At 39.3% G+C, this 131385-nt stretch overlaps 6 protein-coding genes across 17 annotated transcripts in view; 3 read left to right on the top strand and 3 right to left on the bottom strand.

The window, feature by feature from the left end:
* Positions 1-34897, bottom strand: part of LOC122867203 (dynamin binding protein) — a 50704-nt gene extending 15807 nt beyond the window's left edge. For 2 of the 3 annotated variants that reach the window (XM_044177672.1, XM_044177673.1), the window contains exons 1-4: positions 34761-34897; positions 21394-21548; positions 19832-19954; positions 14721-16955 (exon numbers count right to left, since the gene is read on the bottom strand). In XM_044177672.1, the coding sequence (XP_044033607.1) occupies positions 14721-16955; positions 19832-19954; positions 21394-21538 (2503 nt within the window). In that variant the 5' untranslated portion in view covers positions 21539-21548; positions 34761-34897. Of the gene's footprint in view, positions 1-7171; positions 9096-14720; positions 16956-19831; positions 19955-21393; positions 21549-34760 lie in introns of those variants that run through there. The other variant, XM_044177674.1, reaches the window with a different exon arrangement.
* A 6349-nt stretch (positions 34898-41246) lies between these two features.
* On the bottom strand, positions 41247-56846 carry cpn1 (carboxypeptidase N, polypeptide 1). The gene is made up of 9 exons (XM_044177671.1): positions 56170-56846; positions 53015-53211; positions 51324-51479; positions 47136-47312; positions 46880-46991; positions 43844-43983; positions 43054-43153; positions 41948-42066; positions 41247-41699 (listed from the first exon to the last, which is right to left on the bottom strand). Exons 1-9 carry the CDS (start codon positions 56402-56404, stop codon positions 41589-41591), a joined length of 1347 nt encoding a protein of 448 aa, XP_044033606.1. The 5' UTR covers positions 56405-56846; the 3' UTR covers positions 41247-41588.
* Positions 56847-59672: 2826 nt separating this feature from the next.
* LOC122867200 (integrin beta-3-like) lies at positions 59673-82430 on the top strand. Of its 2 annotated transcripts, none has more exons than XM_044177670.1 (15): positions 59673-59793; positions 60536-60621; positions 61395-61599; positions 61734-61986; positions 64285-64447; positions 64605-64766; positions 64947-65042; positions 65892-65981; positions 66473-66607; positions 68312-68756; positions 74453-74675; positions 74763-74863; positions 75954-76073; positions 79437-79603; positions 80341-82430. In XM_044177670.1, exons 1-15 carry the CDS (start codon positions 59688-59690, stop codon positions 80407-80409), a joined length of 2421 nt encoding a protein of 806 aa, XP_044033605.1. In that variant the 5' UTR covers positions 59673-59687; the 3' UTR covers positions 80410-82430. The 2 variants fall into 2 exon arrangements, with proteins under 2 accessions (XP_044033605.1, XP_044033604.1); XM_044177669.1 differs by having other exon boundaries at positions 59697-59900.
* A 1870-nt stretch (positions 82431-84300) lies between these two features.
* On the top strand, positions 84301-98384 carry LOC122867198 (serine/threonine-protein kinase tousled-like 2). Of its 3 annotated transcripts, none has more exons than XM_044177661.1 (21): positions 84301-84883; positions 86493-86587; positions 88030-88101; positions 88886-88958; positions 89276-89313; positions 89548-89640; positions 91730-91837; positions 92470-92562; positions 93091-93201; positions 93455-93591; positions 93683-93835; positions 94772-94838; positions 94997-95094; positions 95199-95280; positions 95547-95638; positions 95740-95829; positions 96082-96251; positions 96543-96681; positions 96892-97003; positions 97105-97212; positions 97365-98384. In XM_044177661.1, the coding sequence occupies exons 2-21, from the start codon at positions 86495-86497 to the stop codon at positions 97536-97538; spliced, it is 2103 nt and encodes a 700-aa protein (XP_044033596.1). In that variant the 5' UTR covers positions 84301-84883; positions 86493-86494; the 3' UTR covers positions 97539-98384. The 3 variants fall into 3 exon arrangements, with proteins under 3 accessions (XP_044033596.1, XP_044033595.1, XP_044033599.1); XM_044177660.1 differs by lacking the exon at positions 84301-84883 and adding an exon at positions 85482-85512; XM_044177664.1 differs by lacking the exons at positions 84301-84883; positions 89548-89640 and adding an exon at positions 85482-85512.
* Positions 98385-98620: 236 nt separating this feature from the next.
* On the bottom strand, positions 98621-107329 carry becn1 (beclin 1, autophagy related). 4 transcript variants are annotated; one of them, XM_044177667.1, is made up of 12 exons: positions 107223-107329; positions 103862-103994; positions 103666-103730; positions 103264-103322; positions 103007-103097; positions 102670-102806; positions 102302-102496; positions 102054-102200; positions 101714-101863; positions 101201-101261; positions 100955-101097; positions 98621-99617 (listed from the first exon to the last, which is right to left on the bottom strand). In XM_044177667.1, exons 2-12 carry the CDS (start codon positions 103986-103988, stop codon positions 99449-99451), a joined length of 1344 nt encoding a protein of 447 aa, XP_044033602.1. In that variant the 5' UTR covers positions 103989-103994; positions 107223-107329; the 3' UTR covers positions 98621-99448. The 4 variants fall into 4 exon arrangements, with proteins under 4 accessions (XP_044033602.1, XP_044033603.1, XP_044033601.1 ...); XM_044177668.1 differs by lacking the exon at positions 107223-107329 and adding an exon at positions 107157-107175; XM_044177666.1 differs by lacking the exon at positions 107223-107329 and adding an exon at positions 104220-104414.
* An 814-nt stretch (positions 107330-108143) lies between these two features.
* LOC122867196 (breast cancer type 1 susceptibility protein homolog) lies at positions 108144-130201 on the top strand. Of its 4 annotated transcripts, none has more exons than XM_044177657.1 (21): positions 108144-108277; positions 109269-109358; positions 109478-109531; positions 109636-109716; positions 109815-109903; positions 109991-110027; positions 110108-110238; positions 110430-113210; positions 113424-113497; positions 114464-114599; positions 115188-115245; positions 118168-118271; positions 118715-118917; positions 119004-119091; positions 120542-120619; positions 120782-120822; positions 121882-121965; positions 124949-125006; positions 127195-127268; positions 128087-128150; positions 129928-130201. In XM_044177657.1, the coding sequence occupies exons 1-21, from the start codon at positions 108183-108185 to the stop codon at positions 130020-130022; spliced, it is 4515 nt and encodes a 1504-aa protein (XP_044033592.1). In that variant the 5' UTR covers positions 108144-108182; the 3' UTR covers positions 130023-130201. The 4 variants fall into 4 exon arrangements, with proteins under 4 accessions (XP_044033592.1, XP_044033591.1, XP_044033594.1 ...); XM_044177656.1 differs by having other exon boundaries at positions 118712-118917; XM_044177658.1 differs by having other exon boundaries at positions 108200-108264; positions 118712-118917.
* The last annotated feature ends 1184 nt before the right edge of the window (positions 130202-131385 follow it).

Here is a 131385-nt window from a genome sequence, read left to right as displayed (position 1 = left end):
ATGTCCATTTGGGAAGTTTTGGATAGACAAAAAATAGATAAAAGAATGGCATGTTAATGATTACAGATTTAATATTAATAAATATTCATAAAAACTCAGCAGTAAAATCACTAAATATTAGAAGAAATGTATTCCCTAAAATTCACTGGTGTGTATATTTTCACTGCCTCGTACACAGACAAAAAGAGAGCAAGAGAGAGAAAAGAGAAGACGATGAGGCTTCACCCACCTGCTGCTCGCAACTTTCTTCAAACCACTTCAAAGCACATGCCCCCCCCCACATACACACATAGTTGGTTCAAACAACACCACCCATTCTACGATAATCCATTGTCAATCTGAAGTCCAGCTCCTGAGCCTTGTAGAGGACTGCATGTCCCGCTGCAAAAACTCCATTTCAGACCTCCAATTATCATGACAATGGATGGGAACCCACCATCATTAAACACACACACACAGACACACACGTACACCAGGGAGGACGACCACCCTGGCAGCGATAAAACCCGGAGCTGGACTATGGCTGTTTGCTGCTAATAATGAAAAGGCGTCCGCTTCAGCATGCTGTGTCATCATAGTACGAATCATCATATACTATGTTACTAGTATACTGTGTTAGTAGTTAGTATACAAAAATATCAGCATACTTTTAGATATTACTAACAGGAAATGATACAATACATGTGAAGTTGGATATGAGTCAAACTGCAACTTTGAAAAACTACTGCCAATTAAACTTCACAAAGAGACAACAAAATGATTTTCCCAAGATTTAATACTTTTTTGTCTGTTTGTTTTTACCACCACCCACAATTTATTGAATTTTTTCCAGCTTTGAGCAACTTCTTCATTTCCTTTGTGCATGGCATTGTGGGAGAATAGTGTGCATTGGCAGCACACTAAAAGTATTTCCGTATTTAGTGTGCATACTGTCTGCTTTGAGTATACTTTATTTTGTCACTTTTCTAGTGTGAACACACTACATACTCCAAACCTGCTTAGAATCAGTAAGTAGTATGGAATTGAGACAATTAAACTGTTGTGAGCTGTTTTACGCATGCTACGTGAGCCTATATCTTAGCCTATTTTAAAGTTCTGTAATCTTTCATGTGGATAACTATAAATACTGAATGCATGTGTTGATTTCTGTCCTTCGCATATTTTTTGCCTCAAGTCAGGTGTCATACGAGATTCATTAAACTTATTGAGCTTAATTTATCATTTGTTAAAAGATACATAATTGAAATTTTATACATCTGATATGAACTTTTGTTGGTGGAAACTCAGAGAATGACCCCTTGTTTATCTGGTCATGGTTCCTTTTTAATGCTGCTTCTTTTCTGAGTTGATACGTCGCATGAACACACATTTGGCTGCTGAAACATTTATTAGGGGTCATGCTAAGTAGCATGGATCAAGTCCAGTGAAGTCTAGTTCAGTTCTGTGATGAATCTGTTTCATGTTTCACAGTCTACTGACAGCTGACCAGGCTCCTCCTCTGACAGGCTGAATTCTATCAAAATTATCATGCCTAGATTCAACATATTCCCCTCAATCCTCCCAAGTTAACTTTGCACTTAAGGATATTTTTAACTCTTTTATATAATTTACAAAACCATTCAAGTAAACTCTTTTTTTTCTCTTTGGAAAATGACTCTCTTTTGAAGATCTTTGTTGCACAACTGTAGCAAATCCAGTTTTCAAGTAATACTTCTCATATATTCTTCATGGTCTGTAGTTGGCATGCCACACTAATAGCTGTGCAAAGTCAAAAGTTTGCCCTGCACAAAGCGCTCTAAGGTCAGACACAATCAGAGCTGTGTGTGTTCTGCTCCAAAGTCCACAGCCGAACGCACAGTCGCCAGGGCAACATGAATTGCGGGGGCCCTCCTCATATCAAGCCAAGTTTTGGAGAGCAGGGAGTGGCTTTGCTGAAATGATCACATGGACAAGTCTGTGTGAGTGTGTGTGTGTTCAGTTGGGACATGAAGCATACTTGAGAATTAGTTCATACAAGCTTCCAGACTCTTGAAAATGGCAACACTAGCAACAGTATTTACCTAACAACCTGCAAGCCATGACTTGCAATTAATACTGGATGTTTTAAAAAAAATCCATGACGCTGATAACTGGCATAAGATAACCATGTCAGCACAGGCAGTGCCAATATCAGCAAGACTCTTAAAGGGCCTCAAACTGTGGCCCTCTCACAAATCCACATTACACATTCACATTAACTTATTTTACACATTATTACTTATTTTAGAGAAAGAGGCAGCACTGGTTTGTGTTAAATTTGACTCCAAATAAATTTCTCTGCAGAAACAAACAAATCGCATCTTTTTGATCATCCGATTGAGTATGCACACATGGGCTTTTGTTTGGCTACATCCCCGGCCTTTTGTTTAGATATGTACCATCAACTGTTGCACCAGGTAGAAGGTCACTTAAAAATGGAGAAAGGGGAGTATATTCAGTGACATACCATACTGTTTATCTCTTTTAGGGGTCAAAGATCACATTCCTGCTCCTGGCAGAATCTCACAGCAACCTTTATGTACCATTGTTGGGAATTCCTGGTAATTACAGCCCTCCATTCAAATCATATGAGTCATTAGAAAAGCAGGTTGTGTACTGATACATGTAGCATTTAGAATATGATTTTCTTCAGAGTTAATCCTATGTTTAGTGTCCACTATAGGACACAAAGAGATACAACTCTTGTTGTTTCCATGTGGATATGGCTACAGTCTAAGTTGAATTTGAATAAGTTGCTACAATGCTACATGGCAAATGTGACCAAGACTGTGATCTCTGGCTTCCTTGGAATTTCTCATTTCGTCTCAATTCTATGATGAACAATGTCCAATTACTTCAAGAGACCATCAGTTTTGCATATGTGCAGAGTGAGCTTTAGGAGGAACCAAAGCCATTAAGTGAGGGGCCTATTCAACCAAAAAGCTGTACTGTCTTCAAGTTAATGGCGAAGGAGAGGAGAGGAGAGGTCCCACAGGTGCTTTGGTGATACACACTGGTGCAACAACATAGTAAAAAATGAACATTAAAGGAAGGGTCAATTATATTACATTTTCTCCATTTCTATATGGCCATTTTGTATACAGCCTGAGGACTATTGCCTAAGAGACTATTGCCTTTACTGCCTGTGTGGGAAAATATTTACTCCTTCAGTACATCCTGTGTGTGAGAACTGCCTTGAGACAATGAGATGACTGAACCAGCCACATTATATCTGTTGCTAATCGTAGGACAAGTAAAGACAAGGATCTGCCTGAGGGCTTTATGAGTTTTCCCACAAGGAAAATAAGAGGATTGAGTTAGGTTATGTTATGTGCATTGTACTCTACAAATAAAGGGCTGGGTGACAAAATATTTCTTTATATTCCTGAAAATACAACCCCACATTTAATGTATTATTAAAAGGTAAGATAATTAATGTAAACACCCTCTAACAAGAGCATAAACCAACATTAGAGGCAAGATGGTTATACTATAACCTTCTGTTTTATTGCTCTGTGCAACTGTAATATTCAATCAACTGATTCGGACAGACACTAGCACCTGATTATAAGGCTTGCCATCGCTCTTAAAATGAAACTAGATTACCATCTGTAGTAATGTCACAATGGCCAAGATCAACACCAATAACCACTGTTACAGTTAGTAGTACACACCAAATATAACAACTGTGGAAGCCTTTACCACAAATTAACATTCAAACAAGTTTAATTGTTTAAGTTTGTTTATCGGACTGTGATACACCAACAGAGACAATGGACGTTTGTCACAGACAAATACTTACTGACAAAAGCGCTTAGTGTAGAATGGAGTATTTGGAGCACAAAACCTGGGGAATTAACTGATGGAATGACAGTGTCTCTATGAGTTAATGGAGGTCAATGACAACACACACTTCTGACAGGCAGCAAGTGTACAGAAGAGAGTGGCTGTTGTACATACAGTGGCGAGTGAATTACTCTGGTTTTCAAATTCAGTTTCACACTCATTTATAATTAAACTGCATCTGAACATGTATTTTTGCACTCACATGACGAGTGACAACCATATAAATTGGCTATATGACCATTGCTTATGTCTTAACATGAGTAAATCAGTCCTGATGGGAAAGGGAAAGTCCACATGGTCCCACACATCTGTGTAAAAAGTACAGATAATATCAGTCTTGTTCCCTATGCAGGTACCTGAAACATTATCCATCCCAGAACTGAAGCATGCAAATGTGAACACTGATGCACTGTAGTTACTGTGTATGTGTGCCTGTACCAATCATTTTCCTGTTTTGGATGCAAGATTTACAAAATCAGGATGATTGGATGATTAATGTGGAGAAAATAAAACTCCTTATGTAGCATCTCTGAGCTTCTTCCACTATAATAAGTCAAGGACTGTTGTGAAACTCAACATTAACCAAAGAAATGTTAATGAAAATAAAATGCACAGGAGTTGGAAAATTTTAACAGTCAACACTTGTATGATTATTACAAATTATTTAAAAAGGCTTCATTGACATCATTTAGCTACAAAAAACTAAAAGGAGGACTGAGAATTAACCAAAAAGAAAAACAACATGTGAGGATGACCGCCACTAACTCATGCAGACTTTTGGACTAATGAGATAAAAAAAAAACGTTTTGCTTGCCAGCAGTGAGATAGGACATCTTTAGAGCAATACTGTCTGACAAATTGAGATCTTTTCCAAAGATTCTCTGTCTTAACTCCTAACTCCCCCACCACACCTCCGTCCCGGTGCCCACCAATGGCAGCGACTGCTCAAGGATTACAGAGGACAACGCAGCATACGCTGCCAGATCATAGCTGAATGACGACACATTACTCACACACAGACGCTCAAACACCTTACCTCACCTGCATACTTACACCCATACCTATTTCATAGGTTTCAAACAATAAACTGTTAAGATATCTTTTCCTCCAAAAAACATATTTAGCTTACACAGACACACATGATGTTCATATTACAAATTATAACTAGACCTAGAATATGTATGTCAGATGAAACACTGATTAGCAGCTGCTGTTCACTAGGCTCAACTGATTTTTCAGACCCAGAGAGAGGTCTAATATCTAATACAGGATTACTGAGAACAAAGACCCTTAAACATGCATCTCAAAAAGCCTCGACCGTCACCTCAATGTCACTGAATCACAGCATAAGCCCGATAAGTGCTACAATATGGTCTAATGTTTTTAGCCATACAATCAAATGCTTTACTCCGGGCAAACCCCTGACAAAGCTGAAACAGTTTAACAAGATTAAAGGATGACAGGACACTGCAGAGGCAAGTGTGCATGTGTGTGTGTTTTGAAAAATGGCGTCATCTCTCAAATAAGCCTGCAAGGTCCTCACTAGCGCACACACACACACACACACACACACACACACACACACACACACTCACTGAGTATCTGTCTAGTCTTGCAGTGAAGGAGTCAGGCCAGTACTGGCCACCGCCTGGCACCAGACAGACCCCCGCCATCCACTCACCATGCTGACGCTAGGGATTAATACTTGGACTCCCAAAATGGATGTGTGGTGGGGGCCGATGTGGACTGTGTGTTTGGCCGTGAGTGTAGGGCTTGTGTGTGTGTGTGTGTGTGTGTGTGTTTCTAGGTGACTGGGGGAGGGGTCGTGGGGCGCCACCTGCTTCTTCTCAGACACAATGAAGTGAGCCAGAAGAGTGCTCTCTCGTTCTTCGATTCCTCGTGAAACACATTCCCCCCCCACATACACACACACAAATACACACATGCACACCTACTTTCTGATGTTGTATTAGTTGGTTTTTGTGTTTACAAACTATGACTGTTGTTCACAACTATCCTTTTGAGTCCTTGAGTCCATACTGTACTTTTGTGTTAAGTGTTAACAGGTGATAACATCATTGTCCTAGCGCTGAGTATTTAACCTCAATACTGTTGTTGACAACTTTGAGTATACAAGTTAGCATCAAATACCTGGATAATTTCTTAGGCTTGTTGACTTATTCTTTTGGCAGATATTTCCTCATCTAAATCAGGAAACTTTTCTTACTTTAGACTATATTTTATTTAGGCAAAGTTCTTTATTTGACAATGATGCACTGAACAGTGGGGCTTTTTTATTAGGGTTAAAACATGTTCATGTCCCCCAAACATCCTCTAAAAGTGTCAAAATGTTGAAAAGTATTGTTTTGCTATCTGAACCAAAACTTGGGTATCGTATTGGCAGCAATTTTGAAAATATTATAAATGATATCCAGCCCTAGATTTTAGGGTTTGGTAATGTTTTGCCTTTCTATTTTCAATATATGATTCCCAAAGTTTTGTTAAAATAACAAACCTAAGTTGACTGTCTGCAGAACTGGGTAACTTGATGGGTTTTGAAACATTTAGGCTGAAATGTATATAGTCAATACAGACATGATTTGTATACAAAATATGCTTAAATTATCTCTAAAACAGAGTCACTTCACTCATCATGAATTCTACTGCTTTATAGAGTGAGTTTTTAAGTGTATCTCTGTCTGAAGAAAACCAAGACAATGAAAGACTGACCATTCAGTCATGCAAGAACTGAACAAACTAGTCATGGTTGCACATAGCATCAGTGATGCAGAGCATGCAAACAGGAAAACTGCAGACAGGGAAAATGACAGCAACAACAAAAACCAAGAGCCCACAAAACCTGTTCTGCAGGTTTTTATGTGTACAGATACCTGACAGTTCACTCTCCTGTGAGATACATGATACTTACACACACACACACGCACGCACACACAGGTTCCAGCACACACTTTCTAAGGAGGTGAGTCTGGCTAGTCAGCACTTTGAAGGCCCCAGCATTGATTAGAAAAGCACCTCTGGAGGTCAACAATGATAACAAGTGAGACACCAGACGAGACTGTCGACCTGTGACCAAAAACACTTGCATGTGGTTTATGTGTGCTCTTTTGTTTTTCAAGATCTGTTTAGTAAAGTGTGAGCCTTTCATCTTACTATTAATGAATTGTAGACTGGTCTGAACCCTCTAAAAATGTTATTTAGAAATCATCACATAAACTTGAGTAACTCATGCTGTGAAAATAAAGCATCTGGAGCACCATTTCTCACATGACAATAACCTTGTGTTTACCTTTGTTTTGTTTCCTGGTAGTGGCAAACTTGGAGTTTCGCAGGGAGCTTGGAGCTGTCTTCCTGTAGAAGCTGTTACGATCTAGTGAGCCCACATAAACAGGCTTGCGACCCCGTTTCGAACTAATGCTCCCAGCACTCGATTCATATCCCTTTTCCTGATCGTCACTGTGCCGGTATATAACAGGATCCTCAAAAGAGTGCATTTCTCTGAGCATCAACTTCTGGTTCTGCTGCTCAACCCATTCCTCACAGTGTGTCTTGTGATCTTTTTTAGGGTAATCCTCATATCGCGAATCTGTGGACATTGAGCGTAAATCGCGATATCTGTCTCTGGGCTTGTAGTGATCTTCATTCTCATGGTCGTAGTGGTCCACAGTCCTCCGCTCATAGTGCTCCCTTGCTTTGTAGTGGTCCTTCCTTCTGTGGTCATAGTTCTCATCTCTCCTGTCATCACCTGTATCCTTGTACCTGTTATAGTGGTCCCTCTCCTTATAACCACAGTGCTCGTCCAGTTCAGAGTCATACTGGCCCCTTCCTTTACTGGTGTGAGTTTCCTCACCCCTTCGATTATAGACATCCCTGTCTTTGTAATTATTTTCTCTGCAGTCATATCGATCCTCTGCATGCCGGTCATAGTAATGGTCCTTTCGTTTTTGCTCATCGTTGTAGCGGTCGTCCTCTCTACGCTGGTAATATTCTTTTTCTCTATAGCGAGGACTATCTTTAGAGTCATAATAATCCCTATCATGGTCATAGTAGTGATCACTGTCCCTGTAATTGTCTCTGCGAGCATAGGTGTCTTTATGATCATGGTAGTCTTCATACTCACTGTTGTAATTGTCATGTTCTCTGAGATCATGTTTACGTTGTTTCCTGCTGTCACAATATTGCTGCTCTCTGTCGTCATATCGCTCGTTGTATTTCCTGTCATAATGATCCCTATGCCTGTATTTGTCCTTTTGATCATACTCGTCCAAGTCTCCCTGACTCCTATGGCCATAATGTTCAGAGTTATGGTCATTTTCTCTGCCCCAATCATCCCTTCTTCTTCTGTCCTCGTCAAATTTACCATACCCTTCTTGAGTTTTGAAGTCATTATTGTCTCTTTCTTGTGGCACCCTGCTCAAGTTCTGTTGACTGTAATCCTCAGGGCCCTGGTAAAAACAATGTTTGCCTTTCCATTCAGATATCCTCACATCTAGGTGACCATCCTCTGAACCAGGGTGGAAGTAAACGTCCTGGCCTTGAGGCCTCTTCTCTTTGAAAGCTGCCTTTTGCCGGTCATCATACTCCCAACTGGGTTGGTGGCAGACATTGCCCTGTCTAATTTGAGCTTGGTGTTCCCATTCGATGGGCCATGGAGCTTGCACATGCACTGGAGGCGGCACTGGCCCACCTACAGGCACCATCATGCCACCATGTACTGGCATAAGGCAGCCTGGAGGTAGAACTTGGTTACCAGGACTTGCTACCATGACTGGTGCCTGTGGCTGTCCAGAAGGAACTACTCCATACCCAGGATATCCAACCTGTTGCTGCTGAAGCTGCAGTTGGTGTAGTTGTTGTAACTGTTGCAGATGGGCCATCCTCTCCCTCTCTCTGGCACAGCCAGCATCACCCAGCTCCTCCACACTCTTCCCTCTCCTTACCGGGGCACCAGCTGCATAGTTCCAATTCATTGGACCAAACATGACTGGGTTACCATAAACCATCGGGCTTCTCATGGCTCTTGCTGTTTATATCAGCCTACCTAGTGCTGATACAGTTTCCTGTTCAGCGTGGCTTATTCCCTCTTTCCAAAGTCCTGCATTCCATAACAAAGCGCTGTGGGAGACTCCACCTGTCAGGCATATTGTCTGTAACTCTCCCACTTGTTTTCTCTGTCTCCTCTCCACTGTCTCAGCAGGACTGCCTGGCCGAAGCACCTCCCAGCCCTCAGTGTAACCGAATCGTACCCTCCCTGCAGCTATCTCAGCGAATCACAGAAGGAGAGAGAGGGTAGGGTTATTGAAGGAGGGGCCTCCTTGGGTTAATGATTCAGTGGAGTCACATGAGTGGAGGATTAGCCCAACAGCCCCTCCCATTGTTTCAATTGGCTAGGACCTCTGTTTGCAGGAAAACAGTCTGCCTAGAGATTTTCTTTGATGGAAGATGGAGAATAACTTCACAGTCTGCCTTTGAGGGGCTTCAGACTTTGGCACCAAATGTTTTTTTTTCACTGCCATGAACAATCCTCCATCCTTCCTTGTATCCTGTTTTCTTTGTATTTGCTATTTCCTGTGGGTTTCACTGCTGTGTTCAACAGGTCATTAATGCAGCCTGTAGTGACAAAAGCAATGACGCAACCCATTCCTATCAGTGTATACAACCAGCTCTAACTTTCATGTTCTAACTTTCAACAGTGGTCCAAAGGCTATGATATTTGTAAACTGAAACTGAGTAAGAAACTGACCCCAGTCTGTCAGTTTGACTTTGCCCTATATTTCAGGGAGGAGCATTTACACAAGAAGACAACCATGTGATTTTGTTTAAAACAGGTTTTCTTTTGGAGTAATGACTGAAAGAGGAGTGTGAACTAGAAAACAAGTGAAAGGGAAAGATCTAAGTAATAGATAGTTATTGTATTTAGATATTTAGAGCGAGTCAATGAATACGGAGAGCGTACACAGCCTGATTAGGCCAGAGCAGCTGCTAAAAAAGTAGCTGCTGGTGTGTACAATGAGCTATTGTTGAAGACTACCCTCTCTGAAGAGAGACAATCTTTTAGTGTGAGAAAAAACTCAGTCCTATTCATAAAGCTGGAGTATAATATATCCCTCCCCCCTTAACTTTCCATGAAAGAGGCAGGCACTAAAGGGACAAGTTTAATTACTTGCATAAACTCAAGTGCACGTGATACACACAGACACACACATGTGGGACAGTGTCAATTTACCATCAATTCAAACAATCTAAAATGTAATTAGAAGCTGGAACTTGTTTGTTCTCTGAATACCAAAGTTGTTTTTTTCCAGGAATTGTTTTTTGAGTAAAATCCAGTTCCTGGTTTGATTAAACTGGTGTCAAGTTATCCCAGCCTAGATAAACCTTCTCACAAACCAGAAAATAAAATATAAACATGTAAAAAAAAAAAATCTTGAATAAACTCGAATAAAGTGCTTTACAAACATCACATTTAGAAAGCCTTTAGATTCTATGCATAAACTGCAAAATACTCTCTTACTGGATGATTTTATCTTGCATCCTTTTTGTATCTTGTTTACTATAAAACAAGTGAAAAGTAATCTTGATTCCAGTGAAATTTACCATAAAACAATTTAAATAGCTAAATTGTTTTGTAACAAGAAATTATTTGACAGGATTTCTTTTCTTTGTTTTGTAAAGAAAAATAATAAACTTTTTGTAAATCATTGTTAAGATGAACACTTTTGTAGTGCACAGGCCAAAACCCATGTTGCACACAGACACACAGTTTCACAAGGTAAGGCTGCGCATAGAAATCTTACTTATGTACTTTGTTCTCTTCGTATGTAAGGCCGTTTAATTATCAGTGTTCAACATCTCAGCTTTCAGCAGCCAAACATGGCTGAAACTGTGTGTCTGTGTATATGTGTCAACTGTAGGAATGTCAAATGCAACATTCCTCTCCATGGCCTAGTTAGCTTATGTAAATGAAGCTGTCAGGGGCTTGATCAACATTCCGCAACATTCTGTAAGCATGTGATGTTTTGAGCTTTAGTATCACACCTCTTTCAGCTTCCGAGGACTTTGAACTGGCCTCTGCACAGTGAAGTGCAGGCAGAGCCCAGTGTTGAAGTTACTCCCTGCCTTGTAACAATAAGCTGTCATTGTCTTTCAGACGTCACACTCAGGAACACACCCTGCAAAAGCATTGAAAAGTCTTGGATGAGTGTGTGTGTGTGTGTGTGTGTGTGTGTGTGTGTGTGTGTGTGTGTGTGTGTGTGTGTGTGTGTGTGTGTGTGTATGTAGATGCATAGCAATAGGATGACAAACATGTTTTTTGCAACAAAGATCCTTAGACTATGTTTGATATGTACACACCTTTCTATGAAGGAAAACAAAAGGAAACATAATATCCTACTAACAAATCCTACTAAACGCTTTTGTGTCTAATGTATTGATAATTACCATATAAAACATTCTGCAATGGGAGTGTGCTTGGCTGTTTTTCCCTTCCAGATGCTGAATCTCAACTCTTACAAATCATGTCACTATCTTAGTTGATTTCCACATCTTACAGTGTGGCAAATACGGAGAAAGAGAGAAGGAAGAAAGGAGAAGAAAGAAAGAGAGATTAAATATTTGATTTTATTACTGTGAATGGAGGGTGTGAGAATTCCTGCAGTGTGATGAGTGAATGGAAACTATGTGGTTGCATGACCCTTAGAAGCACCTGTAGGCAACAAAACATGATCTTGCCCTCAGGCTGATTCCTTTCATTGGCAGACATAAAGATCAGGGATTCACCCATTGACCCATTGATACAACCTAACAGGATATGAGTCATTTGAAAAAATTTTTTTTTAATTCAACAGGCATTTACAAATTATTAGTTTGCTGGTATAATAACTAACAAGATTAAAGGAAAAGTATTCAATTAGAATATGCTGGAATCATCCGGTAGTAATTTAGATTACCTTAACAAAATTAGCTTAGAGCAGGTGAACAATGGCCTCACGTTTTGAACGTCTGATCAGTTTTTCACTGCCAATCATTGAGAAACTTTGTAAATAAAAGAACCATAAGAATGAAATAGAACTGAACTTTGATTACAGTGTAAAATGAGATACATTAACATTACAAAGGAACAGGGTCATTGGCAGTGATAAGACTGAAAGCTTCTAAATGAATGAGGACACTTGTATGTGTGTGTCAGTATGTGTGTGTGTGTGTGTGTGTGTGTGTGTGTGTGTGTGTGTGTGACAGAGAGAAATACTGATCTCTGCTGTTGGAAACTTGATGCAAGTACATCCAATGTCAAGCAACATGTACAGATAGGAAATCAGCATAGAAATAGAAAAATAATTGAGAAACTGTTAATGGATAAGACAAGAGTGTCTGTTTTTGGCTAATCCAGCAAATTAAATACTTTAAAAATCAAGTTAATTCATTACATTGATGAAAAAATAAGTTAAGAATCTAATGTTGCCAGAAAAACTGCAAAAAAGTCCTGCTCATTGATTTGCAACATTGCCTACATTGGCATTGTCAAATAGACATCACAAAGCAGAACAAGCAATATATTACACAAACACATAGATCACTCAGGTGGTTGGGATCTGCATGATGGAGAGTCATTCTACTCTCAGACTGGACCAATCAGAGCAGAGCTAGATAACACTGTCTGACACTCCGTTATAGGGGACAAAACATGCCTCTATGGAAAAGGCAAGAATAGAAAAAAACAGTAAGAAAGATGTTATATAAGAACATATTAAATCTAATCAGTGGTCACGGTCTGACAAATAACCTGAAAAACAACATCTTGAGTTCAAGCCTACCTGCCGCTCTGTTGGACCTGGCCTCCCGAGCGAGTCCAAACAGTGTGGAGAGGTGTGCCATGGGCCATATCACAGCTCGCCACAACCACACTTTGGGTCTAGAGTGGGCCATGCTCTGTCTGTCTCCACTACTGCAAAAAATCCCCAAAACCACACCCAATGTATTCCCTCTCCTCACTCCTTTTGAAGAAGAACAGATGATGGGGGAAAAGGATGAAAGGTGCAGAGTGAAGAAACTGTGAGGAAAGCGAAAGAGGTAGGACATTTGGATACAGAGAGGGACTAACAGAAAGAGAGTGGGTGGAAAAAGGGACAGAAGCCCATGTGCACTGCTTACCCTCTCACTATGTGCAGGAATGCACCTCGTACCTATGTGAAAAAGTGTTAGGCTGCCAAAGACAGCACTGTGCACCCAGACAGTATGAAATGGCAAAAACAAATCTGAGCCAATTAGCTTTGGCACCCAGCAGGAAAAGCTAGTAGATGACTATTGTTTTTGATATATGTAAATATATTGGGGACAAAAAACAATTTCCTGTCTAATCGATTAATGACATTAATGAGGTCAATGGACCAATAACAAAATGATTTAGAAAATCTGCAATATCTTTGTTAAAACACACCTGTAACTGAACCCTCACTTTCAGGTTCATCTTGTGTGTTGGCATTGTGTGACCTTTCAGCCTTGAACAATTGTTGTTTGAAAAGGATAAATCAGTCACGCCAAATGAGATGTGAAAGCTGTTTACAATTAATAGTTAGAAACTAAAACAGTACCTGACAAAATGTACCTCACTACTGGACAAGTTAATTTCCTCTTACTCCACCTAAACCCTGCAGCAACACGATGATTCTGCCACATTCGCTATACTTATCTAAATAAGCATTGTAGTGAGACAAAGCAAATTCCTCAATACACACACATAAACACACACGCAGTGTTATGATAACCCTTAATTTAAATACACAATCCTCCTTCCACTGATCATTGTGGACAGTAAATAGGGATGTCTTGTTTGCATAGTTTACAGTGGAATTTAAATAACCAGTGTTCGTGCATGTGTGTGTGCGTATGTGTGTGTGTCGGGATCAGGAAAACAAGTCAAAGAGGAAATCTGGTAAGCACTGATGGCTCATTTTCAGATTCCTGCTATATTACATTTTGTCTTGAGTGAATGGGTATTACTCTTTAAACTAACCTGCAGGCAACAGGGCCTCAGAGGTGAACTGTGACATCACGTAAAAGAAATTCTACTTTATCTTGTCTTCTCTTTTGCATTGTTTCTATCTAACCCCTTCTGCTACAGTAGCTAACTGACTTGTAAATTGAAAAGGAAAACCAAAGGAAAACATCTACATTAATGCATGTAGACAAGGTCTGACATCTTTGTTGCTGCTTGCCTGCTCACTTTGATGTTTTTTCCCCTCAGTTTCTTAATGTCAGCAGTTCAAACCCAGTGATGAGCAATTTCAATTTTGTTTATAGGATTTACTTGTGTTGACATCAATACCTACAAAACAGTGTGATGCTGTGTAAAAATTATTATAACCTACATTAAATTGAAAAAAAAAAAATATATAAAGTAGAATTTTCTCATTGCACATACTCATTGGTGACTTCTGATCAACAAAACTATTATCTGTTAAGCATTCTAAATAGATTATTTTCTCAATTAAGTGATTAGTTGTTTAGTCTAATGTCAAAAAATAGTGAAAAATATTAATCATAATTTCCAGAGTCTAGAGTGATGTCTTCAAATGTCTGTTTTGTATAACCAACATTTAAAAACCCAAAGATATTTAATTTACAATGAAAACAGGGAAAAACAGCACATTCTCACACTGAGGAAGCTGCAATCAGTTAATATTTGGCATTTGGTTCTAATCAAAGACTCATAAAACTCCCAATCCCAGAGCATCCTGGTGGTCTAGGGGTTTAAGTCCATGAATCGCAACATCTCCAGCTTGACTACTACTACTACAACCTACTTCTCCCATTCCCAATCCACTGCCCAAAAGTCTTACCTTGTAGCTGCTGTTGCTCCAGGGCCAGTGTCTCCAGCGTGTAGTTGCAGAACTCCAGATTCTCCATGGCTTGCATGCGGGCTGTCTCATCCTCCTCCTCCTCCAACATGGCCCTGAGTTCCTCCGCTGTGTGTGCATATGCCTCCATGTCATGCTCCACCTCTTGTAGCCGTAGCAGCAGCTGGTACTTTTCTTCCTCTTCCCTCTGTCTCTGACTCTCCAACTCCATCTCTCTCTCCAGCTCTTTCTCTGCTTCCAGCTGGCACTGGATTTCATGTTCTTGGGCAGCTGCAAGGTCACCGATCTCAGTCTGCCTTTCTGTTATTTGGTCGAGGATGTTTATAGCTGGTTCGTCAGGGGTGTAGAAGATGGGGCTGCTGGTTGGAGGAGCAGTATTTTGTCTCGGGCAACGAGGAGGGGGACGTGGAGCAGGGCGAGCTGGTTTGTATGCAGGTGGGGCTGGCGGACGCAGGACTCTAGGACGAGGAGGAGGAGGGCGAAGGGTCTTGCGCCTCTCTAGTGAGGAAGAGGAAGAGTTCGACTGCAAGAGGTGGGACAGTGGTGAATGTGAGGAGCCTCGAATTATATCACTTTCATCGCTGTACTCCAGAATAGAAAAGTGGCGCGAGATACAGGATTGCTGGCTCAGGTCACCTACAGAAGACATGTCCCTGGGAGCACCAGAACTCATGCTAGTATCACTATATGAAGTAGTCAAGCTTTTCTCAAATTCGAAAAGCTGCTGAGATAGCTTGGCCTCAAGGTCACCGGCTGAGGTTGCTAGGGCATCTAAGGTGATGGATGTTGGCATTATACCATTGGAGCCACGCACCGTCTGCTGGGAACGTGACCGTGTCTCAGCACTGCCCATCATCATATCAGCATCACTGATACTAGCATGGCGAGTTAGCTTCTTCTGCCTATGGCCCTCAGCAAGGTTAAATAATGCCTGTCCAAGGCTGGCACTTCTGTTATTGGTGGTGGCACCGTCCATTGGTGGCCTCTGGTAGTATCTGCTGTCTTTAGACCAACCATGCTGAGTGCTAGGGAGGGTTAGGCTATGGGTTAGTTTGGTCTGTAAGGATCGAGTGTTTCCATTAGTATAGCTAGACCGATTTGTGCCAGAAGATGGGTCATGGTGCCTATGGCTACGTGTAGGCAGGCTAGGCCGAGATGGGAGTCTGGGCCTTGCTGGAGGAGTGGATTTGGGTCTCTCAGGCCCTCTCTGTGTTGGAGCGACAGGTCTACGTGGCTGAGAGTCAGGCCTGCTACCCCCATCTCTTTGTCCTCTGTTGTTAGTTTGAGCTCCAGAACTTTGCCACCTCTGCTCCTTAGTCCTCTCAAAGTAGTCCAGGTCCCACACTGTATGATCCTCATATGTCCTCCATTCAGGATCATTCTCTGACCCATTGGGACATGAATGACCTGAGCTGTGTTCAGAAGTACAGCTGTTCTCCTTGTCTTCTTCTGGTTCAACAATATTTGTTTCCTCTGCAGTTTTCTGCCCGTCGTCCTCTATTTTGACAAAACGATGAGGAAAAATACCACGTTGCCCTCGAAGCTCCCCCTCCAGCCAACCATCTTCCAAAGTGCTTATAACACGTATGCGATCCCCCATATCAAAGTCCAACTCTCCTGGTTCCATGGCCCGAAACTCATACAGTGCCACTACATAGACACCGCCCTCCTCCTCTTCCTCTTCCTCTACTACAGCCTCCTTCTGCTCCTCTACCTCTTTCAGAAAAACCTCTTCTTCTTCTACACCTTCCTCCTCAGTTCCCTCTTCTGCATTGTAAGATTCCTCGTAGCTAAATTGTTCAGAATCATTGTTCAAATACTGGCAGTCCACGGGCTCCTGAGGAGATCGGAGGGGAGCTAGTAGCTCCACAAACCCCTCTGGGAAGATGCCCCTGCGACCCTCCAGCTCTCCCTGGAACCAGCCTGGCTCGGGTAGGCCGGTGATGATGATCAAGTCCCCCTCGCGGAAGTCCAGCTCCTCATTGAGCTGCGCATGGAGGCTCATAAGGGCCCGGGCCTGGCCCAGGGCGTAGCATGGGAGCTCTGAAGCCTGGGCCTGAGCTGAGCGTTCAGAAAGCTGCCTGGAGCGGCCTGAAAGATTCAGCTCCTTCACACATGACGTGGGGAAGAGACCACGGACGCCCCAGGCATTACAACCACGCTGCCAGGTTTCTCCGAGGTCCATGGATCCTCCTGCCTCTCCAACTACCACATCACCTAGAGAGTCACAGAATAAAGGGGATCACATTTATTATTCATAATACTGAAGTGAATCATATTAAAGGAAAATGTTTTAAGTCATAGTTAAATGCTAAATAAAATGTTGGACTTTTTAAAATTGCTAAGTTCCACCAGTTCTTGTTCTCAGGTGTAATATTATTATTTGAAATATATTTAATTTGTCTTTTTAGCAGAACAGATAAGAGGGGAGTTGTAAGCACTGTGAGAGATGCACAGAGACAAAGCGGGAAAGCTTCAGAATACAGCAGACAGTATATATATAATGTTTATATTCCTCTGATTCTCTAATTCAACCAGTTAGCCAATTAATTATACAAAGAACAAGCCTATAGCCTGCTTGTGGGGTGGCCGACAGGTGTGCCTGGCAGAGAGCTTGATAGTTGATTTGTTTTCTTTTTTCCGCATACTTTGCACCGCTGGGGATAAATACTTACTAATTAAACCAAACCGACCTGAACCAAATTGAACTGACTTAACGTGAATGGAATTAGAAGAACAGTATTTTAGACATTTTTGTCAAAATTTTTGTCTGCATTCAGGCAGCTCAGGTCACATTACATTAGTAGGATTAGGAGTACTATATTTCAAGTTATTTCAGATTACCTTTATTATTGCATTCCTAATAACTGTACTAGGGTCAGCACTGCTGCTAATATATCTAGAGAATCAGGGATTATAGGAATGTTGACTGGTCAGCCAGAAGTCACAGGGGTCACATTCCAAAGACCTGCGGCTCCACCTCCCATTGTGTCTGGGACCAAAACTGGAACACAGCCAATAGGGACTATGGAAAATCATACTGGAAATGAACAGTTTAACTCTCAGATGGCCAGTAAAGCTTGTTTCCTATGTTTCCTTTGATCAGGGAAGAGTTATTTATCTATGAAAATACCAAAATATACTAGAATATTGTCGTTGAGTAAATTTGGTCGTGGGTTGAATCAAAATAAAATAAGAAATATCTATGTATGACAAAAGGACACTGAATTAATTGTTGATTAATTATCTGACATAGTTGTGACAACTGAAGAGCAAGGTTGTGAGTTCCCATTGTATACTAAACTTGCTTTAACATAACCAGAAGTATTTCACTAGATAAATTTTAAATGTTTGTTTTTTTATATCAACTTTTAATGCACAATTCAGTTCAGCTTCAACTACTTCTATGACTACGACTACCACTAGCACTTGACACTAAAAGACAGCAAGAAAAAGTTTCACAGATGTAAAGGATCTCTGCAAACATCAGTGTTGTATGCCTGAGTGTTGGTGAATGACAAATCAGACAATGAGAGACAATTCAGTAATGTATAAAAGAAAACAAAAAGTCAGCTGAAGACAGTCTATGTAGGTTTCAGTTTGGCATCTGGGGACATCTAGTGGGGAGTTTTGGAAAGAGACTTTGTGGGTTGTGTACACTAGAAAATCCCAAAATTTTAAAATGAAAATGATACGAATTTGCAGAGAAATGTTCATCACCCCATAGCTCTTTTGGATGACAAATTTAAACACTTTTCACAGATGTGCATTATATGCTTTTTTTAAATAAAACAGATTCATAATTGGACTTTTGATGAATTATAGTGGAGCAATAAACTGCCATAACCTTGAATGCAGATTCTATATCACTGTTAAAAACAGCAAAAAGTGTTGACTTCTCAGGAGCTGAGTAGAAAAAAACAGACATGTTCTTACTTTGAAAATACTGTAATAATAATCTCTTTCTCTATCTAAATAATATTATTCCATTTCTAAACCACTAATGGAACCTGTCAGTGAAGAGTAGATTAACTGACTTCACAAAATGAAAAATGGAAAATGAGAAATAAAATAAGTGAATTCCGTTTTGGGGTAGGAGAATAGCATTCCTTATTAGAATCATCTTCCTTTAATGGCCTTAAACAAAACAGTTCATATGAACATGAGCTCTTCCCAAACTAGAAACCAAACAATGCAACATCAGATGCAAACCTGTGTCTGTAGCTGACTGTGAATGTGATACTTAGTATGTAGGGTTTCTTTAAATGTTACTCCTACGTTGTGGCATCAGTTATAACTTCTAAAGTTCCCTCTAGGTGCAAAAAGTGACCTTTACCTTCATTCCTAATCAATTTTCTAGAGAAGCTCCACCAGACATTACAGCAGAGTAACATCACAGGTTTGATCCTTGGTTAATGTGTTTCTAGCTCTGAGTTGTTTATGTTGATTTAAAATGACTGGACAATCTTTAACCATGTAAATACCATACACATGTTCTTAAACTGAGATTGCCTTTCAAAGAAAACCTGAGCCTTGTCTACATTCACTATGATCAATGCAATTGGGGTTTGCTTTGTTACAGTATGATTTGTAGAAAGAATTAAGTTTTTAACTCATTTTGTACAGTTAGTAGTATAATACACAGTACTACTAAAATTGAATGGCGCACAAAAAACATTGTTTGATTTTCATTTCTGGCAACATTCAATTTAAGAGTGTGTGGGCTCCAGTTTGTGGCAGTGGAGACAAGGCATCAGGTCACAATGTCCAACACAACACAACTACACTACAACACAAAACAAACAATTTACCTGAGCACAGCGACATCAACAAGTAGCGTTAAGCTAAGTGAGAAAACATGACCCATTGGAGTTAACAGCATTACTATTTAAAACAGTGTTTGGCTTGTGTTACACCCAGTTACAGTATCCTGTTCAAAACATCTACTTACAAATAACAGATAACAAAGCCTATTTGTGCTCTGATAAAAGTCTTATTTTATGACTTGTCATAAAGACTAGTAGTGATTCATACTTCAATCATTACTTTAAAAGTCATCATTGTCTGTATGAGTGCATGCAGTATGTCCGTACCTCTCTTCAGGGACAGGTTGCCCGGCTCTGCTGAGCTGAAATCATTGATGCACACATACAGTCTGTCTCCGGGCTTGGTGCTGGGAATGGTAACCTCTTCCACAAAGGTGCTGGGAAACTGACCTGAAGACAGGAGACAGAGGAAGAACACAAATGGATGACTACAGTGAACACAATGAAAAACATCTCCTACACATGCCTGATATGACAACAATGACTGCTGCCTGAATTCAGATGTGTGCAATATTCAGATATGTTAATTCACAGACATATACATTGTTATCCGGATGTAGTATCCTCATCCTAATTTAATAATTTGCAGATAATATCAGTAAAGGGAGAGGAAAGTGTAATTTTGATGACCTTATAAATGTGCAGATTTACAACTACATTAAATTTCATTATTTTAAGATGAACTAAATTGTGGAACCTTGTGGAATGAAACAGTTTGTTTCTATAGGCTAGACTAATAAGCCTACTGTTATACTATAGTTTGCCATTGAAATATATCTGAAAATATTTATATGTGTACTATTTTCAGAACCAATACCAGGACAAAATCAGGTACTGCATTCCTCAACTCATATCAGAAAAAAATTAAGACAAATGTCTAGAGGTTATACAATGTTCTCTTTTTGGGAGTTTCATATTGGTCACTAACAGATTCAAATATTTGGAGAATGCCAACAGACTGAGAAGAGTTGGATACGATAAAACAAAATGTTGTTTGAAGAGCAGAATGTTATTCAGTGCAAATAGAGAAAGCCCTTACTGTGCACAGTATGTGCATTTCTTTGAACTTCACTTTAGTGTATGTATGTCAACATTTTACCCTGTCACAAAGGTCATCTTTCCAGGGAAGTCATGCCATAAATGTATTGATATCATCTATTTCATTCAATTTTATTTTTATAGCACAAATTCATAACAGAAGTTATCTCATCTCATATAACATCTGTGTTTTCCAGGAGCCCACATTGACTTCCCCTCTGCACGTCCCTTCTGAGGGAATCCCCTTTGTCATCGTCTCAAGTCACGTTCAACTCTTGGAAAACTTCAGTGGATTTCTGTGAGTTCGACCCTTCAAGGGCAGAGAAAGCCAGGGAACAATAATGTACACTTCAGGGGCGCATGTTGCCCAGAATGCATTGTGATCTTTCACCGTTTCCTTTGCAAAATGTAAGATTGAAAATCAAGTAATGAGTGAAACTAGCACTATTTAATGTGTAAGAACATATTTATGAAAGTAAAATTTGCAATATTTAATTCCTCACTTTTCAGAGTAGTTTTCATTGATTATTCTCAATTATCAGACCTGCTTAAGGGCAACAGTGTTTCATTTTTAGTCCCCTGCACCTTTCAAACCCTGCCCCCATACAAGTGGCCAGTCATAGATATACTGTATGGTCTAATTCATTACAAAACTCAGAGAGGAGGTGAACCAGGGGATGTCAAATAATTATTTGAAAGCATTGCTGAACTGCATTTCCAGTGCAACTTCTTAATAGAAATATTCAATCATATAGGTTTATTTACAGTAATAATGACCCCTGACACCTTACCTGTGACGCCATCTTTGATACCAAGCAACCAGAACTCATCCAGGACACTGAGCACCTCGATGACATCACCAGTGAAGAGTGGCAGCTCCTCGGAGACGCTGGGGAGAAACTCGAACACGGCACACACCACGGATCCTGCTTCCATTACTCATAACCTGTAGAGGTAAAAAAGAGAGACAGAGAGATTAAGAGATAATTCCCACATAGTTTTATATTAAAAATGCATGAAACAAAAAGTTAGGATTAACAAAAAAAGTGCAAAACTTTAATAAGAAAATTGCAAGATGCAGAAGTCTTTACCACGTGGGAATGCGGCTCAGTTTTCTAAACAAGGCACACTGGTACTATTCAAAATCCTTGCATACAAATCAACAGATGCCTCACACAGAGAGTAAGCTTTCATGAAACAACACCAAATGAAAGGGGAAGTGAGAGCATGAGAAACCTACAATAATAAGGGGAGAGAAAAGAATGAGAGAAGCAAAAGAGAGAGCTGTGCTTAAGAAGGCTGAAGGACATTCCTCAACACTCTTCTATCCTTCTCCTGTTTCTCTGCTTTCTCATGAGAAAACAAGGGTGAGGGATGTACAGTAACTAAAACTATGTGTATTCTGGGTGACTGGCAGATGCAATACTTAACAGGAGATTCAAGTCAAGTATTTATACCTATTGTATGTTATCTCTGCCCTTACACACTCCAGTCACCAATACAAGCCACTTTTAGTCACAAAGAAAATGATTCAAATTTGTGCTCAATGTCTGACTATTTCAATTATCAGCAAAATGAGCAAACACTCACAAAACAACACAAAAATTGCATTTAATAAGTGTTTCACCAGCTCTTGTGTATCATTATCTGGAGACAGACTAACCACAGGTGGGGATGGACACGCTGAAAGAGACAGGAAATGAGAGAAGAGGGCTGTATTTTGCCACAGTCAATGAGGCCTCTGTTAAGTGGGCCAATGGAGCCAAGGGGGGAGAGGAACAAGACTCTAGCCCAGTTCAGTGCCACTGTCTCTGGGGAGAGACGTGGCTCAGGTTATCCTGGATGTGGTTGTGGAGGTAGACAGAGGAGGAAGAAGACCATCATTAACAGAAGAAAGAAAGAGCGCTGAATGTGTGTGTCTGTGTGTGTGTGTGTGTGTGTGTGTGTGTTTGCTTGCTTCCCAGTGAAGGTTAAGCAGTACTGTTTGGAAGTAGGTTGTATACTCAACACCACATAGTGTTAAAGCCACAGTGAAACCCAAGCCAAGGCATTAACTAATGCAAGTCAACAGGAGGTGTACAAGTAGAGGCTAAAAACACAACATGAGCACAAACAGACTGTGTATCCATTTATTCAATGGAACAGAAGCTCTGTTGTTTTTTATTTATTTTTATATTATTTTATTATCAATTAATCTCATCCATCCTTAATTTAAGAATAAAATGGTATGGCTTCTTAATTTCCTTTCTCTTTAGGATAGAGCAGGCTGAACAGCATGAAGCATAGGGTAACTCATCTTTCTGCTTATCCTCAGTTAAATGAAACAATGGTTGGTGCCTGTCAGACACCGTGGCAAATTAAACATGTCCTGGCATGCACACAGGTGAACACATATCACCCATCTTTGAGGAATGGTATCCATGAAACACAAAGTGATAATGATCTACCCAACAATTCACAGCCTCGCCATGTTGTGTGTCTGTTTATGAAAAAGGTTCCTGTAAACAGATACACATTTCACAAGGATGGAGACAGATATGCCTGAATATGTGTGTTTGGCAGGTTAGAAGTAAATAAAAATAACTCCCTCCTAGGAAGCAAAAAAAGTGTCGAGTTAAAAGAGTTGAAAAATGCTCTCCGGGACACCGAACAAGACTGCATTATCTTTTTGACAGCCAATCACAAATGAAAGAATACAAACAGAATACATTTGTCACACAAACAGAATACATTTGTGTGATTTCTTCTCAGTGCATCAGGTCAGACAAATATTCTTACTCTCTAACCTTATACACTGAAGAAGGGTTCTGCTAGACAATATTGAGCCATGAATTTAAAAGAGCATGATAGAAAGTCACACCATACATAGAGACATTTGCAGCAGAAATGCAGTGCAAACCACAAGTGAAACCTGTATTTACATTTTACTGATATCACTTCTGACGTACAGCTGGGCTTTCAAAAGCTCAGTGACTTCAAGTTGTGTTTGTTGCTAACCCCTATGAAAATGAAGAAGTGTCTACAAAACAGTATGCTGTTTTTAAAATAAAAAAAAAAAGAAGATAGAAAATTAGCATTGGTTCAATGCTTTACTTGAATTTACAAACTGTCATAAGCAAATGTCTGCACACATGGACAGTTTGCAGATCCTTTTTATGATAAATGTAAATGATAAATTATTGAAAAGATAAAATAAAGCTTTGAATTGCTTTCTCTATGTCTTAATTTAACAAGATGAATAAGTTGTGAGAAATATTTTGTCAGGCCTCTATTTTTTGTGGTGTGATAATGCAGTCTATTTATCTCTGACAGCAATCAAGCTGATTTCCTGTAAAAGCGCATAATGTGAAATCCATGTGTAGACTGCAATCTTCTTTGCACATACCTAATTTGTTTAGAGTAACTATATTAATGTCAATTATATGTCTCAAAATTAATGTTAATTAATTAATGAAAATCAAGAGCACATGCGTTAAATTTACAACTTTCCACCACTTGACTCTATGCATCTTGTCCTCTCCAGCCTGCCAACACAGCTGAGCTTACAACCCCACACCTGACTAGAGTGCCAGGACCTGCAGAGAGTCACTGGGCTGCAGCAGCTTTCTTGAAGTTAATCTTCAGATCTGCATCCAGCCAGACAAGCTCCTTAGTGTTATTTATGGGTCTGTCAGTGTGTTAGTGGCCCCTGTGCTTGGTGACTTTTACACCCTATCCTGGAAGATGACAACACAAGCTACCTGATGGAAACAATATTTCCTTTTCCAGTGACACAGTGGTCCCATACAGTAGTTTAACATGGCTCAATTAAAATTTTGCACAGGAAAGATTTGTTGTGAGCCGTTTTATGTAGGAACTATTTTCTTTCTACCGATAGTTCCTACATGAAACTGCTCACAACAAGGTCTGTGGATTATCTTGAGAAATTTCTGGAAAGAGACATTAGTGTCAAGTTTTTCAAATGTATTTTTTTTGGTGCATTGAGCACCACAAACTGAGTACCATATAGTCCCATTATATTCAAAAAATGCAGACATCTTTACGGTCGATATCGCCAAAACTCACACCAGAACAATCTAGATGGATAAATAGCACTACAGGTAAGAGGAAAAATATGTATTTTTGATTTTGGGGTGAACTGTCCCTTTAAGTGATCCTTTAAATTTTCCTTTAGCGCAATTATCAGGTCAAAATTTCAATTTGTCCATTACTTTGGTTTATGACCAAATACCTGCAAAACTAATTAACATTAACATGAGCATCAGCTTTATTTTATGTTTAGTGCTAATAGGCAAATGCTAGCATGCTAACACACTAGACTAAGATGGTGATCACGGTAAACATTACACCTGCTAAATATCAGCATATTATCATTGTCATTGTGGGCATGTTAGCATGCTGAAATTAGCTCAAAGCACCGCTATACAGCCTCACAGAGCTGCTAGCATTGCTGTAGACACTTAGCCATGTTATGCTATAAATACTGAATACTAAATATCGACATATGTTATTTTAACATAATGCTATATTATTTGCTACATGTTTAGCACACATGAAACACATGAAATGTACCATTTAACTGCACTGCTGCCTTTATGATCAGCATAACACAATGTTAAGCATTGAACATCATATCCACATTATATTACACAACAAAACTCCTTGATCACACCTAGTTTAATGTATGAATATCACTATAACATCACTATAAGGCCCAGCTCTACTTCCAACATGTCTCATTTCAGCAAGGACAAGAGTAATTAGTTTCAATTTATTTCCAGCTACTTCTTATTCATTCTACTCTTTGTAGGCCAACATCACATTTCCTCTGCACAAATTAAATTAAGTAGCAGCAAACATTAATTAGGGATCTTGCCGATGTATAATACCAAAAAAACATGAACATACTCCCACATTATCCCAGCAGAGTTATGGTGTTCTTGGCTCTCTCCCCTCTGTTCCAAATACCCAAACACCAACACTAGGTTCACATTGCCAGAATTGATTTTAAAAAAAATGAGTCTCTTTGTCTTCCTCTCATTATAAAAGCACACTGTGCATGTTTCAGTGTGTGAGTGGCTCAGTCTGACTCACAACAGAGCCAGTTGAGGACTATTTTGTTTGGATTTGAAAAAAAGAGAGGGAAAAACTGGATTACATCAGGAGTCGCAGGAGTGTCTGAAGGAAACAGTTCACCCACGTTGGCAGCAAGTGCCAGATTGTACAAGATTACTGTCCTTCCATCAATGGAAGGTATCATTTTAGAAATGCACACAAAATTCAATGCATATTTCAAATTAGAACCCACCTCCACAACTTCTTGTCCTATTGAGTTCATAAATCAAATGGACTATGAGGTGTTAACTGCTTACACACCACTGCAGAACACGTCTTGGAAAAGTACAAGGGGCATTTCACACACTGAAACCTCTTCATAACAAGACTTAAACAGGTGTGTCTCTTCTATTACAATTTATGAGGTCTTGATAAGCAGTGGGACTCTGATCATGACTGAGTATCCTGGAACTACCGACAACCGAGAAAACTAATTTAATAGCAAAGGACAACAGTAAAGACAAAACAAGACAGCTTACTGCATCTTCAAATGGTGTTCACACGGGAGGAATAAGACTTTGGTTATCTGTTGTTATCTATGAGTACTTTCAATTTGGCTCCTGAATATTGGGTCCTAAATGCAGAATTTTAGACAAAAATGAAAGTCTTCTACCTTCTAACAACACTGATGACATAATTCAAGAGGGTTTTTTTAGGGAGAGAGGGTGAATGAGACGATGTGACTGGTACTAGTGTGTGCCACTTGGCACCGTCCTGGAAAAAGTAACAGGATTACGACAAACAGCTAAGTCAACAGCTGACCCACACACACACACACACACACCCTGTATATACACTCACACTTCACAGCTGACAGTGGGACAAAGCACCACCTGTCTGACTTGAGACATGGCCCTGGAACCATCATTACCCTTTACAAAACTATCTGTGCATGTGCATTTGTGTGTGTTTCCCAACATAACTGATCAGCATTAGATGCAATTTAAATAAGGATAAGCGTATGAAGTCTGCTGTAAATTGCTAGCATTTTACATGAGTATGAGTGAGAAATATTTCCATGTTGTCTCAATATCAAAAGGAAAACTTCTGTCTTTTTACTCCAATTAATGAAAACTGTTAATGCAAACCAATCTACTTAAAAATTATTACATCTAATTAATGTATAAAGGTAGTCTGAAGAGGAAGAAAATGCAGAAAGAGTACTGTCTACTTAACTACACCAGCAGCATGCAAGAAAACTGAAACTGTAAGCTATTGAGAAACATCTTGAGAATGCTTGAATTTAATACTTTAATACAATCACATCAAATAGTGCATTTAGGCAAGTAGAATCTGTCTTTTCAATTTTAGACTGGGTTACAGCCCTTTATGACATTTACATTCAGCTTCACCACAAGGCAAGTGCAAGAAATAAACTCAACACTCATCACTTCAAAAATTACGAGTTATTATCAAAAGACATCTCAACATCTGCTTGTGATGGTTGGAAGTGGATAATGATCAATAACCATACAGTGTTCATACATACTTGTGTAACCTTTAGAGCTTTTGAAAGACAACTAAATCTAGTACTGATCAGTTACACACTGTGTCCTGCATCATATGTCTACTCTAGCTGATAGTGACTGGCAACGGTGCTGAAATGAATAGTTGATTCACAGCAAATTAACTGACAACAATTTTGCTAATCGCTTCATCTTTCAAGATTTCCATCCTCTTTTTCTCAAATATGAAGATTTGCTGCTTTTCTCTGTGTTATATAATTTTAAATCAAATATATTTGGTTTGGACTATTGGTTGGGCAACACAAGCAATATAATGACAACTGCCGCCGGCAGATTTCCTCAACTGTTGTTAATTAACATTAATTCTGTGACTTGGCGAAACAACAAAAAAGACATTTTGGCTGCTGTCTGGTTAATATGCTCTCTCTTTACCAGTATCTGTTCTATTTAAGCTTTCCCAAAAATGGTTTTGTACCACTAATGTAATATCTTAATAAATGTGGGCTAAATTGGAAGTTTAAATAAAGTGGAAAGTTGACTTTTCTCTATCTGACTGGTTTCAAAAAGAACTGTGGGACCTCAACAACAACTATCTTCATTATTATATGTAACATTATTGATGTAAAGACAAGATAAGTTGGTACAATCATATTTTTATGATATTAAGAATAGGTAGACAAGAAATACACACCTGTACTTTAATTCATTGAAAATAATTGATATTTAAATTGCAATATCAGTAAAAAAAAAACTGTGATTAGATACTTTCCTTGAATCTTTCAGCCCTATATACTGTACATAATTATAACTGTTGTCCACCTTTGCCATTGCTGCAAGGCATCTCAAGTTTGTATCTGTCTCTACAGGTACAGCAGGGTGAGTGTGGAAACACTGTTAGTGTGAGTACAGAGTGGAGGAAGAGGGATCTGCTGACTGCCTGTACCTTTTATTAAACAGGGTCATCTGATGCCAACAATGAATCTGCTGCCTCATTATCTGTCTGCCTGCCAGGACAAGGCTCACACTGATGCATGGCCAGTGTGCCATTCATCCTATTCACATATACTGAAGTGGCAGACTGGCACGTGCCTCTGCATGGATGTCACAAACACGCACACACACACACACACGCACACACACACACAGACTGGTAGAATCCTCTGGAGTGGGCTGGATGACAGCTGATGTTTTTTGATAGTGATTGTTTACTGGGGACTCGTTCTGTAGTTCTCCCATCCAGAATGCTGAGTCCACTAAAATGCATTCACCTCAAAACAACATCACCAAAACAGGTGACCAGCCAGTGGACGGTTCTGGATATTAAAAACTGTGGGACATCTGTTGCTTTTCTTTTGACGTCTAGTCTTTCAGCACATGCGGGAACGAGGGGGAGGGGAGAATGAGAAGGCTCTGTATGGCTGGCAGGTGTCAACACAAGTCATGTGGTTTTCTAACCATCTGTTTAAAGAGTCAGTTCCTCACAGACCCCCTGTGGCATGATGACATAACCAATTTAGATATGTTATGTTGTGTTTTTTTTCTTTACAAACAAATGTAATGAACTACAGCAGTTATAAATAAATGTCATTAAAGGCAAGACTTTATGCTCTGTGACTTAAGTTTAGGACTGGCTTGGTGGTCTAATCCACACCAGAGCTGATTTTTCATTATCAATTATTCTCTTAACCGATTATATGTTTGGTCTATAAAATGTCAGTCTTAAAAATGTCTTACAGCCCAAGGTAATGTCTTAAAATTGCTTATTTTTTCTGACCCACAGTCCACAACCCAAAGATTTTCAGTTTACTATCACATAAGACAAAGGAAAGTAACAAAACTTCTCAATTGAGAAGCTGAAACTAGGAAATGTTTGGCATTTTATTTGAAAAATTATTGAAATTGTTAATTGTTTATCAAAATAGTTGCAAATGAATTTTCTGTCAAGTGACTTTTCAGCTCTAACCCACATACCATGTAATTTTCTGGGTTCAAATGCAGCCCAGGGCCTTTGTCGCATGCCAGCCCTCTCAAACTCATCACTCACTTTTTTCATCTCATCATCATCATTAACTCTAAAAAATAATATATAGTATGGTACCACATTGTGCTCTAAACAACAACTAAAAGACAGGATAGTGAAGGGAGCAGCCTGGCTTTTAATGTGCATTTCAACCAGATGAGGCAGCACTACATGGCCTCAGCCAGCTGGATAAAAAGAACACATCTGGCAAGCTGAGTCAAATGCCTAAAGATGCCAAACTCTGTTGAAATATTTGGCCGCTCAAAAACGTGAACAGTAAACACATACACAGAGATGGCCAAGAAAGCAGGCAGACATACTGTACTGTACACTAACATGCCAGCTCTGCATTTCAATACGAACAATCACTATAGAGGAAACAAAGCCTATTTCATCCACCACCATCAATTCGAACTGCTTACATCAAGAGACCAGAAGGATTGTTTGTTTTATACTGGAAACAGGAGGAGACAGCGGGCCTGGCTCTGTCCAAAGGTAACAAAATCAGCCTACCAGCACCTCTAAAATTCACATATTAACACGTTGTATCCAAGCGGCAACCTCCGGGGCTGAAAAATGAAGCCAACCGCGGAAGTGCCAAAAACTGCACTTCTTCGAATGGCCACTTGAGGCTGGCTCTAAAAGCAAGTCAATCCCCATTAACCCTTGTGTTAAAATGCCCAACTTAACAGCAGAAATAAACATGTTTACAGCCTGGTACAAAAATAGCTAATTTCCCCGTTCATGACAACTGTAGGGGGGGTGAATTTCTATATAATTCACCTGTTTAAATTATATTAAGGCTTAAAGCTATGCATAATTAAGGGCGGGCCGCTTTGAATGACAGGTGGGTGCCCTATCAGGTAGCTTGCCGCTAGGGGGTTTCATCAACCAGGCCTCATTCGGCCCGCACCAGCTCCACCTCTTTGCCCATTTTTGGATTAGCTGAAGTCAGACACTGCCAAGATGGCGACAGCCGGAGCCACCAGAGCCGCCCACTTTGAGCTTCACAACGGATACTACATCCATGTTTCATACAGTCGATGGTTGTATCTGGATTGTTTAATCCATACACGTTGTGGTTTTACAGGGGGTTATGTGCCAGACTATTTCTTGGTCCGAAGCAGTGACTGTCACCACAACTTGTTGTTTTTCGGCTTTCGTACAGATTAAACAAATGAGATATAATGTGTTTATTAGTGAGCTTTAGAGTTGCTGGTAAGTGGATTTTGTTACCTTTGGACAGAGCCAGGCTAGCTGTTTCCCCCTGTTTCTAGTCTTCATGCTAAGCTAAGCTAACCGGCAGCTGGCGATAGCCTAAGATTGAATGGATGGATATAACAGTGGTATTTATCTTCTCATCTAATTCTGAGGTACAAATAAGCAATTACTTTCTTTCTTGGCTAGCAATGAGCTGAGTCAGGGCAGGACAAGCCCAGCAAATAAGTCATCTTCCACACCTCTGTACTTCTATATCCATTCTGTCTTGTTTGCATCTCCTCTGAACAGAAACTTAGGTTTAGAAACATCGATTTCAAACTAGTTGAAATACTTCTTGTGAGGAGATGTAAAGAAATGCTGACTGTAACAGAAGAGAGAACATTACAAGATGTGTTGTTGCTGCTACATGAACGTAGGGGAAAACCTTGGGTGGGTCCTTGGAAAAAAGACTGGAAATACTCTTTTTGGCTCATCCATAGCTCTCAATCCACCTTCATCTTCACATTTTCATTCACTTTCCAGCATCTCAGCAGTTTGGCGAGCACGCAGGCATTCCTCAAGGGAATATGCTTATTTTTTGGACTTCATTTCATCTTTTTCTTTCTTTTCATACCCCCCTTCACTCACATATTTGTTTCTCCATTCCTTTCTAAAGCATGCACGCTTTGATGACACACACAGTGGGTGGAGCTGCTCTTATGCATAAACATTTCCACAGCGAGGAGGACAGCTCAGATGTCTGAGCTCAAAGAGCAGAGACTGCGTTGTCACGGATAGAGGGATCTGTTTGGACAGCAGAGGGTTTTCCCTGAGAGGACCCCAGAGGTGCCCGAGGATATGCCACACCCTTAAAACATGGCTGAGCCCTAATAGTTTCCACATGAGCTGTTGCATAACTGATCTCTTCTTTGGAATCACATCATGACATGCCTGCAAAAACATGATCAATTTATGGAGGGTGAAATACGTATGTTCTTTTCTGGAAAATCCACCCAAACACAAAATCTTCTTCCCAATTTTTTTTTTTTTTTTTTTTTTTTTTTTTTACACAATTCAGGGTGAATTGAGGACACTAACAAGAGACTGCCAAGATGGCAAAACCTAGCCTGCTTTGATGAGTTTTGTGAATCAGTTCTTGGGACAACTCACTGATACTGGCCTGGAATAATCTAGGCAGAGGTTGGCAATATCAGCTGCATATGGATTCAGCAAAATCAATCTTGAAATGGTCAAATACTTAACAAGCAAATATGTGAGAAAACAAACAGGGATTGTTCTCAATTTCAGAAATAATTGTACATTAAATAAAGCTAAAAAACTCCATGGTCCATAAAACTACTTTCTTAACTGCTGTCAACAGAGATGCTGCACAGTCTAAATGTTATTGCCATTACATTTTTTTTATTATAAAACTGCTATTTATCTTATTTGTCATAAATATCAAGATACCCAAGCCCCAAAGTCACTTTAGTTTGTAGAAGGAAGAGCAAAGTCCAGCTTTTAGTCTCAAGTCACTGGGAAGTAAACTGCAAATTATCTCTATGTATGTTGCAGAATATCAGTGCTGGCCAAAGGGTTGTTTGCTAATGTGGATGGCATTTATGTACCTTTTATGTTAAATGTTTGCTACTTATGTACCTAATTTGTCATCTACCCAGTACCATGTTGACTCTGAGCGCCACCTAACTAACGGGACAGATTACTGAGCCTTGATGGTGTGCTTTTCATGTTTAGTCTGTCTTCTTGCAAGCATGTACAACTTATCTCAGTCTCTCTGTCTTCACTGCTTTTTGTCCCAGTCTGTCTGTCTGGTCCAATCTTAAGAAACTCCACTATTTTGTCTGTGAAAATGAGAAGTACTGTTATACTTTTTTCAGTTATTATGGATTCATCTCACTTAAGAAAATATCACCAAAAACTTGTCTCCATTCTTTCTAATACAATGACCCATATGATCAACTTCTGTGGCTTAGAACCAAAATGCAAAGTCCGTGTGTCGGTTAAGGAGGTTTGCAACTTCCTTAATTCACTCTTATTATAATATCTGATTAGCAACATGCATGCTTCACCCTTTTCTTTGCAGCCTCTGCTCACACTAGCACTAAACTCATCATCCCCCTTTTTTACATACAGTTCAAATCAGATTAATTCGCCTGCCTATTCAGCCAAGCTATCTAGTACTGTGCTGCCAGCAAAGAACGTAAGGAATGTCATTTTTTTATGTCTGAGAAATACCTTCTCTCTGAAGTGATGGCGCATTACATAACATTCTCTTCTGCCGCTGTAGCCTGGAGTGCCTTTGGTTGGTTGCAATTATATTCATCATCAGTGATAATCTATGTTGCTGTTACAATACACACAATTACATGTTTCACTGGATTTATGGGGACAGTTACTGCATAGTGTTTGTGACATGTAACACACGCAAACTGACACCAACATCTCAACTTTCTTTGTCACCAAGTGGTGATATAGGACCCTGTTGCAAGTGTTGAATAATTCAGTGTGTAGGATATTTATGTGCATCCAAAATCGTGACTATGCACTAAACACAAAAGCAGGACAACAGAAGAGAAAATGACACCCTTGATTAAGGATGATATCAGTCAAAGAAACAGAAGCAGACTTCAGGTGGTTTGCCAGGTATGACTCAGAAGAAGGAAAAGTTGAAATATGCTGTTGTGCGCAGTCCTGGTACATATGAATGGACAAGTTATTGACTCTTTCATCTTCACATAAAGATTGGTGGTTGGATCCCTGCAGGCATAGAAAAGCCTTTATGGTGTGCCAGTGACAGAGCACTGTAACTCTTAACACTGACACTGCAGCAGAAGCGCAGAAACAAAACTGCTGTTGGTGGGAAAAATGCTGATATCCTGACTGCTGTGTGGATGGTTTGCATTTAAAGATTCACATGAGCTCCCTGCTGAGTTCCTCCATAGTGAAATCATGGATGAATGTCATACTTGGCTTTTGCTACTTTGTACAGTGATCATTGTGTTTGGGAGATTCCTCCTGAAATAATTATGGCTATAAACTATATTTTGCCTTTAATTACATTATTATGTTTAAGAAGCCATACTGTACAAACGTGTTGGTGGTTGTCAGCTCTAGCAGATTAAGTTTGGTCCATAGTGCACATAGAATTTGCATCACAGCCTGTTCCACTAAATCTGGATAGCTGACTCAGTTCAAGTGGCAAACTGGACATAATTCAGCTTCAGACTCTTTGTGCCAAATGGCTGAGTCAACCACATAAGTAAAAAAAAAAATAAAAATTAACCTACTGCTCCTACAGACTCCTGTCAGGGCTTGAAGATCTAAACATCCTACACACACCTTATAATAAACACTATGGTATGTTTCTCTGTCTACAAATTACACAGGTGCTGTAATGTTTGTATGAACACGTCTTTAGTCTTTACACTCTGGTCTGATCATCTGCTGCAGTGGACTGAGCCTGACTCAAACTGTAGCAGTGTCCTAATGCTCACAAAATGGCCTAACTCAAACACAACCAATGATCTGTATTACAGAATACAATAGAACAGAACAGAATTTAATAAAATAGAATAGAACTAAACTGAATGGAAAAAAATAGAATGAAATAGAAGACAACAGAACAGAATGTAACAGAACATAATAGAATAGATTAGAACAGAACAGAATGTAATAACATAGAACAAACAGATCAGACTAGAACAGAACTAAACTGAACTGAACAGAATAGAATGAAATATAACAGAATTTTACAAAACAGAACAGAATAGATTAGAAAGGAACAAAATAAAACAAATATAACAGAACAGAATAGAAAACATCGGAGTCCTTGTGACCAGACCACCGTGTGCACGTGCATGCGCGCGCGTGTGTGATGTCTGTGTGTTGGTTTGTCTCTCACGGTGGAACAACTGACAGCAGCGGCCACAGGTGACAGACAGACAGCGGGGGGATTATTTGGTCTGCAGCGCTTCTGTTCACTGCCATTACTCAGTCAGCTCACGTCACTGGTCAGTTAGCCTGGTAGAGGCTGCCTGCACTGAGGTCTGTGTGGAGGATAAATCCTGTTCAAAGTACGGGCCAGGCGACTGTCAGCACCTGACGGTTACAGTACAAAGCTTTTTCAAATAAATAGGAAAATGCAGCGTCATTCCTCTCAGGTCTACCAGAGAGAAGCTAATGTTATGGTTGTAGATGTAAAAGCATGTATTCCTGTCTTATAACACACTTGTATGCATCTCTACTCGTCCTCCATCCCATGATAGGCGTTTTCTATTCCCTCCGGCACTGTATGAGGAGAAAAAGTAAACTGTGAGTTTGTTTGTGTGCTTCTTACCTGTAAAGTGTCTGAACGACCAGTGGGGAACTGTGGAATCGGGCCGTTAGATCCAGTCAGACAAGATATCCAACTTCTTCAGCCTGGTGATGTGGTGGCGGAGTTGCTTTTCTCCGCGAGACAACTTTTGAGCAGCTACACCTCCCACACCTTTGGCGCTGTGCGCAGGAACATTATTCCCGAGACGAACTGCTTTATTTTGCCGTGAGGAGTCAAGAAAACATGTTGACAGTAGAAAGCGACACGGTGGTCCCGGCTCTGTCTCGGTAGAATCAGCTGTCATCACATTAGAAACTGAAGCAGCCGAGTCGCTTTGCGCCTCTCCATGCCTACATGCAACAACGCCACCCACTTTTTCCAAAGAGACCCGTAGCTGGCTCGGCTGATGCCTGACCGAAAAGAAAGTGGGTCCAAAAGTACAGGAGGAGTTGACTAATTTCACTGTAGCTTAATTTTAACTCAGCAAAATGAGAAACTGCAGGATTGAATGCTTTCACACTGTTATTTCTCAATAAAGCATAGACTTGTGTAGCTACTGGCCCAATAACCAGTGGTGCAAGGTAACTAGGCCCTATAGGCTACATTTAGCTACATTTGATGCATTTGTACTTTACTTTTCCTTTTGTGATGTTACATTATACTTACACTCCACTACATATCAGAAGGAAATATTGTACTTTTTACTCCACTACAGTTATCTGACAGCTAAAGTTATACTTTATTAAACTACCCACCAGAATATAATCAATTGAAATTAGCTCCACCCTCACCAGCTACAACATTAAAATGCTACTTAAACATTAATGCATCCGTTATATTAATCCATCCAATAATATATTAAATATATAATGGCACATTAGTACTTTTTCTCTCAATTAGGGCCTCAACTAATCATTTTTTTCATTATTAATTCATTTGTTTTCTTGATTAATAGTTTAGTCTATAAAATGTCAGAAAATGGTAAAAAAAAAACAAATGTTGCTCACAATCCAAAATGCACTCATATTAACCTGAAACTTTGTAAATGTAGCTAACTTTTGTTTGAAAAATTACTTGAACAATTAATTGTTTATTAAAATAGTTGCAGATTAATTTTCTGTTAATCAACTGACTGCTTCAGCTCTACTTTTTAAGAGACTTTAAGTATCATTTTGCTCATTATACTTCTGCTTATTATACTACTACTTTTTCTTAAAATGCCAGACTTTTACTTGTAGTTGAGTATATTTACATTGTGGTATTATTACTTTTAATCCAGTGATCTGAGTACTTCTTTCAACACTGCCAATAACAAATAAATCCTCTTAGCAAAGCAAACGCTCATTAAAAATCAGGTTATGTGGCCAAGAATACATCGTTTTAATGAGTTTTAGGAACCCTTGATGCAGCAGAGGGGATCTCCCCTCCATAACCGTCTGGGACAACATCAAAATGTTAGAATACCTAATCAGAATCAGAAATACTTTATTGATACTTTTGTTACAGCTGCTCACTATCACGTCAGTGCACAAAGGGATATACAGGGATTTCACCTAATCAACTTGCTCAGCAGCCACAGGACTTCAAAATGTTGGAATATACTACTACAAATGATATGGTTGGTAAATTATTTCAAGGACGTGTTTACCTTTCATTTGCCAAATTTACCAGTTTACAGTGTTCTATAGTTTACCAGCTCAGCATAATGTTCTAAAATTAACCAACTTCAGTAATAATGTCATCTATTGCTTGTGAAATTCACGTGATGAGAACAAAACTCACCCTTTTTGTGGCAGAGAATGAACTAAAAATCAACACGAACATTTCCTCAGTTCATTAGCTCATTCCTGGCCATCACATGTCTGGGCTGTCCACTCCACCCAGACCAAATACTGTTCATAGCAGTTTTAGGAAGTTAATGTTATCTAAGTTTGGAACTGAATTATTTCTCTGTAATGCATTATTTAGGGGCACTATAATTCATTTAACTGAATTAAATCATATGTTCTGAATTTTATATATTTTATATGTTATGTATATAAGTTTGCTTTTGTTCAATCTCAGTTTTTTATTACATAAAGAAAGTAAAAGAAGCAGCAATAGATAATATGGTGCTGAAAAGTTGAAGTTTCCCTGTGATAAAGCTTTCTGACACCCAGCAGGAAGGTGTAACCAGTATTCTGTTTTGTGGCTTCCCTCTCAACTTGCAGCTCTATCATTTGAAATCATTAAGACAATGAAAACCTTTTTTTAGAGAAAGAAAATCATAGTCATTGCACAAGGGATTATATGTTTGCTAAACCCATGGCCATTGTGTGTTGTGGTGTGAAACACTGAATCTAGTTTTTGCTGCGTCTGCAGTAATGACAGCTTCCTCATATGTGATCTTGTATGTGCAGAACAATAGCAGGAAATAAAGTCAATTGGGTGCTTTTGCGTTGAAGTGTTGTCACGGAAAAGGAAAAGATACAGGAGAGGTCACACAAAAACACACATGAAAACAGGCTCACTCACATGCACACATACCTGCATATTCTACTATGCACATGGACATTAGCTTCAACATAACATACACCACATCATTTTTTGCATGTGTTAACCTTGTAGTTATATTATTCACAACAAGAAGGATTTAACTTGCTAATGGAAAGTCATCTACTCAACCATCAAATTCCCTCGAATTTTCATCCAGTAAAACACCAAAAACAATACTCAATCAGTCACTCAATCAATCAACCAACCAATCTATCTGTATCAATGTTAACTGAATCAACAACTATTGAAGTTATATTATAATGTTCATTTTCTAACATGTACTGGAGAGTATACTGGCTAATATATATATTGCTTATACCAATGATTGCTAATATCAGTATTTATTTGTATTAATTTATTAGTTTATTTAACAGAGACAATAGAGCTAAACATTGTTACATAGGGAGAAGCAATGCAGCAGATGTAGGGCATCTAGCTGAATCTAATCTAATAATACCTGGTTAGGCTTTTAAATTCAGGTTAAATCAATTAAACAAACAAATGGATAAAACAGATTCAGGATAAAAACAACAGAACAAATAAAACAAGCTGTTTGCATGTGTATGTGCATATGTATGTATTGTACATGACTGTGTATACATAGGTGCGGTATATGTATAAAAGTATATAAAGTGTGTCATTTGACAAGTATATTGTAAAAAGTGTTACCAGTATTCCGGTATGTTTTCCATTTAAGTCTGACTGTAATATTGTTAAGTAACATATGGAAAAAGTATTTTACATGAAGGCACAACTTGCATTGATTTTTAACATAATACAATATACCATTATACTTTTCAACATGTCATTGTATTATCACTGTCCAATGAAAACCATGTATCTCAAAAATGTCAATTTGTCCTGAAAATAACTTTGTTTTAAGCTTCGTGACAGTGCATTTCCTAGATGATTAATTTTTAGAGTGGTTGTTCTGTAACTTCCAATAAGTCCATCAGTAGAACTTCACCATGAACTCTGAGTCAGTGAATGTGGGTAAGTCAGTGTAGGAGATGTCTGGCACTGCAGGACCAATGGTGGGCTTCATTGACGCCACATTGGGCCAACTAAGTGTACAAGTGCAAGCCCTCACACACGCACACACCCATGCTACTGCTGAGAACGCTCCAGATCAGTGACTCTGTATGAAATGCTGGCTTTGTCTTCTCTCACAGTGGTCACTTTCATTCAAGGGCATTATGTGGGTTATGTTGTGGTCTTTCAATATTTGCTGCCAATTGATCGTCAACATAATGCTCTGTAGGCAGAGAATACATTGACTGTCGTACAATCATCCTATTGTGTCTGCTCTGAGAAACATCAGCTGTGACAAAGTGTTGGAGTAGGCAGAAAAGTGCAAATGATTGTACTCATTTATTGTAGTTACTGGACTGAGAGTTGAGCTGATGTCAGTGACTGAATGTCTTGTGATTATTATGACTCAGATTTATCATGACAGCGAGTTTGATGTTACATATTTGGTTTATTGTTTGCCATTCTGGTGCAATCAGTATACCAGTTAGTTAAATTTTCATTTGCTTGCATCAGAAAAATCCACCTCAGAAAAATCCACCTCTCTCCACTGCTTTTAGTCTTTACTTTGACATGATCATGTAATGATGTAATGTAATGTAATCCCTAGAATATTGTCAATATATTGCAATGGGTCCTCTGGCCATTACTCTGCTTACTGTTTTGCTTACTTTAAAAGCCACTGATCTATAATATTCTGCTGCTGGATTTATATTATGCCACTCTGGTTTAGGCTGGTAGCTGAGATTTTGCATACTCACTAATATAAATTTGGAGGGATAAAAGATTAGAAGGCAAAGGCAAAGAAATGTTTTAAAATGCAGTTTTAAGATTCTTAGATATATTATTATTATTATCAATAGCAAAGTAGCAACAGTAGTAGAGCAGTTGTATTTTGCCTGATAGTGCAGGTGGATTTTCTTGTGTAAATTGTTTAGGATCAAAATTGATCTTTTTGTTGAAACTACATCTTCAGTACACCTATTGGACATTTCACATTTTATTATTTGTGTGACTCCATATCACTGTCATAAATTCACAGAGTGCCCGGTGAAGTGCGCTTTTCCTCATTCCTGTTCGTCAGAGAGAGGCTATTGTTGTATTTTGTAGCGTTTGTGAATGGCACAGGAAAAAACAAGTTGAGAGAGTTAAGTCCAGTTTGTAAAAGGCCTCTTGTTTTTAGTTTGGAGGATCATTCATTCACAAGAATGTCCTGTCCATCAAAAACATAATGCTGTTGAATTCTTAAAAAAAAAAAATCAGCAGTTTTCAGCCTTCATTTAGGAAATTAGATGAAATCGAAGCTTTAATACACCTGTAGTGGAATCTGCAAGATGAGGATAGCACAGAACAAGTAAAATGTATGAAAATAGCACTTTCAAAACAAGGATACATCAGCCTTGGATATGACATATTAATTAGCAAATGTTTAGTCTTCAGCAACACTTTTGCAAATCCAAACCAAGAGTTCTTCAATTTAGCAGACACTGATAAGGACGTCATCCTGTCCTTTGCTGCCACGTCCAGGGAGCTGAGGCTCAGTCTTGCGACAAAGCCGAACTTCAGCCTTTATCTCAGCTTGTTCTGTATGTACTGTATCATCTGCCATCCCAGCTCATAACAAAAGTGAGCAGTGCAGTGATCAGTACTACAAGATGCTGTTTCTTGTTTGCTCATGGAGTGTAGCTGTGTTGTCAAAATGTTTCAATGTCCTGTGGATAATGGGATTGGCTCATCAGATAAAGGGAAGTGAAAATATGATCTGCATTTTCAGTTAGTCATGACTGATGATGCACATTGGATAAAAACTCATTGCTAATTGATGAATGTGACAAATCCCATAATGTACAATCAAATTACTCTAATCTTCCTCTTTTGCAATAATGTAAAAGCACTTTTCTTGGAATTAAGTTAAAATGTATTTTATATTACAATTTATCTTTCACTATGGTGACACAATGACAACAGAACATTGCCTAAAGTGAAATTAGTTCAAGATATAAAGTCAGCAGTATAATTATTATATATAATATAATATATTTTCTCGATTAATTGATTGGTCTATAAAACATCAGAAAACAGCACAAAATGGCCATCACAACATCCTAGAACCTAAGTTGACATCATCGGATGTCTTGTTTTGTCCGACCAACCGTCAAAAACCTGGATAGTGGTTTGGTGAATAGTGGAAAGGTTTAGGAAACAGATGTTTGGCTGGTCGGACAGAATCAGAACAGTTTTTCCTGATGTAGCTGCCTTTTGTCAGGAAATTCAACTTTTCAGGACTAATCAGTGATTGGACAGGGACAGCCATGTTTTGCTTCCTTCCTTGTACAGCAGTGACATCTACTGTTCTACATTTGTAGAACACTACCTCAAAGGTCAGCAGGAAAAAGTTAATTTTCCAGTGTGCCATGCATTATTTCCAGATGACCAGAAGAGAAACATCTCACTGATTTTAAATATAGTAAGTTTAATACTCTCAGAATACTCTCATTTAACATCAAGGTTAAAGTAACAATAGAGTTTGAAGCTCAGCCTTCCATATGAAAATAATTCTGTAAACGTCACAGTTAAAACTTTATCAAACCACTTTTGTTGACATAACATAAACCACAACTGTGTAACTGAATCTGCTGCAAGCGTCCAGGGTGCACCCATGGAGCTAAATAATATTTTCTTCAATGATATTCTTCACGTTTGTTTGTTAATTAACTTTTATGTCTCCTGCTATGTTATTCATGCTATCTTCAGACTTCCTTTAGTCTTTATGTGTGTGTGTGTGTGTTTGTGTTTTAGGGTGGATTGAAATGCTAGAAAATAAAGGTGTATTATTATCAGCATTATTGTTATTACAGTGAGCAAGGACACATTTCTGTTATTCATTATTGTGCCTTAAACGGGCAAAAATAAAACAGAAACACATCATACAGAGATGGTAAATAATGACAGCAAAAAAATTCTTTTATTTTCACTTTCAATTTTCAGCAAATTATAGTAACCAAAAAGGCCTTTACAAATACAGGATAGCCGTGTTCATACAAATCAACACTGTTACTTAAATACACCAGAAACACAGTATATATTTATCAACAAAAACACAAATGTTTGAAATATATAATCATAGGACTACAAAGGTAAAATTACATACATATATTATGGTCAATTATCATTTCCATAATGTGTGTGTGTGTATGTGTGTGTGCTTGTGTGTATGTTTCATGTGGGATTTTCAGTATATGTGTATATATATGTTTGTGTGTTGTCTAAATTATTGTCCATGTCTCATCTAGGGCCGAGTTTTAAGGGGGCCTTGGGAGATGAGAGGTTCTTCTTGCCATTATGGGGCTTCACTTTCAAGTTTTGTTTTGGTGCTGTTTTCAAGTAAAAATGAAGCTGTCAGGGAAGAGATGAAGAACAAGATATGAGTAATCAAGGCAGAGTAAGTACACCAGCCTACAAGAACATACAGACACACAAAAATGAATCACATGCCTTGTCTGTGGTTCTCTAAGAGCATATTTGGACTACTTACTATCTATTTTTTCCACTAAAAAAAGGTAAATTGATGGGGAAAACTGTCAGCTTTTAGATTGCTGTCTTATGCACCCATAAATACCCCGTCCACACACATCGAAACACACCTGTATGGCCTCAGCTGGTCCCACTGTCACAGTACTGGTGGAGGTAAGGTAACCTGGGGCAGATGCTGTCACAGTGTAGGTACCTGGTAACAGGAGTCTGAAATAGTCGCCATCCACTCCTGGAGGACATGGGAAAAGATGAGAGGTGGAAACATCCAACTAGTCTATTTCAAATTGTAATTCATACAGTAATGGAAGAAGTATTCAAATCCTTTACTTAAGTAGAAGTAGCAATACCACTTATACTCCATTACAGGTAAAAGTCCTGCATTCAAAACTGTACTCAAGTAAAAATAGGTAAGTATTATCAGAAAAATGTACTTAAAGCGAGCCTATGTCACTTTGGAAAGTAGAAATGAAGAAAGTAGAAGTTGAATTAAAAATCAATAAAATACAGCTTTACTAAAGTCAATACACTTTTACTGCATCAGCTTTATTTGGTCTGGTATGACTAGTAGCATATGGTGGCTAATGTTAGCAAACATTAGCTTACTTTAGGTAGATATTGCTGTGTACCCAACAGTCAGACTGTCAGTTTTAATGTGCTTATTACAAGTTTTTTTAAATTTTAAGTAGTTACTAAAACTGCAAAAAATGCAAATAAAAATATTTCCCTCTTAAATGCAGTGGAGTATAACGTAGCATAAAATTATAATGCTCAAGTAAATTACAAGTACCTTAGAATTGAACAGTACTTGAGTAAATGTAAATACAGTAAATGAATTTCAACCATTGACCACTAGAGGGTGGCTTGTTCCACTCCAGTGTAAGGATTGACAGCCCTTTCTTCATTTTGATAATACAGTAAAATTCAGCTATAATAAAGACAACAGACTCTTTTTCCTACACTGTTGAGAGCTGGACCTCTTTCCAAGAAGCACAAAGTGACTCCTCATTTTCACTCCACTTTCTTTATGTGATTAAGATTATTTTTGTTTTAAGGTTTGAACACTCAATTCTAATACATCACTAGCTCACATTAGCAGATCATTTACCACAAACCTCACAACACTGCAGTTAAAAGGTAAAAAAAAAAAACTCTCAGGAAATAACAACCACATCTGTATAAAAATTAACTGACACCCCCTCCAACCCTCCCTTCTCACCGCTGGTCACATCGTGGTTGATGCCAGCCACTGAGATCTCAGCGTTGCCGATAGGGTTGTTGTTTTCATCATACACCATGCCTTTTACACCATGATGCACCTGAACAAGGAGCAACACATGTACATTGCTTTTCAAGTTATTTTTCCATTTCATTTTACCAATTTCTCACCGTAAATTCTTTTATAGATCCATGCCATTTGTGCTTGAGCGTGTGCCATCCAAAAACATGTGAAATATGTGTTAATATAGGCAAGTCAGGTATGTGTGACCATAGATACCTTTGTGTTTGAATGCTGCATTGATTGTAAGTCAAATCAAGTGATAACATTCCAAAACCTTAGACCTTATTAACCTTCCTTGGCCCTGTGGTCTGCAACAGACACACAGTAAAACAAGACCAGAAAAGTATCTGCAGGCCCTTTCAGTTTGGGCTGTTTAATCAGTGCTACAGAAAAAGGTATGCATTTCTGAGCCCTCCCTTAGCATCTCTGTATTTTTTCTCAGCACTCTGACAATCTGGGATAAAAGACATTTTGTCCTCAAACCAAGGCCTCTTTTCATGCTTGACAGAAGGTAAAAGTCAGTTTACTTGAATTTCACACAGCTCATTTTCAGTCACTTTATCCAGGGAATCCCAGCCAATATTTACAAGAAGCCAAGGTAATGGACTCATGACTCTTGGTAGTTGGGTTTTTGTGTGTAACTGTATGTTTATGTGTTTGTGTACATCAAGTTGTAAATGATAACAGTAATTTGCCATATAGTGAGTGTGTATATGTGTGTTCTGACCTGTTCGAGGTATGAAACCAGTGCTTCTCGGTTGCCCAGCCATTCTCTGGCCAGTGCTGACGCTGGTGGAAACTTATCACAGCTCAGCTCCAGGGTGATCTCAAAACAGTTGCTGTACAGGTAGTTGAAGTCCTGCATGCCTGAAACACAGAAATGGACCCGTTTACTTTAGATTTCAAGGGAAGATCTTTAAAATGGGACATATTTTTCAAATCAGTGGTTCCCAGTGTGGTTTATAGAGTGGTTAAATGGAGCCTCAGTTTGCCTCTTAAAGGAGTTGTTCAGATTTGTAAGGAGTTGATGTGATTTATCAATTCAGATTTATCGTTTCAGATGATCTAATACCCACTGTTACATATTTTTGGTCTTTGAGATACTTGAAGCTTTTAATACATTTTTCCAAGCAGATTTTTCCAAACCACTGCATTTTGCTGTTTTGACAGACCATCTCTTAGAAGGACTGATATTACACCTAACAACAGAATGGCTTTTTGAAAGCCTGAATTTTTTAAGTCTTTGGCTTTGCAACTTTGCAATACAGCACTACTTTTCATAGAAGACTAATGCATATGCGGTCAGGATTGAGAGGGAAAGTTCAAATCTAACCTCAGAGACCATGACATAACATTTGGAGCAAAAGGAGTTGTTAAAATAAACATAACGTGCTCCTACTAAATGTGACTGTGGGCGTTTTCATCCAATTCAAAAGCTTGCATGACTCAACCAAAAAGATCAACAGATTCACATTCCAAAGAATAATCCAGACCAGCCCAGACCAGGATTTACAGATCAAAGATGTGTGTATTGTTACTGTTGTAGTTACAGATGAACTGAGCTGAAATCGAAAATACATGCCCAGACAGTTTAAAGAACTTGATGCACTGTAGTTTCCAAGCATTCTACAGCAAAACTTTACTGTAAGTATTCATCAAATCTTAAAACGGAGCACAAGTGTCCCAACGCATAAAGCAAGCGAGGGAGGATGAGAACTTGAATTTATCTGCTGCTCATAAAACTCCTAATGGCCTGTAGGTGGCCGTTGCCAGTAAATAATATTATGTTAAAACAAACCCTAATAATAGCCCCACTAAGCACTCTGGCTACTTCCACGGAATATATTCACAGTTTTTATATTCTAGAAGCAATCGGAGGACAGTAAATCTGACTTGGTTAACTGCTTTGATGTATTTATACAATTGGAATTAGATGCAGAGCAAAACATTTTCATAGTACAAAGACAAGACATACTGGTTGACACTAGACTAAAAATACAGTCAACACACTACGTAGTACATAGTGTATATTTAAGTCTGGGGAATTTTCTAAATTTGAAATTTGATCAAGATTGACTGTAGCAGTTACTAAAGTTGAAGATCATCCAATTGCTACACAGGGTTAGAACCTGTGGCAGATTAATGAATTACTAGAGGAGATTCATTTGCAGAGTGTTAAGGTACTGTACCAAAATTATTGCGGTTTGGGTTGGGGCGGGGGGGGGGTGGCTTAAACTTATGGTTCACTTTTGAAAAAAGCAATGCACTCCCCAGCTCATTAAAATTTTCAATGGACCCTCCTCTTGACTTGCAAAGAAACTGCAACAGTTTTCAATTTGTACAACTGGGCTACTCATAAAAATTTGGTGCATAAAAAGGTTTCTCTGCCAGTGCTAAAAAAGTGCATAAATAATGTAAAATGGTGTAGTATTTTAAGCTTAATATGTAAATGGAACAATAATTTTCACAATACCCACCAAAATTCACATTAGAAACTATGGCAAATATAGAATAGTATGTCCCAAACATCCCAGTTATTACCACTGTCAGTGACAAAATGAACCAGGCACAGACTGCAGCTCTGTGCAGCTTTAGGGAAGGCTAAAAATATAAATATAAATTTAATGGTCCAGTATGTAGGATTGAGTGGCATCTTGCAGTGAAATTGCAGTTTGCAACCATTTGAATACCGCTTTCATCACCCTCCCGTTCCAAGCATGCAGGGGAAACTACGGTGGCCATAAAAAATGCCTCCTACATGTTACATACTGGATCTTTAAAAGGCTGTGCTCTTCCAAGAGATTCAGACTATCCCCCATCTGAAGAGGTTAAAGGCAAGAGGAGAGCACAGAGGCCTCAGAAACAGTCAGAGAATCCATGACGACACTGGGAAAGCGTGCCTTGCAAGCCACTCAAGGCATGTCATTCATGCTGAAGTCTATGCCAGTGCCTGCCATCATTCATGCAGGTGGCCTTGTCTTTCTTTGGAAAGAGAATGATAATGGACGTCCTCCAACAACACAATGGAATTTTGCACATGAACAGGAAACAATCTGTTATGCACATGGAGGTAATGAGTCAGTATTGTGCTTTATAGTGCTGCAACAGGTAGTCTTGAAATTCCATCTCTGTATCTGGGGTGTATGGCAGTGCGCGGCACTACACACTTCGCTTTCTTCCATTAAGTCCGTGTGTGCTGCTGTATACTGTATCGTTAATTAATACCTCTATGGAAACACATAAGAGGTCTGAATATCTGTTCATATTTCCAAACAATGTACTTAGTGTCTTTAAAAGAAATATTTTGACATTTTGGGAAATAGTTAGATGACGAGATTGATACCACTCTCATGTCTGTACATTAAATTTGAAGCTACCACCGGCAGGCTGCTAGCTTAGCGTGGCACAAAGACTGGAAACAGAGGGAAACAGCTAGCCTAGCTGGCTCTGTCCAAAGGTAACTAAATCTGCCTTCAAGCACCTTGAAATCTCAGTAATCTACTACTATTACTCCGAATTACTAACTACCTACCTACCTAACTAACTAACACGTTATATCTTGTTTGTTTAATCCATATTAAAACCGAAGCACAGTTCACAGATTAAGTTCAAAACCTCACTAGTGAGCTGGGAGGAAATTTGGGGACACTGTAACAAAATCAGGGAGAATATCTTTAAAAGATTCCAGTGGAGTTTCTAGTGTTTTGAATGTCCGTTCTATCTGTTGCTTTCTCTCCTGGTCAGGAGGAGAGGTATTGCTTACCTTTGGACAGAGAGTACCAGCTTGCCCCGTTGGTGATCCCCTCGTCAAAGAAGTCCCCACAGTTCCAACCCTTGTGCATCCAGCTGTGAGCGTACGAGTAAGTCCTCGCCAACTGTCATCACACACAAATGCACATGTGCCCAGTCATTCACATGTTTTCACACACACACAAACACACACACAACAACAACAACAACAACAGTAATGAGATCAGATGTGTGTAACATCTGGAAGGAATGTTTAATCTGCAGCACACCTTTCTGAAGATTTTGTCATCGGGAGTGGCTGCATACGTGGTCCTCCCTCGAATGCGAGGATCTCTTGACCTGTCGAAGGGGTAATTGGCTACCACAGCTCCCCCGTGGAGGTTGGCTGACAGGACAAAATTGTAGTTTTGCATCCATTTTATGACTGCCAAAGTCTCTGGTTCAACCTGTAGAAGATGTTCGACAAAGTTATAAAGAAAGTAGCTTATAACCTTTAGGGATGATGTACTTACAAGACAATGTACATGACCGATGGACCTTTTTATACAATGATATTAACGCACACAAAGACATATTGAATGTAACTAGTCACTGCATTGTAGTGCAGCATTTATGTAATGCCCTTCATCAATTGTCCAGCTCTTACAGTATTTTTGTAAAATAATTAGTCCAAATTTAGTCCATAAATTCTTTCCCAATCCTTAAGTTAAACTATACAATGCCCTCTTAGTGCCAGTCAGACTTACTGTTTGGTTACTGATATTATTACACATAACCTTCACTTCATCCCACACTTTTCCCAAACAACATCAGTGGACTGAAGACATCTGGTTTTCTTTTCACCCAGAACCACTTGCTTCTCTGCTTGGCTGGTTATCTGGACAAATGCTAGTTTTCTCTGCTTTACCATATACAAATATTTTCTCTTGGATTTTTTCCCTCTTTTCACTTGCACCAGGTTAATCTTTAGAAAACGTAATTCAAGGTATCCTCTGCCTTCCTCAAGCCCATAAAATGATTCTTCAGCTTTACTTGCAGTAAAGTGTTTCAGCATACCTCATGTTATCTAAACTCTAAATGAATGAGGCATGCTTAGTATTTGTTAAAATGCCGTCCTTATCTGTTTTTGAGTCTGGAATTCAGGGAGAAAGTTGAGTTTACAAGATAATGCAAGATTTTAGTTGCCAGGATGGAAACACAAAAGTGTACTTCTACTGCAAACCTACAATCCCTACCTAAAAATCTGTTAGTCCCAAGAGTATTTTAAGGTTACATAAGGCTGTTAACATTTACTTATTATCATTTAATGCATCTCATTCTGCATGAGCAGGATCAGCCAAACCCGATGGTATCTCCCATTCAATGCTTAGACATCTTAAACCTTTAAATTCCAGTTTAGGCTGCCATTTATTTTCTCTGTCAGTGCTAACTATCCTCACACACTCCTAGCCATATATCATGCATGGAGACAAGGAGTAACGCCTCTCCTTGAATATGGTATGTGGGACAATAAACACAGTCTGGTTGAGCTGAAGAATAATCAGGCCGATCAGAGGCTACTAGCCTTGAACGCAGCAGTTGTAACCGTGATGTGGGACTTCTGTTTTGAGGACTGGCAGGTGTTTATTGTCTTTGGATCTATATATACACGCCTGCCTGCTTTGAAGTCAGAGCTGTCACCATGGTGTAGGGTTACACACACACACACACACACACACACACACACACACACACACAGAGATAATCCTTCTTAAATACAAATCTACACAAATCCATACATTCTGGGTCACTCAGTGGTTCATTGACAGACAAGGTTAGATTTCACACTGGATGAGGGATGTCCTCTGCCGGCCAATCAATTGTCAGCAGTTCATGGTGCAAGGTGAGTTCTTCTTCAGAGGCTGTATAAAAACTGTATTTCTGAGAACAGACCCTGCTGTCAGTGGTGGAAAACATTTAAAAATGGATTCCTGAGTGGAATTAACCATGAAAAACTACAACTACACTGGGAGACCAGAACAAGTGCATATCCCCTTGTACAGTTTACTACAAGATTTGAATATTAAAGTTATGTTTATTTATACAGGAATCAAAATAGTCCCATGTGTAGGTCACCTGGAAGTTCCAGGATTAGTCTTTTTTTCACCTTTGCCATGTCTAGCTTTGCATTATTTTGTGAAACAGTGTTTCTTGCAGAGGAAAATAGAACTTATTTTTTTTATTAAACTCATTCCTCTGAATGAAGGCTGGCTAATTAAAATGTAGCATGGCTGAGCCTGCAGGCGAGCACAGGGGCTTCTGGCTTCATGCAGCCTGTGAGAATGTAATCCTGACCAGCATGAATGAAGTATCTGTAACAGTGGCACAGTTACTCTTTTGTGTTTGCCTTCCAAGAGGCAGTCATGTGGGTAGACATCCAGCCCGTGACTAGGAGGACCAGTGTTTTAGTTTTCTCAACACATTTGCAACCCAGGAACTAGGTAATAGGAAAAAAATCAATGGCTGTCCCTTGCTTGGGAACAAAACCACTTTGTTATACCTACAAATGTGTATTTTGAGAGAATAAAATCAACCTCCCCTCTTTGTTTTAAGAAGTGGCTCAATGATATTATATTATTATATATTTTCAGAGACATTATATTATAATAACACCTAGTGGTTTCAAGCAGGAGAAACCAAAGAGCAGGCCAATTTAGAGAAAAACAAGGAAAAAGGGGGAAAAAAGGAAATTAACCTTGAGAACAGAAGCCCTTTTAGTGTCTGCTGAAGATAAGATGTCTGCACCCCCAAGGATCTGACCTTAATACTTAAAATGTACTCAACTATTAGTGATAGTTTGACAGCACACACTCTCATCCTTCCCTTCTCTCTACATTTTACACTGCAGTAATCTAAAATAATAAGTGCACAGTGAAATACAGTAAAGTCACCCAGAACAAAAGTGTGTCTCTACTACAGCCAATCTGAGCTACAGTATACTGTATACCCTGCAATATTGAGCCACAAATGTAATACATCAGCATATTTTTTTAAATAAATGATACAGTTAATCCCCCCACGGGTCTGCTTCTTAAGTTTTAATGGACAGGACATGCAGTTGCATGTATAGTCATCTGCCAAGTTAAAAGTATTTCAAGGAGCACAGTGCTTGATAAGTGGGTTTCAATAGCAAGAAAAATATCCACCAGGGGTTTATCAGTTGTTCACTACCCACTGGAAAAGAGCACAGGGGTAAAAGTATTTATTATTTAAAGAAATCATCTGTGCTTTTGAAATACCCAGTATGCTACTTTATACTTCTACTCCACTACATTTCAGAGGTAAATATTGTACTTTTTACTCCACACTGCCCTCTTCCTCATTGCTACCCAATTAATAATCATTAAGTAGGATTTTAAATGCATTTTAAATGTAAATTTTTACTTAAGTAAAGGAAGGAGTACTTCTTCCACCACTGTAAAATACAGACCTGGCAATGAACAGATGATTTTTAGTGAAATCACAGGTTTGTAAGCTATGTGGACAGTCACACAGTATCTCAAGGTAGCAGGTAACAGTTACACTCTGACGCCACAGAGTAGGTCAGTTCAAATTCTCATGGCGGTGACGAAAAGACAAAAATATTTAGCTGAAGCTGAAAGTCTTTATATACAGTACATATATCTTGTCAGGTCGTTATGATTCCAAGAGTGTGAGAGCTTTAGAGAACTTCTTTATGTCAACTTTATTCAATTGTCCTCCACTGACTTCCTTTTAAATTGTCAAATCTGGAATTAATTTCCTATGCTCCAAAAATCCACAAAAACTATCATATATAGAAATATTCAAACTCATATTATTTTTCAAGGTCATAAGGGTTGATCTAAAGCATATCTTAAGTGATGCTTTTTTTTTCCACTTTGTCATCTGAGTTGGAATGAGTAAGGCTGCCATTTTGCCCGCCAGTTTCGTATTGCAAAGACAAAGGAGAGTGGCCTCTTCTGACCCAGATGAAGAAAAGCACTGTTTATATGAGGATATATAGGTTTTTACAGTAAGATAAGCAAGCACACCCATTCAAATGGGTCAGACTGTACAGGCAAACACAAATATACACGACATGAAACAGACAGCGTACCGAGCGATTTACTGGGTCTATTTACTGTTTAAATTTATGGGCAGTTTCTTTTTATTTAGTAAAAGCTCAGCTGGCAGCAGAAACTGATCCAAATCTCATGAGTCCGTTTATGTCAACATAGTCAAAGCCAAGATACTCGGCTATGTTACAGTTGCTCATTATTCAACTCCATATTCAAACAGTGAACACACACTCACACAAGCATGAGAAACACATTCATCCATCTTCAATATCGCCTTCTCACCCACATAAGCACGTACATGTATTTGCACACATGTGCACATACACAAAGATAACCATATATATATATATATATATATATATATCCAGTAGCACTGACCTGCTGCTCCCAGTTGTCCGGCAGGGGCAGGTGGTGGTTTTGTCCGTTGGTCTTCTCGTAATAGTACATGAGTGCATTCAGGTCTGGAAAGTTACGGTTCAGATCGATTTCTCTGGAGTTCCCTCGACCCACCAGGTAGCCATTGAACTCTGGACCCTGTTGATCCACAGACCAAAATATCGTAATAAGTTTTTCAAACAGCAACTACTGTTGGGTTACCTTGGTTTTTCCCAGCAGAGTGATTGAACTATCATGTTTTGGCAGCTTTTCAAGCTATGAATCCCTATTGCTTGGAAGCAGGAAAACTGGTTTGCATTTTCCACAAACTGCACAGGCAATCTGCAGTGTAACAACAGTAAATTAGTAATAATTCACAATGATTTCCTTGTTTTCTTAGGAATCCAAAATCAAATCCTTCCCAAAAACCTTTAAAAGTTGTTAAGACTACACAAACAAGAGAAAATTCCAAGACACTCTGAGTCCCAAGTATAATAAAAAAGTCTATAATAATACATGGCAGACGCAATATTGAAGGTTTTTAGATTTTTATCATTGTTGACATTTGAGCTTTTGAGTGAAATGTCTCGACAACTAATGGATAGATTGCCATGAAATTTGGTAAATTTGCTAGCATGGCTGTAGACTGTTGTTTTATTATACTCAGGACTCAGAGTGCCTTGGAATTTTCTTTCTCATTTGCCTCTTTCTCCATTTGACTCCAAATAGCACCGTTTATCACTGAGTGCCACTTCTGAAATTACTTTGTCTTTACTGTCTATCCTCCAGCTTTCTCTTTTTTTGACATCAGGAGCAATTCCAAAAAATGATTTGTTCCAAAACAGGGAGGCTCTTCTTGGATTTGCACAGTATTTCCATGCAAGCTACTACAGGACTTACTGAACTGCTGTAAGACAACTGAAAGAACTGACTAAACGCTATATGGAACTTTTTAAATCTTACATTTTCTGCTGCCGGGGACATGAAATTACATTTTTGTTGTTTTTCCTCAAAAAGCTCAATCGGTACCCAGAATCAACATTATGCCATCTGCCATATGGGAAATGAAGCAGCCTTCCCATTGTTGTCCAGACGCTGCTGCATCCAAACATCTGTGATGCAACAAATTATAGTGTGGTGTGCATGTGTCGTCTGAGAGGCAAAAGAGGGTCCATCATATGCAACTGGCCTCCCCTGGACATATAATTAGTCTCAAAGAGATTGTGCGAATGTATGTGTGTGTTTGTGTTAAAGGGGGTTGCATGTGTGTCTGTTGTTTCACGGCCAGTATAATTACCCCCTGATGGAAAGCTAGGGGCTCTCTCATAGATGGGATTATTATAGACATTAACAAACTGTGGAATATTTTATTAAAACAACTGTTTTTGGCTCTTGGTTGCTTGTCTTCAATGGATATAAACAGACACACAGATACCTTTAGAGAGGAGTAAGATAAGATGTGCGTTTGCTGTGATTTAACTTGCAGGTGTTTAGTTTTCCTGACAGACCTTAACATTTCTAACATTTCCACTGGCAAGAATACAATCAAGGAAAAATGTGGAAACTTTTTCTCCACAACTGGCAAATGATTGCTGAAGACAAACAGCCAAGGGCATCCCAGTGGGAGACTTTGCCTGGTTTTCTTTTGGCATGCGGAAGCCCGGAGCTCACACGTATGTCAGGGTGTACATTACCTGTCTGGCAGCCACCTCGTAGCCATCAGGGTTCATGGAGGGCAGGATGTGGATGCGCGTGTCATGGATCAGCCTCATGATTCGCTGGTTTCCGACCCGATACTCCTCGCATAGAAACTGGGAGAACTTAATGAGCAGCTCACGGCCGAGCACTTCGTTGCCATGCATGTTGCCCACGTACTTGAACTCCGGTTCCACTGGGGAGGAATTGGAGAGGTGGAGTGGGGGCATAAGGTCAAAAAGCCACACAGAGCTGCCAAGCGTGACATTTAAAATGACTGCCTGAACATGCATATGCACACACATATGAGCACATCACTACATGAAAATACAATATACTCAATGGGTAGGCTTTCAATTTTTAATCCAGCCTATGAGTTTATTGAGTCTTTGTGCCATATCTTGAGTTTCTAAATGTTACAAGGTGACCACAAAACCTGATTAAAGCGAAACTACGTAACTTTTGGTCGACAGCAGCCGCTATAAATGGCATTAACAGGCTAATGGCAGATTCTGCATTTACCAAGATTCTCTTGAGTCAGCCGCTTTAAAGACATCATCATTAGGCTGCCTGACGGAGAGCGAGTGGAATGGGGCCATAGGAGCAAAAAAAAGGGTCTCCTCATGAGGTACACTGTGACTTCTCGTTGTAGCCTACTTTTATGATAAAACCATTGAAATGTTTATCTGTGACACGCTGAAACATGGTGTAATAGTAGCACAAGAGTCATAATGTACCATATACCATTGTTGGACTCACAATGGATAAAATAAGGATCAAAATCAATGTAGCAGAACTAGAGATATCGCCTTTTTTATTCTATGCATTTGTCTTCCTTGTCAAAAACTGGTGCCTACATTATCCACAATGCAACTCGACCGGCAACAGTTCTGTCGGAGATTCAGGTGTGTTATGCTAGTAGCAGCTAATGTAGCCTCGAGCTGCGAGATGAGGAGCGGCTCCAGAGATGTGGTAAGCTCACTTCTTTTTAACTCCACACCCCCAGAATTTCAAACTTGTAGTCTATATCTCCAATCGACACTGACATCACTTGAGGCAATTTATCATTTCTTCTTGCAGCTCCCTCTGAAGCCACAAAAGGCTTTATGCAACCTTTTTCACATAAGCCGTAGTAACCCCAAAGACCTGTAAACAGACTTTGATGTGACTTTGATGTGGAGCTGCACTAGCTAACATTAGCCACCATTAGCTACGGGTCATACCAGACCAAGTAAGGCTGTAGCAGAAAACCCTTTAGTGTATTAAATTGAGCAATGGTGCTGGGTTTTATTGCTATTATACTAAACTTTTCATTTGAGAGGCAGATTGCATTATTTTTTTCTTTCAAAACGTAATCTCGCTTTAAACTAATTACCAACCTTAATGTTTTTACATTATTGCAATTTCTTGATAAGGTAATTCTCAAGCTTCTGACAAAGGTGAGTGTGATTGCAACTGATTGAATTATTTGGATAATGTCATCTGGCATTCCTGGGTAACTGTCAGTGATTGGGTGAGCCACCTATCCAAACAGTCTCCCTCTCTGTCTAGGGTTCCCTCCACCCAGGGGTCCCTTCATTAATCACTGCTTCAGCGTTAATAGAACCAAGGACCCCCAAACGCGGCAGCTTGACAGAGCTACTGCTGAACAATGGTGAGAACTTTTTGCTTAATGCTAAAATAATGCTATCTTGTGGCCTAACTATATGATTTTACACTAAAAGCATGGTACATAACACTGAATTATTTTATTTGTTTCCACTTCTGTTGTTCATGAGAAGAAGTAAGTGTTTTTTGGGGGGGGGGTACTTCCAAATTTATGAACACCCTTCACTAATTGCTTCAGGCACCCAAATGGCAGCTTGGGCGCTGCAATTCACCTCCTTTTCTTTAACACAGGGCCAACTGGCCGCAGGTTCAGAAAACAGTGTTGGCTCGAGCATGCAGCTTTAAAAAAAAAAACACACACACACATACTCGGCAGCATGTGAAAGGCATGAACTTCCTAAAGGGTGCAAGAGGGTTGACCCAGACAAGACCTTAGGTCACTCCCCTCTGTGAAGTGCACAGTTCCTGTTTTTCACCCTCGGTCATCTTGCAACAGAACAGGCGCACATCCTTCTATTCTACTGAAGGAAGCCCCTACGTGTGCAAATGCAGATAAAAATGCAAGCTCAGCCGCAGCCAAAAAAGCATTCCCTGCAGTTGTCAAGCTTTTCTTTTTTTTCTTTTTTATTAAAAATGCAAGAATGGAAAAATCTTCAAACTCACTTACATGAATGTGACCCTTTGGCCTGTTTTCAATACAAACATTAGCCATGACGAGGTTATGGTTTTCAAATTGCAATCAATATGCAAAATAAACACCTGGGGATTCGGTGGTGGTGGTGGTGGTGGGTGGTGGTGGTGAGTGGGTGGGGGGGGGGGGGTTCAGGGTTAAAGCCTTGTTGACTCAAAGTGAACTTCTGTGTCATCTGCTCAGCTTTGAATAACACCATACATTTTGTAAGTGGTTGGATGGCAAAAATTGAAATGAATCACAGATGTTCTGTTCTCAATTCTTTCACTTTTGCCTTTTGTCTTACACTTTGAGTTTTCCACAGATGTTTATCAAATAAACCAGCTTGGGTTAACTCCTCTATTTCTTCTTCACTATGAAGCCACACAGTAATTCAGCTTCAGTAAGCCGCATCGAAAGCTTGTGTTTCATCTCTTCGGGGAAAAAACCAGAGCCCCCACAGACTGCTCTGTCTTCTGCCAGCTATGTTCTCACTCCCCACAGCAAGAAGTGCAAAACAAATGAGCAGCCAGTCACAGGGCCTGTGCTTTTGAAATCCATATTCATTTTAAATCCATTCACTGCACCACCAGAACATTGTATCATGATTGTTTATTAGCTTCAAAAGTTGCTTTGTGGAATTTGGCAAGAGGGTAAGCTTGCTGTCATATAGAGCTTAACTCATATGAACTGATTTTTATATTTTGATTAATATTGAATACTATATTAACTTGGAATATGCTGTATGTCCGCAATAATTCCCAAATGTATTAGTCTTGCTGACATACAGATTGACATAACAAAACAGAAACACATTTGATCTTTAACATGCCCATCCTTACTGGACTGTCATACACTGAATCAAGTGTTACTCACATGCTTCATGGATGCCCGGGTTATCACTGAACTCCAGCACGTAGAGGTGGCGCCCCTCTACACTGCGCCCGATGCTGTAAATGCGGGTGATGTAGGGGCACTCGCTCTGCACCGCAAACAGGGCTCGCACCATGTCCTCGTAGCGGTGATGCTGGAAGTCTGAGCTGCACACCAGGAGCCCCATCAGCCCTAGTAGGAGTGAAGCAAGCCAGGGAAGAGTCCACCCCTGCTGCATGGTCCCTCAGCCCAAGTTGTGCAGCACAGGAGTAGAGGAGAGGACGCTGGAGAAGAGACTGCCTGCAACTATGCAAAGCACTCACACACTTTCAGATGTATGTTTATCTCCTTACACACCAAACATACTGCTTACTCCCTGCTTGCTCTTTTCCTTTCTTGTCCTCTTCTTTCTCCTGCTCTCCCTCCGCCTCCTCCCACATACAGTTCTCACACTGAAGAGCAAGTAAGGACAGCCCCCTGCTCCTTCTTTGTCTCACTCCTCCTCCTCCAACAGCTGCTTCTCTCCCTCTCTCTTTCCCTTTGGGTCCTTGTCAAGTACATGCTACTTGCTTTATTGGCGCTTAGAATACTTTTGCTTCAAGTAGTTCGCCCCGCAGCCCCCTCGGCTCTCTGCACACAATCTGAATTTCATTCTTTCTCTGAGACACTCATTTTCTATCCCTTTCTTTGTCTCTAACTCTTGTTCTATACTCCCTTCCTGGGAAAGAGGGGTTGTTTCCACGGCACTGCTCTCCCCAACCCCTGCAGCCCTCAATCATCCATTCATTAACTCTTAAGTCAACACACAACCCCTGTGTGTGTGTGTGTGTGTGTGTGTGTGTGTGTGTGTGTGTGTGTGTGTGTGTGTGTGCGCCTGCACGCACGTGTGCCTGCACTCCTCTGATTAATCAGTTTGAGTGCTCTTTCGCAATCTTTTGACCGGTTTTGTTGCTGTTTCGAAGCAGCATTCATACACACACACACAGGAAAACGTGTGTATGAATGCACACACATGCTCTTGTGGCACAGAGAAGAAAGACCAAATGCTGCAATTAAACTTCTAAAAGACACATGTTGATGCCAAGACACATGCATCCCCCACAAACACACACACACTTAATGCAGAGTGTGCAAGGGGTGCTGTCAATCAAACCTGCTGGAGAAAAGAGGAGCTTTTCCCTCACACAATGTTGTGCAACTGCTTGTGGAAGTTTCAAAAAAGAGAAGGAAAGGCAAACGTGAAGCAAGAGAAAGAGTTGCAGATGGAAAATTGAGCAACAGAAGGCTCAAGGGGAAGGAGAAATGTAAAAAAGGTACAAAGGGAGGAATAACAACTGACAAGGATGGAGAGAAAGCAGGAGAAGAGAAGGAGAGAGATACAGACAGAAATTGAGACAAAGACCAACTTGGCTGCACTAAAGTTTTATTCCATGAAAATTAGCCTCTCTGTCGTTGATTTTCCTCAAAATGTAAAGCTGAAACTGTGCTTCTCATATTTACATATCATATGCTATCAATGCCCTTCTAACTGACAAGCTAAAGTAAGTGGGACTGCTTTGGACCAGTCCTCATTGTCTCTGCTGGTGATTGTGTTTCTTGTGCTTCATTGTTTACATCTGGTACGCCTCAAGGCTGCGCTCCGGTCGCCAGCCCTATTCACATCTCACTGCCATGCCAACAACGCTCAGCTGTAACCTTCCGTTCAATGAAACAATCCCAGTAAGATGCAAATAAAACATGATTGTTGAGCAAAAGCTAACCAGATAAAAAGGATCTTCCTTGCTGCTGGCCCCGAATTGTTGAAAACATCTCAGGACAAGTTTAGCGAAACACCAATGCATTAAGTCTGGTTAAAAGAATTCAACTTTGATGTTTTCTATTTTAATAAAACCTGGAATGTACAGGAATCTTTATATAATCTAAACTTGACCACTGGCTCACACACCTCATGGCTAAGGTGTTTCCACACTATTTGCAAACAATCTCAACTACTTTTACATGTATTTTCCCTGCAGCAGCCTCATACACCAGTTAACCAATAGGCTTCAGCGTTCATAAACATCCTTAACAAAGATGACAAAGAAAGGGGAAAAATCTTAAATGAGTCAAACTTAAGGGTTGTGTTGCCCAAACACATGCAGCTATATCATTCATATGCTTTCAATGGCTCAAGAGGCCACACACATTATGTAGGATAATGACATCTGGTGGATGTAAATGGTACTACAGCCGAGGATACTAGTTATGCAGGGTGATTGGATTAACATAATTCCAAAAACTATGTATTATTTACCCATGATCACATATAAATCCATACAATCAGATATATGTGTTGCCCAGCCATTGTGATTCAGACTAATATTTATTTTAAAGGAAAGTTAGTTTGTACTGTACATAAACAAAAAAGTTTTTACCTTGGTTGAAGGGTTCAGCTGAGGCATTCATGTCACCAAAACTGACGCATAAATCAGATGTGACTTTGAAAAACAAAGAGGGGCAGAAAAGAGGCGAGAACATCGGTAATTTGCAGCTGTTATTATTGTGAATTTAAAAAATGTAGCCTGTAGGAAAATGTGCGTCAACGACTTTAATTAGCCTACATTGGCTTGAGGCAAACTTCTTGCCAATCAACAATCTTTATTTTAAGTTTAATTCATGTCACTGAAGACTGGGAGAAAGACATAAAAGAAATTCTGTCAGAACAACAGAAACTGTTTCCAAAAGCATACATTTTATTACAACCAGATGTATATCTAATGAGAACAGCCTTCACCGTTCTGTTGAAATGTTTAAATATTAGGATGTTATTAGGTCAAGTTTCATTTTTCAACACGTTTGTGAGTCATCATTCGGTAATTAAATAAAAAAGGCTTTTTTCCATTAGTGCACCCTGCAACTAAAGTGTTCACACCCACCGTGAAGGAGTGCTGTAGTTTAGCTGACACTCGTCCTTAGAGCTTACATACACTAGTGGGCAGTGCATACCAACGCTAACCTCATATAGACTCGCTCACAGTTAATGTTTCCTTTATATTAAACCTATTGCTTATTTGCATGGCACAATAAATCCTACACATTTTAATTTAGTGGTGAAGCTAATATAACCTACATTTTTGTAATGTTGAGACATTACACTTAGAGAAGTTTTTCCTAAATCTAATCAGTTTTTTCATTTAATGAAAATGGGTTACATGCCCTGACAGTTTCATTCAAATCGACCACTAGGCGGCGCTACAAGGGCAAATTTGACCAGGTCCAGAACAAAAGCTTTAAACTTCTAACAGTCAGTGCTCGCTTGAACCCCGGAATTATTTATTTATATAGATATATATTTATCATATTTGAACAGTACACTATATCCTATGCGATATGCAGTAAAACAAAAGCAGGCACAACAACATGCCAGCTGGTATAATGTCACATGTTTAATGCTCATCCCCTACAAAAAGCTCATTATTCGCAGCTTTGGATGCTGCACTCCCGCCCACTCTTAATAGTATGATAATGAGAGCTGTGAATGTATGGGGGGGAGACATCTGACTCTATTTGGAGTTGTGTCGATTGCAGATGAAGAAAGTTTTTTTCTTGTTCTTGTCTACTTGTACTTACTTACACCAGAGCTCTTTGGCAGACTCCGTCCTCGCAGAGAGCCCGCACCAGGATGGGTGCTCTCCCGGTGCAAAGGATATTATGGATATGTGGTTTGATCTTTACTGGAATAACAGGAGTTTGCGGTAAGTTATAATTTTGTGTTCTGCTGTTTTCATGTTTTGTCCGTGTAGCCATTAATATGTTGCGGAGGAAGATACCTGATTTTGACTGACTTTGACTATGTGACTGCATTTTCTGGGGTCTTGAGGCAAGTTTCCAACTTTACTAAGACTTTAAAATTATGTTCACATATTGATTCTACTGGGACAGAATATGCCTGTCCTGGTAACATGTCCACTTTAGGGTGTCAGTGCCTTTTTTTCAGTAATTGGCAAGTTTTTTCTTGCATTTGAGAAAGTTATGACAGTGAGGGAATACACAAGCACAATCATGTGTATAGAGTAAATAGTTTAATCATATATCCAACACCTGAAAACCCTTCTCAGATGGGTTTCATTGGGCCAAAATGTTATCAAAAGCAGGTCTAATGATATATTTCTTGTAAAAAACTTGTTCTCTCTTATTCTCTTTGGTCTTTGTCTTTTTACTGAAAAATTAACCAAAATTGAGATGTCACATCCAAAGGTTTTTATTTTAAATAGACAAAATTATAAGAGAATTCACAACTAGGTACAGCAAATAAGCCCTATGTTTTTCTTTTATAATGAATGAGGAATAACTGTGCTTTTTGAGAAATAACTCCCTCTTTTGGTTACAGGTTTAAACGTCTGCACCTCCAGAGGGGCCAGCACATGCAAGCAATGTCTGGCTGTGCACCCCAGCTGTGCGTGGTGCTTCCAGGAGGTGGGTTCCTTCTTTTCCACTTCACTTCATTTAGGCAATGAGCTTTCTGCTAGGCTGGTGCAGGGTGGTACAGATCCTCTCATCAGCCAAGTAATCTGGTTGAGAAGAATTCATCTTTTTTTTTTCTTTTACTGAGAACATCAAATAGGTTCAGGTGAAAATGAAAGAAACATTTTCTTAGTGCCTTTTTAAAGTCAAATCTACTCAATACTCCTTGTACTATTTTAAATCTGTTTGATTTGATTCCTGGCACTGTAGACACAGTGACTGAACATGTGTGACTGCATGAGGATGTTGTCATATTTCCTGGTTCAAACTAATAAGCGCAATGATTTAATATTGTAAAACTCAGTCAACATAGTCAACCTTTCACTCAAGTGCAAAATAGTCTCAGGATGACCTCAGCCTGAGACTTCGTCATGCTCAGAAGCACTGGTTGAATTATCAGACGGTGTTCAGATAGGGTGGACATTTAAATTTAAGCTGGAATTTGCCATTAGGTCCAGAGTTTGTTGGAGTGCTTCTTCATTCCAGGAGATTTTTTTGTAATAGAAAGCATAATCTTCTAGGACATTTCTGGACCTAGTCATCCCTGTTACAATTTAGCCTTCAAATGAATCCAATATGCCCTTCTCTCTCAATACAGCTTTATTACAGATGGGAATTCTGTAAATAAACACCCATTCGACTATATTTTTAACAAATTAAAGTGCTTCCAAACCAGTGAGGAGGTTGCTGGAAGCTGACTAAAAATGTCTCGCCTCTTCTGTCAGGATTTCGGCCAGGGGGTTGCCAGTTCTTCCCGCTGCGATCTGCCAAGTGAGCTGGTGGCAGCGGGCTGTGCACTGTCAGCTCTGGCGTCTCCAACCAGCAAAATGCATGTGATCGAGGACCGGCCCCTCAGCAACAAGGCAACAGGGGCCACGCAAAACGTCACCCAGATAAAACCCCAGAAACTACACATCACCCTCAGGCCAGGTAGGGTTCACATAGTTTGTGATTTTGTGTTTTGATTTAGAGGGAAGTTACATACAATAGTTACTACAGAAGTTACACACTAATTACATCAAGCAAAACTATTAAAAAAAGTATTTCTTTATCCCATTTCCCAGATGATGCTAAGCGCTTTACAGTGAAGGTGCGTCAGGTAGAGGACTACCCCGTGGATCTCTACTACCTCATGGATCTCTCCTACTCCATGAATGATGATCTCTTCCGCCTGAGGACATTGGGAAAAGGCCTGGCCGAGGCCATGAACCGCACCACCAGCAACCTCCGCATGGGCTTTGGGGCTTTTGTGGACAAGCCGCTCTCACCTTACATGTACATCTCCCCCAAAGAGGCTGTAAAGAACCCCTGCTACAGGTAAAAGAAAAGCGAGATTGGCAATTTTTGTTATACTACAATATTATTCAACCATCTTGGACAATACAGTGGCAATAATGTAAATGACCCTGCCATTATTAGCGCACTTCTTGCTGACCTGGTTAAATACAGATGGGATAGAAACATTCTCAAACAAAAGACACAAAATGACCATTTATTATGAAAATCACCATCTATTTTAAGTGTAATTTCCTCTGTCAAATGATAATCTTATGTCTTAATAAGATTTATGTTTTCTCAGATTTGGGCATGTTCACTATAAAAGTGAAATTCCTCTGAATTGGTTGCTAATTCTATTCATGTAGATTAATATTTTGCATATGGTTGTATTTATGCCTTTAGTTTTAGAGACAGAAGTTAACTTATAAAACAACTGAAAAAAGTAGAACATTCTTAAAGGAATAGTTCGACATTTGGGAAATACGCTTATTCACTCTTCTGTCTGTTACAGACAAGTTACAGCTAGTTTAGCTTAGCATAAAGACTGGGCACAGAGGGAAACATAACACCACAAAATGTTGTTTTTACACTTTTGTACAGATTAAATAAACAAGATAAAATGTGTTTAAACTGAGATTTTACCCTTAGAAAAAGCTAGGCTAGTTATTTATTCTTATTATCTATTTCCAGTCTTTATGCTAAGATAAGCTAATAGTTTCCTGGCTCTAACTTCATATTTAACATACAAGTATAAGAGAGGTACCAATCTTCTCATCTACTCCACAGTAAGAAAGCAAATAAGCGTATTTCCCAAAATGTGAAACAATTCCTTTAAAAAACAAAGTTGGCCACACTTAATGACAACAAGAACTTCAAGATTAGCCTCCTTAACCTGTTTCCATGTCTGTACATAAGTACCTAAACTAAATCAAGACCTATTTGTAATGGAAAGTTTATTTTAGTGGCTGCATTCTTAAATTTAACAATGTTTTACATTCCTAATACGTACCCACTGGTGTTGATTTCAGTGGTTGTTTATGTCTGCATGTGGGAAGTAGCTTCATTATGCAGTTGATGTAATTCTTGTGAGGACACCTTTAAACACAGCGTTGTACAGTAAAAATGCAAGCAGGCTCAGAGTCACAGCACTTGTTAAAGGCTTACAGTGGCTCCCTAGTGCTTCGTCAGCTGCTCTGAATCAGCCGCAATCTACCCAGAGAGCAAGAGTGTCCCAATGCAAACTGCCGTAACCCCACCCAAAGGGTTGATTTGGTGGTTTAAGGTCTCTTGGGGTCATTTACTTTCCTGCTTACACACAGTCTGCCAAGATCCAGCCTCCAGGAATGTTTGGATAAAAGATAAGACAAGTGGGTAATTTCAGTCTAGTAGTGTACAATAAAGAGAGAAAGAGGAGTCCACTGGCAATGCAGGAGAGCCTTTTTTAACAAAGGACGGCTTTTTTAACATACGTCTTTGGGAAACTAGCAGCTGTTCAGAACAGTGAAATTTACTGAAGAACGGCAGAAACAACTCTACAGATGGCAACGTTGGTCTGTTGGTCGATCCACCACTTTGGTCCAGAATAAAAATTTCTCAACAACTACTGGATGGATTGCCATGACATTTTGTACAGACATTCATTGTGCCCAGAGAATGAATCCGAAAAACTTGGGTGATCCTCTGACTTTCCCTCTTGCGCCACCATGAGGTTGACATTTGAGGTTTTGAGTAAAATGTCTCCACAACAATTGGATGGATTGCCATGAAATTTGTGTCCAAAATGTTAGCATGCTAAAACACTAAATTAAGATGGCGAATGTGGTTATAGCTAACATAAGCATATTAGCGTTGTCATTGTGCACACATTAGCCTGCTGATGTTAGCATTTAGCTCAAGGCTCTGCTGTGCCTAAGTACAGCCTCACAGAGAGGCTGTTGACTCGGTCTTGTTCTTAAATGTCATAGTAGGAAGGGCCAGTGAAATACGGTCAAATGAAGAGCTGTCATGTCAAGAAGTCACCTGGCATGTAACTTAAAAATGAATGCAGTTAGGTCTGATAATTACAGTTAATGTGACCCACAAAACAAAACTGGAAAATACAACTAAAATTATATATTTAGCTTTGCATCTTTGCATTTAATACCTTTTAAACCCAATTAACCTGATTATGTTTAATTTAACAGCTGGTTATTTCCCCCCCCTCAAAACTTCCCTTTAGCAAAATTTGTGGAGGTCACACATTTTTTACAATGGTATATAAACAGATGTTCAGATGAATGAACAAGCTGACAGCAGCTCTGCTGAACCCCGATCAGCTGATCTCCGTTTCACTGACAGCATTAACACCACCTGCCTGCCCCAGTTTGGCTACAAACACGTTCTGTCTCTGACGGAGGAGGTGAGCCGCTTCACAGAGGAAGTGAAGAAGCAGATGGTGTCCAGGAACCGAGATGCCCCGGAAGGAGGCTTTGATGCCATCATCCAGGCTGCTGTGTGCAAGGTGGAGAGACAGACTGCATGTGCACACACACTCACTGCCTCACACACGTAACTCACATACACATACACATATACTCAAGCATTTCAGGATTTCAAAAGCTTAATTAAATTGTTTGATCTTCCTTCCTTTCACTGTTACGTGGTTTGATGGGAACTAGGATCAGATCGGTTGGCGCCCCGGTGCATCCCACCTTCTGATCTTCACCTCAGATGCTAAGACTCACGTGGCTCTGGATGGTCGTCTGGCTGGAATCGTGCAACCCAACGATGGGCAGTGCCACCTCAACTCTGACAATATGTACAGCATGTCTACCACCATGGTTAGTGTGTGCTGTAAGTGTGTGTTTGGTGCACAGACAGAAGATAGAAACAGTATGAGAGAGAAACAGAGAGAATGAAAGACTTTGTTTAAATTTGCAGGTCTGTAGAAGTATGAAAAGGAACATTTCAGTGTTTATGTGTGCATGTGCTAACCACACCACCCGGTTTTGGCCCCACAGGATTACCCATCTCTAGCTCTGATCACAGAGAAGATGTCGGAGAACAACATCAATCTCATCTTTGCTGTCACCAACCTTGTGGTTCCTCTGTACCAGGTCAGGAGCTATGCAGTTCACACTGAGCACATCCAGCATTTTATTCTGTTCAAGTTCTGTTAAAAAAGTTAATTAAGCAAATGTTTTTAAACTGAAACTGAGAAGACGACAAATCCCACTCAGTAATTGTCTCATCTCGAACACACTGTAGCGTTTTAGCATAAGTCCGCCAAACCTCACTGGTTTTTAACAGAGATTCTTGGATCCTGCATTGGAAGACTGGAAACTCAAAATGAATCACTATTATACACTGTTCAGACACAGATACAATCTCAGTTTTTCCCAAACTGGAAGCACTTTTACAACTAACTTTTAAAGGGACCATTCACAGACATTTGAGAGACTAAAAGATCAAAAAGTTATTGTTCATAAAGGAAAACAGGTCAAGAATTTAAGAAAATTGGGTCGGTGTGTGACACACTTCTGCCTTTTTAGGGTGTTTTCACACAATTATTTGTGGACCACAACTCACAACTATCTCATACCATGAAACCAATGCAACCATTGTGACATGATGGTCAGTGTTACTGCCATAAGCTTCCCTTTTTGTATTTTACCTGTCATTAACTGTCCTTTTTAACTGGGACAAATGAAGAAAAAAGTGAAAAACACTGCAGACATTTTCCCACAAAAAGGCTTCATTTATAAAATCTATTAATGTTATACATTGCTGGATATTGTAATAACACATTATTAAATCAACTGGAACTAATTACATAATATTCGGTATGGTAGGTATTGAGGGGTGTATTTTATATATGTTAGTGATTATTGATGGTTAATAAATAGTTTCTTTTACTGTGTAGGATGTCAACAGTCTTCCAGTATGTCTGTATTTCTGTTTTATAGAACTACAGTGAGTTGATTCCTGGCACCACAGTAGGAACACTGTCCAACGACTCGGGCAATGTTGTTCAGCTCATTCTGAAGGCCTACGCTGTAAGTGTTACACACACACACACACCCATCTTAGACTAGACACTGTTTCAGGAGATGACATGTGTTGCTGACACACCCACAGTGTCTGAGTCATACACACAATCAAGCCAAAGTCTGTGAAGCTGACCAAGTGTGGGAGATTCCTGGCTGTGTTTCATTGTTTATGTTTTTATTTGGGTTCATTATGTAGAGAACAGGTGAAAATGTATTTTAGTTGTAATCATGGCTGCAATTTTGTGTGTACAGCTTGTGCATTAATGTGTGCACTTGTATGTCTGTATACCCACATTAATGTATAGGCTTACATGTAATTAGAGTGGTAAATTATGTGTCATGAACACAGATTTATGTAACAGTTCTATAACAGTGATTTGGCTTGGCACAACCAAATCTGAAACCTAACACGCAAATTTGGCCTTGTGAAGCAAGTCTATACACTAATTCCTCCATGTGTATGTGTTCCCGCTGTTTTCCTTCATTGGTGCTGCCAGAAAATCCGTTCCAAGGTGGAGCTGGAGCTTCAAGGTGTCCCGGAGGAGTTGTCCCTGTCCTTCAATGCCACCTGTCTGAATGGAGAGCTCATCCCTGGCCTCAAATCCTGCTCTGGGCTCAAGATAGGAGACACGGTCAGTCCATGTCCTTTTGACCCCTCAACACAGGTTATGGCATCACTGTGAAAATTACAATTAATTAACAGAAATATGTATTCTCTTTCTTAACCTTTTAATCATCATGTGACCCCTCAGACCTATCTTGGAACCCCTTGGAGTTTATAAATTGACCCAATACTACAATCCTGTATCAGTATACTCCCCATAGCAGAATCAAAGCAATATGGCTTGATTTTAAACCTTTTCCAACAGAGAATGATGTTGTTCTCTGTTCAGGAAAATTTATGTTCCTACTATATTTGTGCATGGACCCTAAACCTGTGTTGTGATATAGTTGGAACTGGCTGTGAGACAATTGTATCGATGTTGACTTGTGTTAATACTCTCATCCTCACAGTTGTTTCACTGTATACACTCTTACTCCTTATTTCATCAGAGATACATGGCAAAAAGCATTCTTCTCAACAAAACACATCTCACATTCAGCCTTCAAGAATTATTTGCCTATGAATGAGGAGAAAATGCTTGATGAGATAAATCCACTTGTTCCCAGTGTAATTTCTTTGTTACAAGAATTTTCTAGAAACTAAATCAACATCCTGCAACAAGACTGGATAAGGCAGATTACTGCAAAAGTATGACGAATATGAAACTTTATTTCATGAAAGTCCCTAAAAATAAATTAATTTACATAAGAAAATAATATGTGCAACAATGGCATCCGATTAAACAGATGCAGTGCTTGATTTAAGAAAATGAGTTTTAAGGACACAGCAGGCTAAATGGGTTACTGTATTTGCAGTATGGTAACAATTTGTATTGCAAGAAAACAATATTATCAACTCTCATGACAATGTTTTCACCCTCAGCCAACATTTCCTATCTCTGGGGATTAAATTAAATTAAATACCAAGGGACTACTGGCCATAATCATGTCTTGACTGCATAAATAACATGTTAGTTAGTTCCATATACTATTTTTCACCTTCTTTTTGGTCTCTTTCCATTTCCCTTCTTGCTGCTATCTACAGGTCTACAAGTAGGATTTTCCCCATTTCCTTGTGGTGTCAAAGAGCAGATGATGGAAAAAAGTGGATCAGCACTGTCTCTGAGCTTGTCGTTCTTAGTTAATGTTTTCTTGTCTTTCCGTCCGTCTTCTGCCAACTCCATTTAAAGCAAATTGTCTGCTTAAAAAGCTCTCTTCGTTCCTATTTTTTTTGCATTTTTTCTTTATCACAGCTTTTTTGGCTCTTTTCCCTGTTCTCTCCTCACTCCAGGTGACATTTTTTGGCCTCCACACATTTCTTTCTCTCTGCCTCAGCTCCTCTTATTTTTGCCATATATGGCTCTCTCCAGATGTAGTAACTGCCCACTTTTGGACATTTACCAGATTTGGATGTAATGTTGAACGAACAATTACTTTGACTAAATACATGTGGAGGCTTTCCCTGTGTCACGTCTTTGGGCTGTTTCCACTGACAGAGATTAGACAATGCTCACAATTTGAGCGGCTATTAAATGAACGTTAACTGAACCAAAGTGCTGTTACATGTTACGTAATTTACACCAGGGTGATACAGAAGCATGATCGGTTTTTACAGAGTGTGTCTGTGTATCTTTGCCATGAAGAAACATTTAAAAAGACGGGGCTCTAAACATGTTCGAACCAAAGACTTCAACTGTGACATGTTACAATTTCAATTTTCTCCTCTCATCCAGGTCTCTTTCAGTGTGGAGGCCAGAGCTCGCGGTTGTCCCAAACAGAAGAACAAAACCTTCATCATTAAACCTGTGGGCTTCAAGGACTCCCTCTCCATCACTGTCACCTTTGAGTGCGACTGCAAGTGCCAGACCAAAGCCCAGCCCAATAGCCCCAAATGTAACCACGGCAACGGCACCTACGAGTGTGGCATCTGCCTGTGCCACCCAGGTCGCTTAGGGCCACACTGCGAGTGTGCAGAGGGTGACTATAACCCCACAGAGCAGGACCGCTGCAGTAGACACACTGGCTCTGGAGGACCTCAGTCTGCCATCTGCAGCGGCCGTGGAGACTGCGTGTGCGGCCAGTGTGTGTGCCACAGCAGTGACTTTGGAAAAGTCTGGGGAAAGCTGTGTGAGTGTGATGACTTCAACTGCCTGCGCTACAAGGGGGAACTGTGCTCAGGTAAGATCAAATGAGCTAAAATGAGAAGGAGGTTCAAATTTCTTGTGTTATTAATTTGCCTGAGCATCTTAAGCTGAATGAGTAGGGCTGAAACAATAAGATGATTGATAGATTAGTCCATTGACAGAAATGTAATATCACAATCACCCAGAGTCCAAGGTCTTCAAATGTCTTGTTTTGTCCGACCGAACAGTCTAAAACCCAAAGATATTCAGTTGACAATTGTAGAAACCACCAAATCCTCCCATTGGATAACACTGGATAACAAAGTATTTCTGATTCTGATTCTGATTCACGGGTCTGTTTTATATCATTGTATATTGAATATATTTATGCAGTGGACTGTTGGTCGGACAAAACAAGGATTTAGAAAAACATAACTTTAACTAAAACTAAAACATAACTTTGCTAATTGTGATGGCCATTTTTCATTATTTTCTGACAGAAAAACATGTTCGATGAAATAGACTTTTTAAAGGAATAGTACAACATTTTGGGAAATACGCTTATTAATTTTCTTGCCAAGAATTTGAAAAGAAGATTGATTCTACTCTCATAGATGACCGTTGTTGCAGAGCCAGCAGCCAGTTAGCTTAGCTTAACATTAAGACTTTAAATGGGTGAAACGGCTAGCCTGGCTCTGTCCAAAGGTAACAAAATATGCCTATCAACACCTCTAAAGCTCACTAACTAACAATATTAAATGTTGTTTGTTTAATCTGCACAAAGTGTAAAAATGACACATAGTGGTTTGGGGGGGGTGTTATGCTGGACTATTTTTTGACTTCCTGGAGTCTTATCATCAGGTTTTCAGCATAGGCAAACAGGAGGGTACTGCACCCAACCAAGAAAGAGTCCCACACATACAGTAGATGTTGACAGTTTTTTTAACTAAGCTAAGCTAACCTGCTGCTTGCTGTAGTTTCATATTTAACAGACAGACATGAGGATGGTATTGATCTTCTCATCCAACTCTTGGCAAGAAAGCGAATAAATGTTAAACTATTCCTTTAACATTATTTTCAAATCACACACCATGCAATATGGGTACAATTGAGAGGTGAAGGAGGTTAAAATGGCCCACTGACTATCATGAACATTGTGTGTGTGTGGGGGGGATGTATGTACCTTTGCCATCTGGGTTGGCAGTCCCCTTCACCACACTGACTTGCCACCCACCTCATCTGTGAACAATTACATACAATAACAACTCTCCCTTCTGCCCAGGACATGGGCTCCATTCACAATAAACATATGGTGTGGTATGTGCACCGTGTGTGAGTGTAAGCTCAGGTTGTATGTTTATGTCAGCCAGGCCAAGCAATTGTACCACAGAGTTCAATAGGATTCATGCACAACGAAAGCTTTTTGAAGTTTGATTTCAAGCCAGAGGGGACTCTCACTCAAGTTTCTCTATCGTGGTTGAGATTTTTAAACAGTGGGCATAAGTTTGTGTTTGGTAATTGTTAAGAGCTTTAACTCAGAGTCTCATGATCCTCCTCTTCTTTTAGTGTTTTAAAAGAGACAGTATATCATCAAGTCAAAACACATGATGTTACCCTTTTGTAATTGAGATCTTACGAGTGACTTTTCAGTCTCAGTTCATTTGCTTTGGAAATTACATTCTTGCAAGAAATCCTTCCAACAATGGAGGTACACTTTTATAAAAACTCAAGTCTACTGAAGCAGACCATCAGGATGATTGCTTGTCTTTCTTGGATTCAGCATCCCATAGAACAGACTTTCACAAATCGAAGATATGACTCCAGCAAGTCTCCCCAATTTCGATTACGAGCTGCTGAGTTCATGTCAGCCTCCAAGTTGTTGTCGGAGATATCAGGGCTTTCTGACCACTACAATATCTCCCACTTGACAAAAAGAATTACAAAAGTGTATACAAACTGCTGCCAAAATGGCTGCAAAGCCACCATCATTGGCAGTTAATGTCTTTAAAATCCAATATTAACCATTTTCAAGGAGATATACACTGTTTGTATCTGCTTTAACACAGTAATGAACCGTTACAAATATGTAACACAACAAATGTAGCTAATTTAGGCTTTTTATCTGGTGTGACTACAAGATTAGCAGTGGGGTGACCATCTTGGAAAAATGCGTGAACGCTCCCAAGTCAGAATAAGGGGAGGTTGTCCTGTCTTTTCTATTCTGCCCACTTTTTGTGGATGTAGCAGTAGCTAGCTTAGCTTAGCATAGGCTACAAACTGCAAGAAGGGGGAAACAGCTAGCCTAGCTCTGTCCAAAGATCACAAATTCACCTGCCAACACCTCTAAAGCTCACTTATTAAGACATCGTATCTCCTTTGTTTAATTTATACACAAACAGAAATGTAAAAACGATAACTTTGGAGGGAGCAAGGCTAGCTGTTTCCCCCTGCTTCCAGCCAAGTTAGCTAAGCTAATCATCTAATCACCTAAATGTTTCTATAGAGGACGACACAAACAAAGAATGGTAATAAAAGGACAAAATTGCCTCCATAAAGTGCAAACAATAGGGATCATTCAATTCAATTCAATTAATTTCAATTTTATTCATATAGGTCCAATTCATAAGTTATCTCATTGCACTTTTCCTATAGAGCAGGTCTAGATTGTACTCTATAAGATCATGGAGTCAAAATTTACAGGCCTCATCTTAAGTGCTCTACTTCATTGAGGCAATAGTCACGTATTAGTAGTTAAAACACATGAACTGGTATTGAGATTGCTCGGGATATTTTAACTGACCATAGTTAATTGTATAATGCCAAGTTTTGGCACAGACTGCTCTCCTGCCTCAAGCTTCATCACATCATCAGATATCACTCAACCCCCCTCACTGCTGCTCTCTCAGAGAAATGTTTTGCTGTATTCCCCAAAGCCCACAGATTAACATGAAAATACCTTTCTGCTTATTCATTGGCGAGTGTGGTGTAATAAGGCTAAAAATAAACCCATGTTTGGTCAGAAAAGGGCCAAGTCGGAGAGAACGGGAAATGTTCTGTGTGTAAAACATGGTCTGCTTTTGTCTTGAAATATCTTTTTCAGTGCAAGGACCATAAGTCTATGTTCTTCCCCCACAGTATGGTCTAATTAAAAGCCAGCTGTCCTGTGGTCAAGTGGTAATGACAGTTTGTTCATGGATCAACCTTTATCCAGTCAGACTGTTCCAAGCAGCTTCCTGTCTCTTTGTTTATCTGGGCATTGTTTTGCAGAGATAGGCCACAATGTTTTCTGCATTGTCACTCTTTTGTTGGCATGCACACATTGATACATGGAATAACAAAAAAACAATGCACACAAATTCATTCACACACACACACACACTGAATCATGCAGCCAAAAATAAAAGCCCTCCAGACACCACAAGCACACAATGAAATCGGTCTCTATCAGTTGCAGAAACATGACTTACCGCTTCTATCCAGTATTTGAGATCAATAAAATCAGGAGCTCCAGACTTACAGAGCTACAAAAAAAACACAATTTTTTCATATTGAAGAATTATACTTTAACATTTGGAATGGATGTAAACACATTATTATTTTATTTATAATCCTGGTACCGTGTACTGCTAGCTTTATTTCAGCAAGGCCAGCATGGTTGCTGAATATGTAAGGGTTTAAAGGCAAAGCAAAAGTGGTAGATATTCCTCAAGATAGAACCATGTCATTTCTCAAATAAAGTTAAAACACGTCATCTCAACAGGAAAATACATCAAAGTATGACACAGGCTGACTAGTCAAACATTGTTCACACCCACAGAATGTCATTTTGGAGTTCCCAAAGTGGCCAAACACACCCCATGTGTAAGGCTGAGTTTTGGGAAAATGTGTATAAAATGGTGCATATATCACATATATATCAGATAGCTTTAATGAAGACTTTGTTATGGTATAACATGGCTGGACCCAAAAGCACAACCAGGACAGTAGAAGTGAAGTAGTAAGGTTCAGTTTATTTAGGAAATACAATGAGGAACCAGGAGTGTGGAGGTAATTGTTGAGAGCTGGTGGGCTGGGTGCAGACAGTGTGCCGACCAGAGGCTGAGGAGAGCAGGCAGGCAGAGGAAGAACAGCAGGCTGAGGTGGAGCAGAGGACAGCTGCATAAGGTCCTTCTGGGAGCCGGTGGGCAATAGGAGAGAGGTGAGGCAAACAAATCTGGGCACAAGGAGTCAAAGAGTTAGTCAGGAGTTCAGATATCATGTAGGTAATTTCTAGGAAGGCGTAACAGGAGCCGATAATACCACTAAGGTAAACTGACGATCTGGCAAAGACTGGTGAGAAGAGCCGGGTAGATATACTGTCAGGTGTTGCTTGTGGATGGAGAGCAGGTGAGCAGCAGCAGATGGGTAGCAGGTGTGTCAGTCTCTGATTGGAAGTTCCTCGGAGGCCGCGCCCCCATAGTACACACACACACACACACACACACACACACACAGGGGACAAATAGACAGAAACACTAGGAATGGTACAGCTGTACCATGACAGAGTTGGAACAAGCTGATACTGAACATATATGATGGTGTAAGATAGTATGGAATAAGATGAAAAGCTACAACCAAGCTAATTAAGGGAAAACAAAAGGGAACAAAATTCTATATTAAGGTTCATACTTGCATATCAGGACATTAAAAACCAAATATGAACTCATATTAGCCTATCAAACTTAGGTTGTTTAAAACAAATAATGCACAACAACTGGAATTACAATCATGTCAACCACTAAGCTCTCCATCTTTTTTCTTTCTCTTTCCCAACTCCCACCACACCCTCATTGTCACACAGAATTCCATTGTTTATCCTTCATTGTTTATTCCCTTTCCATTTTTCTGTTACTCCATACCACACGCCTTCTGTCTGTGGAAATGGAACTTATACCAGTAAACACTGTTATAGTCCACAGACATTTTGCTGGGTTCGTCACCACATGCACTCATGTTGTGCAAAAAAGCGCTGCTCAAACCTGCAATCTCTGAAAATAACAAATATTTTAGGATGAACTGTTTGAAAATGTGTGAATATCATATCATACATGGCAGGTAGAATTTGCCATCCAGCCATAAATAACATCTTCAATTGAATACTTTATTTAATATAAGTGTGATATAATATATACTATATTGTGTTAATATGTTATACTGTTTTATTGCATTGTATACTATATAATATTTCTATATTAATACAGACAAACACTAAGTATCATTATGTGATTATATATATATATATATATATATATATATAATTCTGGTTTACACTGTTATAGTAGATGGTATCATATTACTCTTATATATAGTACACTTTGCTGACTTTGCTGCTACTCATCACACCACTGCGTCACTCTTGTCTTGCAATTTTGAGTTTAATAATTCTCCTATATTTATTTCTATTCTGTTTTTATTTATTTTATGTACTTCTAATTATTTATTTTGTACTTTTTATCTATTTATCTGTATTTATTTCTGTGCTTATGCTGCTGCAACACATGAATTTCCCCCTCTTGGTATCAATAAAGGCTTATCTTATCATTTCAATGAAGCACTGGAACAAGCACATACCGAATATCAGCATATGTGATTTGGGGAAAAATGTTAAATCTAATTTTGAGCTTACCTAACAGAACAGTTAAGGGGGACAAATGAGTGTTCAAGTTATAAATGGTTGTTTTCTCGTCTCCTTTATCCTTCCTTCTCTCCCAGGTCATGGCGTCTGTAACTGTGGCTTCTGCCAGTGTGCACCCGACTGGCAGGGTGAGAACTGTAACTGCTCCAGACGTACTGACACCTGTATGTCCAACCTGGGTCTGCTGTGCAGTGGGAGGGGCCAGTGTGTGTGTGGGACCTGTGAGTGCACCCAGCCCGGGGCCTACGGAGTCACATGTGATAAGTGTCCCACCTGCCCTGACGCCTGCACCATGAAGAAGTGAGTCTGCGCACAGTTTTCATATACAGTGTCCAGAAAGCTATTTGAAATTAGCTGTAGGCCTGATGTATGTTTTTCTTCTTGAAGGGAGTGTGTGGAGTGTAAGCACTTCAAGAGGGGAAAGCTGTTTGATGACAACACCTGCTCTCGAATCTGCAAGGATGAGATTGTGCTTGTGGATGAATTAGGTGAGACACCCAGCTGACCAAAACAACACATTGAATGCTGGTACCACTTTCTAATAATGCACCATTTATAAAGGGTTTGTAACTAATGGCATTATTAATGCTTGATAAATAATTTACCAGTGCTTTATAGATCTGTGAGAAGCCATTAATGAGAACAAGTTTTGGGTTGCCAGGTTGTGGAAAAATGCCTTTGATCCTTATATCCTTTGATTCTTATATGGTAATAATGTAGTTATAAATGTTGGTAAACCAAGCCTGTCTGTAGTTATAAATTACATTAAGTTTTTAATAAGGATCATGAGTTTCTCACTCAGCCAGTGCCATCTAGTCTGAAGTCGTAGATGTTATTAAGTTGTAATAAATCGATTAAGGTCCAGATGTTCTGCAAACATTTCCCAGAAGGTAAGAGGTAGAACGGTCCATTGGAGGGATTTTCCTGATCATTTTAAAGCAATCCAATATAACTTCTACTGAACAGTGGCAACTGTGGCAACTTGTGGCAATTACGGGACAATGGTAAATGTTAAAACATAGTGTAACAGTAGCTGTAGCAGCAAAACCCCTGTATATTGAATTGAGCAATGGTGCGTTTTATTGCTTATAAATTAAAATTTTCAGTTGTAAGAGGAAGAATGTGTGATTTCTTATTTCAAAAGTCACAGTCTCGATTTAAAGCTGGCTAAAAAGTCAAAGCAAATGTCATCATGCTGGAGGAGGATAAACTCCAGCCAGAAAGGTTTTTCACAACCTGGCAACTCAAAAGTTGTTCTTATTTGTGGCTTATAACTGATCTATGAAACAGTAGTAAATTATTTATTAAACATTGACAAAAGCCATTAGTTACAACTTCTAAACCCATTATAAAGGGTGCCTTATTAGAAAGTGAATAGTTATCACGCAAAAGTGCCTCTTAAATGATAATGTGAATGAAAAGTGAGTTTATAAAGTTTATGAAAGTTGCTCTATGGACTTCAAGACAAGCTTTTATAGAATTACAAAACTCAGTTTATATCTCACAGACAAGACCAAAAAATCTGTATGTACATGTCTTGATTAATTGATTAACCATTTTCTCATTTTTTTCATGCAGTGCTCCATGATACAAATGCTGTGAACTGCACTTACAAAGATGAGAATGATTGCGTGGAGCGTTTCCAGTACTATGAGGACGCCAGTGGCAAATCGATCTTGTTTGTTGTCAAAGAGCCAGGTAAGAGAGATACATCCCATATGGATACCCGACCTAACAAACAAATATTTAAAGCTGCGCTAATCAATATTTTTTATTTTAATAATGGATCAAACAACTACATCTAATGTGAAAGGGTTCACTCTTAGATATTACCAAACTGCAGTTCTCTTCAGCTCTATGGAGCATTTTATTGTCCTTAAGCTCATTGTTTTGGTTTTACTGCCTCTTTCTGCTCTCATGAACCCCGTTTTCAGGCAGCTTTTTTCAACAAAAAAGCTCTGATTAACCTACTGTACACTACCTGGACAACACCAAGTGGCAGACAGACTAATTTAACAGCTATCTGGTAAACACAGTGGAGTATTTAGCAGCTAAAGAGCCAGATATTTGCCCTTGGTGAGGACCAAACCAAGGCAGCTAAAAGGGGAGTGAATATTGGACTTACATTTGTTTGGTGACAACAAACACGACTCCAAATGAATGCTAATGCTGCTTAGTGTCCGCTGGATGTATAATCAGGAAATTGTTTGCTAACACGTTAGCCGTAATAATGTTATAGAATGACAATATGTCAATGTTGTGTTTACAGGTTGTTCCGCTGCCCTATAGCCAAAAAAATCAATAAACAGTGCTTTAAGGATAGTAACTTACTGTATAAACTTACTGTACAATGACAGATAGACAGTAGTTCTGAACAGATAACAAGGATAACATCTACAACCACAAATGCATCACCATTTAACCAATATTAGTTCTAGCAAACTTGTGAAACTTTGAAATGTGTTTTTTCTTCACCCAAGTACAAGTTGTCACTTCCCCACTGCATGCTCTTCATCTGCTTGTTAAGTGGCCAAATAGAAAGAGCGTGGGGCAGTAAAACAGCCTTTAATGACCACCATTGCCCGCAGAGAAAGTCTGCCTTTAATGAATGTGTGTGTTTAATTTAGGCACAACTGGGTAGCAGAGAAGTACACCAAAATTTGCCTTCAACACAGTGCACCCCGCCGTGTCAAAGAGGGTCGTAAACAGCTGCCCAGCTCCTCTTGGAACCCGCTGACTCTACATATCCTCGAGAGGAAAGCAGGAGAGGGAGAGAAAGGAGACTAAGAAAGCAAAAGAAAGGGATAGAGAATATTTTAAAAAGGAAACAAGAGGCTGTGTGAAGGAGAAAGAGAGGAGAGGAAGATGGGACACAGACGCCCTTCAAAGTTGAATAAGCATTTTTCTCATTCAGTTAATAAATAATGTTGCAGAAATAAGCTTGTAGCACCAACCTGACATGATTTGTATATAAGCCATAATGGTGGCAGCTCTAGGCATCAAAAGGGTCAGTTGAAGAGCAGGAAATATAGGGAAGCAGGAATGAGGAGAAAGGAAGAGGAGTAAAGCTTTGATGTCGGCTGTAAAAGCTGCAAGCATGCTCTCACACACAGGCAAATAGTTAGATATACAGACATACATCAAGCCTGGAAAACAAACAAGTACATACACATATGGACCAGATGGTGCTTATTACTGGTGGCTATAAGTGTAAAGGTAAAATGAGGAAACCGTGCCAGACTCAGACTCTACCACTTGTATGTGAAAGAGGTCGGTTGTGGTGACAAACCCACAGAGAATTATCATCCCTCTCAGCTCTACAGCACATAGCGACTTTCAGCTAATTGTTTTGGTTTTCCGGTCTACAATTTTACTGTTTTGCATCACACTCACCACTCTTGTGTCTTTTTCAGCCACAGCAGGCAGCTGTGCTCTAAAAACCCAATGTAGGCCACCCTGCATCAAACGGCAGATGGGCAGTTGGTGAATTTAGTGGAGCATTTAGCAGCTAAAGAGCCAGATATTTCCCTCACAAGTTAGTGGGGGCAAAAACAGAGCTAGAAGGAGAATGAATATTGGGTTTACATTCATCAGGTGGTCAGGAAGACAACTCCAAATGAATGCTAATGTTGCTCAGTGTCTGCTGTATGTGTAAATAGGCAACTGTTTACTTAAAGGTGAAATATGTCAGTGTTGTCTTTACAGCTTGTTTCTGCTGCCCCCAAGCGGCCAAGAAAATGTATTATTACAGTTTAGAAGTTTTAAGTTTAGGGGGAAAAAAGTTAGTTTTTAATCTATTAAGAGCTCAACACTCTAATAATCTAATCTGCTTCATCAGTACGGTGTGGGTGTGGTTTGATCAGATTTGATTGACAGTAGTCTGGCAACATTAGCAAACAACTGTCATCACATTTTTCATCATCACAAGTATTGCTAAATTCTGATCGATATACAAAAATGTATGACATCCAATTTTTCCAACTTAGTCGCGCCCATTTCAAACCAGTAGGAGGAGCTCAGACAAAACAAAAAAACTGAAAATCTCTCATATGAAATAATCCAAATCATCAGAACTATGGTAGACCCAATTGCTCATAGTAAGATGCTGGAAAATGGAAAATGTGTTTTTTGGGGCCTTTACTTTAACAGTCCAAGCCTCACAAAGCCAACAAAGTTTTTGCTACAAGATTTCAGTTTAGAAAACATCCGTTGATAATCAATTAAGCCTGGAAACTAGAGGCCAAACCAATCACTGAACTAATGAGAGTGTTGAGATGATGATGTGACTTGTTTCCTCTCGAAACTCCTGAACCTCCTCCGCTTGAACTATTTAAACTAGATGTTGCAGACATAAAATGAAGAGTGAGTCAGTAGTGCATGGCCTATTACTCCCCTCAAGTTTGTTCAGAAACAAATTTGATGGTTAATTTAGGAGAAAGTTTTCTGAAACAGCTAATGATGGGGAAAATGACTAAGGACAGCTCAACAAGGAAAGTGTTCTTCCAGTCTGGTGTAAGAAGGCTTCATGTTAATGACTCTTTGAAAGAGAGTACTGCCTTGTTAAAACTGTGCAAATGAATTTCCTATTCAGACCACAATGAGGAAGTGAGGATGTGTCTGGCTGGCCTGGCTGTATGAGGTTACTATTTTCCACTTCAGCCCATCCTCTGCTCTTTGGTATTTAAAAGTCCCATTGCCTTCTGTTCGCCAATGTTATGCTGCGCTCGTTCTCTTGCATCACTTCACAGATCTGATAACCTTAAGAAAGCAACTGTCATTCATGTTAGAAGGAACCACACCACCAGTTTTTATGCCATATGCTTACCAGCATGACAGGTGTCAATATTAGGCTACTATTCTCGGGAATTCAAAAACACACTTCTGAATCTGAAAAGTCATTTAGCAGAGGAGTGAGCGGCAGCAAAAGCAACATCAAATTCATGTGAGTGACAGAGGAAACAACATTATGAAATCAGACTTCCTCGGACTTAGCTCCTGCCTTATCTTCTCTTGTGTGTGCACTCTATACTCATTACTTTATCTCTTCCTCCTTCCATCCAGACTGCCCCAAGGGTCCTGACATTTTGGTGGTGCTTCTGTCGGTGGCAGGAGCCATCTTGTTTCTTGGCTTGGCAGCTCTGCTTATCTGGAAACTGCTGGTCACCATCCACGACAGACGGGAGTTCGCCAAATTTGAGGAAGAACGCGCTCGTGCAAAGTGGGACACGGTCAGTGAATTGAGCACAATGCGGCATGTGCCTGTAAATGCTCTGATGTGCTGTATTTGAAAACTACTAATGTGTTGTTTGTTCAATACTGAGATAGAAATCAAGGTACAATCAACGTTCATTGATTTAAATTGTTAAAAAATACACTTTTTGTTTTTGTTTGAGGCAGTGGTGCCACTAAACCCCCCTTCCTTGGACTCATTTTTAAAACATGGCATGACACACACTCTCAATCATGCCTGCATCTTCGTACACACACTAACACACAAAAGGCCACACACGCAGTCTTTCGCTCTCGTTTTCTGAAGATGTTTTTTATTATTTTTGTGGCATGCTGTTACTCCCAGCAGAACAAAAGGCAGCCAACGGAAGGGCTGGGTTTAAATTAGCTAATGCTAATTAGCCTTTTACTGGTAATAGGCCTCTTTGCGGCCTCAAAAACACACCCAAATCCCACAGTCCTGAAACCACAAAGAATCAGATGTAGTTTTAAGAAATTCACTGAGTAACAGAAGTGAAAAAATAAGCTACACATTCAAGTTAATATATGTGGGTAAGATCCCAGAAAAGGATGGGTGTCATCATGTATAAGCAATGAAATGGAGTAGCTATTTAAATTATTTACTTTAATTTTCTACAATTCCCTATAGAGACCTTTTTTTAGGGCATTTCTAATTTATTTTGTGTCTGTGAAACTCACCTTAACTTATGTCCCTTTATGTATATTTGACTAACAGGGGCACAATCCTCTCTACAAAGGAGCCACATCTACCTTCACAAACATCACATACAGAGGAAAAGACTGATGCTACTGAACAAGGATGAAGAATAAAGGATGAAATAATGGACTTTTACTGTCCGTTGTGGGAAGGCACCGAATCATGTGCAGGCCTCTACTGTCACAAGACAATAATTAATAATTATTTGTGTTTGTAAATATGTAGAAATGATTCTGAGGACACATTTGATCAGGGATTTGTCATAAACACCTACTTATACTATGCTGATAAATAAGATATTGTTTTAATTTTGTGTGATGGACAAAGAACTGTTGAGTAGGTTTACCCAAATCATGAAAAAACATATTTACATACTTACCCCTACCCTAAATTATTTACTGTAAAGTCTCTTTTCAGTCGCCAATATTCTGGATAACCCACAGACCTTGCTGTGGATGGTTTTCATTATTTTTTACCTTTGGTGGAAAATAGTATCGAAAGAAAATGATTTGCAGCAAGATGTGTAGATTATTCTGGATATCTGTTTCAGAGGCAGATTAAATAAAAAAACAAACTATCCACATGAGTGGATACCACTGAGGCTAAGTAGGAAAAAACATTTAAAAAAGTGATGTGAGTGAACTAATTCTTAAAGTCAGTGGAAGAACAAAAGGGCAGATAGTGTTAAGCAAAACAAACTTGATTTCCTGATCACAATGTTGGGATTTCCTGTTTGTGGTACTCAATGGGACTATGGCAAGATAAACTGTCTTTAATCCAGTCAAGTGACCTGCTAGAGATATGATGTGGTTTGGAGTAAACTGTTAATTTTCTTGAAAACCGGTGCAGTTTCTTGTGTGGACTCTGAGAGATAAGTGTAAAGATAGTCAATCTCAAGAAATCTGATTTCAAATGAATGACACTTTAGGGAGCATTATTAGTTTTTTATATATTAAGCAACTTATGTTTTTAAAGGTACAATAGTGACTAATTTCCACTGTGTTTTTATTTTAAATGTTGAAAACTTGTTTGTGGGTGAGTTGTTGTTAAACAGTCGGCCTGCTCAGGATTCACGTCACTCAACATAACTGAAGCATGAGCAGACATTTTTGGATTTAATGGCAACAAGACTTTTCAAATGAATGACCAAATTTAATCATTCCAAATTACACATTACATTACAGGAATTTACTAGACACAGATTATGAACACTTGTTTAAAATGATTACAGTTAGATATGTGGCTTATAAATGATTGTACTGCTTCCCCACGACTCCCACTCAAGTGTGCAGGGCTTTTTGTCTGCAATACTCTGCTTCCATCTCCTGGACTTGAACTGCAAGTATAGCTCACTGGTCCTTGTGTGGTCGTCTGCAAATGACACTATCCAATGTACAGGATGAACTATTTCAGATGAATTACACCTTGTACACGGAGCAGTGTACTTGCAGATTAAGTCCATGGGATCCAAGCAGTTCAGACAAAAAGCCCTGCACACTTACGAAGTTATGAAGTTATCTATGCTGCGTGCGTAAACTGGCACAGCGCCTCTTTCAGTTTGGAGACACACTTTACTCTACAAATAAATAGTTGTGGGCAACAAACAGAACATTTGCAGAAACACTGATGTTTCTGCAAAACCAAGAATTACATTAAACCCATAAAACTCTTACCATCTTCTATTCACATTAAAAGTTGCATTTTAATGCAAACCTTAATCTGTAACTTACGTGAAATTGTAATGCAAAAACAAAAGAAAGGGGAGAGCCAAAACTCAACATACTAGAAAGTTGTTTTGTGATTTTGAAGTGGTCTTTGTGCCTCAAGTTACGTAAATTGTGGCTTTTGTGCTCTCTATGTTGTTTATGGACCAGTATTGGCGCTGAAATGTGGTGAAAAGCTTGGCATTTAGATGCTGTACTGTGCTCAGAGGAACCTATAGCTACATTTTTTTTAATGCAGGATGTATCATACATCCCTTTTGAGTTAAAAAATATTTGGTGTTTTTCATTTGACTCAAACAATATTTTACTGTGTGCAAACTGTGTGCCACAGGCGGGATTACCAACTGGGCAAAGCCCTGCGGATAAATAAATAAATAAATATGGTGCAGTTTACTTTTACAAATTGCCACAAACTATCAGAAGGCAGCTCATTTTCGCCCCAGGGACCCCAGAGGTAAATTCGGCCCAGGTTGGAGCAAACAAATTGATGAAGGTTGTCCTAAATAAAAAGAAAAAAAAAACACTCGCAAATTAATGCAAATGTGACAGAGGGAGAGGATGGGGAGGGGAAATACAGTATGAGACTGCATGAAACAGATGAACACCACCAGACTGTGGAGAGGGGATATAGATATCAGAAATAGATATAACAGGGATATAGATATAACGGGAGTCTGAGGGTAACATGAACACTAAGAGCACTAAAGTGTGTAACAAACCAAAAACCAAGATAGCAGTGGGCTGAGGTGCGACTGGAGAGGCAGACTGCGCTAAGGAGTGTGCTTCACAGCAACATAACACTGTGCCTTTAACCACAGCATGCAATGAAGCAACCCCTCGCCCAGGGTGACTAGCCTCCCTTCTAGGCTATCTTCAAGCCTATCAGGGAGGCTAGCAAGAGAAAAGGAAGAAACAAACTACAAAATGTTTAACACAACAATGAAGTTGGTTCAAAACAACAAACTTTTAGAAATCAATACAATTATTTGAGCTGTATATAAATCTGATCTTAAGATGACCTTTTTAGGCCTTCAGCAGTGGGTTTAAGTTCAACCTCTTGGCATTTATGTGATTTCTACAGGACACAGCAACTGGGTTCAGACTAAACCACAGGTGCAGTTTAAATTGCAGCTTCTGAGGACACAGCAATGGGGTATTAAGAGACCATGTGATTTTGTTTCAGACAACACAAGTATAAATCCGTCTTAAACTTTAAACCACAGCTAAGCTAATGAAAGACCCCAATGGATCCACGTACACAGGTGTTTTCACTTTAAGCCTCTTCTCAGGCTGTGTTGATGTTTACTGGCTGTGGATTCCCGATTCTTCTGGCATCTTGATGACACCCATGTTTTATTAATTCTATTAGGAATGGACAGTTTCCATCTATACAATTATTTTCTAATTGTGGTGACTTCAGCAAACTGCCTACACAGCTCCACCCAAATTTAACCCAAGAATAGATCTAACGCGCAAAGACTATAATTTTTCAGGAATATTTATATCACTTTGTCAGTGTTGAACATGGCAACTCAACAGGTTCCAGTGGTGCAAACAGTCAGTGAGCGCACTTACAACTGTGAGATTGTGAGTTTCTCACGTTTACCATGGTGGTTGAATAAAAATAATTAACTGAATAATAATAATTAACTGAACAATACATATATGAATCAATGTATGAAGTAAATGTGAGTTAACATTCATCAATTGATGATCCATTAAGCGTTAACTAATCACTGAAACTCATAGTGACTGCATTTCTTAATAGTAAAAGGAATTCAGGATAGGCTACACACTGCATAAATGCATGCATTAAATCACAAGTTCTGTATTAGTTATGCATTAAGCATACTTTAAATGACAACTCCTTAAAATATTGCACAAAGACCCAGAGACCAACCAATATTCCTGCCCTGAAATACTACCTGGCCCCAGGTGTTCTGTGTGTCAGTTAGTTTGTAGTAATTTGATGAAACATACAGCAACTTTATTTAGGAATATGCACTATCCATGCACAATATTAGATAGATAGAATACTTTATTCATCCAAATGGGAAATTGTAAAACTAAACTAAAACAATTACTTAATCTTGTGGCCCTACAAGACAGGGCCACAAATTTATGTAGGCCAATAATGCAGGACCTATGATATCATAACCTACTTTAGTGGTGAAAATTCCCAAACAAATTGGCACACAATGAACCTGGGACTTTTTGGGGCCCCTGGAGGTGTGGGGTCCCGGATAGTTACCAGCCTTGCCCACAGTATGCTGTCTGCTTTCGGGTGGTTCTGACTTGAGGAGCTTACATTATCTGTTAAACAAGCGCATAGGACGCATCACTTAAAGCTCTCCCTGGAGCCCTGTGCGGCCTTGCTGCAGGGAGTAATGATCTTTTATTAAGAGTGAAAGAATGGACTCTAACAAGGTGGTTGAACTTCTCCCGGTGTAAACGTTATATCTCTCGATAATGACTATAGAAAGACCGAGTGAAGCAGAAATGTAACAACACTTGTAAAGAAGCTTCAGAGCATTGACAGCTCCAGGTTTGCCCGTGCAGGGGCACCAAGACGGACGAGGAAACCCCGAGGATCAGGGCCTCCTGTCCGGATGACACCAGCGGGAGCCAGCCTCCCTGCTCTCCTTAGCTAGCATTAGCTAAGCTAACAAATGTCTTCCCTGAATTTGAAGTACTTATAAATGGATAACTTAATTCGAACAACTTTGTTTGAGGTGTGTGGGACTGGGAGTTGTTAAGGAGTTTGATGTCACCGGATGGACGGACAACATCCTTTCTAGGACTGTGAGTGATTGTGAAAACTGCGAAAGGTTCTCCAGGTGAGACTTCTATTGCGGCTAATGTTAACGTTAGCTTGCTAATATAGATAACTTAACGCTAGCTAGTATAGGTAACCTGTAGCCTTAAGCTAGCTGTTATTTAGTCACCAGTGACATGCTAGCTGCTGTTAACATTGATCAAACTTCTACTGTAAATTGATGCACAATAACTTGACGGCGTTTCGCTTTTCTTTCCTAAAATGTTCGCAAGATTTTGATAAGCATAATAGCATTTGCCAATGTTAACTAAGCTAAGTTAAGTAGTTAGCGTTAGCCGAGTTTGGCAACATCTTCGTATCAGTCAATAATCGTAACGGTTGTTCCATCAACTGCCATGAAGTCAGTATAACGTTAACACAAACATTGGTTAAATTGAATAAAGTTGAGCTTATGGTTTGTCTTGAAAGTTGAGGATGAAGCTACATATTCTTTCTCGCTAGGTAACGTTTGCTGGCCAGAATTGTACTGATAGGCTTGTTCGGTAAAATTAACTTGCTAACGTTGGTTGCCTGGGCAAAACTGTAATTTTTATTTTTTGGTTGTGTATTTTTTTTGTTTTCGAATGACTGTCATCATCATGAAACATCGCTTATGTGCCCTTAGTCGCTAGTTGATGGATACACTGTCAGGTAGGAGTTCCCAATGGCAACGGGAAGTGGTGCCCTGCCATTTCATATGGTTATGATAACCATATAAAGGGAGGGAACAATTTGATAGAGATTATTTTTTGGTCTCTCTGCCTTAGTGTCTCTGACTTAACTGCTAAATTGGTAATGTAATGACAGTGGGGAATTAACGTTACCTTCCTCACCAGTGATGTCCAGATTCAGTGGCTCTCCTTACTCATTCACTTGCCTCTCTGATTTGTCATTTTGAATATCCACTTTGCATAGCATTTTAGGACCAGCATCTGGGGTTAAACTGGTGCAACTGGTGAAATTATGAACTTCACTGGAAAGAATGGAGAGACATTAATGACCTACTAATGACTTATTATGCAACAGGGTCTGAGAGAATCTCTTTCTATGTCAGGGTTCAGTATCTTCAGCAATTTCGTACTGCCGGTCCAATTGTTAAAAGTTCACCATAAAACTACTACCATAAAGTTTAAAAAATTCTGCTGGGTGACCATCTTGCCTGTGAACTCTTGTTATTTCAAGAGGCAGTGTAGGGGAATACTTCGATGACGGATTTAAAAAACAACAACTTTTTCCTGTTAGCTTTCTTCCACAGAATGAAATTGCGATTTTTCATTGAAAATGGTTTCTAAGTAAAAGACAGTAAGCTAGCAAACATAGCTACTAACCAAAGTTTGCTTTATGTCAGTTTGAGCACTGATTTGCTTTGGACAGTGGGCTGTCAAATTTACTGATCCAACATAGGCCCAGGCTCCTAGGCAGCCGTGTTGAAAGGTATTAGATATTGATTAACTAGATTGTTAGGTCACCTGCCCCAATCAGAAAGATTATTTCACATGCATATTATTGGTAGCCAATGTGCCACTCCCTGCCTGTTCATGTGCGTCAGTCTTCTCTTGTGTGACAATAACCCAACCCAGCTAGTCCACATAAGTTACAATTTTATTCACTGTTTGTGTCTCTCTTTCTAGGCATGATGGAAGGACTTCATAGCCAGGCTATAAGCCTGGACCCACGCAGGCAGGAACTGCTTGAGGCTCGCTTCACTGGAGCTGGTGTGACCAAGGTTGGCATCTCTTAATAGCATAATAGTTGTTTTGTTGTTCAAAATGTTTAACTATTGTAAGTACAGATTATTAGTGCAGATGTTGCTCATTAGATACAATGTAATGAGAGTTGACTTGAATGTATTTTGTTGTTGAGACATTTAGTTTGGAAAACTAAATGAGGGTTCCTTTTATCCCTGCTGAAATAAATGTGGAGATACAAAAGAGTAGCTCCCAGTTTTCCTGCATGCAAACATCCCACAACCCCAGCAGTCGGTCAGCTCTCTTATGTTAGTCCTTCACTTTAGAAAAGCTTGGAAATCTTCTCTATTTCCAGTATTGACTGATGCTCTGTGTTCAGGAGTTCCCCCAGTGGAATGATCCTGTCTCCAGCTAAAGCTGAAACAAGACAAGCTCTGTCTTGGCTGACATGGGAGCTGGCCAGCAGCTCTTTGTGTTAGTGGAGACTAGTGACACTGAAATGGCATTGCAGCTCGCAGCATAAGCTGCGTGCTATGCTGCAACCCTGCTGTTGAACTGGGTATTACTGTGTGTGGGTGCGCATTTGAGAAAATGGCAACCCCTGAGAAAGCAATCACTATCATTCATGCTCCGGCCTATAGTGTGCTCTGAAATGAATTGTCAGGCCTGTTCACTGTGGTAATGTGAATGATTTAAGGCAGGATTGAAGGTACCATTCAAGACATTACGACGAACATGTGTAGTGTACATGTTAAGAGATGAGAACATTTCTTGGCTGTATGTGTGACCTTGAGCAGCAGAAAGCCCGCAGGCCTTAAAAGCATTAGCCTCCTGCTCCAATTAGCCTGCTGTTTCTTCTTAGTCTCATCAGGCTGTGCAGCTGGCCATGAATGGTATGCATGACACCAACTGATTCTACCAAGTGGATGTAAACTGAAGATTGCAGATTAACAGGGCGATGTATATTATACTCCCATTGTAGCGTCCTAGCTTAGTGTTTTAGCTTAGTGACAGTAATTTCAAAGCTATAACTATTAGATGCATGTGCTGAAATTCTTACAAAATAAGATACAAGGAGTGAAAAAAATAATGTACACTCACAGTGTAAGAGGGCTTAAGATCTGAAGGAACTTGTATCACAATTGTAAACACTGCCACAAAGGTGGGTTATATTAAAGTTGAATGCCAATTAGTAGCCTATAATTTGTCAGATAGGGAAGACATGTGGAAATCTGCACTTTGATTTGTGAGTTTACGTACATGAGAATGTCAACAGACGTCAAGAGAGGCCACCATCCTTCTCTGGTGTATATGAGTACACTGTCCACATTTTAGTATAGAACAGAATCTAGCATTTTTACTAGAAATTGTCATGTAGATATCTTATATGTGTAATTTCCACTTCCACTCACAAGGTTCTACTCATAAGAGTAGCACATGACTAATCAATCAGGTCTAATGTGTGTGTTCTGTTTTCCAGAGTTCAGCTAACAGTGAATCATCCAACCAGTCTCTGTGCAGCGCGGGATCACTCAGTGACAAGGAACTGGAGGTTGGTTGGGGGAAAGTGTCAATCAAAATGACAAATGATTGTGCCCTCATCTTCAGATCCTTTGAACATGTGTGCACTTCCTGACTTCCAGTGGTATCCCTTGTGAATGTTTGTGATTTGGACAAGTGGTTAAGTATTTTGTATACAGTGGTGCATGCTAACACTTGGGTACAGTGCAATGTATGTGATTCATCTATTCATCCATTTTCTGTTCCCACTTCTTAGTGGACACAGGAGGGTGAGGCATGAATTTGGCAAAAAACTGGAAAAAAAATCCTGCATAGGTCGCTAAGCTTTTAACACATAAATTGAAGGTTCCATGTATGAAAAGTGGTAGAGACACCATAAACACCTAGGTCAAATAAACACCTGAGGGCAATTCAGTTTATGTGAGGTGCCTGTCTTGGGATTCGTGGAGGAAATCCACACAAACACGGGTCAAAGATGCAGTTTCCTCACAGAAAGAACCATGGTGAGCTAACATGCCACCATGTGAATGGTAAATATAAAAGCTTAGCTTTAGCTTGGCATAATTTGACAGTGAGTGCACCATAGTTGACTAAATACTGAACACAGAAAATAAGCGGATATTAATCTTATTACATTATGGTCAAATGTTTCTTTTTAGCAAGGAGTGCAATTATTACCATATAACTTAACAAGGCTCAAGGCTTAATTTTGTCAATTGAGTTTCTTCGCCATTATGTGAATGTGGTTAATGGAATAAACTTGGACGTGGAGTAAAATTTTAATCTAAGCTGTGCTGCTCTTCTGCTCGTGTCAGACACCAGAGAAGAAGACCAATGACCAGAGAAGCAGGAAGAGAAAAGGAGACATCTATGACAGCAACAGCCAGGGTAAGTCCATCCTATTTACTGGCAGAGCTCCAAAGTTGGCACTTTCCAACAGAAACCACTCCTTATATACAGAAATGTTCAGCTGTCCTGGGTTTCTCTGTCATCACTGCTTTCCTCTTGGCTCTAAATATTGATGACTGCAAATTTGGAAAAGTTTAATTGTAAAAATACAATCTGGGATACAAATCATATGGCATTTTGTGGTTAGCCATTCTTATGCTCTAATAAATGTATATGCTTAGAAACATAGTATAGGATCAAATGATTAAAGGTTCTTACTTCTTATACCTGTTCTGTTTTGTTTGGGCTTTTTTTAGGAAAAGGTAGAGGGCACAAAATAAGTGATTATTTTGAGGTGAGTACAAACTAAATGGACATCATATGCCTTAGTCCTGGTGAATCAATTTTGCATTCTAGCCACTTTGCTGTGCATTGTTTCAAATCACTCTCAAACTTTAGTGTGATGTCTTCACCCTTACGTTCCAACTGTGCCAGTATGGTCCTTCATCAAATTCTTCCTAAATAACAACTCTGTCTTCTTTCTTTCTTTCTGTCTTGTTTACACTCTTGTCAACTGCCCTGTGGCCAGTTTGCTGGTAGCAGTGGCTCTGGCACCAGTCCTGCCCGGGGCATCCCTGTACTGGTGCGCTCCTCTCCACAGCACTCACTGTCTAATCCTCTGGTGAGCACCAGCATCCATCTCCATAGCTCTCCTCCTGCTTTGGCTGTCTTTCCTCAGTTGTTTTACTGTTGGTTTACCAGCTGTTTAATCTTTAGCCAGTGTTAAATTCATCTGTTGGTTATGGGAGTCTTTATCAATTTTCTCTTAACATCAGTTAATTAGACAAGGTTGGTGAGGCATGTATTGCTAAGATTTAGTTTTGTCTATTAAAATCTAATCCATTTTGAGGATAATAGACATATCTTTGGTTTGTCTGAATCAGTTCAACCAGTGGAAGTAACAAAACACTCCTTTACCTAGTGAGTTTTTAAGATTTAATTAAAGAAATGTTTTCCTTTTAGTTTGACTTTAATGGAAAATGAAAACAAGCACAAAATGGAGTGAGTCTGATTGTGTGGGTTAGTTGTACTTATGACAGAACAACTGAGTGTGTAGCATTTATTAACTGGAAGGATCGAGCGTAGGATTAACTCTGACCATCGGCCACAGAAACTGTAGCTAATGTTAATGTTTTCAGTACTGGCGTTGTCATGTTTTCAAATGTTGTTTTAGTTGTAGCTGGCATGTAAGGCAGATAGCAGTACGGGAGGACCATGTGTACATTATGTAAAATTTGTTCCTGTACTTTTAAATTTGTAGTGGTTGTTGATGGCAGTGTCCTGTATTTAATCACTGAAATAGTGAAGCTTCTAATTTAAGAATCTTCACCTACCATTTCATCTTGTGTTAAGATAACATCTTTCCTCATCACAACTACAAAACCTTGTTCACTACCTACCAAAGGGCATGTAAACATAAACTGACTACAGGATTAGCTGGAATCTAAAGCTTAATTAATTGAAATGTATGGCTTTGAGAACGCACTTTCTGATTCAAACTCTCTGCCCCAAATATACGGGGGGGTTGCTTCAGGTACTGATCAGACGGAAATACGGTCTGGGAAGGCTGGTTTGATTAGTAGATCAATGAGTTTGAAGGCTCGTCAGATGCCAAAACAGGATTTTACAACTCAGGAAAGTCATCACGGCGGGATCATTTCATGCTTTGTTGTGACGTTCAGGGTAAACAGTAGATTTTCCCTGTGCACATTACAAAGTAATCAATCAAGAATGTGTGCTTGCATGTATTTGATTAGCCAAAGCAATGTGTTGCCAAATGACATCACATTTTGTTGCAGCAAAAGTTTCGCCAAGTTCAGCTTTTTGCAGGACGACCCAACATTTTTTACCCACAGCCCTTGAGTCCAGGCCAACACACTGAAATGAATGAGGGGGCTGCGTTTTTTCCCACACAGTGCTAATGTGTGTCTGAAAAGAGCCTTATAATAGTTAATAGTGCAACAAATGAGCAAATACTGTCTGTCACACATTTTATTCCCGAATACTCCCACATTTTGTTGCCATAAAAGAAAGACGTTATTGGTGGTGTTGTCGATCTCTAATTAGCAAGCTTACGTTAGTGTGCAGATGTAGTAGTAGTAAGGTGTTTTTGTTTAAGTAGTCTATCAGTTGTATGTACAGTAGTTTTTCAAGAATTCTCCTGGGAAACAGCAGGTTTGAATTTGGTTTATGAAAGACCTGTATAGTGAAAGATGTACCGGCATGCTTATTTTAAAAAGACTGTTCCTATTCACCTGCTGGCAACAACATATATTCACAAAAAAGGATTTTACAGCAGTCTATAATTGCCTGCCCTTCCCTAATCACTCAGGTCTCATAAAGCAATGTCATACCATTTTGTTGTTGTCCTGCAGTCTTACCGGAAATATTAAGTATTGTATGCAGTTTGTTTTGATTACTAATAGACATTGGAAAATACCTTTGAGAATAGGCGTGGCAAAAGAATGATAGAAGTGAAACAGTATTTCTTTATCGAGTTCAAATTTATTGGAATGGACAATTTAACATCAATTCCTGTAGATATTTCTGTTATTTACAATTTCAATTCTCTCCCCCTTAATAGTTACACTATTTGTTCCTTTTCTTTTTATCCTTTTCAGCTATTTTGTAATCTCCCTATGCTGTCTGTATTACGTAATTGTAATATTTTACCCTGTGTCTTTCTACTATTCTCTTTCTCTGGAATGTAGTTTCAGCACGGTAGTCCTTCGTCCACAGGCTCAGCCCACACAGACTCTTCATCTTGCAGCTCTGTTAAGACAGCCCCCACACACTCCTGCTCACACAAAGCCATCCAGGTAACTGACTGACTGACCTGGATCTCCGCTTCACACCAACTTTTCTGTTTTTACTTCAGTATATTTTCACTCACATTGTAGAAGGACCCTGGTTTGGTTTCAGAGCACGCTTTGCATCTGGCTCAGCTTTTGACATTTACTTCTTACAAGAAGCGGTGATTTTGTCCTTCCATTTATTTTGCACTGAGTGACAAGCGCTTTTGTTTGACAGTCTTCTCAGTCATCTTTAGAAAAAGTGGCATCTCAGTCACCATTAGTTAGTTGAGTTTGATAAAACGTGTAAGGATGACGTAACTTCACACCTTGCTCTACCATTTAAAAAAATGACACTAGTTTTCTAAGATCTGGATGAATTAAAGGTCAAACTTTGAAAGGCCCTGCCACCAACACTACAGTTCATCTGACAATACTTGCCACACACATCCAGCTATCCTTGCAAATTACACTAATTGGCCTAATTAAATGTCAACATTTTGAATTCACGTCTATCGTATAAGACAGCAACATCTGATTTTGATAAATTTAAAGTGATGGTGTGTTTATTAGTGATTGGACCAAGGGATGTCTGCATCATTTGAGTAGAATGAGATGTTAACTTTTGGCTTGTTGTTGTCTTTGCCCTCCTTCCTCAGTCAGAACTGACACTGCTGAAACTGACAGCACTAGAGAGGGACAAGAACTCTGACCTGGAGAAGAAAGAGGGGAGGATAGATGACCTGCTGAGGGTAAGATAAGAAAATATTTTTACTCTGTTTTTAAAAAAAATCTGACAAGTTGAACTTAGTTTGGAGCATTTGAAACATCTGAAAGAACATCAGAGTAGGGGTGGACAATGGAAACTAGCTATTTTATTCCTAACCAAATCTTACACTTTGAAATGCCACATACAAAAATTGATATTTTAGTTGTCTAACTATGACTAATGTCACACACAGTCAAGGATATGTCTAAATATAAATCTATGTATTAGGCCCATTCACAAATGTCTCACTTCACAATCCAGACAAGTGTGCTACCACTTGTCACAGCAACCCAGTAATTAACATGCACCAGTCTGGCTGCAGCTCATCATGAAGGATGTGCTTGTTAACTTTCAAATGCCATCGTTGATTAAATTACATTTGGTGTAAATGTCAGCAAACCAAGCTGACACACTGATAGTTGTTGCATCTTGTCAGTTTAAGTACAAAACAGCCTTGAATCCTTGTTGTAATAAGAATTTGATGTCATAGTGATGATGTATGTTTTGGCAGGCTAACTGTGACTTGAGGCGGCAGGTAGATGAGCAGCAGAAGATGCTGGAGCGCTACAAGGAACGGCTTAACAAGTGTGTGACCATGAGCAAGAAGCTCCTAATCGAGAAGGTGGGTGTATAATGTTTGCTTGAGAGAAACAGCTTGGCTTACCTTGTTAAAGCTTTTCAACAATGTGAAAACCAAAACAATTCTTTTCTTTTATTTATACATCTGAGCACTTGACTTGTCTAATTTTTAACTGGTTAAATGTTTCAGGGCGATTAGGGAGAACTCAACAGCAATATTCGGTTCTTTACATACTAAGTTAAGCTGTTTTTTGAGTGTGCATGGACAATTTTCAATTCATCTTTTTTTTTTGTAGTCAAAGCAGGAGAAGATGACTTGCAGGGACAAGAGCATGCAGGACCGTCTGCGTCTGGGCCACTTCACCACTGTACGGCATGGAGCCTCCTTCACTGAGCAGTGGACAGATGGATATGCCTTCCAGAACCTCATCAAGTCAGCATGCAAATAGGCACAAACATACGTTTGCATTTTGTCCATTCTGCATACAAGAATGTTCACACTAGATTGTTCTTACATGTTCTAGGCAGCAAGAGCGAGTCAACTCACAGCGGGAGGACATCGAGAGGCAGAGGAAACTGCTGGGAAAGAGGAAACCTCCCTCCATGGCCCAGACACCACCACCCAGCTTCGAACAGAACAAACGAAAAAGCAGGAGCAATGGCCAGGAGAATGAAGCGTAAGATTACAAACAATAGCTGGATTACTTCACACAGTAGATTTTTTACATAGACCAAGTATACACTAAGGCAGAAATTTGTTGTTGTGGTGAAGCTTGAATTTGATTGTTTTCTGATCTTAAGGGCTGCACTACAATGTATTGGTGCAGTTTTCTGAATTTAAAGGATTTAGTGGAATCTAGCGGTGAAATTGCAGTTAGCAACCATTTGAAAACTGCTCGCCTCACCCTTCCATTCCAAGCGTGTAGGAGAAATTACAGTGGCCGCAAAACTCGCGGGAAACGTGTAAGTCCCTATCTAGAGCCATTGTTTGGTTTGTCCGTTCTGGGCTACTGTAGAAACATGGTGGCCTCCATGGAAGGGGACCCGCTCCCTCTGTAGATATAAAGGGCTTATTCTAAGGTAATGAAAACACAGCAATTCTTATTTTCAAGTGATTATACACTAATGAAAACATACTTATAAGTATTATATTCAATTTATGCCAATAACTCCTGCTAAATGTTACACACTGGAGCTTTTAATGGGTTGTCCTGGCTGGTTGGTGTGGGATTAACTTGTGTTTAACAACTGATACATTTTTGATATTGAGCTGTTTGTTTGTTTGTTCAGTTTTGTCATTTGTATTGTAGATTTTTTATTGTTTAATTCTAAAGCAATTATTGTAAAATATATCATGAAAGTAATAAATAGTAATATAGTGGTGATTTGGACACTTGAAGCTTTATTTTAACAGTAGAATATCAAATTGACACAACATCTGATAACCCTTAGCACGAATTTCATAAGGAGGCTTTTTGTTACCTTTTTTCTGTATTTTTCATTTTATCTGAAGTAAGTGTATAGCTTTTGTAAGTTTGTTTTATTTATTTTTCTCACAAGCTGACCTGGTTATATTGTTATAAATTACAAACTTGTTATTCTATCCCACACAGGTTGACACTGGCAGAATATCATGAGCAAGAGGAGATTTTCAAACTTCGAATTGGTCATCTGAAAAAGGTACCAGTTCACCACTTAAAACATCTTTGTTTTTGTTGTTTTGGTACTTGTTTCTGGGACCTGTTACAACCTAGTCACCTAGATATTGGGTACTACTGTTACTTGTTCCTGTTTATCAAGGGTTGAGGTAGATGATAGATTTGTGTGGTTGTATGCAGGAAGAAGCAGAGATCCAGGCAGAGCTGGAGCATTTGGAGCGAGTAAGAAACCTGCACATTCGGGAGCTGAAGAGAATACATAACGAGGACAACTCGCAGTACGTATCATCTCAGTGAAATGTACCTTAAACAAGTTCTGTATGTGTGTGCTTTTAAATAAAAAAAAAATGCAGTTTGAAAAAGCCAAAGTCTTCTTCTGTAGATTTAAAGACCACCCCACGCTGAACGACCGATATCTGCTATTACATTTACTTGGAAGAGGTGGCTTTAGTGAAGTTTTCAAGGTAAGCATGTGACATTTAGTTGGCTTCCATACTTTGAGTACCAGTTTATAATGCTTTTTTTTTTCTTTTTTTTTTTAAACTATGTTGGGTCTTTTTGAATAACATAAGCCCAGGGCACTTCACTTGTCAGGGTGGTATTGTAATGAGACTTGGAACACTCTTCTATCCCGTAAATTCAGCGTTGAGTGTAACTTCTGGTTATAGTAGGCTTCTCCGACTTTGTGTGTTGATGTGTAATGTTTGTTTTTTTTGTTCTTTTTTTGCAGGCTTTTGATTTGACAGAGCAAAGGTATGTGGCCATTAAAATCCATCAACTCAACAAGAACTGGAGGGAAGAGAAGAAGCAAAACTACCACAAGTGAGCCTGAACCTCTGTTCCACGGTGGCTTTAAACTGTATTTGAATGTTTTGTATTTGTGATGTTTTTAAAAAGTTACTAAATGTTTAATGTCTTTTCAGACATGCCTGTAGAGAGTACAGAATCCACAAAGAACTTGACCACCCCAGAATAGTCAAACTCTATGACTATTTCTCACTCGACACAGACTCGTAAGTGACTCATTCTACATAAAGCCATAAAAGGCATGCCAATACAAATATAAAAGTGTATGTGCCACATTTAGGTGCTAAAAAGCAGGTAAACTCTTTAAAGCAGCTGTCATTGATATTTTTATAACAGCCTATCAAATGACAATGTGAAAACATTGTGAAAGGGGTGGCTGGTAGTGATGAACCTACAGAGAAATATCACCCAAGTCTGCAAGTATCACTTCCTAAATGATCTGTTGTTACCTCTCACAGGTTCTGCACAGTGCTGGAGTACTGTGAAGGCAATGATCTGGACTTCTACTTGAAGCAGAATAAGCTGATGACCGAGAAGGAGGGCCGCTCTGTTGTCATGCAGATTGTTAACGCCCTCAAATACCTCAACCAGATTCGCCCGCCCATCATCCACTACGATCTCAAGCCCGGTATTCTCACAGTTTTAGTTTGTCATTTTGTAATCCCCTTCAGTTACAGAGGAGCGTTACAGCACTACTTTGTTGCAATCAAAACTGAATTTGGTACTGAATGATTCATCATGTGATCTTTCAGGAAAGGTAACCTAACACCACAAGAATCTGGGTTAGATTGTAATTAAGATAAACATATGCACATATGTGTATGTGTTTATTTAGAAAAAAATTATATATTCCTCAGAAAAGGCTGTTTACAGCTATATGTTTGTAATATTACTTTTGTGTTTACTGCTCTGATCTTAGGAAACATCCTGTTGGTTAATGGCACAGCTTGTGGAGAGATTAAGATCACTGACTTTGGCCTGTCCAAGATCATGGATGATGACAGCTACAACTCTGCAGATGGCATGGAGCTGACCTCACAAGGAGCAGGGACATACTGGTACATAGAGACACATTTCACTGCATTTAGTAACCAAGCAACAAATATGGCTTCACAGTTTGTAGCCTCCCTCAGTCTCCTGAGGGAAATGTTGCTAATTGAATTCATATCCACTCTTCATTCAGAAAATTGTGTAAAGGGGTACAGTGCCGAGAGAACATATAGAGGAAAACCTATTTCAGTCTCATGTTGTGATTGTGTGGTTCACAGGTACCTGCCTCCTGAGTGCTTTGTGGTGGGCAAGGAGCCCCCCAAAATATCCAACAAGGTGGATGTTTGGTCAGTAGGGGTCATCTTCTACCAGTGCTTATATGGACGCAAGGTAAATACTAAACTGCATTCTTTAACAAGGATTTTTTAAAATCTGTGTGAAAAATTAAAATATGCTGTCTGTTAACAGCCTCGCTTTTGTCATATTTTTAGCCGTTTGGTCATAATCAGTCGCAGCAAGATATCCTTCAAGAAAACACCATATTAAAAGCCACTGAGGTGCAGTTTCCACCCAAACCTGTGGTCACCACAGAAGCAAAGGTGTGGTACTTGTTTCTCTTAAAAAGCTATAAACTCACTGCACTGTTCCCATCAAACTTTATACATTTATATAGTCGACAGAACAGCAAGTAGCAAAGGAAAAAAAGTTAGTCCAGAAATAATGAGGCTGTTTTTCCCCTTTCCCTTCATAGGCCTTCATTCGACGTTGTCTGGCTTATCACAAGGAGGACCGTGTGGATGTGCTGCAGTTGGCCAGTGACCCCTTCCTAATGCCCCACATTCGAAAAGCCCTGGGCAGCAGCACACCCCTGGCACCTCCTTTTCCCTCCACCTCCAGCTGCTACGGCAGCAGTGCCTCCGACTGAAGCAAGCTGAAAGAAAGTGGAATAAAACCCCTTTGTGGACAAAGCCACATGGAGACGTTGCACACTTGATGAAACTCCTCCTTTGCTGTCTTGATTACCAGAGAGCATGATGGGGTGTAGGGATCCTAAAAATGTGGATAAAAACAAAAATGATCAATGATGTGGTGATGTAGTAGTAAATGTGCCCACCACCATCATTCAAGTGGTAAAAATGAAGGGCCAGTCTCTGGCTGTGGGCTCAGCAGAACCCAAAGATTTGCCCATATGCATGCACTAATACAAAAACTTTGGCTCATTTAAAGGGGCTTTTTACATGATAAACAGGAAAAGCACCTGAAAAATTGCACAACTGACAGGCTGAGACATTTGCCATGTTTGGAAGACCACCTACCTGTACTCTGAGGAAGGTTTATAAGAAGCATTAATGAAACTTCATCGCATTCTGCTTGAAATGCATTATCTATCACTATTTTTCAGAACTAGAGTGGTCAGTTTCACATCTGTATCCCTATAGGTTCGAACCTGGGACTTTTAGGAAGGGCTCCTACAAGTAATAAGGAATGACTGATGACCAAAGTTCAAGGCCTGCCTTGTTGACACAGCACCATGCGAGGTTCATAAATGACTTGACACAGAAGAGGGATGATTATGGAAAGAGTAACTGGTTTTAAATATTTTACTGGATAACTGGAAGTCAGCTTATTATTTTAATTAAGTCCATATTTTTACATGACATTTACCCCCTCTAATGTTTGGTTAACCTTATAGGGGGGCTGACTGAGTGAGTGTTGTGATGAGTTAAGATTCAACAGAAATAAGTAAAACCATTAAAAAACATTTGGTCAACTGTGGTGTCTTAATTGATTTGATGAAAATCAGTGGTCAAATAATACATATTTTTTGTAAATCACACAAAAATACTTGGAGGTGCACTGAGGTTTTCCATTCTGAGTATTTAATCATTCATGCCATTGTCAGTAGTAAACCATGATGCAGTTACCTCAATGTGTTTCAATGTTTGCGATTGCATTAATGCATGTATCAAATACATTTAATCTATAAGAAACTCTCCACACCAGACATTTTTTTTCACAGCATGAAATGTTTATTAAGTCAAATCCCACCATTAAAGTATCCATCGTTTCTAAAACAGACAAAATCATGTGATGGTGCAGAGTATGAACACAAAGACTATCAGTGTATGTCTAAATACAAGTTTACCTGTAAAGTATGTATGTAACTGGCAAATGTGATAACTGCATTCAAGGTTAATGAAATACTGACATACTCTTCTGAATACTAAACCGTGTTAATCTATTAAAAGTCCTTCTTTGACCATAATTATGACATACTCTTACAGCTTCTGTAATTGGGACATTGACAAAAACTTTCTCTCTGTGGAGAGAGTTACAGTGATTTCAAAGGTGTGCAGTGCAACGAGAGAGCAAGGATACCTTGAAGTGGTTAGAAGTGAATTTGGTTGAAGATTTATTTTAAATTACATTCTAGTCTGATAAAGCTTTTCAGAAAAAGCCAGATATTAATTAGTCAAGCAGGCGATAAGACACATGTAGTTATCTTATCCTGCTTGCTTTGAGGGACACGACGACAACCTGTGCCTGTCTTCAGTGCTTCCACAGTGGGCCCACAATTTATAATCTCCATTTTGCAGCAAAATAGATACGCATCATCCCCTTTGTAACATGTAAAAACACAGACAATCTGGACTGAAGATCTAGACATTTCTCCATGCTTTTTGTACTGAAAATCCTTGCAAAAATGGTGCAGACAACCATTTCTTTTCCTTTGGCCAAGTACATGAAAGTTCTCATGAATTCACATGAAATCCATTTATCAGAGGGGCATAGGACTATGCAAAACTCTGTATCACAAGGCATTGTCCAGCAGGTTTATCTGTTGTAGAACTGTGAGGTGACCCAGGCCAGTCCCCACTTCAGGTTGGTGAGCATAAACTTGAGCGCCTTGGTCCACTGCTCCTCAGAGTTGAACTGGGTTTTGATGGAGTAGGAGCCACCACTACCACCTGTGTCCTCGATCTTGCCCTTCTCCACATCCATCCTGAGACATGGAGTAAAACATTGATTACAGTCACCATATAAGGCCTGATGGATGTACTGGTATCAATATTATAATCTGGCATTATATAGATAGTAGGCTCATTATTGTGCATATTAAACAATTCTCAATCTTGTGATTTGACCTGAAGACTGATTTCTTCAGTCTAGATTTTTTTGATGCTACGAATATAACCCCAGAATCCAAAAAGTCAGAATTTCTGTTATGCAGCTGCAGCCATCTAATTTTGTAAAAACATCTGGATCACATCTAAATCTGCCCAAATATTCCTTAACCACAAGTCTGTGTCCACTAAAATTTAAAACAAATCTGTTAATATGTTGATATATCCTGATGACAGACACACTAACAGGCTTTAAAAGATAGTCTTGTTGATGCAGGAAAAAAAGACTGAAGGGAGACGACTACTTAAACAACAGTAGGTGCTACCTCAAACACCCTAAGACTACAAATCTACCATACTGCTAGTGGTTCTTAAAGGCTGAAATGATCATTACACCCAGCATACTGAAAGTTTTGCTATTAGGAACCTTGAGGGTGACGACAGGGTGTTAAAGCCATTAAAACCAAAAGGGGGGTATTTACCCTTTGAGCATGAATGAATTAATTTGATGGAATTTTGCCAATTTGATTATGAAATACCTCTTGTGCTAAGATGACATTTGGGCCTTAGGGTAGAGCAAGAGGAAGGTTCAGTGTCCAGGAATCATTAATAGGAATGTTATGTTAGGAATGACATGTTAATCTGGATCAAAGCTTTGGACAGACCAGAAAATGTACACTAGAGTATGAAGGTATGTCACTCTATCCAGATGGCAGCTGTTTGGATCAGACATCCCTCCAACTAATAACCATATTTTTATGTCAAGCCCTAAAGTCTGTGGTACATACTGTATTACAGGGTTTAACCAAAGGCCATACAGTGGTATCCGCATAGTGAAATGAACATAATATAATTATAACTTTGTTGGACTCAGTAAAGAGTGAGTTTGGGCTTTCAGAAGTGACTGGTGGAGGTACTATGAGCGTTATAAGGCTAGTTACACAAGTGTATTAGTTAATGTTGTACTCGAGGCTATGCTTTAATAATTCAAAGGGTTATATAGCCAAAGCTTTCCCAAATGTCCCTTATTTGCCTCAATAGCATAATCAAAGCAGACAATTTTCCAGCCCCTCTAGAATAAGTTGAGGTAATGGTTTAGAATTTGCATTCAAACTTCATGAATATTTACAGCTTCATCTTAAATGGCAGCAATGATGCCCTGGTTAATGAGCATGATGACAAATGTTGACATCCCGCTGGTCTGCAGGTATCTGACCTGTATGGAAGGCAGAAGCCAGTGTCTCCTTTTTCCACCTCCTCTTTGAACTGCTGGACACAGTCCAGGAAGGCCACCATGGCATGGTCGAATTTATTGTCCCAGAAGAACCTCAGGCCACCCGAGCAGTACAGAGGGAGTTCCTGGACAAACATGAGACAGAATGAAAGGGCACGACTGAAGCCTGGAGGAGGAATGTTTAAATAATGATGGGAGAGCTTGGCTGGAGAAGACGGTATGTATTACCTTGGACTTGTCTGTCAGTGACTCTAAGTATGAGTGGTTTCCATATGGGACAAGACGATATCTGAAGAGAGAAGTGTTCGAGCTTAATTTTATCTTTTGAGCTTAATTTTATCTTGACTTGCAGAATAACAAAAACACTAAATATTTGTAATAAAGCTTAAGAGATCCATTCATTCAAGCAACAGAAAGAAAATCAATTTGCTAATACAATAGCACTGAATAATTAAATCTAAATAACAGAAACAACGAGGTGGAGAGCCAAGGAACAAAAACAAGACCCGTAAACTAACATGGAAGATGAGTTAAAATAGCCCTTATTAGTGGGAGGGTGAAAATGTGTGAGATAGCAAAAGACAAACAAAAAGGTTATTATACTAAATGTATTTATGGACACATGACTAAATGACTATACATTGTTGATATAGATTCAACTGAAAAACACATTTTAAACGTAGTAGTTAGCTAATTCACTGCTGACTGCGAGCAAATTGAAATGCGTGTGTGTGTGTGTACCTCTGGAAGCGCAGCCCCATTTTGTTGGCCAGAGCGTGCAGCAGCAGCACCGTCTGCCCCCAGGCTGCGTTGATCTCATTCCACTCCACTGGAACGCTGGGGAGTCGACCCAGACGGAAGTTGTTGATGGTACCAAACTGCCCGCTGTGCCTAAACAGAAACAAACAATTCAGATTTTCAGTCAATGGGGACTGATTCATTTTTATCCCGGAGGCCTATATTCAATATTTGTCTCGGTTGACTGGTCAACAGAAAAACAAATTATTTATTCTTAGCATGCATTTGTGTGTGTGTGTGTGTGTGTGTGTGTGTGTGTGTGTGTGTGTGTGTGTGTGTATACCAGATGTGAAATGTGGCATTGAAGACGTTGGTCTTTTTCAGGCGATCTAGCTGAATCTGGCAGTAACGCATCTGGTTGTCAACACTCTTCAGCTCATCATCCAGCTCCAGCTGTTGCCGTTTAAACTCGCTGTACTCCTTTTGGTACCTTTTTAGCACAAAGCAGCGGAAAGATACGTGAGCTGTTAGCTGCTGCACCATTTAGTATATAGCGCTGCCACCTGTTCACAGCACTCTTGGGTCACTCACTGTAGCTCCTCTGTGTCCAGCTGCTGAGAGTGGATCCTGCTCTGGGCCAGGTCCTGGGCCACAGCAGCCCTCTGTTCCTCCACTGCCTCCAGCTCCTGGACCAGAGCCTCCTCCTCCTCCTTCAGGTGCTGCAGCTCTGCCAGCAGGGTGTCCTCTTCCTCCACCTGCAGTTGTGACAGCAGCTCCAGACACTGCCTGAAAACACGTTCACACAGAGTATATGTTATTACATACACTCATAAGCAGATATTTAGAATCAGCAATTTAAGCTAGCCTGGTTTGTAGCAACTAACACAAACAGCATTTTCGGTCTCTTGAAAATCTCTTTGATTGAAAACTGACACACAGAGGAATTTAACTTATCTCACTTGTAATTCTGGCATTCATTCTCTGTGATGTTGAGCTGTGTGTCCAGGTGGTCCAGCAGGGTGTCGGTACATTCCTCGCACAGCGGGTGGTCGACATCTGTCTGGCCTGACATGATGTCAAACAGGTCGCTGGTCACCTGGGTGGGATAGGATCAGAGACAAAACTGTCACCTGGTAAGGTCACGTCACTAACACATTGTCAGATGAGAACATAGTGGTTCTACGTTCAGTCCCCACATAGATCACAACCAGATGTTCACCCTAACAAACTGTTTTTGTCTGCCAAAATAACATGATCAGAGTAAACTGACATAATACAATTTAAATTTGACTTTACCTTCAGCCTACGACTAAGATTTTCCATGGTGCCACCGTCAGATGCTTCTCCAATCAGTGTGAAGCTATTGGCGCTCTCTGTGGACATCATCCTGTAGGGCAAACTTCAGCAGTTTAGTAAATTTTGTACGATATGCTGCATCTGTCCATCCATACCTCATAGGACAGAGGAACATACCAACTAAGACATAATCGACAGATATAAACTGTAATCAGTGTTCAGTTCTGTTTCCTGAGTGAAAAGACTTGAGCGCTCACCGTGCAGGAGGGATGTATTTTCTGGACACTCCATCTTGCTTGTTTTCTACAAAGGTCTCCTGAAAGGAAAATGATAATTCTGAGACTCAAACATGCTTGCTAACAACATATTTTCACACATTAAATTGGAATAATGAATTGTTTTAGTCTTGCAGATTACATTGGGTTTTTCAAAACAGAATCAAAAAGAGGTGTGGTGTTATCCTATCAGTTTACTGTATATAGGTGAAGTAGGCCTACATACAGAAACATGACGTTAACGAGCAAAACACTGAGTGCAGTAACTTAAATTCTTCTCAAGATTTCTGTGGTTATATGTAGTTGTCACTGTAAACTCTGATTGCTAGAAAGCATCAGTGTTTAGAATCACATCTTGTGATATACGTTTTCTGCTGAACCTACCTCTGGCGCTGTCTCCGCCTCAGTGCTGTCGGCCTGTTTGCTGGGAGTCACTGTGACCAACGGAGCTGAGGAGGAGAGGGGGAGAGCTACATAAGAGTCACTACATGACTGATGGAGGTGTTTGAACGCCACTACATCTCCTAAACGTTATGTACATTTTACAGCACCGATGATTGATTCTTATGGTTATACATACCAATAAGTTCCTGGATTGTGACCCGATCGAGCACATTGAAGGATGTGTCCAGTTTGAGCGGCTGACAGCACCGCTGACACACGAAGCTGACCTGCATGGTTGTGCTCGACGACTTGGAGCCCTCCATTGCTAGCTACAAGAAGACACGTAAAGAAATAAAAACATACTGTAAATAGCCAAAATGTTCGAGTGATTAGTACTAATGACAGCTTAACAGCCCTTTCACCAATGTTATTTTTCGAAAGTCTAGAAGTTAGCGCTACACAATATAGCTTGTTAGCTAGATAGCTGTTTGGCTAAACTGCTAAACAGCTGACTAGCTAACATTAGCTTTGCATCTAGCTTGTATGTAACGTACATCAACGGTGTATAAGCATATGGACTCACTGTCGCTTTTGAAGAGTGAAAACTATTGCATAATAATCCTGATTTGCACACGTCGAAAATAACAAATCACTTCTAATATATTTAGCGTGACTGCTGCATTTTGCACCCCAGGACTTCTCTTTCCACTTCCTTATTGTTGTTTTTCTTCTTCTTCTTCGTGAAGTTTAATGGCGGTTGGCAACCAACGTTATGATGCATTACCGCCACCAACTGGAATGGAGTGTGGATCGGTAGTCTAACTATACATTCACTAATGATTAAATAAGTAAATAAACTGAGAAAAAAACAATAAAAAAAATAAAAATTAAATAAACACACCATAGTTATATTCTCTTTATCAAATTTGTTCTCCTAAGATAATGAAACAACAATAGATAACACTTCTCTCTAGAACTTCTTTGTAAAAGATCTCGTAAATCAAACCTCGTCTTTATTTCTTTAAGGTTCAGTGTCAGTTCTCTTCTCTCAGCCTCATATTTTGGACAGTAAATCATAACATGTTCTAAAGTTTCTTCTTGATCACAGAATGTACATCTTCCCGTATTATGTTTTCCTATTTTACATAATCATAGAAAGGTTTCAGTCGTAGTCATCTGGACACTGTTTTCAGAATCAAGACGTTTCAGCTCCCATCCGGAAGTCATTCTCAATTGTGAAAAATGGTCTGAGAACTCTCTACTCTGTGTTGCTTAAGCCCTGCCCTCGGGAAGGAGTCTTCCTGAGTGTCTGATGTTTACCCTGCCTAGTTTCACCTGAAACTGCCCTTCTTTTGTTTCCAAGATGGCCCAGTAATCAGGCCTATTGTTTTCTGGCTGCACCTCCCTCATCACTGTTAAGTACCTGATTAGCATATAATTGGCTTGACCATGGTGTTAATACACTTTGGTAAACGGCTGGCAAATTGAATCTCAGACCACCATTTCTGTTTAAAGGGGGTTTTTCTTTTTTCACAAAATGGCTTCTTTGACTCCTCCTGATTACTGGGCCATCATGGAAACAAAAGAAGGGCAGTTTCAGGTGAAACTAGGCAGGGTAACCTGGCACCTGAACATAGTCTTAAAGCCTGATATTGAATGTTGTCTAACTTTCTGAGAGCTGTCCTTATTGCAGATCCAAACGCTACACACCCATAATCTAATACTGATCTTATTAATCCTATGTAGATGGTTTTCAATGCTGATCTCTCTGTTTTTCCTTTAAATCGTTTGCTTTGCTGCCCCTAGAATGGCTTCACAAACAGAAATATTTAGTTCATCAACATCTTGATTAACATCAACTTTTTGCATTTCTTTATCACTAATCTTCTTAAATTTTCCCCAATCAGCAAACCCATCGACCTACTCCTCCAATACCATATTCTTCTGCACTCAGCCCTACTTCAGTTAATATGGGATAGTGGTCACTTCCTACTGTTGTTTCTCTTACAATTTCCCACGTGCAAATACCTGCCACTGTTTCTGACACTAAAGTTAGATCCATGGCTGATTCTGTACCTTTTCTAACATCAATTCTTGTACCATTTCCATCATTGAGGCATATTAGATTTGTGATTCCCATTAGCTCTCCAATTACCTCTCCATTGCCATCATTATAGCTTCCCCATAATGTACTATTAGCATTAAAATCTCCACAACAAATAACTTTTCCTTCTAGATTTACGGCTAATTCCTCCAGTACTTCTAATGACAGCTTTTTGCAAGGATTGTAAAAATTTACTATTTTAATAGTACCATCTTTTGTCCAAACTTCCATTAATATAATTTCCCAATCTTTCCTTTCTTCAATACTCTAGATTGCATTTCTTGTTTCACAAATACTATGCAGCCTCCTCCATTTCCCTCCACTCTATCTCTGTGTATACTATTATATCCTTTTATTACAAACTCTAATGCTGGCTTAAGCAATGTTTCTTGAATACATATTTCTGGTTTCTTTCTGAGACCTTTAACAAACCCTTTAAATTCCTGACCATTTGCTATTAAACTTCTTGCGTTCCATTGAAGAATAATCATTAGGTTCGTTCTCCCAAGACCCCCAGTTTCTGTTCTGCCTCAAGTCTTTTGTTGATCTGTTCCCACGACGGATCTTTCATAGCCAAGAATTTTTCAGTTCCCTTCACAATTATTTAGATTTTCTCTGTTTTGTGTTTAACTTGATCTGCACAGTTGATTACATAAGCAATGAACAAAACCAGCTTATCTACTGTCAGTTCTATAATTTGCCCTCTTTGACCTCCTCCTGGTCTTGAATTTTGACTGGTTTTGTCGGTTTCTTCCGTTCCCTTTTGTCTTTGCACCGTCTTCACTGCTTCAGCATAACTTATGTTGTTAGTTGTTTTTACTTGTTTAATTTCCACTGCTCTTTTCCTGACTTCACGACCCCCAAATGCCGCACCGTGTTGGCCACCACAATTGTACATTATCTCCACATTCCCTAAATCTGTGATCACCTCCGCATTTGGCACACCATCGCTGCATGCCCAAACCTTTGGCATTTGTAACACTGAAGCGGGGAGGAACATGAGCCCTGACTGGGAAACTCATACAGTCTATCTTTATTTTATCCTGGAACTCTAGAAGCACTGACAAACTTTCTATTCTCTCACAATTGATTGTCTTTAACAACCTCTTTAGTCTCCTCACCTCGCCTCCATGAATACTTCGTTTGAGTTTCTCCAGATTTTCATCAATGGGCCTGTTATCACTCCCTGGGTAACTTTAATCTCACCCAGAACTCTTCTTTCACACATTGTTCTTTTGCAAATACTTTCAACCTGCAAAGCTTTATTTCGCTGTTCTTCATCTCTACATTTTATCAACAGGTTCCCGTCTCGAAGAATCTTGGCCATTTCTACTTCTCCTAACTTCTTTGTCAGCTCCCTAGATAACGCTATTGGGCTGATATTCACCTGCTCATCTTCCCTGCTGAATTTAAGTATTATTTTAAATCCCTCTCTCCCGATCCAGTCACAAACCAGTTTATGCCAACCGCAAGTCCTAGATAAGACGCCAACAGTCACTCGAATTCAGCGCCCCGCTCCTCCACCAGTCCAGCCTCTTGTTGTTGTTTACGACGGATGTGACGTCAAATTAAAAGTGTGAAAGTCACGTGGGAAAACCATTTCAAAAGAACCAGCTTGTAGACAGTTTCCATTAGGAAAAATATGAATGTTACCACACAGGTAGTTTGGAATGAATAATATACGACACTTGTAAGAGTATTCAGGCAGCCATTGTAGGGCAAAGTTTAAGCAGGTGTTACACCTCATTCTGTGACCTGATCAAGGGATTTCAGCTATATTGCCACTGCAAACATTTTTATCATACTTTATCCATAGACTGTATAAAAGAAGACTTAATCACAACCTTTAGATAGGTCAAAAATTTTGATAGCTGTTGCATAAAGATTGTGACTCTATTATCCCCAGATATTAGATACAGAGACAGTAATTTTGAAAGCTGTGATGGTAAAGACTGTAGTGTATGTCTGTCTGTAGAGCACTAACACTTCACAACAGTATTCAGCACTTTGGTCTTTTTTATGTTGTCGATCCTCTAGTGTCACAGAATCTGACATCTCACAAATTTCAGTACACCAAAGTCACAGCTATAAATTTGTATTAAAATTATGTGACCCTATAAATGTGCTATAAATGGCACAGGACAACTTACTGAAAGACAAAACACTATTGGAGTGCAATATTTCACAGACTTTCAAAGCCTGAACTGTTCTTCTATCTATTTTAAACTCTTCTCTTTGCCTCTTTGTTTATTTATTTAGCTCTATCCCTACTCAGCTTACCCTTAAACATGTTACTTCAGGGGAAAAAAAGAAAAACCAAAACAACAGAAAGGACGTGTGAAAATACATTTGGAACAGTAGTGTGAAGGATGTAGTTCACGCTCCGGACCAGCAGGCGGCGCGGTGACATTAGATGCTGCCGTTAAACATGAGTAGAAGAAGACGAGTTGCGGGAAAACTGAAGCGGATGATTCCTGTGTTGATAACCGCAAACTGTAAGAAAAAAAGGTACCTTTGGAAATATTTATTTATCTTTACAATTTGCCAGTGGCGTTTCAAAAACTGTGATCTACTCTTTGAGTCACATATTGTTCTGCCGACGTTTTCTCGGCGATTGCCTCAGTCTCAGAAGTCAGAAAGTCAGGAGTGCTAGGTTAGCTGTGTAAGTTAACCCCCCAAATCAAATCATATTAGCTAGCCAACATGATGTTTAATTAGCTGCCAACTTAAGCCACTGACACCGTATATGACCACTAAACTGTGTTTTATAATGTTACAATATACTTATCGAACATTGCCACTGAGTGTTAATTCTGACTGATCTCATTGTAATATAATGCTTCGTCACATGTTTTCTGTCTTTTTTTTAGATAACACATTATAGCAAGATAACTATACACTCTATATGTACAGTAGATGTGACATGACCAAAGTACACACCATTGTCATAACTTTACTGCAGCAGTTTGTCATAATCACAGACAAGGTTAGACCGAGTAGTTCACCATTCAGTCAACAATAGGACATTTCAAAAGCCATGCAAGCAACTATATAACCATAACAAAAATACCTTCGTCCAATATCGATCTATATATTTCAGTATCTGTTCAGGTGTGCCGTGCGTGATAATGGAAAGTGTCACTACAGTTGTAATTTTCAGATGTCGTTCTATTTTAGACATTTGGGATAAATCTGGAAGAGTAAATATTTAGTTTTGTTAATTTAGATTGTGTATCACAATTCACAATACACACTAAAAGTCAAACTGAAGTTAATATTCTAACTATGGATGACAAACAATTGATGAATATTTTCTATGTTTACACACTGTATCCATGCTGCTACATTTCCCATCACTGAATTAAGTTGTGTTTAAGGATGGCATCAAATACCAACTCTACCAGTAACACGCTCACTGTGTAGTTTTGTCTAATATTGGCAGTTAGTTTTGAAAGCAGTATATTGTTTACAGCCTCTGTGTGTGCTCTATTTTTTGTAGCTTTTTAAAAATCACCATGAAACCCCCAAAGGCCACAGATGTCAAAAAGGGGATTTCAGTCCTTTGGGAGACTCTGCAGTGTCCCATATGGTGAGTGTCATTCTGACCAAGAAGTTAAATACGCAAAATTTACTGCATCTACACTATTTTTGGTGAATTATTAGAGTTTGTCGCTTGTTTACTTACTTCATACTTTCCTTCACCTGTAGCTTGGATTTAATGACTGCACCTGTATCTACTAAGTGTGACCATCAGTTTTGCAAGTAAGTAATGTTTGATTACTCCCCATTTTGTTAAAGGAACTGATATTGTAGTAATTCATTTACATGCACTCACAAACAGTGTGTGTGTTTTTCTTTTTCACCAGATTTTGTATAATGAAACTTTTGGACAACACCAAACAAAACAGGGCTAACTGTCCAGTGTGTAAAGCCAAGATAACCAAAAGGTTGGACAGAATCAATAAGATGACAAGATGAGACTGATTTGTTAATTTTTTAATACTTTCATTACCATAACAAGTGTGGGTTTTTTTTACTCATACAGGAGCTTGCAGGAGAGCCCTGGGTTTCAGAGACTTGTAGTAGGATTGCAGGACATGATACAGGCATATGAACATGACACTGGCACAAACTGTAAGGCTGCATCACAGACATCTTAAAATTAGTTTGTAAAATTAACTTACATTACATTATCTAATAACATTACTTTTATGTTTTCAGACTTAACTGGAATGTCCCAGCAAAAAGGACAATCAGGGTAAGAAATTTGAACATTAACATTTAACTTGTCTGTATAAAATGCTAATTTATTCACACCTTGTGTTTTCCTCTACCCAGATTCACAGATACTGAAGCTACTAAACATCGTCATGATGTGTCATCTGGAGATACACCCGGGACTGACTGTGACGACATGGAAAATGTCGACAATAATGGTCTTCCAAGGTCTCACTCCTCAACTATAGCAGGTAAGATCTTCACTATGGTGGTGCATCTTTTCACCTTAAATTAATTGCCAGATTTGCTTTTACTTAAATGCTACTGAATGCAGTGGTAAATGGCACTAGAGGTAATGGTTGATGGTTACACATTATTCATTTTGAAAGTGTATTGTCTTCCAAAAGGTTAATTATTTGTCATTTCCCCATTCCATTTTTAGCCCAGAATGGATTTGCAAGACTTATGGGGCTTGAAGACACAAGTCCGTTGACGACAGAAAATGAAGGCCTGGACAGTGGCCTTGGGGATGCCCCACCAACTTCTGATAAGAAAATGCACAGCCCTACAGATAATTTGGATCCACTGGAAACAGAAATGTCAGAAGTTGTGGAAAAGGCAACATCAACACACAAAACTAGGGACAAAATGAGATTACCCAAATCGGAGAAAGCCTCCCTTCATCCATCATTAATTCCAGACGAGACCGAAAACCAACCTTTAAGAAAGTCCTCAAGGAAGAAGCCGGAAAAGGATTTGGAGCCTGACAAGATTTTTAACCAGAAACAGAAGAAAAGTCTAGAGAAAGTCGCAGAGTGGCTCATGAAAGTTCCAACTGAAGGAAGTCTCGAGTTAGAGAAACCCAACGAAGACACCGATGACTCTGACAGCTGTTCTTCCACTTCAACAATAGATGTCAAGCAACTCACTAGTGATCTGAATCCTAGGAGAGAAGATCGTGCTAAAGCACTTGAAGAGCAGGTGTTTGGGGCCGTCTACAAACGGGAGCGAAGAGGGAACAAGACCATCTCTCCTCCACTTAATGTTTTTGTTGAACCACCAACAACTAAAGAAACACAAACACCTGAAACAGTTTCCAAAAGAAGGAAGAAAAACACTCTCACTTCTGCTGATTTTGTAAAGAAATCCAGCTCTGTAGATAAAAATGAAAGTGACATGGAGGAAGAGCAACAATTGATAGAAGTAAACGACACCAGCCGGGACATTTTTAAAGAAGCAGAACAGATTGAGGTCATGGAGGAAAATGATATAGACAAATATGGGGAAGAGTTGAACAACTTTCCAGAAAGTGACAAGAATAATGGCAAAGATGAGGTTCCCTGTCCTGTGTCTGATATTGGACAACAGCAACCAGAAAGAAAGTCAAAGAAAAGGACGCATAACACTTTGCAGCAGGTTGACAGTGATTTGCAAGAGCAAGCTAAAGCAAAGTCAGAAAGTACTGAGCAAAAGATAACTGACAAGAGGAAAGGTAAAAATAAAAGGTCAGAAAAAGGCAAGCCTGCTAGAGTGCCGAAACCTCTTGTTTTGGTTGGAGTTCAAAATGGAGAAACCAGTCCTAAGACTAGACTAAGGTCAGAAGAAGTTCAAGTTCATATTGAGAATTACCCTAGCAGCGAAGACCAAGAAATCCCTGTCACGAGGAGCAACAGGAGAAGTAGAAGACTTCAACTCTTCGCTGAGGAAGTCCAGGAAGGTCACAAGAAAGCAAACTTGAAAGTCAATATACCTGAAAAAGACAGCAATGTTGCAGAGCAATCTGAAGATGCTAAAGGTGGATCACTGGATAATACGGCATCACCTAAGCATGGAAACATGACAAAGGTGGCTGAAAGAAACGGATGTATTTATGATCAAGATTTGGGAGGAATAGATAACATGGAGTCTGGTGTCAGGACATCTTATTTGAGACCAACAGAATATGCTGAAGAGTCCATTGCTGAAGTGCCAAATGCTGAAACTTTGTCTGAAGCTGGTGCCATTTGTTATGTCCCTGTGGTCCCAAGCTCTGCGAGTCCAACTGAAGCAGCTGTAGTAGATGCAACCCTTGAAAGTGACAATCCAAAGAATCATTTCCCAAACAGTGTTCAGTTGGAAACCTCCGCTTGCGAGACTAAATGTGCTGGAATAGAAAACGAGGAGGATAAGAACGACAGCGAGCTGGACACAGAGCAACTGCTCTGGAGCTTCAAAGCCACTAAAAGGAAATCTTTCCATCTTGGTGGTCCAAATGTGAAAAGGAGCCGTAGTCTAGACCAAGAAAATGTGCAGGTTGCTGAAGCAGAGGCGAACCAGTGTGTTTGTTCTGGTGTTGAATCTGCAAAAAATCTGATATATACAAAGAGATCTGAAATCACCAACCAAGAGGCATTAAGAGAGAATGAAAACTCATCTTGTAGTGATTTTATCTCCCCTACTAACTCACCTGTCCTGACAAGAAAAACAGTTGTTGAGAAACCAGATCAAGTGGTGGTAGAAGCCTCGATCCCTGATAGCAGTTGTTCAGGTCAGGACAGCGCTGGTGAGAACTGTATCTCCAGGAATAGTGTTAGTAGTGCCCTTACTCCTAATAAAGTGTCAAAGCGTGAAAGAGAAAGTCCTCATCTTTCTGTTGTGCCTCAGGTAGTAGATTCTGGGCTCTGCTTCACAGCCATTGAACATGAGGCACTAAATGAACCCTCAACATATTCTCAAATTACAGAGAATCGGCTTGATTGTACCATGAGGGATGCTGGCAAAGTGGAGGAGATAACAGACAGCAGTTCAACCGCCAGTGGAAAACATCCCGGCAACACCGCTGAACAATTTTTAAACGCAGAGTACTCTTTAACTCCTGATGGCCTTGGAATACCAGTTGTACAAACTGTTCGCGAAGCAAAGTCGTACAGCAGTGGTAGTGGAGAGCTCAGCGTCCATTCCTCCATCAAGAGCATGCCCAGGAAGAGGACGAGGGCCCAGAGGCTCGACTCTTCATCTGAGTCAGATTGCAGCGGAGAGGGATTACCAACTTTGAATCAAATTTTCGGAACATCAGCCCCTCCCTCTGCTGTGACCCAGGATCAGGGAGACTCCAGTGAAGCTAACAGATGTGAGGGTGTTACAGCTGATGGGGCAGAAAGGTTGAGCCGTCCGCCTGCATGTCCCAGCCCTGACTGTGTCAATTCCAGCCAAGCGTCTGTGGACTTGTTTGGCACGCCAGAATGTAAGATGATTCCCAGTAACTGAAATTGTTTTTTTGTTTTTTTAAGGCTTCAATTTAGGTTTGTAGCCTGCTAAGATTAAGCAGTACAATAACTCTTCTCTTTTGTTACTAATCTGCCAAAGATGTGCTTGCTCTGTTGTTTCCCACTGTGAGGGGGGGCCCTCATTCTCAAGCATTTAGACACAAAGCAATTTGATTATTTCCTCCCTGCAGGTGATGTCCCAGTAAATGACATTGGCGTTTCCATGGAATCATCACAATTTTCAAGTGAAGTCCTTGTTACACAGGTAAATATGATTACAATTGCTGTTTTTTATACATAGCTGTATAAATACTCCCTATGTTTTATAATTCAGTGTATGAACAACCTTTGATTCTTGACAAAGTGACTAGATTTCCCTTTCTCAAGTCTTTCTATCTGCTTGTTCAGCATTACCTGGTTGCACTGTGCTAACTGTGATGCACTGTCACGTTACGCCCCAGAGGGGGCACCACTCTTTCCCAAACCAAACTGTCAGCTGCTGGATGACAGACTACCTCGCTCAGTAAAAAATGTCCCCCTCAGCAGCTTTCTAAATTGCATTTCATTTATGTTAGAGGAAATGCCGCCTAGGAGATGATTCTTGTTTTCTACCTCATCCATCTTCCAGCGCTCTCACTTTTATCTGTCGACTGTATTTGACTGGGAGTTAAAGTTTCACGCCCTGGGGTTTAGAAAGGTCCCAGGATTACACACATCTGAGAATACAGAAGTTTGGTATTACTGTGCTGCGTGTTTGTGTGTCTGTGTACATAATCAATGCACTTAAACTCAAAGGATGAAATTCAAAGTATTAGTCCAGTGAAGCATTGCAACACACTCACTTTTACACCAATGAACTCTGTTCTTCCAAACCAGCACCAGTTGAAAAAGCTGTCACTTATATAATCACTTTCTCGCTCTCTTATTTTGCCATGTATTCTCCTCACTAAGTGCTGTCTGGCTGCAAAAGCACCTATTCCCTTCCAATAATGACTAACTGGCTCTAACTGAGTGTGGGTCCCTCCTCACTGATTGACAGTTATTATTGTTTTCATACGTCAGTATGACAACAAATGTGTAGCCCATATGTGTCCCTTTTTATTTTAATTTTTTTAGTAAATGGTGCATTGCAGCTTTCCTTTTCCTCTTATTCCCTCCCCCCTGTATTTTATTAAAGTGTATGACTCATTGTGATTATAAGATGTGTCTACTTTGTTTTCTCCTCTTTCAGCAAAAGATAGAAATGCAGAAGGAGCTGGTGAGGTTGGAGAAGCTGATGGCTCTGGTGTCCGAGGTGCTTCATGAGAAAGAAGAAAGTCCTGCAAAAGAAGTCCCCTCAAAAACAAACCAGAGCAGTAAAACCACAGGTGAGCAGATAAGAAATGTAAAACGTTTTCTTCAGAGCTGACACAAATAGTCGATTAACTGATTAGTAGATGATTGTTTACACCAAAATTCACTGGTTCCAGCCTCTCTAAGGTGAATATTTGCAGATTTTATTAGTTTTCTATTATATAATATCTGAAGGGCTTTGAACTGTTGGTTGGACAAAACAAGCAATTTGAACATGTCACCTTGGGCTCTAGAAAATTATGATGTGCATTTATTTACTATTTTTTGACATTTAATGGACAAAAAAGTTAATCCATGAATTGAGGAAGATAATCTGCAGATGAATCGATAATGGAAATAGTCATTAATTGCAGCTCTATTTTTTTAATGCTGCAATACCAGGCTGAAATAATGTGGTGTTGAAAATGAAAGTTTACCCAGTGTTCCAATTTTTAATATAAAGTGCCGATCAAAGCAAATATACTCGATTACTACCTTTTTCTTCTTTTCTAAGGAACATATCATATCTCAATGACCCCAGACTGAAGTCTTTCTTTTTAGTGTAAGCTCATGTATTAGCTTGAAGAAAGTATTGAGAGCTGATGATTGTTTTGTGTCCCCAGGCCCAGACGCTCACAGACCCCTCCCATGTGACCAGGACACAGGCCAAGGTTCAGACCAGTAAGTAAAGCTTTTAGTATTACTGCACAGAAATGCCTATTTCATTTTTACTCTCTCCTGATAGGATTTCCCTGATCTAACATGCAAAAAAACTATGTATATATAGTGAAAGCAAATAAATGACATAACCATCAAGTAACATCTTTTCCTGTATTTATTTATTGTCATTATTTATTTATTTATTATTATGGTAAATTAGTAATGTATACTATGAATTGCAACATTTTTGAAGGAAAGAATTGTTTGACTATGAATACATTTTGAATAGGTGATAAATAACACTGAAAAATAGTTAAAAATTAAACATAAAAAACCCATCAACACAATATTATTAGCAAGAAAAAAGTATAAAAATAGTACATACATTGGTACTTGTGTGTGTTTTATTTTAGTTTAATTGCTTATTGGAAAAACAAAAATGTCTTACTGAAACAACAGACAACCACAGTCAAACTATCAATAAACGCTGCCTGTCTGACGTGAAAACATGAAAGCTTGCCTCCCAACATGAAGTCATTGTTTGCCATACACAGGAAATGATTAGATGATTCTCAGGAATTTGACAGTTTGAAACCGGTTCTACATGGTAACTGTCTTCATTTCTACAGAGAGGATGTTCTTGAGGTTGGCAAGATTCAAGATTCAATACTTTATTGTCCATTAATGTAGGCAATAATGGAAATTTGTCTTTTGCTGGTGCATGGCACAAGTAGAGATACGATACAGTACATATAGGAGCATCAAAGTGCACATAAAAAGACAACGGGGTGTATGTGGTAAAATGTATTATAATTTTAATTGAATTTCTCTTTATTCATCCATCTGATAATTTGGTCATTGAAAATGATGAAGATTTGTCAACGTGCGACTTTTGATCTTTCTGGTCCCATCATGGGCATCAATTTGTATTTGTGGTAATTGTCAGTGCCTACAAAGTACATGTAAAGCAACAGTTGGAAATTCTGGGAAATAATCTTCTTCACTTTCTGGCAGACAGTTAAATATGAAGCTACAGCCAGCAGCCGGTTAGTTTAGCTTAGCATAAAGACTGGAAACAGGGGGAAACAGCTAACCTGGCTAGTAGAAAGTTTGTCTTGTTTTTTGTTTTTTTGTTTTTGTTTTTGTCACTTAGGCCAGTTAACCAATCTATTGTGACAGTCCTCAATAACAAATGTAATGAAATAATATCTGCCTCAGCGTGTTGTATTTCTCTCCTCGGAGGGTTGTATACATTGTAAATACATTTTAAATGGAGCTATATTTCAAAACCACCATATTAAGCAGAACAGTAACTGGAGCAAGTGGCATGTAATTGGTCTCTTTCGGTCTTTGACTGAAGGAGAAAGTTAGCGAGTGTCTGTGTGTGTTTGTGTGTGTGTGTGTGTGTGTGTGTGTGTGTTGCTATTCTTTTTCTCAGAGGGTGATGCATCTCAAGAGGACAGGCGGATAATCTCACTAATGAACCCAGAATCTGCTTATGCTGTGGAGAATAAAAAAGTCATTACTGACTGCTTCTTATGTCATTTAGAGCACTTAGAGGGAAACTTGTGTTGCCACAGTAATTTATCTCTCCCGCTTGACTGCTTCCCTCCCAACCTCTTGCCTTGCAGGGTTCTAAGTGCTGTCCTCCAGGCAAGAGAGAGGGAGAACACAGAAGACCTTAGCTATACAAGTTCTGAATTAAGAAGCATACACTCTATGAGTGCACTGGTGAAATTGGAAAGAGTGGTTGGCACTGAAGTATATGACGAGTTTTCAATGAGCCATTATCACTTTGGTGCAGGTAATTGAAATGGAGGCTTGCTGCCAGTTGTCAGTATTTTTTTAACCCAAAAGAAAACAAGTGAAGAGAACTTCCAAAATATTATTCATATGAGTTCTAAAATAGCTTGTACTCTACTTATAACGAAGGACATGAGTAATTGGATTTCTGACAATACCAACATTTACGTCATCCCACCTAATACAACTGTACAGTGCAATCAGAGAGTGTTAGGACAATGTTGTGCTTTTCATGATTTTGGCTCTATTCCAGCATATTTCACTTGAAATGAAACAATGACTATGAGTTAAAAAAGCTGCTATTCTGCAGGATAATAACCCTAAACATACAGACAACACAACCCAAGTTGTGTTTTTTTTTTTTTTTTTTTTTTTTTTTTTATTGCCAAGCAGTACAATATTCTTGATTGGCTAGAATAAAAGTGATCATGTGTTTCACTCACTGAAGATGAGAGTGAAGGCTCCTGAAATAAGTAACAAGTGAGTATGGCTGCAGTACATAACAGCATCACCGGGAAAGATACCAACATCTGCCGATGTTTGTGGATCAGAGACTTTATATAAATATTGACTTTATTTAAGTATATGTTGACTTGACTTTCTGTCCCCTAAAAGTAGGAGGATGTATAAAAAGGGATATGATTTCTACATTGTTCATCTAATATGGATGCAAACACCTTCAAATTAAAGCTGAGAGTCAGCACTTTAACCATATAGTGATGGTTTTATTTAAAATTTTATGGGCTGGGCCAACACAACAGGAGTGTGTCACCGTCCTAATATTTTCTGACTGCACTGTATCCAGTTCATATATGTGTGACAGCTCACGATTAAGTAACCTATACCCTTTTGTTGTGTTGTATATTGTTCTGTGTAATATCATTAAGAGAGGAGTGTTCAATCTGTTGAGGCAGGAATGTTTGGATGGGATTTGGTCAGACTTCCTTCATCTCAAGCATGAACCACCTGCAAATGCAAATACACAAATTATCAGCAATCGATCAAGCTCAATATTCATAAATATAAAAATGCCTGGGTGATCAGGTCAGGACATCCCTGCAGTCGCTACCATCTACACCATGTTGTCTCATTTTTCCTTCAGTGTTCTACCAAAGTTAAAGTTACACATCTCTTTTGCAGGAAAGCTGTTCCAGAAGCAGAACGAGAGCCCAGCACAAGGACATCTGATGGCAAGGGGGTCACCCAGCCCAGTGTGTCAAAGCATGGCAGCATTGCAGAGATGGGTAAGGCTGCTGGTGTAGTGTTGGAAAAAATGTGACACATGCTGGAAAATTTAACAAGTGTAACTGTTTTTCTATGAAAGACTAAACGCATTTCAATCTTCCAGAAGCACATGAGCAGAAAGAAACATTGTTTTTAATTTAATTTAATTTTTTTTCTTCATAATCTGATGATTCCACACTTTTCCACTAGGATTCTCTGAGTACAGATATGAAGGTCTATATGGCAACTGGCTCAATGCTTCTCAAATTGTCTTTAGTATGGCAGCAAGGATTGGTTTGAGTTCATCAGAGTTCAAGTGGTTTGTCTGATACATGGTAGCCTGACTGTGTGGTTAATGAAGGTTAAGCTCTGTGACAGAAAAAAATGTGTTTGCATGTTTCTAAAGAGAATTGGGTCGGATGACTCTTTCTTTTTATTTGTTTTCTCTCTCTCTCTTCACCAGTGCAGCGCTCCACACGCATAGCAAACAGTGTAACTGGCACCGGAGCCTCCAAGACACTTAGGTCAAGTTCAGCAGCCAAAACATTAAATAACAATGGTTCACCATCAGATGGACAAGAAGACAAAGAAAATAACAATCCTCCGAGAGAGAGAAGTAAAGCTAAGATGGTGCTAGTGTCATCTGGATTAAGCCCCAATGAACAGGTACACATTCACCCATTCAATCAATGAATGGGTTTATTTAGCGCCATTGTAGGATACATTAACCGATCAGATGTTGTCTCCTATAGATAATGGTGAAAAAGTTTGCCAAGCGAGTTGGTGCCTGTGTGGTTTCCCAGGTGACGCCAGAGGTGACCCATATCATAATGCACACAGGTGAGTATGCTCTCATGTAGGCAGTGTGAGAATATAACACTGTTCTTTTAGTTTAGACTGTAACTGTCATAAGTGTTGAATTGATCCACTGGACTTTAATTAATGGTTGATACACAGTAAAGCAATTAACTTGGCTATTGAAAATTCCACTTTAAATCTCCCAAGGTCCTGTTTTTAAATATTTTCTTGAGCAGGAACATTTGCATATCCAGAAGTACATTTTCTTTTTACATGTAGTTACAGCTTGTTTTTTTAAAGCGCTCCTTAGAGATAAGCTCTCTGTTTCTGTCCCACCCACTCACTCTCTCCTCCATTCATTCGCTTGTTGCTAATTACCCTCTCTGATAGATTATTTTTAATTTCAGAGCTCGCTGTCTCCAAAGCACCACATTAAATGTCACTGTTTAAGAAGCCTTTTTTTTTTTTTTTTTTACGGCAGCTGTTTCCCGGGTAACCAAAAACTTGGAACACCGGGCCTCTTGATCTTTTGTGGTTAAAGGTTGGAAAGGAGCAGGAGGTGTCCCATTCTAACCATTAGCAGAAAATAATAATCATTTGAAATTAATTTATGTTTGAGGTGCATCAATAACGTGCACTTGAGTCTTGCCTGGAATACAAATCAATAGATAATTAATATATTTCATGAAGGAAGAATAACCCCTGACCCTGCTTGATCAACCATGGTTTGTGTCTGTGAAGCTATTCACTGTTTCAGTAATCATTCCTAAACGGTTTGGTGCCTGTTGAACTGTTCATTCATTTTGGCTGGTGAAAATGCTGTTATTCAAAAACCTATTCCTACACAAAAGTACATTCTTGATGTTCTTTCTATTCATCCGTCTTATAATATGGTAATTGAAAATGATGGATATTTTTCAACGTGCAACTTTTGGTCTTTCTGGTCCTATCATGGGCATCAATTTTATATTTGTGGTAATTGTCAGTGGCTGCAAAGTACAAGTAACTTTAAACCACTGTATCACTGTAAAGGTTGTTGGTGTGGAAGAGCATATAGTGCTGTACAACGCCTTAACACCAGAATTTACCTAAATAAATCAAAACTTAAGTAGCATAAATGATAACATGGTTAAAAAAAAAAGTAATTTCTGGGAAGAAATTGCATCACATTACATCACATTAAAGCTTTCAGCATTGTCTCTAAGAGCAAACAGGTATTCTTTTCTACGCATATTGTTTGTATCTGTATACTACAGTATGTGTTCATTCTGGAAAAAAACTTAATATTTCCTAAAACTAAGACATATGCTAAACAAGGATTGACCTCAAGGTTGTCAACCTCACAAACTAACTCAGTATCTGTAATAGGAACCATTATACCTCATTTATAACACTCAAATTAAAGGCTTCAAACCAAGGTGTGTTTATGTGCGTACACATACTACTTGCACATCTTTTCACACATCTCTGTTTCTTCTCTGTTCTCTGCCAGATGAACAACTGGTATGTGAGCGCACGCTGAAGTACTTCCTTGGCATTGCAGGCAGGAAGTGGGTGGTGAGCTTCCAGTGTAAGTCCTGACTCGCTTTTATCGTCAAGCTCCATCACTGATGAGCTTATGGAGGGATAGACTGAAATACAAGGAGTGTTACATAATACAGTAGCCACCAGAATAGTGTTTGTGCTTCTGACAATAAGCTCATACGTTTTTGTTCTTATTTCCTCTCCGCAGGGATTTCAGAGTGCTTCAAACAAAAGAAACTCTTAGATGAGGTATACTTGCCGGTGATTTCCTGTTACATCTCTGTATGTCTCGATGTTGAATTAAGGCTGCCTGATGAATCTCCCCATGTGGTTCTCTGTGATACCTCATAAATTATTTGTCATCCATTTGCTTTAGCAATCCCTGCATCTGGTTCTGTGCTATGCAAGTATAATCCTTTGCCAGGCTTTGTTTATTATCCCCATTAATTTAAAACTATTTCTCCGTCATCCAGGCCAATTTATAAGCATTTTTATGCATCATATAGTGTATATAGAGATGGACTCCATACAATTATAAGATGAACTCTGTCAAACTGAAGGATGTTCAGTGTACTCTTATTCTTCTTGTATTTGACCCTTAAAATAAATCAGATAATATTAGCTGTCTGTCAACGTTCAATCAGTCCTTTTGTCAGATGAATAATTGCTTAACTTAATAGTAACAGGAAAGGTTTTATACCACTGTGATTGAGGTTCACGTACTTAAAGGTAGAATATGCAGGATTTTCCTTAAAAAAAAAAAAAAACAGTGTAGAGACACATACAAATATAATCCCTCTCAATCAACACTTGACCCACTAGAAGTGTGTGGTGGTGTCTGTATCTGCAGAGACACTGCCCTATGTCTGTATTTTCTTAGTTTCTTCTTAGTTTGCTGTGTTTGGGACGTTTCGGGACGTTTCTGGGCGTCAACCTTTGGTCAGTGGTGTGTAGCTCCAGCCAATGACAGCGTGTAGGCTGTGAGGTTGGGACCATGAAGTTGGGACTCGTAACATATCGAGCTGCTGGCTCCTTCCCACAGCATTGTGCGGAGGTGGGGATGATTGTATTTGTGCTGTAAAATGTAACTGCCGTGAAACAATCAGAAAATAAGGTTTTATTTCTCTGATTCACTGCTCTGTCTCTTTCAGTCATACTCTGTGTCTCTCTCTCTCTGAGCTGAGGAGGAGGGGACAACCATGGGGACAACATTGAATGCGTTTACTGACCTCACGAAAAAATCCTACATACTCTGCCTTTAATGTACATATGCGGAAGTAGTTTTTCCTTCTTTTTTCCCCCCAACAGAATCTCTTTGAAGTGAGAGGTGACGTGGTGAATGGGCCCAATCACCAGGGCCCCATGAGAGCTCGTACCACTGAAGACAATAACGTGAGTCCCTTACACAATGAACAGGATGGCTATTATACAGAGTTTATTTGATCTAAATAGTCTCAAAAGGTAAAAGCTAAAGTCGGTGAACTCCCCAAGGAATTTAACAGCGGCTATTTTCTTTCACTTGCAGCTATAATGTTTTATTTCTCGTTTATTTCTTTACAGTACTTGATACTTGCAAATTAAAATAACATTTCTAAAAATGTGTTTTCCCTGTTGCCAGCTAGCCGTACAACTTGTGAGTTAAATTTTAGCTCCAAGATTTTACCTTACAAGCCCCTGAAAATTTTGTTTGATAAATTTAAATTATTTATAAATATCTTAAGTATTTCTCTACAACATTAAATATTCATGACTAAATTAGCAACAATCCTAGTGTAAGTTCAGAAAAAATCATGTATTTATTAACTGTTTAAATCTGCCTCATCAGGACTGTGTGGGTGTGGTTTGATCAGATTTGATTGACGGTAGCCTGGAAAGCAAAGCAAACAGCCCCCCAAGTGTCATCACATTTGATTCAAATGTTGCTAAACTCTGATTGGTCAACCGAAGTACATGACATCCGCTTTGTCCAAATGAGCCCTGCCCACTTCAAACCAGTGAGAGTTTCTCAGACAAAAACACATATACAGATATCTCTCATGTAAAATAACCAAAACTGTGGCAGAAAATGTTGCATTCATGTATTTGGTACATGGTTTACTGTTTCTCCAAACTACAAGAAAATGTTTGTTTGGAAAACATTCATTTCAAGCATTTGTTCCAGCTTTGTTACAGATTTAGCTACTAGCTCTTTACCGTCTGCTGTCACTCCCCAGGCAGGTAAACACAATCAGATGTAGAAAGAGTTCATGTTCGTGTCTGGGTAAAGAGCTGTCATTTTTTTTACAGCCGACTTGTAATGATGTCTGGAACGGGCTAATTCATCCTTGGTGCGGCTAGACCACAATGAGCCAAGAAAAAAATGCAAGGCAAGGTTAGCCATGGAGTCTGATGGGAGAGATGGCTGTTGTCTTAGCTAAGTGGCAGTAAAATTTGTTAAAAATCAGATTACAAAAACTAAGTTAACCTGTTTGCAGCTACCGCATTAGAAAATATGAAAACTACTGCAACAAGAAAAGTTCACCTGTCCTGTAGGCAGATGATATACTTGGTCTATAAGAAAAGGACATTAAAAGTAATTATTTTAATGATAATTTGGGGCATTTTTCCTTTTGTTAGACAGGACAGTAGAGAGTGACAGGAGATTGATATGCATCAAAGGTTTCTCACCAGAATCGAACCAGGGACAGTGCAGTTACATGGTTTGCTTCTTAGGCCACAGGACTACGAGGATGCTCCCATTAAAGAGTAATTTAACAGTTGGTGAAGCAAACTTAAAGTAATGCTGTCAGCCACAAACAGAGCAGTACATACAGTATCTAGACAAGAAGGCCCTCTTTTTCTCACAATATAAATGCATTTAAGCTGCATGCTTTCAACTTAATTCACCCTTTGGCCCACAAAGGCCTTTATCAGAACATCAGTCCATTCTACCAGATTATCAACACACTATATACTGTAGATTATAGATCTGGTAGAGAGTCAGCCAATCACTCAGGCCTAAAACATATCAACAGTCATCCAGTTCCTAAAGAACTGACTGATTAAAAACCGGTTGAAAAACACTCATCACAAAAGCCTTTCAGGGAAAGAAAAAAAAAACACAAATCAACACATTAACTGTGGCCACCTCTATTGTTTGTGAAGGTACATTGTCTGACCACAAAGAATAGTCTGATTCTGTGGAGAAAATCAAATAAAGTGTCCTAGTAACAAACAGCACTTGAACCTGTTTCTTCCTATTGCACCAGTCTCTTAGCTCAGGCCCTGCTGTAAAAAGCTAATTGTAATTTTCCTCTTGGTGTAAGGCCAGCAGGACTGGTTCTGTTGCCACTGAGGGGGAAAATTAGAAATGGCTAGATGTCATGTTGGCCGTATCGCTGCCTTTGAAGAACCTCTGCTAATTGAATTAGCTAGTAATTTCAGGCTTTTTAAGTGATTTCAACACAGTGCCAGCACTTTGATGGAGCACGACAGATTGTCCTGTTCATACTCACTTTCTGTCAAATGCACCACTGTGACAAACAGACTAACAGATGAAATGAAGAGCCAGGACTCGGGAGTCTGTCACCAGAATGTTGATGCCCAGGAAATCAGTCGAAGAAACTCTGAGTGTGTGTGTGTGTGTGTGTGTGTGTGTAGGGTTTGCATGTTATCACATCACACACTTTAATACCTCCTGAAGGACATTAAGTGTTGTCTAAATTAAAAATCTGTAACAGAAACACTTTTCATCTCACCAAGCACCTCTGGCTAATGATCATTATGGACGGCCACAGAGGTGTGAGAAATTAGTATTTCTCTCTCCAGCAGCTTGGACATTTATCTTCCAAACACTTCCATCCAGCCACACACTGTATATGAGACTGTGATGTGAGCTGCACATTTCCTTTCTCCTCCTCATAGTTACCATGGTTCAAGGAAACAATTTTACATTCCCATTTCAAGTAAGCTTATTGACCCTGAGTGCAATAAAACAATGTGTCCCTGGTGTCGGGGGTGGGTCATTTTTCTTTGCGTGCTTAAAGCGCGATATTACCTCTGTGAAGGTGGCTCTGTTTGCTCTTTTCTGTTCGACTCATCCCTGAATTTACAGTTTTACAGTGAAAAATGAACAAGGTCTTGAGGTTTTTTTTAACACAAAGGGGAATACATGTTATAAATTGCGAGATGTGCTTGGTGAAGTGTTTCAGCTCTCAGAAACATACTCAGCTGTATTGTTACTGTATTGTTACAGTATTATTTAACATTGTCCGAAGGTTAAATCCACTGAATAAATGTCCTCTTTTTCTTGACTATAGAAATTTTGCAGGACATTTTGCAGACTTTTCACAGTAGATTATTTTATCCTTACTTTGTATCTTCTTTTTCTCTTTAGTTGCTCATGAAGGGTTACAAGATCTGCTTCCAGGGGCCTTTTACAGACATGACTACAGGTAAATCACATCAACATGTCATGTTCAAGTAGAGCTCCAGAAAAATTGTTTTCTTTGTACTATATGGGACCAAGGGCTGAAATGTAACATGCAAAGTAGATCAGGGAATTACTGAGAAATCTTAATACAACTTATCGGTATTAAGATTTGTGTCAATGTTATGTCAGATCAGTTAGAGTGAAACAATTATAGCATCTATACCTATACACTGACGCTCTCTCTCTCTCTCTCTTTAGCACCATCTTGTAGAGCCCGGCCAATACAAGTTTAGAGGCTGATATTATTGACATTTGAGAGTTTCGTTAATTAAATTTGGTTATAAAAGAAATTGTTTGACATTTAGGGAAATACGCTTATTTACGTTCTTGCTGAGAGTTAGATGAGAAGATTCAAGTCTTGCCGTCAACATGAGGTTGCCAAGCAACCAGTGGAGAGTCCAGGAAGTCACTGTGCCCAGCTAAGAAATAGTTCCAGCACACAATGTAAAACCACAACTTGTCGTTTTTACACTCGGATTTTGTACGGATTAAACAAACTAGGTATAACGTGTTAAAAAGTGAGCTTTAGAGGTGCTGGTAGATGGACTTTGTTACCTTTGGACAGAGCCAGGCTAGCTGTTTCCCCCTGTTTCCAGTCTTCATGCTAAGCTAAGCTTACCGGCTGCTGGCTGTAGCTTCATATTTAGTGAGTGGTATCGATCTTCGTCTGTTCGTATTGTTACTTATCAGTCAACTTGCTGGTCAGGTTCTACTATCTAATTCATGAAAAAATGGGTTTATTAAGAACATTACATTTTCACAGAACTACTTTTCCCAAAAACCTACAGTCCACTTTGCAAATGCTTTGCGATGCTCTTACATTGTATAGTATAGATACTGATCTCATAAACAGTTTTCATCTTTACATGTTAAAGGTTAAATCCACTGAATAAATGTCCTCTTTTGCTTGACTATAGAAATTTTGCAGGACATTTTGCAGACTTTTCACAGTAGATTGTTTTTATCCTGACTTTGTATCTTCTTTTTCTCTCCTAAATGTTTAGCAGAGACATTTCATGCAGTGAGTTGAGTCAGTGAAGTCAGTTTTTCTAGTTTTTTCTTTGTTTCAATTATCTGCCAGCACATGGCATATGTTATTTGTTGAGCTCTGTAAGCAACAACACTGAGATGTCTAGGGATGTGTGAGAAATGCAGACTTTTGACAAGGTGATGAGTAACTTGCAAATATAAAAAGTGGTTAAAGTGGAAATGAGTTCAGTCCTGGCCAAAGTGCTTTTGCTTTTCTCATCTTCTAAAATTGGTGTTAATACCCAGGTCTTACAGTTTCTGCACTAGCCTAGTTTGTGAACTTTGGTCCTAATGATTGAAACTGTTTATGACATCCAAGTTCAAGGTAGAGAGGAGTTTGGTTGCCCTTCACACCACATACTTTTTTTGCTTTACCCTTCCAACATGAATTAATTGACAGATAGATCATGGGTGAAGGTCTCGGGGGGCACATTGCTTATAAATCCACAAGGCAGCATTCTTTGGTTTCCTTCTTCCTGGAGCTCTTAAAGTGCTTCTGCAGCATCCTCCCGCTGCCTGCTGGATCGATGAAGCTTTGCTAATGGGTCGACATCCGCTAGCTAGCGTGAGGAGTTTAAAGACTTTCTTTTACATGGCACAAACACAGAGAATAGAGTCTGTTTTCTTCAGCCCAGCGGGATTTCATCCATTATTTAATTGCTCATGCTTGTGTATATTAAATGATGAGGTTATCTACAGCATATACTGCAAATTGAATGAGGTTTTCCTGACACTGAGTGTTCTCATGTTAAAGGCAACAAACAAGGGAAGCTGTTTTTTTTTTTTAAGGCGTGTTTGGTGTCTGATATGAAATGTTGAAATATGAACAGATGTTTCCTAAACCAAGTTAAATGTGTGTTGAGTATGATACACATATTGATTTGAGTGGAGAATTAAGTATTGACCTGTTTCCCATCCCTCCGATCAAAGGAAGTCTGAGCTTGAAATGAGTCTGCACAGTATCCCTTTGGGGTTAAAGGGGTGAAAGTGGAGAGAATTACATTAAGGTGTGACCAAGGATACTTTATCAAACACAGTTTCCCCAAAACAGTCAACATTTACAGTCAACTTTTTGTGTGTGTGTGTGTGTGTGTGTGTGTGTGTGTGTGTGTGTGTTGTAGATGAAATGGAGTGGATGGTGGAGCTCTGTGGAGCAGTTATAGTCAAAGATCCACTTCTTTTCAACAGTAAACAGGTAAGAGTGTCTAACCTCTCCCACTTGAAAAAATAATAAACTAGGGGGAAAAAGTCAGTTATTTTGTATACATGTATACACATTCAGAAATAATTTCTATCACCACCACAAAACTGACATTCTCATCAGCCTCAAGTGTACTTTGTGTGTAGTGCTAATTTGCAAATGTTAGCATGCTAACACGCTAAACTAAGATGGTGAACATAGTGAACATTATACCTGCTCAACAGTGTTAGCATTGTCTTTGTGAGCATGGTAGCATGCCGACGTTAGCATTCAGCTCAAAGTATAGCCTCACAGAGCCGCTAGCATGGCTGTAAACTCTTAGACTTGTTCCCTTTTTACAGTATATAATGTTTTAATGATTCCAGTTCACTTAAGATTCCTATGACAAGCAAATTTAAGCAAACTATTACCTGCAGGGACTATGTGGCAGTCAGTAAAGTGCATGCCTCCCCCACTGAACAATGCTTTGACTCATAAAGCTGCAGCCTCCTTAACAGTTAATGTCTATTATTTGTCTCCTGGGTTTGATTTTATTTTTGAAAATGGCACATGAATGCAGTAAATGTCAAATTATAAATGAAAGAAATTGACTAATGCTGAAAATCCCCAGATCCAATAACCACCACAGCATAATCAACAATTCTAAAGCCAGCAAGTTTCAGCCAAGATACTTTATTTTGCTAATAGATAATCTGACAGGCAGGAGTGGAAATATAATTTCCTTCCAATTTTGCTGACTATAAGTATCTTCTACTTATTGCTAATTTTTTAAATTCTAAATTAGACATAATTTCTATCTTTTTGTTACACAGAAGTCCCATCAGCTGGTCATTGTACAGCCTGGATCAGAGTCGTCGTCATCGTCCACATACAGCTGTGAGTCTTATCTGAAAATAAAACGTCATTTTCACTTGCTACTTTTATAACACTTTCAGTCTTGTAGTTATTCTCACTCTCTCATTCTCTCACACACACACATACAGAGTTCATGAAGAGAAATTAGACTGACAGCAGCAGTGGGAGCTGATTACATAATTCATACCTGGTTTTGCCTGGGGGTTCGAGCCTCACACAAGCATAGACCTGTGGATAGTCAGAGAGGAAATGTGTGTAATGGATAATATGCCAATAGATATTAATATTATGATGTAGGACTACATTTCATTGGTTATTGTTAAATCTTGATATAACATAATTGGAAGAAGAATAATGGACAAAAATGATTTCAATGAGACAAAATGAGAGTTCCTGCCACCAAGTATATTGTTTTCCTGTATTAGGACACTTGAAAAGGCATCAACACTTACCAAAGAAACCACAGAGATGCTATTTTTAATTAATTTAAGGCAAATAATTGAGGCACTAAGGAAGATTTTTTGAAGACTGCCTGCATAACCTAGCTAGAGTGTTTAAGTATTCCTCTTAAGAGAAGGTATGCAAACTAGACCACTATGTTAGCTAGTTTGTTCCAACCTTTGAAAAGTTATTTTCTAATTGTTGTACTGTTTTCTGGCATGAAACAAACATTTAACCAAAGATTTGTCATGATATCGTGACTAAAAAAAGAATGCTCTGGAAAAGAGCGTGGATTTTAACAGCAGCTAACATGTTACCTATCCCAGCTAGCCAATGCTAGCCAGCCAGCATTGTCAGGCTGTCTTTATTAGCTTGTATCTGCTAATGCCTGATCAACTCTTCTCTCTTAGAAAAGAACAAGAAATCTAACATGTTTTATTGTGATTTAGAAAAGTGGTTGACAACACCATTTTTTGAATCGCTTGACAGAATTTGAGATGGGTGAACCTATTCAGAGGTTTAGCTCCAGGGTAGCATTAAAATTATTCATTTTTCTAGACAGTTCTCACTCACTAAAATAAAAAAATCTTTCTCTATTTGTCATCATATTCACATTATTAATTATTTATTAATTTTAGAACTGGTGTTTGTTAAAAGACCCTATGAAAACACTATGCTCATCCTCTTAGTCCTCTTTTTTCATTCTGGCTGGTGTGCATGACTGTGCACCTGTCTGTCCATTAGTACATGGATTTGAATGCATTTGTGCCTGTGTGAGGACCATTTGGAGGTTGACAGAACGGTGAAATGGCAGACGCTGCCAGCCAAAATGAGGCAGGTTCCCAACAAGAGCGAGGGGAGTGACTTGCCAAGAAAACAAGTGTGAAGGAAGTTAGGCAGCAAAGAAATGGCCAAGAGAAAATGTCAGATTGGAGTGCGGGGGAAATGTCAAAACAAGTTGGCCACAGAAGAAAGAGGCTGCCATCGCACAAGGAGAGCTGACAGTTTGAAACCAAAAGGGAGCAAGTGGCTCTGAGTCCTTCCTTCTCCTGGCATCCTAATTTGCACTGCTGCATATTTAATGCAGCTTTTCCTCCTCCACGGCCTCTGGCACTCATTACCATGGATGTATACATCCATGCTCATAGCCCAAGTAATCGAGTAAACACATATCTGATTAATATTTGTATTACTATTACTGATATTGATAGAATGTTGAGTTGGCAGTCTGAGAAAGTTAAAAAACAGTAGCTGCTTTACGTTAAGATGACTTCCAAATATTATGGATATACTGTACATACATATGATTTTGTCATTTGTAGACTTATTAAAAACAAAACTATTATCTGCTCTACAGGTCTCTCTAGACAAGCTACAGTTGTGACACGTGGTTGGCTGTTGGATACTGTGGCAACCTACACTCTCCAAAACTTCAACAAGTACACAACATGAGTAACCAAGTGCATTAAACCCACAGCCACGCATTGTCGTCTCATGGCCCATTTTACAACTTCTTTTTTTAAATGTCCAATGCTGTAATTAAACTGTTATCCATCTGATTTGTTGATAAGGTTAAAACTTTTTGGATTGTGTGTGCATGACGTGATGTATATAAAGTTTAATCAACAGAAGATGCTTGAATTGAGTCTTTTCTTCCTTTTGTTCATTTTATTGCACAGGAATTAGTACACACAAACAACTATTGCTGCCCACAATAAATAAATAAATATATATATATATATATATAACAACATAATGAAACACTCATAGTGCCTAGCTACTGATCTCACACACATATTAAACACCAAACAATAATTTTTTTCAGGTGGAAAAAAATAAACTAACATCTCCGTAAAGTACAGAAATCCAGTATGTAAGCCTGTAATCCTCTAAATACTACAGACATGATGCAAAATGGTGAGATAACAATTCATCAGGTACTTAATCATGGACATAATATCTATGAGTGTCTTTAAGAGGATATGTCTGAGGTAAGCTGCCTTTAAGACCAAGTTATATAATGTTATAATAAACTTACGGTAGAAAAACGTACAATGGACCCTCTCATCATGCTCAGTATAATCTTTGAGGATTTCAGGAAGAACCATTTACAGTATTAGTACTTGATGTCTCATACCAGATCTAATGTATTTTAATAAGCTCTTGTCATCCCTGTTCTCCAATGTTCCCACTGCTGTGTCATTGTGCTGCGACTTGTTTGAAAATCCGTGGTGTGCCTGCTTTCTGGTCAGAGTGGAAATCTTGTTGCTTTCCTGAACATGGCCTGTATGTAGCAACATGTTCTGCACACAGTTTTCTTGAATTATTGAACAGCCATTGTGGGAATAAAATGAGAGAGAAGAGATTTACAGGAATGGGCAAAATGTGGGCGCAAAAACGACCCCTCTGTGTGTACAGTCTACAGTGTGTGTGTGCAGTGGTTTGTAGATAAAAAGTCTGACAGGTAAAATCTAATACGTTTTCTACTTCTTCATTTTTCTTCTTGGTAAAATAAATTGAAATCATTCTTCCCAAATAAAATGTGATGGTGTTGAAGTTAGGGCTGCAAATTGATTGATGATTATTTTTATTATTCATTAATCGTTTGGTTAATAAAATGTCAACAAAAAGGTGAAAAACAATCTCCCTGAAGCCCAGCACGATGTCTTCAATGTGTTTGTTTTATCCTGCCAACACCCTAAAACCCAAAGATATTCAGTTTTATATCACATACAATAAAGAAAATATTTGTAAAATTTGTGTGAAAAGTAGACTGATTTTCAAAATAGCTATCCATTTTCTGTCGATTGACTAA

This window comes from Siniperca chuatsi, linkage group LG20, assembly GCF_020085105.1.
Source record: "Siniperca chuatsi isolate FFG_IHB_CAS linkage group LG20, ASM2008510v1, whole genome shotgun sequence".
In the NCBI taxonomy this organism is placed as follows: domain Eukaryota; kingdom Metazoa; phylum Chordata; class Actinopteri; order Centrarchiformes; family Sinipercidae; genus Siniperca; species Siniperca chuatsi.
Note: the sequence above shows the minus strand (reverse complement) of the source record. Positions and strands in the feature narration are given on the sequence as shown.

Coding starts and splice junctions, on each gene's coding strand:
- LOC122867196 (XM_044177656.1), top strand. CDS start 108,183: ATGCTGCCGTTAAACATGAGTAGAAGAAGACGAGTTGCGGGAAAACTG. Junction 109,532..109,635: donor TGTGACCATCAGTTTTGCAA/GTAAGTAATGTT, acceptor CTTTTTCACCAG/ATTTTGTATAATGAAACTTT. Junction 109,904..109,990: donor ACATGACACTGGCACAAACT/GTAAGGCTGCAT, acceptor TTATGTTTTCAG/ACTTAACTGGAATGTCCCAG.
- LOC122867200 (XM_044177670.1), top strand. CDS start 59,688: ATGGGGGGGAGACATCTGACTCTATTTGGAGTTGTGTCGATTGCAGAT. Junction 64,448..64,604: donor TCCAGGCTGCTGTGTGCAAG/GTGGAGAGACAG, acceptor GATGGGAACTAG/GATCAGATCGGTTGGCGCCC. Junction 79,604..80,340: donor CTCGTGCAAAGTGGGACACG/GTCAGTGAATTG, acceptor TTTGACTAACAG/GGGCACAATCCTCTCTACAA.
- LOC122867198 (XM_044177660.1), top strand. Junction 88,102..88,885: donor TCAGTGACAAGGAACTGGAG/GTTGGTTGGGGG, acceptor TGCTCGTGTCAG/ACACCAGAGAAGAAGACCAA. Junction 95,281..95,546: donor GCTTTAGTGAAGTTTTCAAG/GTAAGCATGTGA, acceptor CTTTTTTTGCAG/GCTTTTGATTTGACAGAGCA.
- becn1 (XM_044177667.1), bottom strand. CDS start 103,988: ATGGAGGGCTCCAAGTCGTCGAGCACAACCATGCAGGTCAGCTTCGTG. Junction 101,864..102,053: donor AATGCCACATTTCACATCTG/GTATACACACAC, acceptor GTTTCTGTTTAG/GCACAGCGGGCAGTTTGGTA. Junction 99,618..100,954: donor GGCTTCTGCCTTCCATACAG/GTCAGATACCTG, acceptor TCCATGTCTCAG/GATGGATGTGGAGAAGGGCA.
- cpn1 (XM_044177671.1), bottom strand. CDS start 56,404: ATGCAGCAGGGGTGGACTCTTCCCTGGCTTGCTTCACTCCTACTAGGG. Junction 47,313..51,323: donor CGGACAACTGGGAGCAGCAG/GTCAGTGCTACT, acceptor CATCTTCTACAG/GTTGAACCAGAGACTTTGGC. Junction 43,154..43,843: donor TGGTTTCATACCTCGAACAG/GTCAGAACACAC, acceptor CTCCTTGTTCAG/GTGCATCATGGTGTAAAAGG.